Raw genomic sequence first — 144,179 nt, 5'->3', positions numbered from 1 at the left:
ATTGTTTTAGACATGTTTTGTATGTAATGAAAAATGTTTTGATTTGGCCTATCTTATGTTATTTTAAGGGATGCTTCGATCGGTTAAATATGAAATCTGGTTAATGTACTTGGAATGACATCGGGGATGTCATATCCAAAGCCCTGTTCGAGCATCCAAAATAGGGCGTCTGAGGAAAGTGTTCGGACGTCCGAACATGTTAAAAAAAGTTACCTGAGGAGCTCAAAATCTCAGAGGCACCCGAAGACTTGTTCGGGCACCCAAGTCGGGCGTCCGAAGACCCCATCCTGCTTCTGAACATTGTTTTGCCAATTTTGTCTTTTCCCAATGGCTAGTTGGTCAGGCGTCCGAAAGGCTATTAAGTGGCTTCCGAGATGACCGTTGGAAAATATATAAAGGCTAGTTTTGATGAGTTGTCTATATATATATATATATATATATATATGTGATAAAAGTGTAGCTACACATACGTGTAGCTAACTTAGCTACACCGACGGCTTAAAATACAGTGGGCCCCACATTGTTTGGGTGATGCAAACCATTCATTTGATGGGCCCTCACATAGATAGGGTGTTCCCAAAAAATCAGCTCCATAGGATCATCCCAACCCTACGATTTGTAGAGGCAAAAATGGACGTGTAAAAACCTTCACAAATCTGTCCATTTTTGCCTCCACAGTTTGAAGGGTTGGGATCTGTAGACACCCCTATTTTGCTATACTTTAAACAGTAAAAGATTTGGTAGTTTGTCAAGTTTTGAGTCTGTATTCCACCTACGATTAAGCATCTGTGCATTTTAGGGTAGATATTGCCTCGTTGAAGGAATTCTAAAGTTGATTCGCGATCCTAAAGGTTTCTAGGGTATTCCAATGGTATCTAGAAGATGAAAATTCAAGTTTCCAACCAACTGAAAAAATCCTATTATTTTTAGAATTTTTGGGGTTTCCCTCATTTTTGCCCATTTTTACACTACAAGGGTATTTTGGTCATTCTCGATGTGTCTCGTTTGACCCCGACTTATATTTGAGAATCTTGAGTGATTTTACAAATTTTGAAAAAGCTGCTATTTTTAGAAACTCATGGGACTTCCACATTTTCATCATCTTATGGATATTTCAATCATTTCTCATATTTCCAAAACCATCTCGAGGGTATGGCTGATGGATTAGGAGTAATTTCGTAAGATTTGAAAAACCTGTTAAATTTAGATCTCTCAAGATTTTCTCTTAGTCTTGCACTTCGAGGGTATTTTAGACATTTCCAACATATCATATTTGGTCCCTAAGTTGTGTCTAAGAAATCTTGAGTCCGTTTATAAATTTTCAAAAATCTGTAATTTTTGGAATTTCTCAGGGTTTTCCCTAGTCTCGCCAAATTCTAGCACCTCGGGGTAATTTGGTCTTTTCCTGTGTAATTCTTTTGATCCCCGAAATATGTCTGAGAGATTATGAATGATTTTTTGAATTTTGGAAAACCTGCTAAATTTAGAATTTCTCAGGGGTTTCTCTTAATTTGGAAATTCTAAGTGTTGAGGGCATTTTGGGTATTTTCAGGGGATACCAAATGATCCTGTTTAATATTGCTCACTGAAATGACCCAATTTTAAAAGTTTCTATTTTTGAAGTTTGACCACAAAGACTTTTCATTTTTAATTTTTCCCTTTAGGGGTGAACCAATCTGAGGGTATTTTGGTCGCATTTGGATGTCTAACAGTCAAATAGGGGCATTTTGGTCCGAAAAGTTATTTTTCAAAAAAGATGGTTCGATCATGTGTGAGGGATGCACCATAAATGTCAAATGGGTTGGGTCCATATATAGAATGTTGAATTTAGAAAGATTTTATTAAATTTTTACGAAAAAACCCGAAACCCGTATGAAATGACTCATTAGGCTAAAGCCCGCAAAGATGGAGCTCATGTGGGTTCACCCATATGGGTCAACCACCATGGTGGGCACCCCAAATGGCTAACCTACATGAGTTGAGAACCCAACCTTGATGATGTCACAATGGTGACATCATATTTGTTAAAAAAAATAAAAAGAATAAAAAAAGAAAAGAAGGAAAGAAAGAAAAGATGAATGATTGCTTAAAAATGTTTTCTTCCAAAGAAGCAATATGGAATGAGAATAGCATGTCTTGATTGACAAGAAATTAAGATTGGAATCAAATCCAATTTGGAAACAAGAAAGAAAGAAAGCAAGAGGGGAAAATTGGAAACAAGCCAAAACTGGGAGCTCTCACATTGGAAACTATTATTTCTCTCTTCACCCTAGCTTTTTTGTATAAAAATCAAAGCAAACAATCTTATGAAGGATCCAAAAAAAATCCAAATTCGTCCTTTTTCTCTCTCCTCCCAAAAAAAAGAAAAAAATATTTTCTCTCTTGAAGTGTGTTCATCTCTCAAGGGTTCTTCACAAAAGAGATTCTTGAATTTCCTTTTCTTCTTCAACAAATCACACATCAAGGATCTTTGGGGTGTTCTTTGAGACTTCTTCATAATATAAAAGGGATCTCCGCACCCCACAGAAAAGGAGAGCGATCAACGGTAGGATCTTTATCTTTGTAATATCAAAAGTAGAAAAGCATGCTAGGGTTTTACTTTTGATAGATCAAAATCAATAAATTTTTCCTTCAAATTCCAGTATGTTATAATATAGATTATAAGTTTTAAAAATCTAAAATTTCACCAAAAAATTAATTTTTCTCCATTTAATAATGATTTTCTTTCGTTTTTTATAAAATATGGATTTAAATCGGATTATCAAAGCAAGTGTTTGAAAACGTGGGTTTCTTTAAAAACTGATCTTTTTTAGGATTTCTATAAAATAAAATACAACTGGAAACTTAATTTTCAATCGCGGTTTGGCCGTTTTAATTTTCATTCTATTTTTCAAAAAATAACCCCGAAAGGGGTTATTTCTTGATGAACAAAGCCAAAAGTATATCAAACCATGTCCAAAATTTATGAAATCTTGTTTCCAAACCAATTTTTTTATTTCCAGACTACCCAAAAGTTTTCGGATTTGTTTGAATTTTTTTAATCCAATTTTAAATTACTTTAAATTTAGGTCATTTTTAATAAATATCAAAAGGTTTTAAAAATTAATGAAACTCTCCAGAATTAATGTTCAATAATAAATTGAATTTCTCATGAAATTTGTTTTTCGAAAAAAGGTTTTTTTATTTGTTTTCTAATCGCCTCTTCGTTTTATGTGTCGTAATTCTCTTTTATATTAAATTAATGAAACTTTGAATATGTCTCTGACAAACCAGTAGTTTAGGCCATTAGAAGGTTAGTGAAAAATTTTCAAAAGATTTTACAAAGGTTTAATATGATTTCACAATTTTCTTTTAAAAAAATGGATTTTAATTCCTAGGAAACGAAATCCCCTTTTTATTCAAAAATCAATTTTATAGATGAGCATTAATTATTAGAGGAAAGTGTTTCTAGTCCGGCCGACTAGAGATCATTCTCTAGTCCGCCACCCAAAAACACATAGGTCCCACATATTTTGTGGTGATCTAAAGCATTCATTTGATAGGTCTCATCATAGATAGGATATCCACAAAAATTCAGCTTCATAGGATCTTCTTAACCCTTCGATTTGTGGAGTTAAAAAATGGACAGATTTGTGGCGGTTTATAGCCGTCCATTTTAAGCTCCACAAATCATAGGGTTGGGATGATCCTATGAAGCTAATTTCTTGTGGACACCGTCTCTATGTCAGGCCCCATCAAATGAATGCTTTGCATCACCCAAATATGTGGGACCCATGTGTTTTTGGGTGGCGGACTAGAGAATGATCTCTAGTCGGCCGGACTAGAAACACTTTCCTCTAATTATTAGGTCTTGAAATTTTGACAGTAAATCATATAACCTATTTTATATCTACTGAAATGTTTACATGATTTTAGGATACCATTTAATCTACTTTTTTAAATTGATTCATTGATTTTCTCTGAATTTTGTGTGAATTTTAATTGGCATCAAATCTTGATAAACACCATTGAAATTTTTACAGTAGTCTAATACCATGATTATATCTATACTATAATAGTTTTACTTAATTTGAGATTCGTATGCTATGAGTTGATTTGTTAATTTGCAATCTGACCTAAATTTTGGAAATTCAGAAATTGATAGTAAAACTTATTCCAAATTCATAAAACTCTTCCAGTAGTCTAAACTCATTCATATCTTGTTACTGAAAAATTTGAAATGAATTTAGAGTTCGATTGCTTAGGGTTACTGTGTAATCCTAGCAATCTGGTCGTAATGTTAATAAATCACAACTTAATAGCAAATCAACACAAAAGTCAGTGAAAACTTCCAGAAAACCCTAATTTTTCATCATATATTTATCTTAAAATTGTTTGAAACAAAACCCTAGAGGTTACCCTTTGTAAATTGACTATGCTGTGACGGTTTAACTGCCGAGATCGCATTCATAATCGTATACTAATTGTGATCGTTCCTGCATAATTTGAGCATGTAAATTATAGTATGTTGTTGGCTCCGAGGTCCACTGTCCACGGAAATCCTGAGAATCGTGCCAGGCAATAATATACTATAATTTATGTGTTAAATTATACAAGGATTGAGAGCACGATGCCCTTCCATGGATTCAACTCAAGGCTGAAATTTGCCAACCATATAGCCTTTGGTATTCCTTAGATGTTAGGAATCGAAAATCTTTGAAAAATTGAAAATTATTTACTTAATAAATTAAGATCATTTGATCAATGCTTTTGAAACCGTTGGATAATGGTATCTCTTCGTAAGGACCTTTAGAACCAATTAGGAACACTTACCTCGCGTTGTGTCCTAGGTTTTAGGGTGTCCTAGAGTTAGGGAGTTCAGCCTCATCACAACTGATTGTTATTATTAGCAATTGAGTCATAGATCTAGTTACACTAATTACCCATTTTTCCCATAAGACAAGCCTAGTTACCTAGGATGTAGGTTCACCTGCATTAGTCTAAGGGATGTCTTGCACTTAGATAGGACCATATAGCATCTTAGATGGAGTCCTAGGATAATAAAATCTACTCAACTTGAACTAAATAATTTCTCTTAAACTGTTAAAACAGTCAATCCAATCTAGATCGGTGTCTTAGATGAGTTAGGCATAAGTAGCTTAGTTCAGGTGTACTGAACTACGATCAACTCTGATTTCAGTGAGGCTGGTATACGTAGGCAACTTGGATACTTGAGTGGCATACAAAGCCTGAGTCGGCTCCACACATAAGTGGTGGGGTTTTGTATATTAATCCTTAAATTAAAAGTAATTAAATCACTTAGGGCTTTCCATGAAATTAGAATTTTAGGAGAACTTTCACTTAGATTGAATTCAAACAAATTAAGAAAATCAAGATACACATTTAGGAATTGCATTAAAATTAAATCTTAGGATGCATGTCATGTAGTTCGCACATAAATATAGAGTTAAATGAGCCATTTAAAAAAAAATTAAAAGAGTTAACTTTTGGAATTGAAGACAGATTATCGAGTAGGAATGGTGCATGTGGTGGTAACTCCCCATACCTTCCATTCTCGTAACCAGGTAACGAATCTAGATTTCTGGTCAATTATGGGTCCTAGATCCCTCATCTAGGTGGCGACTCTGTCACTCTCGTTTGCGTGGAATTCGGATGGCCTTAGTAATCTCAAGTTCACAGAAAAGATGAATTAAATCACACCTTGCTAGGCTCAACGGCTTACCCCTGCCCTTATGGGTACTGGGTTGTACGTTTGTTTTTACCCTATGGCTTGGTTGCTGCCTGCTTGGTTGGGTAATTAAAATCAATAATAAAAAGCACACGCCAATCGCGTGGGTACGAGATATTAAGAGAGAGGAAGGCGGCTCGCTCCCCACCCCTCTCACGGGATCGGGTCCCACAGGATCATCCAATGGAGCTATTTTTTTTGGCACACCCTATCAATGTGAGGGCCTATCAAATGAATGGTTTGAATCACCCAAACAATGTGGGCCCACTGTATTTTAAGCCGTCGGTGTAGCTAAGTTAGCTACGCGTATGTGTAGCTTCACTTAACTCTCTCTCTCTCTCTCTCTCTCTCTCTCTCTCTCTCTCTCTCTATATATATATATATATATATATATATATATATATATATATATATATATAGGTTCTAAACTTCTCTAAACCTAATTCTAACACTCCTAAGCTATCTTGGAATTTATTAAGAGTGACTTAAACTTGTTTATGCCTCTCTAATCTTGGATTAAGGATTTGGATCATAGGCTTCGAATTGTATATCTTCTTCAATGTTGTAACCCTTTGAAAGGTATTTTATTTTTCCTTTTTTCTACATTCAAGAAGTGTATTTGGCGAGTGTTGGTGGAGACGTAGAGCCATCTTCGCAGAGCGAGGGTGGTAGACATGGAGCTTTCTCTGGAAGTTGTAATTGGGTTGATTCCCCTCCGTTAAGGGAATCTGTTTTTAGTGAAGCCATCAAGAGTCTTGGTGGAGTGGAGTAGGTCCTAGGCTTGGACTGAACCACTTAAAAATCATGGTGCACACTTTCTATCTTTCTTCTCTACTCTTTTTGTATGCATTTGATTTTTATTTTCATTTGTGCTTAAGGGTTAGTTTTCCTATTGTTTTTAATTCCGCACTTTTTGGGAAAAGTATTTGAAACCCAATTCACCCCCCTTCTTAGGTTGCCATTAGGGGTGCAACTTGGGTCGGGTTTTGAAGAACCCTACCCTTCCCGTGAAATATCTCGGGTCGAGTTGGGTTGGGTTTTTTCCGGAAAACCTACGATTCCCAAACCCGGCCCTACCCATGATAATTCTCAGGTCCCGGGTCGGGTTTTTTCACGTTCATGGTTGTAGGATAAAAAACCAATCTTCACACCATAAACCTCTAAATTTATGTAATCAAGTGTACAAATTTAGGAAAGGAAACTATATTTCCACATCACAAACATGATCACCTCATTGAAAACAATTATATCAATATGTCAAAAAATAATTTGCTATGTTATTCAAGAGATAATTAAAAATGTCATGGTACACCTACATAAGTCAGGTCGAGTTTCCCGTTTCGATTTTTTTTTCTTTCGATTTTTTTTTCTTTAAACCCGACCTACCAAAGATTGAGCCAGGTTTTTAAACTAAAACCCAACCCTACCCAAGACCCATGATTTCTAAACCCGACCCATGCTATTTTTGGGTCGGGTCGAGTAAAACCCGACCCAATTTGCACCCCTAGTTGCCATCACCCCTAGGATTTCCTTGTTGACAAGTTTGTGCTAAGGTTGGATTTACTTTTAGGTCACAAGGTTTTTGAGAGTTCCTCTGTTTTCTTTGCCTATAAAGGGACAAATGGTCAATTCGTTCAAGAAGGCAAAGCCTTTGAGGGTTATCATTGGAGTCATCATTGCGGCAACCTATCGTTAGTGTGATCTTGGAAAAATGGGGTGTCTAATGGGCACCTCATGATAATTTATCAGACGAACGATCTCAAAGTATACACAAATATCCTCACGGGTGACACAATGTTGATCAATAGGAGTGTTGAAGTATAAATGATTAAATATCACCAACTCTAATAGCTTAAGCTTTTGGAGTAATTGGTAGCTTCACATGGAATCAGAGCTATTGCCAACCCAAACGAGGGATCACACGTGAGGGGTAGCTTTGAAGTAATTGGTAGTTTCACAAGGATGAATCCTAACATTTATCTTCTGCCTAGCTAGTTAAACTCATGAGAGAGAGATATATATATTAAAGACTATGTGGTTGATAACTGTTGAGATCAAAAGCAAATAAATTTTGGGTCCCTACATACATTCAATGATGGAGCATCATCAAATGACCCACATGGTCGTAGTTCCACACAAACATTTTATCCGTAAGAAAAATGCTGATAAAAAATAGAGATTTTACATAGGAACAATTACCAATGGGGAACAAAAATTAGGCGGGATTATCAACAAGACCCATGCTTTTCAGAAATTATCAATGGGGGACAAAAGAGGTCTTGTCATTAAAAGCTGGACGAAAATGCCCTTTTCTTAAGCAACACGTTTTGCTTTTCCACTTTTCCCTCTTCTCTCTTCTTTCTCTCTTTTTTTTACTTTTTCATTTTGAACTTTATTTTTTTTACCTTACCAGTCATCTTCTTCATCATTTAGTCACCATTGGAGGCAGAAAAGCTCGAAAACTTGAAACGTGAGTTCATTCCCATCTATCTCTCTATATCTAGGTTTTGTTTTTCATTTGTTATAGGGTTTTGCATTTCTCTTTCTCCCTTTCAATGGAGGATGAGGAAGATGAATCGTAGGGTAGAAAGAAAAAAAACGGTGAAAATGAATGAGTGAAAAAAGACAGGAAGTAAAAACATGTTCATAAGGGACTTGATAAGCCCATCCGGAATTTGGTAACCCCATTTTGATACTGGATAACCCCAACCCAAGAGACTTGAAAACCCCCCTCCAAAACTCTAGTACCCTCGGCCAATTTTAAGGGACTTGATAAGCCCATTCGTAAATTGGTAACCCCATTTTGATACTAGATAACCCCAATCCCAAATACTTGAAAACCCCCTTCCAAAACTCTAGTACCCTCGGGCAATCTTTAGGGACTTGATAAGCCCATTCGGAAATTGGTAAACCTAATTTTGATATTTGATAACCCCAATCCCAGACACTTGAAAACCCCCTTCCAAAACTCCAGTACCCTCGGCCAATTTTCAAGGACTTGATAAGCCCATTCGGAAATTGGTAACCCCATTTTTTATACTAGATAACCCCAATCCCAGAGACTTGAAAACCCCCTTCCAAAACTCCAGTACCCTTGGCCAATTTCCAGGGACTTGATCACCCCATTCGGAAATTGGTAACCCCATTTTTTATACTAGATAACCCAATCCTAGAGACTTGAAAACCCCCTTCCAAAACTCCAGTACCCTCGGCCAATTTTCAAGCACTTGATAAGCTCATTCGAAAATTGGTAACCCTACTTTTGAGAGTTACTAACCCCCTTCCAGAGAGTTGATAAACCCCTTCTGCTACAAAACCCCCTACCTATAGCAACTCTTCTAATGGCATTACAATTCTGCTCATGATAGAAATAACAAAAGAAATGGACGTTGTTTTCATTAAATGTGCTTCATGTATTACATCAACTTTTTCTTATACAACCACTTGTCTTCCAAAAAAGTGAGTGAAGCCATCCATGCATTATCTCCAGAACACACCCTAAAATACAACCGCTTAAACCCTAAACAAGATAAATCAGAAACGAAGGAATGAAAAATAGTGCAAACCCCTAAAAAAAAAGAAAAACAAAACTAAGATATAGAGAGATAGATGGTAAGAACTCAGCATTCAAGTTTTCAAGATTTGCTAGCAACAATGGTGGCTGAACAAGGAGGAAGATGACTAGTAGGGTAAAAAATCAAAAAGGTGATGATGGAAAAGTAAAAGAAGAGGGAAGAAGGAAAAAACAAGGTCAAAGCGTGTTGTAAATGCCAAAGGGCATTTTCGTCCAGCTTGTACTGACAAGACATCTTTTGTCCCTCGTTGATAATTTTTGAAAAGCATGGGTCCTGTTGATAATTTCGCCTAACGTTTGTCCCCCATTAGTAATTGTTCCTTTTACATATAAGGTGTCACTGTCTAGCCGTGTCGATCAGTGTTTTTCAAAAAGTATAGTACAGCCTAGCTCATAGGATTATCCAAACAGTTCATTTGCTGGGTTACAATGGAGAGGAACCGAAATCTCTCATCTAGAGGGGTTTCCATGATGTGCAGTCCCTCTACAGATTGGAGGGTTAGGATCATTCTATGAAAATTATTTTTCGGGCATAAGGTATTTAAGTTGTAGCCCCACTGTGAGGTGGGATGTACAATACTTTATGAAAAATACATTCTGGACTACACACCCAAAAAAATCACTAAAAAACAAGTTATCGATTTCTCGGCAGAGTCCTAAACATGTCTCAATTGATCAAAGGGCTAGGAACATCCAATCAAGGTGGGTTTCTAAAAATTGCTTGCACTTGTGGTTTTGGTTGGTGAAAAAGGATCCCATCACGTTCTCATGCTAGACTTGGGGCTTGATAAATGTCTAACACCAGTTAAGTATTGAAATCGGAGGATTGTTTGGTTCATCTTCAAGCATAGGCCAACAAGGTGTGTGCTAGTATGATTTAACTTGTGTAGGACCTGTCTAAAACACAACACTCAAGGCAAATGATCAGTCCATAAACGACTAATCAATTTGTGTTTGTTAATCATCAAAACAAGGTGATTGAATGAACCCATGGAGAACCCTTGGGCTTATAAGTAGAAAATCACTTTTATGATAAATGGTAAAAAGGCACCTCCGATCTATAGTGGTTGTATAATGTGCAGTCTCCCTACGAATTGGAGGGCTAAGATCACCTAACAAATGAACGGTTAGGATCATCCTATGAAGTGGGCCCCACTGTATTTTTTTGAAAAATATTGGAGGTGAGGGGCGAGAAGTAGGAAGTTATTAGAGATTTTATAAGTCATGTGCCCGTGAAGTCCGATATTTTTCAAAGAGTACAGTAGGGTCCACTTCATAAGATGATCCAAATCATTTATTTGTTAGGACACAACGCTAAATAGGATGTACCGCATAAATCATTTCCATAAGATGATCCGAACACTCCGATTTATAGTGGTTCTATATAATATGCAGTCCCCCTACAGATCAAAGGACTAAGATCACCCTGTGGAGATGATTTTGGGGATACAGCCCATTTATGTAGTGGCCCAACAAATGAACGGTTAGGATCATCCTATGAAGTGGCAACTTTACGCCCACACAGGGTATAGAATCTCTAAAAAGCTTAAGTGGGAAGTATACTGCTACAAGACACGACGTGTGAGGGAGCTTCCTAATTTATATGACAAAAACACCCTCATATTATCATTGTTAAAAGGGATTTGCTAGTGTTCTTCGCCTTACGCGTTTCGCCACATGGGTTCACTTTTTTAGCAGATTTTGTCTTCATTCATGAGGTGGCTGCTCTCACATGCAACAGACCATCTGGGAAATGCCTTATGTGATGGACGCTAGCAAATCCCTTGTTAAAATAAAAAGGGAAGTAATATATCGGCCCCTTTTCATTACTTGGGAAACCCAGCTGCAGTGTGTATCTATGACTGCCGAGGCACATGGAAAGGCTTCAACGGATTTGATTGCCACATACACTCCAATTGGCTGCCCCGAGTAATGAAAAGGGGTGGATATATCACTTCCCAATCACAAATATACCGTGTGTGTGTGTGTGTATATATATATATATATATATATATATATATATATATATATATATATATATATATACACTAGTAAAAAACCCGTGCGATGCACGGGCCGACGAAGAACTGGCTGACATCATCGATTGATCCAAACCGTCGATGTGATGGAACACAACATGAAGAGGTTGTGCCCGTAAAATGATTTCCATAGGCTGATCCTAGGCGTCCAATCTGTAGAGGTTTCCATCATAGGTTGATCCAAACCATCCATGTGATGGAACACAACATCAATATGTGGTGCCCGTAAAATCATTTCCATAGGCTGATCCTAGCCGTCCAATCTCTAGAGGTTTCCATAATATGGTGTTCCTCTTCAGGTGCCCGGAGTTCGTCAATATTTTGCAAGGTGCGCCGGAGTCGTAATATCTCCAAAAAATCATAAGGAAAAGCAGTTTGTCTGTAATTGTCATATTTCGATACATCCTCTCCGTAGTTTTTTTCGTAATTGTCATATATAGGCACCCGTGGTCCGTAATTTCCCTACAAAACTTTAATACGTAATGATTATTATCGGTGAGTAGTTATTATTGCTAGCCACCTTTCCAGACATAGAATTTCTGTGAGGTTTTTCAACACGGCTAATAAGACAAATCTCTGAACACATACAATCGCAAAAGACGGGCGAGACGTAGCCTTCGGAGAAGGTGGCTAGCAGATCGGAAAAACTTTTCCAAAAAATTTTTCCTGGAAAAGACGAATGACATTTTGGAAAGTTAGTTGCATTGTGTATATATACATAAACCTCGTGAAGACAAAGAACGGTATGGACCACATCATAAGCTGATCCAAACCGTCCATTTGATGGAACACAACATCAATAGGTTGTGCCAGTAAAATCATTTCCATAGGCTGATCCTAGCCCTCCAATCTATAGAGGTTTCCATAATTAAAAAGCATAAAGGAGGGGAGTAGGATTGAAATTATGTGGCTTTAATAGGTGCCTTTGTTAAAAAGCATAAAGGAGGGGTAGGATTGAAAATATGTGGGTTGAATGGGTGCCTTTGTTAAAAAAAGTGATGTGTAATTCTCGTAGAATTTTGGGAGAAATTCAAATAATTCTCTAATTTTCTCTTCTACTATATATATATACTAGTGGGACCATCCGTGCGATGCATGGGGCTAGAAAAAATGATTTTTATGTGGTGTATACCTGCACAGAGAAATTATATGATGGGTGGCCGTGCGAAAACGTGAAGTTTAAAATGTACCATACGGCCCACTCCATGTGATTATCCAAACCGTCCGTATTAATTCTAACGCTATCTCACATACAATAAACCGATGGATCCATATCTTAGTGGACACAATTAGGAAGAAAAATGAAAATGACCAAATGACCATGACTTGCACTTGTAGAAGCAAAAAATATAGTGGTAAGAGAAATTTTCAATTATCAAATCTCTTCCCTCTTAATAAAAAAGTGAACAAAAAAAAAACGCAAGAGAAATTTTCAATTATCTCTTCCCTCTTAATTGGAACAAAAAAATATATACATGACCTAAGAAAGAGTGGACACTTAGTCCAACTTATCAAATCACTTCCCTCTTAATTGTGGGAAAAAAAAAATCGCAAGAGATTTTTCATGCTTACATCAGTTTTATAGTTATTCCAAAAGTGACCAGCATCGAAAATTCAGAGCATCTGCTCCGACGAACTTTTGGGGTGCTAATGCATAACCCCTTGGATTTCATGAGGAATTGATCCACCTGACACATCGCAAAACAATGAAAAAATAATGTTAATAAGGAAATAAAGGTTGTATGTTTGGAAACGAAGAGGCGTGTTGAATTCTAAACAACAGAGAAATTTAATGCCTAGATAATGACGTTTGGAATAATGGGCGAAAGTTCTTTACACTTTTCATATGTCACGTATGAAATTGGAAAGGATTTAACTGCAAATAGAAATAGCAAGCAGGGTAACAAAGTGTTGGCGTTTGGGGAATAGCAGGAGATGAATCGTTTGGAAACGAATCAAATCTACTTGGTATTAGAATTCTTAAAACAGGTATATCTCTTTCTCTCAACATGACAACATCCAATCTCTTTAGAATCCTTATTATTAGGAATTAAGAGTTAAAAATATACATGATTTCCAAATGCTGAGAGAGTATTTTGAGAGAGATTTTCTTTTGGTGGAGGAATATTTTTGGAGGATTTGTAGGGATTTTGAAAACGAATGGGTGTGATAATGTAGGATTTTCTACTAAAACTGAGGAGATTTTTTAGGAAAACTACTTTTGGGAGAGAAGTAATAAAAATACTCATGCCACGTAGAATGTTATTAGTGGGGAGAGCGGATGGAGGCAGGGAAATGGTGAGGAAAATAAGGTAAAATGGACGCTAAATATGAAAGTTTTGGAGGATGAGGCGTTTCGGAAAGTGTAAGACGAATAGTCGCAATGGATTATGAGGGATATTTTGATTTTTACAGACTATTAAAAACCCATAGTAATGTTTCAAGCTGTAAAGAGATTTTATTGGGTGAAATATGCGGGATATTTTGATGGATCCCATTGTGGTGACGCCGTGACGGTTGGTGCGTCAAACCGCGTAAGGAGAAAATGCAAATTTTCTAAATTCCAAGTTGGAGAATAATTGCCACGTAGATTCGAGGGAGGAGAGGAGGGCTGTCACCTCAGCGGTGAACAGTAAACCCCCCTTCCTCTTTATTATATATAGACACTAGTAAAAAAACTGTGATATGCATGGGCCCGACAAAAAAACTATACGGACCACATCATAGGTTGATCCAAACCGTCCATGTGATGGAACACAACATCAATAGGTTGTGCCCGTAAAATCATTTCCATAGGTTGATCCTAGCCCTCCAATCTATAGAGGTTTCCATAATTAAAAAAACATAAAGGAGGGGGGGTAGGATTGAAATTATGTGGCTTTAATAGGTGCCTTTGTTAAAAAGCATAAAGGAGAGGGTAGGATTGAAAATATGTGGGTTGAATGGATGCCTTTGTTAAAAAAAAGTCAAAAAAAGTGATGTGTAATTCTATTAGAATTTTGGGAGAAATTCAAATAATTCTCTCATTTTCTCTTATGCTATATAGTATATTCTTCCAAAATTCTAATAGAATTACACATCACTTTTTTTAACTTTTTTTAACAAAGGCACCCATTCAACCCACATATTTTCAATCCTAGCCCCTCCTTTATGCTTTTTAACAAAAGGCACCCATTAAAGCCACATAATTTCAATCCTACCCCCTCCTTTATGCTTTTGTAATAAAAAAAGTGGACAAAATCAATATAAGGACGTTTTTTCTTTGCAAAATTACAGATTGGGTACATATGTTACATAATACTATGGATTTTTCTGAACATATTTCGGATTCAGGACGGCTTTCAAAATATTGACGAATTCCGGGCACCTTAAGAGGCACAACATATTATGGAACCTCTATAGATTGGAGGGCCAGGATCAGCCTATGGAAATGATTTTACGGGCACAACCTATTTCTGTTGTGTTCCATCACATGGACGATTTGGATCAACCTATGATGTGGTCCGTACAGTTCTTTGTCGGCCCGTGCATCGCACACACACACACACACACACACACACACAAATATATATATATATATATATATATATATATATAGAGGAATGGAAACTAAGGGAATTATTTCAATTTCTGCCAAAAATCTGTGGGAATTACACATAAATTTTTTTAACTTTTTTTAACAAAGGCACCCATTCAACCCACATATTTACAATCCTTCCCCCTCCTTTATGCTTTCTATTAAAGGCACCCATTAAAGCCACTTAATTTCAATCCTACCCCCTCCTTTATGCTTTTTAACAAAGGCACCCATGAAAGCCACATAATTTCAATCTTACCCCCCTCCTTTATGCTTTTGTAATAAAAAATCTATAGGGTGATCTTAACCGTCCGATGTAAAAGGAACAGCATATTATGGAAACCTCTATCGATTGGACGGCTAGGATCAACGTATGGAAATGATTTCTGGGGCACAACCTGTTGATGTTGTGTTCCATCACATGGACGGTTTGGATCAACCTGTGATGTGGTTCATACAGTTCTTGGGCCGAGTACGGGTCCAAGATTCGTGACCCGTAAATTTCCCCGGGTCATTTTGACTTGGCCCGTGTAACCCGGACCCTTACGGGTCGGGTCAAACCCTCCCATATTTTTCAAAATCTTTTTGATGGGCCCAGAAATTAATTTCTTCAAATCTTTGAATTGGTCTATCCCCCACAGTTGGTGGGCCCAAAAAAATAATTTATTCAAATCTTTGAACGAGGTAGGCCCCACCTGTATTTTTCAAAGTGCATTGTACGCACCGCCCCATGATCCAAACCCTCCATTTGATAATCATAGCCCTCCGATCTAAAGAAAAACTGCATATTACAGAAACCTCTATAGATTGGAGAGTTGTGATCATCCAATGGAAATGATTTTTGGGGCACGACCTATTTACATTCTAGCCCATCAAATGAATGGTTTCGATCATCCTATGGTGTGGGTCGTGCATTAACATTAAGGCCAAATTGTAGGCCCCACCCAGATTTTTCAAATGAAGTTTGCGATCAACGCCATAGGATGATCCAAGCCGTCCATTTGATGGGCCGGGACGCAAATAGGTTGTGCCCCCAAAATCATTTCGATGAGATGATCGCAACCCTCCGATCTATAAGGTTTTTTCGTAATATGCAGTTTCTCTATTGTCTATCATGAGAATCTAAATATAATGTTTTCCCACTCCCCGCGCATCGCACGAGGTGTCCCACTAGTATAAATAAATAAATAAATATATATATATAGAGGAAAGTGTTTCTAGTCCGGCCGACTAGAGATCATTCTCTAGTCCGCCACCCAAGAACACTTGGGTCCCACATATTTGGGTGATGCAAAGCATTCATTTGATGGGCACTGACATAGAGACGGTGTCCACAAGAAATTAGCTTCATAGGATCATCCCAACCCTATGATTTGTGGAGCTTAAAATGGACGGCTATAAACCGCCACAAATCTGTCCATTTTTTAACTCCACAAATCGAAGGGTTAAGAAGATCCTATGAAGCTGAATTTTGTGGACATCATATCTATGATGAGGCCTATCAAATGAATGCTTTAGATCACCACAAAATATGTGGGACCCATAAGTTTTTGGGTGGCGGACTAGAGAATGATCTCTAGTCGGCCGGACTAGAAACACTTTCCTCATATATATATATATATATATATATAGAGGAAAGTGTCTCTAGTCTCTCCCCTAGATAAGCTTATCTACTCCTCCCTTTAAAAAAACACAGTGGGCCCACGCTGTTTGGATGATCCAAAGCATTCATTTGATAGGTCCTAACATAGATAGGGTGTGCCCAAACAATCAGCACCAAAGGGTCATCCTAGAACTTCGTTTTGTGGTGCCTTGTGGTTGACGATCCTTCTCGATCAGTTCGTTCGGCAGAGCGATCAAATGAGGGCAAACAATTAATTACTATTCATTCATCAATGAAAGTGAATTTCTTCTTTTAGGCAGGACCCAAGGGAAGATCGCATTATCTCCTTTCCATAGTCAATCAATATGCTAGACCTTCCTCCGACATCCTATAAAGAGTATGCTAGGCCCTGTCCAAATTCGAATTGGTTCCTGGTCCTGGTCAGAGACCACTGTGTTCGCGCCGGCGGTCCAATAAAGAGGCGAAGTAGTGGTATCTTTCTTTCCATTATGAAAGACACGCTTCGCCTGCTCCCTCTCTATGCCATAGAAGCTTACGAAGACCCATTCGGAAAAGGCAAAGTCACCCACCGTGCGGAACAAGTATCCTATCCCCTTGATTGCCGACCTGTTTGATCAATTGGGAGGGGCGAGGTACTCAGGCTATCGAATCATAAAGGGTTCTAGAATAGTCAAGGCTACCCGATAAAGGATGGCTGGCATTCATCAGTAGGTGGATCCGCCGTAGGGGTTGGTTCAGCCACTCGACGACCGGCACTTGCCATTGAAAAACCAATTGTAGTGCTTTATGCAGCGGGATACCGCGATCGAATGCCACCGGAACGCCCCGATATGAGAAAGCCATTTCGGGTTAGAATGGACACATATAAACGTCCACGTTTATATGCGTCCATTTTGGACATGGTGTGCCCAACAAAATGAAGTTCTAGGATGACCCTTTGGTGCTGATTTTTTGGGCACACCCTATCTATGTTAGGACCTATCAAATGAATGCTTTGGATCATCCAAACAGCGTGGGCCCACTGTGTTTTTTTAAAGGGAGGAGTAGATAAGCTTATCTAGGGGAGAGACTAGAGACACTTTCCTCATATATATATATATATATATATATATATATATACACACACACACACACACACACACACACACTTGATATACCGTGTATATGCACACTTGGCAATATTGGAGGGGTATTTTGCAGATTTTGTCCTATTCACTTGATTCATTTAAGTTTATTTTAGGTGGTTGTTCTCTTGTTCAAAAGTCAGCTACAAAATGGCTTTATGCAAAATTGCCTAGCAAATCTTGGGAGGGAACTATCATCCACTAGTTATAACCTAAGGTTTTAAATTTCGGTTCGGATTTCGGTGAGGAATGAAATCGAAATTACCGAAATTTACCAAATTTAGATTGAAGTTTCCGAAATTTCGGTCGAAGTCTCTGAAATTCGATCGAAGTTTGGAAATTTCGGCGAAATATTTCATAAAATATTAATTTTTTATTCCTTTACAAAATTTCAGCAGAAATTACCGACCGAAATTTTGGGAAAAAACATCTGGCATTTCAATATCTTCTACCGAATTTCAACCGAAATGTCGGATTTAGCTGAATTTTCGGTTTCAGTGAAGACCAAAATTATAGCCAAAAACAAGGGTTAAAACCCTTACCTCTCCAACAATGGTGAAAACCCCACCAATACCCTCTTCTTACAAATCAAGCAAAAATACAACTCCTTTACAATGTCTTCACAAACCCAAAAACACCATAAAAGGAACCCCAATAACCTTGGATTAAAGCCCTTGCAAGAGAAGAAGAAGAAGAAACCCTTGGAGAGAGAAAACCCTTTTCTTGTAGAGAAAGGCCCCAAAATCCCTTCTTTAGAAGAATCACCCAACTAAAGATAAAACCCTCTTTAGTAGACATAATAAACACATTCCAAGAATGCCCCTCTAAAAGAAAATATTACCAAATAATTTTATATCACTTTTCCAACAATCTCCACCTTGATAGAAAACCACCACTTGCCATTGCCAACACCACCAAACTCACCTTGGCATAATACCGAGAGAAGTCAAGCTCCACTCCAACTTCTCTCCTTGAACCACCTTGGTAAGCATATCCGCTACATTCTCTTTGGTTCCCACTTTCAACAATCGGACTCTTCTGTCTTCAATGACTTCCCGAATGTAGTGATATTGGACGAATATATGTTTGGTCCTTTTGTGATTAACCAGATTCTTAGCCAAATAAATAGCACTCATGTTATCACAAAACAAATCCATGGGTTTTGACTTAATGCCAATCTCACCCATCAAACCTTGAAGCCAATCCGCTTCCTTGCAAGCTTCCGTTGCCGCCATGTACTCGGCCTCGGTAGTTGATAATGCCACCGTTGTTTGAAGTTTAGACATCCAACTTATCGGCCTATTAGCAAATCGGAAAACATAACCCAAAGTAGATCTCGCTCTATCACAGTCATCGGCATAACTTGCATCAACAAACCCTTGAATTGATGCCGAACTTTTGTTAAAAGTAATGGAATAATCACTTGTGCCTCTCAAATACCGAAGCACCCATTTTGCCGCTTGCCAATGCATCTTTCCGGGATTAGCCATGAACCTACTTAATACACCAACCGAATGAGCAATATCCGGTCTAGTACACACCATTAGAAACATCAAACTCCCAACAACACTTGCATAAGAAAACCCAGCCATGAGCTCCCTTTCTTCTTTTGTCTTTGGACTATCATCGGAAGACAACTTGAAATGTGATGCCAATGGGGTTTTAACCGCCTTTGCTCTTTCTCCACAATCCCCTTTGTGAAAGTGACAAGGTTCCATGCCTTATATCTCTCTGAATCTCAATACCAAGTATTTGCTTGGCCGGACCAAGATCCTTCATTTCAAACTTCTTGCTCAAACACCCCTTGAGCTCTTCAATCTTAGTCTTGTCCTTGGACACCAAGAGCCCATCCACATACAAAACTAAGATAATGAATGTACCATCATCAAGGAATTTCATATACATACAATGATCATAGTCACTTCTTTGATAACCAAGACCCAACATGAAAGAATCAAATGTCTTATACCATTGTCTTGAAGCTTGTTTTAGTCCATATAAGGACTTTTTCAACTTGCATACAAGCTCCACCGTGCCTTTTTTAACAAAACCTTCCGGTTGCCGCATGTGCACCTCTTCTTGAAGATTACCATGTAAGAACGCCGTCTTTACATCCAATTGCTCAAGCTCGAAGTCATGCTTTGCAACAAGCCCAAGCACCAACCGAATAGTGACAAACTTTACTACCAGAGCAAATATTTTAAAGAAATCAATGCCTTCCTTTTGTGCAAAGCCTTGGGCAACAAGCCTTGCACTATACCTTTCCACTTTGCCATCTACCCCTTTCTTAAGTTTGTACACCCACTTGCAACCAATTGCTTTTCTACCTTTCGGCAACTCTACCAAGTCCCATGTCTTGTTCTTTTGGAGTGCTTGCATTTCTTCTTCCATAGCCTCTTTCCAACTTTGAGCATGATTTCTATTAATGGCATCTTGAAATGAGCTTGGCTCTTCATCCAAGGCTATCAAAGCTCTAAGAGTACCCGGGTCAATATAATCTTTGAACCGTTCCGGTAAACGACTTTCTCTTGAAGACCTTCTTTGAGTAGATTCCACTACTTCCTCTTCATCATCAACCGGTTCTTCATCTTGATTTTCCGTTCTATACCTTGATCACTAAAATCCATGGGAACATCTTCATTAGGAACACCCTCATTTGAAGAAGAACTTGAAGATTGAATTTGGAATTCACGGGTATCTTCGACAATAGACTTTCCTTTCTCAAGCCTCTTTTCCAATCCCCTCATCAACACGGAAGATTCATCAAAGTGCACATCACGACTTATGATGATCTTGCAAGAATTTGGATCCCACAACTGATACCCTTTTACATTCTTCCCATATCCCACAAAAAAACATTTCTTTGATTTTGGATCAAGTTTAGTTCTATGACAACTTGGAATTAAAGCATATGCATCACAACCAAATACTTTCAAATTGGAACAATCACAAGGAGTTCCAAACCATACCTCATTTGGTGTCTTCTCATCCAATGCCATTGAAGGAGACCTATTCACAAGATAGCATACCGTTGATACTGCTTCAGCCCACAATCCTTGCTCTAAGCTAGCATTGCTCAACATAGCCCGAGCCCTCTCCATCAATGTTCAATTCATTCGTTCCGCTACGCCATTTTGTTGAGGAGTATACACCGTTGTGTAATGCCGAACAATTCCTTCACCCTTGCAAAATTTAACAAACTCATTGGAGGCATATTTCGCCCCGTTGTCCGTCCTTAATACCTTGATGCATTTGCCCGTTGTCTTTTCCACCTCGGCCTTGAAGTTCTTGAAAGCCATAAACACATCACCCTTGGACTTAAGCATTGTCACCCATACTTTCCTTGAGAAATTGTCAATGAAAGTAACAAAATACTTGGCACCACCATAAGACACCTCCAAGGGACCACATACATCGGAATGTATGTGATCAGAAATACCTTTCCTGGTATGACTTGATGCCTTGAAAACCCGTCTATGTTGTTTCCCATAGACACAATGCTCACAAAATTCCTTTTCACCAATGCTAATCTCAGGGATAAGACCACTTTTCATCAAAATTTTCATGCCCCTTTCACTCATGTGACCCAACCGTCTATGCCATAACCGAGCCGAAAATTCATCATTTTCCGCCACCATGTGTGCATCATCAACCACCGTGCTTCCAAGCAACTTGTACAAGTTTCCAACCCGGATGCCTTTCATAACAACCAAGGCACCCTTAGAAATTTTAAGGACCTCATCTTGCCAGGTAAATTTGTAGTCACTTGAATCCAAATCTGAAAGTGAAATCAAACTTTTCTTCAATTCCGGCACATGCCTCACATTCTCAAGTGTTCTCATCATCCCATCAAACATCCTTAATCGCACCGTACCAACTCCCACTGTCTTGCTTGTAGAGTTATTCCTCATCAAAATCGAACTACCGTCACATGGCTCATATTTAGCAAACCATGACCTATGAGGACACATGTGGTGAGTGGCACCACTATCAAGGATCCAATTTTGGTAAAAAATGGGATTGCTATTAGCCATGAACACTTCATCTTCAATGAACCCGGATGTAGACTCTTCAACTTAATTGGCTTCATTCTTGACTTCAACATTTTGCTTTTCTTTACCCTCTTGGAAACCTTTCTTGACCGGCAATCTTTCTTTTGGCGACCTTTCTTTCCACAATTCCAACAAGCATCTTTGTCATATCGCCTCTTGATTTTGATCGATACTTGGACTTTTCTTGAAGTCCCTTTTGATGAGCTACTACGCTCACTTGATCTCCCTCTTATCAGAGGAACTTCATATTCAACTTGACTCAAACTCTCAAATGATACCTTTCTCCGGAGTTCATCGGCAAGCAATGCACTACACACATCATCCAAGCTAAGAGAATCATCCTTGGAATAACTCAAAGTTGTGACCAAATTTTCATAACTATCCGGCAATGTACACAAAAATATAACCGCCTTATCTTCATCATCCATCCGCCTTATCTTCATCATCCATCTTTACACCAACACTTTCAAGTTGGCAAATGATGTTGTTGAACGTATTCAAATGCTCGGATATGTTTGTGCCTTATTTCATTCTCAAAGAGTATAACTTTCTCTTCAAGAAAATACGATTGGTGAGAAACTTTCTTTGGTACAAGCTTTCTAACTTTGCCCATAAATCGGTGGCCGTCTTTTCTCCCTCTATGTTGAATAAAACTCCATTCGCTAAACACAAGCGAATAGTAAACCTTGCCTTCAAGTCCAATTCCTCCCAATAATCACTAGACATAGCTTCCAGTTTCTTATCTTTTTCAAGCAATGCCTTATGTTGCCCATTTTGAATCAACAAGTCATGAGTTTTCATCTTCCACTACTCAAAATTATTTTTCCCATCAAACTTCTCCACCTCAAACCGAAGACTCCCCATCTTCTCAAACTTTGCCTCTCACAAACAATTCCACAAACACCTTGTGTGCAAAACCCGGATGCTTTGATATCACTTGTTGCGGCAAGACCCTGCCGCTAGAAATCCTGTTATCGGAGACTACTCGAACCAATCAACAACAAATAGCCTCCGGCAACCCACAGAATTAGCCTAAACGAGTATGTGCACAAATCAAGAGTGTGTGGAAATAAAGAAAGAAAAAACAAGAGAGCAAGAGACACAAGAGATTTACGTGGTTCGGCACTTTGGCCTACTCCACGGGCAATCCGGCAAGTAAACTTCACTATCAACTATGGGAAATTACAAACAAGGATTAAAACCCTTACCTCTCCAACAATGGAGAAAACCCCACCAACACCCTCTTCTTATAAATCAAGCAAAAATACAACTCCTTCTTTACAATGTCTTCACAAACCCAAAAACACCATAAAAGGAACCCCAATAACCTTGGATTAAAGCCCTTGCAAGAGAAGAAGAAGAAGAAACCCTTGGAGAGAGAAAACCCTTTTCTTGTAGAGAAAAGCCCCAAAATCCCTTTTTTAGAAGAATCACCCAACTAAAGATAAAACCATCTTTAGTAGACATAATAAACACATTCCAAGAATGCCCATCTAAAAGAAAATATTACCAAGTGATTTTATATCACTTTTCCAACACCTTTGACGTGATTTGACGTCAAAAAGCTCCGTTTGGATACGCGGATTTTAGAATCCAGGTTTTTAGTTTGAAAACAGTGTAAACAGGGTTCATGATCATGCTGATGCTGCTGTACTGGCAACGTTTCTTGGATTTTAAGTAAGAAAACTAGGTTTTAGAAATCTATCTTGCATCCTGAGATTTCTAAAACGTGGAAAAATGGGAGGATCTGCTACTCTCTTGCTGTCGGAAAGAAGGGCGAGAAGTAAAAAATGAGTCAAAAACGACGGCAGATCCGCATCTTCTCTTGTCTCTTAGCTACAATTTTGAAGAAACCTTGGATTCTAAAATCCGCGTATCCAAACGGCCCCCGAGCTCTGCCCACTATTCATGTTAAAATGGGGCGCATTATCCTATAGAGGGGGCGAAAAAATCGTCTCCCAAATACTGATAGGCTCCTATGTATCCCCTTGTTTTGATATCAGCACCCTAAATATACATTTTTATTAACACGACATCTAAAAGGCCATGTCTTCCCTTCACCGTATCAAATGGACGACGACTTCCAAATCCTAGTCTCTGAACAACAACGAGAACTCATGGCGGCCAAAGAACTCGAATCCGATCTCGATTTCGCTTTCCAAATCCAAATGCAAGAAGCCATGGAAGCCTCCCTCTCTATGAACCCTCACGAGCCTTCCTCCTCTTCCTTCGAAATCGAAATCGAAGACGACCTAATCCAAGTCATGAAACTCCAAACCCTAGAACTCGAAAAATTCCAACTAGAGAAAAAAGATAGAGATCTTTGCGAATCCGAGATGAAAAGAATTTCCTACAATCTCAAATGCCAAATCCACGACGGGAATCTCGCCCGCCAAATCCACCAGATGCCCGACGAGGAGTGGGAGGAAACCGGGGATTATTATGAGAAGCCCTTTGGCGAGGCGAGTTCTTCATCGGGTCCGGTCATTGATGAACCTTTTAGGTTGTATTTTAAGGGTTTGGTTACAACTGAGAATGTTAAGGGTGAGATGGTGAAATTAGCGGGGATTGGAATCGCGGTCTGTGATCCGCGGGATAATTTGATTTTACAGTTACAGAAGCCTTTGGTAGGTGGGGGAATGTCTCATGGGATTGTTGAGACTAAGGCCTTGATTGAAGGGCTTAATGCCGCGCTCTCTTTGGATATTAATATTAAGAGGATTGATGTGTTCTTCGAATACGTGCCTCTGTATAATCATGTGAGTTCTCTAGTCTACAAATCTATGCATATCTTGGATTTGTTTCATTGTCTCTTTTATGCATTACTTGTCAACATATATTATGGGTCACTAGCCAGTGGTTGAAAACAAAAATAGTAAAGAATTACGTAAACCCGGATTGAATATAAGAATGAATAGTTTCTTGTTGTTTGGATTGTGCTTGGTAATGGAATGTATTAAAAAATCCATATAATTCTTGTGATTTGATCAATTAGTATTGCTATAAAACAAGTTCGTATTTTATCTTTGTTTCCTTTTCTTAATACCGAGAAACAATTTGAAAGAACAGAGTCGACCCCTAGAACTACTGGTCCTAAAACCAAAAATAAATAGGTCTACTCCTCAATTGAATCAAAACTTTGATTGGAACTCAAACTCAGAATGATGTTTTGTTTGAAAAAGCTGAGAGATTTTATTGTCGTATCGTGAGAAAAAATAAGAATGAATGGGAAGAAAAATCCTTTTTTTTTTATTGAAATGTGTTCATTAGTGTTTATAAAAAAAACATTGAAATGTGTTCGTTCATTCCTACTACTTATCATATTCATTTCTTCTCTACCTTCCCATAGTTCTTTCTCCAGGGGACTCCATTTTTATCATTTCGGTGAATTATTTCCAGTCCGCCCAATCCATCGCGGTATCACTTGGCTTCGTGCTCCGATGATCTGGACCATACTCAAACAAAACCGAAACGACTTCTGATAGACTTGTACTAGGAACTAGTAGTGAACAACAGATCGCTTCACCCCGTCCCTCCAACATGAACCTCACCTCCTAAAGAAATGGGAATTGAAACTGGGATGGGATCAAGCGGTGATAGAACCAGAATCACCCACTGGTTGGTTAGTTGATTTTCACATACATTCTGGTCACATCAATTAAGAGAATCGATGTCTTCTGCCATTATGTGCCTCTATACAGTCATGTGAGCTCCCATCAGTTCTTCCTCGTCTGCAAATCTTTGCATATGTTGGCTTTCTCTCCTCGTTTCGTTTCATGCATTACTTCAGAACACACATACATTCAGGGTAACTAGTCAGCGCTTAAAAACAAAATTCCTAGAGAATTGTAAACTTTCTTGAATAGTCTCCTTGCATCGGAATGTGCTTGGTAATGGAATGTATTAAACAACACGCATAATTCTTGTGATTCGATTAATTACTATTGCTATAAAACGGCCTTGTATTTTACTTTCGTTTACCTTGTCTTAATAATGAGAAACAGAAAGAACCGAGTCGGCCCCTAGGATTGCTGGTCCTAAAACTAGAAATAAATAGGTCTACTCCCCAATTGAATCAAAGCTCTAATTGGAATTCTAACTCTGATTGAGGTTTTATTCGAAAAAGCCGAGAGATTTGATTATCGCACCGTGAGAAAGAAAAAAAAAGAATGATAGGGGAAGATTTTTTATTTTTTTTTGAAATGTGTTTGTTCATTCCTACTATTCATATTCATTTCTACTCTACCTTCCTGAAGTTCATTCTCTTGGAAACTTTATTTAAATCATTTCGAGGAATTCGTTCCAGTCTGTTCAATCAATTGCAGTATCACCTGGCTTTGGGCTCCGACGATCTGGACCTTACCTAAACAAAACTGCCCAAACAAAACCTAAACCACTTTTGATAGACTTGTACTAGAAACTAGTGGTGAACAACATAGTGCTCCGCCCCGTCCCTCCAACCCGAACCTCACCCCCTAAAGAAAAGGGAATTGAAACTGGGATCAAGCGGAGATAGAACTAGAATCACCCACGGTCCGGTTTGTTGATTTTCACATGCATTCCGGTCCCATCAGTCAAGAGGATCGATGTCTTCTACAATTACATGCCTTTGTACAATCATGTGTGTTCCCATCGGTTCTTCGTTGTCTGTAAATCTTTGCATATCTTGGCTTTCTATCTTTGTTTCGTTTTATGCATTAATTCTGAACATACATGGTTACTAGTCAGCACTTTTTTTTGAACGGCAATAGAATTCATTTAAAAAAGACCGAGATGGTCAAATACAAAGGGCGGCCCAGTGCACGAGGCTCCCGCCATGTGGGGTCTGGGAAGGGCTAGATGTACGCAGCCTTGCCCCTGCTTTGCAGAGAGGCTGTTTCCGTGACTCGAACCCGTGACCACCAGGTCACAATGGAGCAACCTTACCGTTGCGCCAAGGCTCGCCCTCTTCTTTGGCTAGCCTATTAGCCATTCCATTAGCATAACGACACACATGCTTGAAAAACAATGGATGAATCCCCTTCCCAATCTTGAATTTCATCGAAGAACTTGGCAAATCTCCACGGACAAGGGTGGAGTCCTTTAAGCCAACGGATCACGTTCATAGAATCTCCTTCGATAATCACTTTATCATGGCAACTCTTATCAATCAATTTAAAACCTAGATGAACCACCCGAACCTCAACTTCATTTGAATCTGCAATACCAATGGGACCGGCAAAAGCCCAAATCACTTTCCTAGATCCATCAAAATTGAATTTCAATAAGCCGTGAGATGGAGGCTCCTACTCCTGAACATACTTCGCCCGCTCCTCCACGCTGCAACACACCTCCCTCCATCCATTCCACAGGTCATAAATAGACACAAATCTAGAGCTTGTCAGACTTAATCAAGGTTACTAGCCGGCGCTTAAAAAGCAACAATCCTAAAGAGTTACGTAAACCTGAATGGAATATCATTCTTGAACAGTCTCTCAGTGTCAGATTTTGCTTGGTTATAGAATGTATTAAAAAACCCACATACTTCTTGTGATTCATTCGCTGAAAATCTTTTAAATAATTACATAAATCTTTAAAGATGTAATGGAATGCAAATGCGTCATGCATATAATGGGTTTCTTTGATAGAAGCCGCATTTCAGTCAGATGCTATTGGCATGTCGAAGTTGGTTGTAACAACCCCTCACGTAGACTTAGGGATTGTCAAGTTCTGATTTGATTAGTTAGTTTGATTAGCAAAATCCTCATGGAAGCTGGTGTAATTTTTTTAAGAAGGTAAAATATATTAATAAGAGCCAAAAAAGTGGCAAGGATGAGGAGTCCCCAAAGACACACTGAAGCAAACAAAAATACTGAGCATATAAGCTACATTCAACTAAGGAATTGGGAAGACGTTAGGAACAATTAGACGGTCCCTGTTAGATCAAGATTTTGCAAGGCGGGGGATAAGGACAAATTTGATATCCATATTGATGTGAGTGTTGTAACTTTACGTAGTTTCCTAAGAAATGGCATTAGAAGAATGGTGTAACTTGTAAGTTTCCTAGTTAAAAATATTAGATAGATATTAAGGAGAGATAAGAAAATAAGATATAAGATATATATTATTTTCAAAAACAAAAGATATAAGATAGATTTTGAGGACAGGTAAGAGGAAAGTATATTATATATATATTAGGAAGTTATAAGAAGATAAGATATTAGATTTATATTAAGGAGAGATAAAAAGAAATTAGATTAGAGAAAGTTGTTGAAAGAGAAGGGTATGTAGGTAAGAGAAGGATTGGCATTGGGTTTATTTAAAGATTAGGGGCTGGGTTTCCCTCAACTATGTTCCATTTTTTTTTTTGGAATGGTAAAATATCATTGAAAGAAGGGAAGAGACCGAGATGGTCCACCCAAAAGAAGTATAGAATAGGAAAGGAGTACAAGAGGAATTTAAGAGAGAAAATGAAAATAGGAAAGCAATACAAGAGGAGTGGTTAAACAAATGGCATTGTAGTCTCAATGCAGTGGGCTAAATTTGGCCAAAAGCTAATACAATTGCAAGTGCCCATCAACCCTCTTGGTGTAAGAAGGGTGGCATAAGCCTCAGAGGAAAATAATGCTATGGGAGGCTGCTTGGTGCAACTAGGGTTCGCGAGTCATTCTTTGTGAACTTTAGTACCATAGATAGGTTCTAACTTCAATAAAACAGCAGCATACATTCTCATAACAAAATTAAGGGCTAGTAATCAAATTACAGCTAGGTTTTCACACAGATTCAAAGCCTTGGAATTATTTCACCCATAGAAATCAAATTACCCAAGCTAGTTCCATACAATAAGTTACAAATAAGGGTAATCAGGTTAGTGATCAAGAAAAGCCGATCTCTAATCATATCTATAAAAGAAACTATCTAACTATGGTTAATTGAAACTAGGATGGATTGTGGGCTAATGGCAAGGGATAGGGATAATGAATAACAGAAGGTTATGGCAAATGTAGTTCGGTGGGTAGAAGGGTTAAAATGGTGATGTAGGTAGGCTAATGAAAAAAATATGATGGATCCATACTTATGATGTACCAGGCGTCGAGCGTTGTCATGTTGCATGTGGTCTCCAAGAGGGGGAAGAGAGCTAGAATGGAAATGAAGTGGGTTCATCTCAGCCAAGAAATTTAGTGCTAAAAGGAAGAATGATCAAGAGCAAAATCAAGAAAAGATCAATATTGTTAACTTACCAACTTCTCCAAAACCTTAAGCTGTTGGAGAAAGGCGTTATTTATCTTTTATACTTTAACACTCCCCCGGACGTGTGGCTCACTTGGCAAATGCGTGGCACATGTGGTCCCACTTTGGGCCGACCATCGCATGTGGATTTTTGCTATCCGGGAGGTTTGAACTCGAGACCTTTGGCTCTGATACCATGTTAACTTACCAACTTCTCCAAAAGCTTAAGCTGTTGGAGAAAGGTGTTATTTATCTTTTATACTTTAACAAATATCAATATCAAGAAATGATCACGATCAAGAACAATCAAGAAAGATGCCAATTTGATGTACCGATTTAGTGAAAACCTAGGGTTCGCGAGTCATTTTCAGAGAACTTTAGGAGTGTGGATAGGTTCTAACTTCAATAAAATTGCACTATACATTTTCATAATGAAATAAACAGCAACTGTTAATTAAATGACAGCTAGGTTTTCACAAAGTTTCAAATCCTTGGAATTATTTCAACAATAGAAATCAAATTAACCAAGCGAGTTCCATACAAGAATTTATAAATCAGGAAAATTGGGTTAGTTTGCAAGAAAATCAGATCTCTTATCAGATCTATAAAAGAAACTATCTAACTATGGCCAAACAAGACTATGATGGATTGTGGGCTAGTGCAAGGGTGAGTGTGAAGCATGAATTATGAATAATGAATAGGGGAAGGTTGGGGCAAATTAAGTCGTAGTTAGGTGGGTAGAAGGCCTAAAAGTAAAAGGGTGATATAGGTTGGCTAATAAAAGAAATATGATGGAAGAACTCTTTCCACAATTGTTTGTGTTGGCATCATCTAAGGATGTGATGGTTGAGGAGTGGTTTCGCCGCTTAGACAGCAAGGTGATTTGGACTCCTTTCAGGAGGATTTTTTTTAACTGGGAGCTTGAAGCAATGGACAAGTTGATGCAGACGTTGGAGAGTTATTATATCAATTCGGAAGGGGTTGATAAGAGAGTATGGCTCTGGAACTCAGATGTGAAATTCTCTGCTAAATCATTCAACCACCATCTCCTACCTTGCCTTGATACCTCCAGAGTAGCCTTAGTGTGGAACATCCCAGCTCCGTCGAGAGTTCGCATGTTTGGTTGGGCCACTTGTTGGGAAAGGATCCAGACTATTAAATTCCTAAAGGAAAGAAAGATGTGGCTCATTGATTATTGTGCATTATGCATCGATTCCAGGGAGTCGGTGGCTCACCTCTTAGTACATTGCATGATGGCTAGAGAGGTCTGGGGCAAGTTGCTATCTAGATTTGGGCTAGCTTGGGTATTTCCTGCGAATTTCTTGGAGCTCCTTGAATGTTGGGAATTAGTGCTGTGGAAAAAGAAAGGCAAAATTCTCTGGAAGGTTTCCTTTTTGGCTACTATTTGGGTTCTTTGGAAGGAGCGGAATGCGAGAATATTTAAGGGTTGCTCTAAAGGAGCCCAATTCCTCTTTAATAAGGTGATTGCATTGACTATATCTTGGGTAAAACCCTAGAAAGTTTCAGATTTGTCTCAGCCTTCGAGCTGTGGCAAGGTTGGAGAGTGATTTGTTGGGGCTCTAGCATCGAACCCGAGAGAATTCAAGAATGGACTCCTCCGACACCTGGAACCTAAAGTTGAACTTCAACGGTTCCAGCTTTGGTAATCCTGGCCCCTCGGGTATTGGAGGTCTGCTTAGGGATGAAACAGAGGGGTTATTTGGGCATTCAGTGGCCCGATTTGCCTTTCAAAATATGAGGAGATATTAGCTTTAATTCATTTTGCACATAGTGGTGCCCATACTTGGTGGATCAGGGCTTAAAAATCAAAACGGATCATCACAGTGTAAAGTAAGTCCTGCACAACATAAATGGCTCGTAAAATTGCTTAGCTATTATTTTGCAACTGCCTACAAAAAGGGAGTCTAGAACTCAACCGATGCACTCTCTTGTAGCCATGAAGAGACTTCCTTAGCAGCTATGTCAAGATTGCTCTCCACTTGGATGGAGGAACTCCTTGAGGCAACTATCTTCAACCCAAAGTTGATTGCAATTACTAAAAGATACAGGAGGAATCAGGTTCAATCTAATATTACACCTTAACTGCTTATCAGCTGCACTATAATCATGGTTTTACATTTCCATCGAAATCGACACAAAATGACCGAAATACTTCCATTTTCATCTCCACTGAAATGATGCAGAAACCGAAATGCACATTGAAATCAAAGTAATAAGTGCAGTAGTGGTATACTATATGTGTTACATAATTATATTTATATGAAGAGGAATGCTAAACTGAAGGGCGCCCCATTGGTTGAACGATACCAAATTGCATTTATAATATGTAAAAGTCAAAGAACATTAATTGTACTTTGGTATCGTTCAAGTATTCAACCAATGGGTGCCCCCTTTCACCCAATTTCTGCAAGGGCACCCCTGAGTTTTAGCATTCCTCTTATATGAATTGCATGTGAAATGGAGTGTATGTACTGTGTATACATATTTATATGAATTACATGTGAAATGTTTTATGTACTAAATTATTAAACATACTCGACCATGCATGTCGCTGGGTGTTTGATGTTATTAAACCATTAATGATGGTTGTCTTGCTCATGTGATGGTTTCTAAGTGTGTATTTGTGTTTAATCTAGCATTTTTTGAAGTTTCATCTTAAAATTCTATCATTTGCAAATATTTCCATGATTTTACAGGATTTCTGCAGAATTTCCAACCGAAATCGAAATGTATCCGTTTCCGTTGTGTCTGAACCTGAAACCGAAATTTAAAACCTTGACTATAAGGGCCGTGTGATAATTGATAAATTCTCAATTTGGAACAAGGGAATTTTATGATTCTGATATATTCAAAGTCCTGAAAACACATTTCCTCAATGTTCTTTTGGCTTGGAAAAAAAAGAAATTAAACAACAAATTGTGGCATGTGATGCATGCCAAAGGACTAAGAGTTAATCAATATTGTCGCTAGGGCTTTCCAACTACTACCTATTCATGAATCATGATTGACTATGGAATGACCTTTTCTTGGATTTCATCGACCTACCAACATTACATGGGAAAAATATCATCTTAGTTGTAATGGGTCAGATAATTTTATGCCTCTTGAGCACCCATGGATGGTTGCTCAAGTAGCTAAGGTATTTGTGGTGAACATATTTAAAACTCATGGCATGCCAAACTTTATAGTTAGTGTCTGAGATGCAGTTTTTATTAGTGCCCTTTGGTAGGAGTTCTTTCTATTGCAGGGAATCAAGTTACAGATGTCCTTGTCCTACCGTCCACAATCAGAGCGACAAATGAGACCAGTAAATCATTGTTTGGAAACTTCTGTTGATGCTTTTAAAGCCAACAACATTCAAGAGTTTTTATATGGTGTCTGGGCATTCATGCGCGTAATAGGGGTGCCGACCTTGGTATTTGATCTAGTGACAACCGACTGTCATTGGATCAAATATCAAGGGCCCGACACCTATGTCGTACCCTCCATTACACGCATGAATTTGCAAACACCTATAAAGATGGCAACATGCAATAGGTCAATTGGCTTCTATGGGTTGAATGGGGGTACAACATCTATCATGAGTCAACACACATGACACCATATGATATGAGGTGCTATATGGACAAGCTCCTCCCTTGATTTCCACATACATGCTAGACACGACCTAAGTACATCAGGTTGATGGGATTCTAAAAAACTTTGACCATACTAATGTGCAGCCCAAGATTGACAGAAATATTTGGCCGACCAAGGTAGAACGAAACACAACATTGAGGTTGGGAACATGGTTTCCTCTGATTACAGCTGTGTAGATAGATGTCAATTTAGGGGTTCTCTTAAGCTTTCTTGCCAATTCTTTGGACCATTTTGTCTATTGGAAAAGATTGGAATTGTTGCTTATTGTCTTGTGGTGCCAACAACTGCTAAAATACTTCTCGTCTGTCATTTATCATCCCTGAAGAAGAAAGTGGGCTAGTGTCACGAGGATGCAGTTTGGGACCTTCTCGGTCTTGGTCTTAATGAGTCAATTTTACCATTAAAAAAAGATAGAAATATGATGGATTCGTACCTATGATGTCGTATCGGACCTCGAGCGTCAGCTTGCTATAGGTTGTCTCCAAGTGGGGGAAGAGAGATTGCTAGAGTAGAGTTGAAAGGGGCTGATGTAAGCCAAGAAAATGATAGATAACAGAAAGAAACATCAAGATCTTGAAAAGATTAAGATAAAGAAATATCAAGGTTAAGAGAGGGAAAGATTGGAGCATACCAGGGGAGGGGGGTTTATATGCCCAACCGAGGGGAACAATTTACGAACCCGACCGAGGGAGGTGAAAAGGGATGTGGAAAAAGAGATATAGGGACGTAAGAGGAGGAAAGGAGGGGAAAAGAAACAAAGAAAAGAGACAAAAGCAAGAGAGGGAGACGTGGAGGGGGAGGGATGAATGTAAGAAGTGAGGATGATGATAGATGGATGGTGGAAGGTGAGGGGAGGAGGGAGAAAGTGTAGTAGAAGGGAGGAGAGAAGAAAAAAGAGGGGAAAGAGAAGGGAGGAAAGAAAAGAAAAGAGGGGAATGATGGGGTGGAGTTTCTTTACGTTTTCCAAAATAATCGTTTTTTAGATGGGCATTTAGGATATCTATATGAAGGGATTTAGTATTTAAGTGGTTGGTCCCTATATTTGATTAATAGGTTGAGAGGAAAGACATTAAAGGGGCTTAAATTAGGTTTTTAAGAGTTTAGCCAATAGGAAATAAGAACTAAGTAGGCAAGGGTTAAAAGGTTATAAAAGATGTGTTTTAAAATGATAAGTTGGCCATGAAAACTAGGATTGAGGCTCTAGTTCAGTGGTCAAGGCATTTTTCTTTAACCTCGAGGTCGGAGGTTCAACCCTAGCTTACCTACTAAAAAAGTTGGCCATGAAAAAGGCAGTATGGGGTTGCCATAGGCTGATGTGGGCATCCCCCACATCTAGTGTAAAAAAAATGCTAATAATCCAAATAAAATGCTTATAAAAGAAAAATAACACATGTCCAGTAGTCCAACAGAATAGAAAAACTCCAATGGCTATGATGATGGCTGGATCACATCACTTCTTCTACTTATATAAGTTATGTAGTGTGTGATAGTAGGCAATGACATATTATTGTCTGCAAGATGGAGAAGCTCAAGGCTCTTTATATGGGTTCTCATCAAGCTGAGTACACATGCATGCTCACACTTCGTCACTTTTATTGCCTTCTCAATGATCTTAGCATGCACCTTGTGCTTAGCTATGCTTTTTAAGATCAAGTCAATGCAATGAGCAGTGCAAAAAGTCCCATACAATCTATCCCTCTTCTCGATTAACTTCTTCCCTGTATATGCGTAGCTAGAGAGTTATCAGTGATAACCTACACCACTTTATATACTCTGCAATCTCCTCAATTGTGTATCATCAATAAGACGAAATATCAAATTTCTGTCCCTGATGGAACTAGAAGAAACCATGTCCTTGCTAGACTATTAACAAGAAAATTAATTTAAATATCTACTTTCCCATATGTTCATCCATCTGACATGATACTACACCTATACTTAACACGTGCCTTATTGTGGTCTTCCATTACGCCATTAATATTTCTAACATCTTCCTTGAGGATCGATGTCTTCATATCATGCATGGTGTAGAGGGTATTAGGCCAGGCTCATATGCTTCTATCACCCAAACTATAGCCGCAGAACATGGGCTATTTACAATATTAAAAGGGAGGACATTTGCATAGACAAATCACCCGATCTTCTTGAACATTTCTACAATTTCTTCCTTCTTCCACCTAGAGTTTAGGATAGTTTGTCTTAGAAAAAAAGGATCAATGAGACTTTGGCCTAGGTGGCTGAGAAGAACCACCACTAACCGCCTAACCGGAATCCCACTAATTGGAGTTCCCCTGTCACTTGACTTGAGCTATCTTCTCTCCCAAAACTCCTAATGTCTGCAAGTTCATTTCTTCTTTCTTTATCACTTTTATAATTTTTTAAAGCATTTAAACATTCGTGAGTAACTTTTGATGGACAATTTGTGCACAATTTTATTCCATAATGTGTCCCCGCTAAATGATTATTTATGCGGCTAATACCCTTCATGCACCTTTGGTCACACAATAAACATTTGGCATATCCTCTTTTCCCCACGCCCTCAATTTCCTGTGCATATTTCCATGCAAAATTCTTCTTATCACCCATGTTTATAAATAAAAAGAAGTAAAATGCACTCCAAAAACCACCAAATATTTGAAAATAATAGCTATGAATGGATATATCAGGGATTTTCAGTCACCATATGGAGTGCACAATAACAAATTTTTCACCACCACAATCTTTGTTTTGTTGATAGAAATCCACCAGGGATTTTGATTCCATTAAATGGTTGGAGAGAAATCACAAAACAAGGTTCAGTAAAAAAGAAGTTACCAAAACTCATGTAAATATATCAAATAATCCTTGTTCTTCTTCAAATTGATCTTAATTCTTAATAGAGCATACATAAGTTTTAACTATTAAACATAGATTAGTGGATGATTTTTTTTTAAAGGGTGAAATGGGAAAATGGGGGATTCAGGCCATAAAAACGACGCCTGACTATGAAATACCTGTGACTCGTGAACTGGAGGCGAACTAGTTATTTCATGGTTGATAAATGATACTGGCAAGAATTCGAAAATAACCTTATGCTTCTGTCTACTCCCAATTACGTATCAAATGAACCACTTTCCCAAAATCATATCAAATCAATCAAGGAATTGCTATACATGAAAACATTAAAGGAAGATCCATGGCTGTATATTCTCCTTTTCATTAATAAGATTCTCTTTTTCTCTTTCAAGAAAAAGGAAATGAGACTAGAAAATTCTTTTGGCATGATTTTGTGGGAGACATATCAGGTGGGTGCATGGGTTTCTAAAGGAGTCTGTGTCTCAAGTCTTTAACTGATTGTGTAGGTCATGCTCTGTCCTTGCAATCTGCTGTACTGTAACTGTTTTAAATTTCCACTAAATTGCAATTGCTATTTGAACTAGTAATTAACACAGGTCATGCTCTGTCCTTGCAATCTGCTGTACTGTAACTGTTTTAAATTTGCACTAAATTGCTATTTGAACTAGTAATTAACACTCAAAGAAATTCAATTATCATAAATGAACTATAAAGAATCCCGGCCTCATCAATTGAATGTGCTTATCAATACTGGATCACCTACAAGTATGTACACCACTTCTCCGTACTCCCAAAGCTTGTATAATATGCACATGGATATATTCTTTTGATTTGGAACCTCTAGTTGCTTGGAAATGAATAGATCTTTTGGTTCTCTTCTCATTTATTGGAAATATGCATCCATGTATGATATATCATTTATCCATGTGAGGAAGAATGCCTTTTGATAGTCTTGCATTTTGCTGAATTTCTCAAAATTACTTGCTAAATTCTGCCGTGACTTGTAAGCTTCTGATCTAAGTTTTTTTGGAATCAACTTTTCATGTTCTAAGGGAGTTTGGCAATCGTTTTCTTCTAATGCAGGTTATGGGGAGATGGGCGGTGAAGCAGCGTAAGCTTGAAAATTTAGTGAGTCAGGTGAATCCGCTACAAAGAAAATTTGAGGCATGCCGTATTTATTTGCTTCCACGATGTCATATTAAGTTTGCATTCAAACTTGCAAGGGATGCAATAGATTCTCAAATTACAAAGGCCGTCGAACCCACAGTCGATAAAAATCTGAAACATACTTGCACAATCTGCTTGGAGGACACGGATGCTTCTCAAATGTTTTCTGTTGATGGTTGCTTGCATAGCTATTGCTTTTCTTGTATGAAACAACACGTGGAAGTCAAGCTACTTCAAGGGATAGTGCCCGGATGCCCTCATGACGGCTGTAATATTAAGTTGAAAGTAGATAGTTGCAGGAAATTTTTAACCCCCAAGTTAATTGACATCATGACTCAACGTATAAATGAGGCATTGATTCCTGAAACTGATAAACTTTACTGCCCATACCCAAAGTGCTCTGCCTTGATGTCAAAAAAAGAAATGATACTTCCTCAGCAGGATTCTTCTTCTCTACGTCTCGCTGGTGACCAACATTGGCAAAGAAAATGTATCAAATGCAAGGCTTTTTTCTGTCTCAATTGCAAGGTTCCATGGCATGCTAATATGTCTTGCACTGACTATAAAAGGTTTAATCCTTATCCTCGTGCGGAAGATGTTAAGTTACAGACTCTGGCTATGCAAAAGTTGTGGCGTCAGTGTGTCAAGTGCAGCCATATGATTGAACTGGCCGAAGGTTGCTATCATATGACTTGCAGGTATCATTTTCTCGTTCTTTCAGTTTCTATCTGTCTAATTGAAGTGATCTTCAACAGATGGTCGTGCTCCGTAGATTTCCAATTTAACAGATAGAACACTAAAGCTTTTTTGCTTTTTTCCTCTTTTAATTTCAAAACCTAATTTTTGGTGTTGCCAAGCATACATCATTAATTACCATTGAACAAAAAAAAGCATACATTATTAATTTGTGTTCCTAATATGCAATGATGTCTAGCAAGAAGAGAGCACAACTTAGAACATGCAAAATTTGAAATTCAAATTCAAATATAGGGCGGTAACTGAAAGTGAACAATGAAAAACATTTCTTTCCCTTTTTTTCAGATGATTAAGTAACCTATGATGCTTGCTTTTGTTCGTAGCATGACTTTTACGGTGATAATGGAAAGTGAATCTCAAAGTGGAATGTGCTTCCAACATTCTTTTTTTTGCTTCATATTCAATCTGTTATTCTCAACTTTTTCTCTATGTATTTGGATATATAGTCACTTGGAGCCTTTTTTCTGTCATTTGTACTTCTGATTATTGTCTATAGAAACAATTCTATTCATGAATTGCTGCAGCTGATTTTTGGTAAATTCAATTTTTTTCGAGGAATTTTGTGTGCTTCTCTAGATCTTAATGTATTTGTTTTGCCTACTAAGAAAGAGATCAAATGGACTTGAAAAATCAAAACTTCACTTTGCTGCTTGACATTCTCAAAAGTTAATTTTGGTATGTTCTCATTAATATGCATGTGAAGTCTTCAAGAGCATGATGCTCAGAAAAAAGACAACTTCTTTACATGCTTCCATGCAACACTGAATTGTTGACTAGCGAGGATACACGGCACTAGGAGTTTCATCCTCGGAAAAGACAACTGCTTTCCATGCTTTCATGCAACGCTGAATTGTTGACTAGCGAGGATACATGGCACTAGGAGTTCCTTTGATTTAATAGTGTTCAATGGAAGAAATGCTTTCTAGGTTTGACTCCTAATTTATCTAACGGCACAACGTCACACGGATCTATATAAATATGATGAAACAATATTAAATGGTTAGATCAAGGTCAATCTCCTGCTGATGATTCTGCTGAGATGGAAGATTCATTCGTTAAGTTAGCTACTCAAGTCTTTCAACAGGGACTCCGTGTCAAATTTTTGCTCAGCTATTGGTTACTTTCCCAGGGCTATCTTCTTAGACAAAAGCGTCTCTTATTATTAGATAGGTGCAACTGAAAAAGGATAAGAAAACCTTTTTAAACATTCACTGAGCAAACTTTTTACATTGACAAAACACCCTTAAACTTTAACATATGTACAAATACAAGTATGATATACACTAAAGACTACAACATGTTCTTGCTCCCACGTGCTGAAAGCTTAGATAGCCTTCATATCCTTCGAAAAGAATTCCATGAATCCATTAAAAAAAACAAGAATTTCATACAGCCAACCTTTTCCTTAGTAATGTATTAACAACCTGCTGGAAAACAACCACCTCCTTTTCTACTCCCAACACAATTTGCAATCTCCCTTGATATGCTTGGTTCTTTCATGAGAAGGTGAAAATCTAGATTTGAGGATATATGAAGTATTGTTTGATTATCAAAATAGAGTTCTAAAGGAACTCTTAACTCCCACTTCCATGAAGCCGTTCCAAAAAAAAGAATTCCATGAAGCCAACCTCTTCCTCAGTAATGTATTAACAACCTGCTGGAAAACCACCTCCTCCTTTTCTACTCCCAACACAATTTGCAATCTACCTTGATATGCTTGGTTCTTTCATGAGAAGATGAAAATTTAGATTTGAGGATATATGAAGTATTGTTTGATTATCACAATAGAGATCTAAAAGAACTCTTAATTCCCACCTCCAATAAAAGAATCTTGAGCTATTGCTTTATACTACCCGGCCTTGATTCTCTCGATATAGCAACCACTTATTGTTTCTTGCTTTTAGGTGACTAAATTAGCTGTAACATATTAGACCCAAGGTCACCTGAAACGCGGTTCGTTGCTGTATGGGAATGGGTACAGGGTACGATGAGGGTAGGGCCTATTTCAGGTCGCTGGTCAGTTTAGAGCGCTAATCCGAGTCACTCTGGTACTCTATATATATAATTTCATATATTTTTACAAGAATATCATTCTATAGTCCATACCATAGTTGCCGGAAACTCCTTGGGCGAGTGGGAAACCCGTTTCCCCTAAAACGTGTTTCTCACGGTTTGGAAACTCGTTTCCCCTAAAATGAAGGAATTCCAAAATATGATACAAAATTGGAGAAATGTTTCTAAAACACATGAGAAACATATGGAAAACTTATGTAAATAATGTGTAAACGCATGATAAAAGTATGCAACACTCGTAGAAAATGCATATGAAATGTGTAGGAAACATGTGTGGAGCTTACGAAAATCATTTTGGAAAAAACACATAATTTCCTAAGACGTTTCGCATACGATTTTCTATTATTTCTCGTTTCTCGTTTCCCCTGTATTTTTTTCACGCGTTTCCCGTTTCCGTTTCACGTTTCATTTCCCGAATTCGTTTCCCACCTTGGTAACTATGGTCCATACTATATACATTTAAAAAAAAGGGCGGCCCAGTGCACGAGGCTCCCGCCATTGCCATTCATATATATTCAAAATAAAAATTCCAGTTCCAATCCAATCCATAATATATAAAATTTGAAGATCTCCAAATGCCACTAAATTAAATACCAATGTATGTTGCATTCTCAATCTTAAATGAAAGCAAAGAGAAATAGCCACTCGTTTTATTAGGCGAATTTTAATGCCATCACATGCAAGTGCATAAATGGCCACCATGATGAGTAGTTGTAGTGATGGCTCACTTTCTTTTTTCCTTTTCAGCAAGCAAAGAAAATAAAAGAAAAGTTGAAGGTAGAAAGAAGTTCAACTTTTCTTTTCAAAACTCATTCTATTAATATATTTTCCTTATGCCAAATGTTGTATCAATCACATTGCAAGCAGTATAGGGCTTTGCTTGCTAGAGTGGGCTTATTATTTCTCTTACAAAAAAAAACACAATATTCTTTGAGAATGCAGGCACAGGTAAAATACCTTTTGTTGCTCTTAAGAGTGGCACTAGTATTTCACTAGTAAATAACTTTGACATCTCTTTAAAAAAGAGGTGCCAATATCAATAGGCTTGTGGTCGATTTATGGTTTTTAAGTGGTTTATTCTCCCTTCATGGTTTCTCTTCTCCTTCATCTCTTATGCCTTTTACAAACTCTCTCTCTCTCTAATAGCAAGGAAATTGGGAAGGATGATTTCCAATACTACATGGATTGTATGTCAAGCGGTGATCTTCAATGGAAGTTTATGTTTGAACTAGGGTTGGCAACGGGGCGGGGCGGGGCTGGATATTGCATTTCTCGTCCCCCTCCTCGCCGAGAGTGAAATTCCCTGCCCCTGCCCCGTCTCCGCTTCGGGATAGCAGGGAATCCCCATTCCCGGTTTGCAGGGAATGTCTACCCCCCGTCCCCGCCCCGCACGCAACGGGGACAAATTCCCCGCCCCATTGCTCTCTCTGTTCTTTTTTCCTGTGTTTTTTTTATTCATTGTTTCTTGAGGGGACATTAATAGAGGACTTGGAAAGGACTCTGTCCAAGGTTCACTGATAGGGCTGGCAACGGGGCAGGGCCGGATGTTGCATTACCCGTCCCCGTCCCCGTCTAGAGTGAAATTCCCCGTCCCCGCCCCGCTTCGTGGTTCGATAATGACAAATTCAAAGAAAAGTGTCATTCATACTGAAACGATCTCACATTAGGCTTGGATTATAGGTTCTCCTCAAATATACCTGAATTCTTTGAATGAGTGCAACAATCAAACATGAGATGTTACATATCTAATGCCTTCAATACTGTCCAAAACAGAGTATTGACCATCACTTGGAGAATTCAAAGTCTGAGTACTGTTTGGTGCTTAAACTCTTTAAGCCTTGGAAAAAAAAGGTAAGATGATGATCTAAAGCATGGAGAATTCACACAAACAAGCTAAGATGATGATCTAAAGCAGAATCACAAGGAAACCTGCCAAAGCTTGGATCTAAACTCTTATGTCCAATGAAACGAAACTGTTAGAACTGAGAATTATCCTTCAAATAAGGAAATTCTTACCAAAATAAGAACAGATGAGTGATTGTGCAGAAATTCCTTGAAACTCAACCTGTAGAAATAAAATTCCAAACTATTAATTAAGAAAATGAGTAAAGAAAAAGAAATTGGAAACAAGAAAAGATGAATGGAAGATATCAATGGATAAATATATACCTGAGTTTGTCCAAAAAGAACACCCATTGTCCAAAAAGATATAAACAATAGCATAAATATATCAATATGATAGAAGTGACAAAAAAAGAATTGTAGTTGTCCAAAAAGAATAGCATAAAGATATAAAACACCACCACATTGTCCAAAAAGAACACCACATTGTCCAAAAAGAACACCCATTGTCCAAAAAAAAAAACACCACATTGTCCCAAAACAACACCACATTTCCATAACTTTCCTTTCCACATTGTCCAATCTATACATGGCAAAACAAAACAAAAAATTAGTTTATATAACAATAAGCTATTAATATGACAAAAATAACACTCTAGTTGTTATGTATACTATAATACCTCATCATCAACATCATTATCATCAAAAATTGTGCAACACTGTGGATCATTTGCCGAACAAGAACCTTGACCTAACACAAACAAATAAATTAAAGACTAATATAACTTCAATAAATAATTAAGTAAATATTTGATTTGATTACCTTGTATCCTAGCCCATAAACAATTTTGAGAACACATTAATGCCTCCAATGTTTCAGGATGAAGGCTATTGCGACGTGGACTAACTGCCTCCCACCAGTGCTAAAATCAGACTTGGAAGCAACTATAGAAACAGGGATAGCAAGAATATCTCTAGCAATCATCTGTAAGGTGGGATATTTAGGTCCATTTGATTTCCACCAAGCCAACACATCAAAGTCAGCAGTTCTGGGCAAAACTTTTTGCTCTAGGTAATGGTCAAACTCTGTACTTCCTCTTCCATAAATATGTCGTATTCCTCAAGAAAATCTGAAGTGTTGCGAACATTAGGTTGAGAAGAAGATGAACTATAAGAGGGTTGATGATGTCCTTCCTTAGATTGATACTCCAAAAGCAAATCATAACATATTTTCCGAATTCTCTCGACTTCAACTTGAGCATCATCTCCATAGATCTTAGGAAAGAAATTTTTTAATAATCCCATCTTATATCTCGGATCTAAAACAATCACCACTCCCATAATACCGTGAATCACACTCCAATACTTCTCAAATTTATCCGACATTTTTTTTGCCATCATCTCTATAACCTCATTTCCACATATGACCCACTTAGACAACTCTGTTTTTTAACTTACAAATTATTAAAAAATAAATATTTGCCGTGGGATAATTTGTTCCAAAGAATAAATCGGTTCGTAACGTGATTCGATCTTCTTAGAGGGAAGATCAACCTCTTGATCCACTTCGACGGAAGGATCAGTCCTCCTTTGTACACAAGACACTTTCTCAAACAATTTTCTTCATTGATGAAATAGAAGATTACAACTTATATATAACCCATAGATCCTATTCAACTTTCCTACTTAATAAGAATCCTACCCAAATCTACTTCCTAATTAAATAATAGCTTTCTATTCTAAGAGTAGCCAATATGCTAAGAGTTATATCAAATCTCCATATCCTACTAAATATAAATAAGTACTAAAAATATTGCTAGCAGCCACATTAATATTAAAAGCCAATTTAGATATTGCTAAATCCTAATTTATTCAACTCTAAGTGGGACCCATCTATCTAGGCACGTATCATAACATTTATCCTATCAATACCTTTAAGTTGAGCGGCAGACGTGCAGCAAAAAAAAAAAGAACTAATGATCCAAGTTTCAAAATCAAAGTTTCCTACACGTAGTCAACATGTAACTTGGAGCATAAGAGATGGAGAGAAAAGATAACTTTGACAACCAACCAATGCAAAAACCTCCATAAAAATAGCATTTATTCACTGTTTACATATTGTTTATAATACCCTTCCACCCCACTCTCTCCCCCCCCCCACAAAAAAAAAAAAAAAGCATCCTATAAAACCCTCTTCTCTTTATATATATATATATATGGACTTTAAGCTAAATTAGAATCCCACCCTCCAATCACTAATCTTGACACTTTCCTAACTATAATCAGATCCATAGATCTACTTACATCTACACTCCTAAACTTGAACCTAGAAATCAACTTCGAAAGGTATTAATGTTTCCAGAACAAACCAAAAATTTGTAGGCCCCCAATTCCGGCGTCGTCTTAGCAGCATAATAGTGGTCATGTTCGACCCCCCCCGCCTCCTCCGCAAACACACCCACGCACCACCCACCCACAAGCCACTTCGAAAGGCTTTTCCTTTTGAAGAAACTCCATCAGTTGACGAAGATAATTAATATGTTATTCCGGACTTTGGCTATAAACAAGCATTTCATCAAAGTAAGCAACCAATTTACTAATACAGGATGAGTACTTGTGTCATCATTCTAATGAGTATACCTGTCCTGTTGGATAGCTTAAGTGGCATGACAACTCGTACAAGTTGATTTTGGTGTAGAATCAAGAACCGTCTTCCTTTATCTTGAATATCGCCTTTTTTCTATTATTTTATGATACCCACTTCTCAAGTTGATTTTGGAAGAGACTTGAAAACCATCTAGAAAAGGTCTGTCATATCATTGAAATAAGAAATTGAAAATTTGTACTCGTCAATATCACGATTATCGATAGGCATACACCATGATCCATCCTCTAGAATAAGAAGCGATGGGACTTAAATAGCACGACCAGATGGAAGGTTGTAGAAACTAAGATGGAAGGTTCTCATCAAAATTGTATGAGTTACGTTTCGGCTAAAATTTTAGGCCCCCGATGGATGTTCCCTCCCTCTCGTGTTAAGCTCAGGGTTTTAGATCAGACCTATACCATTGGGGTTGAGCTCTCGAAGGATAACCTTTCTTCGCCGGCGGATAGTGCTCCGGTAGCTGACAGGTTTCCCCCTTCTGATCCAATGGGTCCCATTCGATTGGCGAATGGGGCTTCTTTGCTTGGCGTGCCGTTGAACCCCGTAGAGTTTTCAAATTTCAAATCTTCATATGCAAAAGTTTCTCGGCGGGGCCCAGGTTTCGTATTTGAAGTCCAAATCTCATAATCAGCTGTCTATTCGAAGTGGAGTCTTGACTTCAGGGGGGCGTCACGGACAAGCTTCCAAAAGGTTCCGAAAAGCAAATCCAAAAGCATATAAATTGCTGGGGAACCTTTTGTGTTGTTTTTTGGGCCAAAATTTTAACCCACAGATTTCTTCTTCAAAGTTTGGTCTGTTCCGGACGTGTCAATTTCTGCAGCATCTGTTGGGTCGTCAGGCTTGGAGAAAAGCCCTCTCTCCCCTTTAGGTGTAGTCTTTCTGGGTCAAAAATAAATCATAGGTAGTATAGGGCTCTAAATCGGGTTTTTGGGATGTGTGTTCGATGTAAAGAATAAGTACTACCTCGATTTTTGCTACAATTGGCTTTTTCACTTCCGTATTAATTGCAGGCGGTGGCTTCTCTCTTAAAGCTTAAGATTTCTGACATGAATCTTGCTCGGTATGTTCCTTCCTTTAAGGAATTGTTAAATGGAAATTGTAAGGAAGCCTCCTGTTTTTTAGGTTAATACAGTTTGAGCTCAGAAGAGTCGTTTCAATGGATCGTAATACTCTGGAAACTCAAGTTATTAGACGAAGCAGGATGAAATCGGTAGATTGCTCTCTTTGGATTCACACTTTGGATGAGGTAAGACGGCTTGCGTATAATGAGATTAGAGCATCCATTGAAGATCTTACCCCAAGTGAGCTTGCAAAACGGGAACTTAAGAGGCAATGGAAGTAACTTAAAGAGGACGCACAACAAAATGTGGAGTTATTTTCTTTGACTCGCACTCAAAATATCAAGAACATATGTGTACCGGTTTATAAGCTTCAGCTTTTCAAGGACAAGCTGAATTTTGAAGATAGTACGCGTCGAGTTGGGTGGGAGGTGGACTGAAATCTCTGTATCAGTAAGCTGGAGGAACTAATTGCTACTTTGGAGGATCCAATGGAGGAAGTCCCTACACCGGAGTTTGCGATCGTTTTTTCCTCTAAGGATAAGAGGCTGCAGAATAGCGTAGATTTCTTCCTTGGCAAATTAAGGAAGTGCTCCCTGTTTTGATTGGTTGGTGCATGGAAGTTTTAGTTTTTTGGGGGAATCGTAGTTTTGGAGTTTGAACAAATCGGGACTTTTTGGGTTTTTCGGATTTTGGATTCGAGTGTTAAACTTGTAGTACTTACAAAGTAATGCTTTAGCTTGTCAATAGTTTTTAACACAGTACTGTAGATAGGTCGGTGAAATAGCGGGAGGAACTAGCCCCTATAAAGCCAAATTTCAAGGTACTAAAGGTACGAAGTTGATTCCTGATAGCTTGAGAGACCACGGTCTTTCGCTTAAGGAGTACTTGTTGCGATACGACCAAAGGATGGAGGATGTGATGGCCTGGAAATATAGGCGTCGGATGTAAGGAGGAGCAGCGGCAATTTAGGATTCAAGAAAGATAATCGATGTAAGGGGGAGTAGCGGCAATACAGGTTAAAATCTTGGGTGTGATTGGGGAAAATCTTTGTCGGATAGTCTGTAGGGTAAGATCTGCCCATGGAATGAATAGGAAGTAAAGGTCTACATGGTTCTTTAGTTTGTGGTTCAGGGTATACCCCGAATAGCTTTAATTGATACTTTGTAATGACTCCTGGTCCCCAATGTAAATTTCATAGTATCAATGAAAATATGTCATCTTTCAAAAAAGAAAAAAAATAGCACGACCATCTGCACTCATATGCCATCAACTATTCTTTGAAGTAATTAAGTGGTGGGACTCTGCAAGGGCTAAAACATTTGCAAATAAATCCTTTGACAACAATTCATCAACCTATCTCCTTAATTCTCCATGGTGTGTCAGGCTCATAGGTTAGGCTGCTTGATTTGGAATTGTCCCCGCATATGTTATCAATATTGTGTTTATCTACCCATCAAAAAAAAAAATATTGTGTTTATCTTTCATTGGTGGGAGCTCACAAGGTAATTCATCTAGAATAAGGTCTTCAAATTGATGTAATTGACTTCGGACCTCTTGTAGAAGCTCGTCTCGCATGGATCTGTTGATTAGTCAAGAGATTAGAGGTATCTGCCCTTATAGGTTTAGGAGAACTACTTTCAATGGATACAAGGTAAAGTTTTTCCCATCCTTCTAAAAAGTGTAAGCATTTTGTTCTCCATGATTGGTTGATTTTCTGATCGAAAATCCATGGCCTAATCAAGAGTGTATAACATGTATCGATGGGTACCACGTTGCACTACACTAAATTCTTATAATCTTTGCTGATAGAAAAACTATCAAGCAACTTGTAAGGTTTTAAATTTCGGTTTTGATTTCTGTCACCACATAAGGGTTTCGGTGGAAATCCTATAAAATCATGGAAACATAAGCAAATGATAGAATTCTGAGATGAAACTTCAAGAAATACTAAACACAAATACACACTGAGAAACCATCAGTTAAGCAAGACAACCATCCATAATGGTTTATTAACATCGAACACTTATTGACATGTATTGTCACACATCTGATAATTCAATACATACCACACATCACATGAAATTCATATAAATATTTATTTATACATAATACGTACACCATATTTCGCATGCAAATCATATAGATATAATTATGTAAAATATACTGATATAGTAAGCCGGCCCCAACTAGTCTGGGACAAAGGCTTAGTTGAGTTGAGTTGAGATACTGATATAGTATACTGCTAATACACTTACTATTTTGGTTTCGGTATGCATTTCGATTTTCGGTGTAGATGGAAAAGGAAACATATCAGTTGTTTCGTGTCGGTTTCGGTGGAAATTTAAAACCATCACCATGTTTCAATTAGAACTTTGTTGCCTTTGTTGAACCCCACCACTTTGTACCATCTTCCTAACCACCATATTCTCTCTTGGCTCACCGTTAGTGATCATAGTGCCTACTTTTGTCTCCAAAAAATGCTCGTGTCTGAAATATATTTTTTCAACACTAATCCATGTCTGGCTCGCTCTTAAGTGGGATCATCGTTCTCTAGTTCACTAGCAACACTCTAATCTAAGTGAAGATTCTGTTTATGGGATCCATCTTCATTTTCGTGTTCTTCTTGCTAATGAAATTTTCCCGTCATTTAGGACCCTCAAAGGACAAATGCCCAACTCCTCCGTACTTGGAATGGACTTGTCCTTCCATATATTAGAACCTTCTGTACGTTTTACGGATAAACCTCCCCTTGATGGTTTGGTTTGGAAACCGTATGGGGCAGAAATGTTGGTCAATTGATCACTTTTAATGCTTTGAGAGGCATTAAAAGTCCTTCCCCCGTTAGTTGAATCAATGCCCTGATATCTAAGTTGTTTGTCTTCAACTGTAAGGGCTAATTGATAACCTTCTTCAGCAGACCAAATAGACCAAATTTGTCGGGCCATTAGTTCATTCTGAAATGATATCCGAATTGTGAACCTTGCCAGCATTAAATGCAGCAAGTTGTGAACATTGCCAACATAACAGAGTAAGTAGTTGTGCGTTTCAACCATACCGGACATTGTCTCTAGTTCGAAGAATTCATTTGTACACTCTTCTCTCTCTATTGCAAATTATGGTACCCATTGAAGAGAGGCTGGGCATAGTTGGTCCGTAGAAACCTTCTCCTAAGCTTCTCTTTCATCAAATTTCCATTGTCAAATTTTGTTGAAGTTTATTGTATCTTGTATTTGTCAACAATAAATTGACTTCACGTTCCAATCCTTTGTCATATCACTCAAATTAAATAAATTGCCAGCACTTGTGAGCCGATCTAGGAAAGTTTCAGGTGAACTCTTCCACATAAATTAGCTACACATAAAGCTTAATTGACCTATCTCCTCCATCTTAGAAGAATCGATCTTCCGACCCACCATATTGACCCATGAATTCATATCCGATAGCATGTTGGTTGAATTCAAGTTCTTCCTCATCAAAGGTGTCATCATCCACTTTAGCTTGATGTGTTTGGTTCCCCAAACCGCTCCATGTGTATTTCTTCCTAGTCTGACTTTTTTCCAGCTCTTGGTTGGATTGGGGTTTGAATTCCACCTAGGAGACCTTCTGGTTATTTGGTGGAAATTTTTAAAGGATCAGCTCCATTAACTTGGCCAATCCTCGATGTAAGAGTTGATTCCCGTGCATAACTAGATCAATTTGTCTTGTTAAGGTATCTACTTGCCTTTTCAGGGCATTAATAGCTTCAAAAGACCAATTGATATTCCCTCGGAGAGAAGATAGCATAAAAGGTAACCTCCATAGAATTACTGTTCACTTGATTTTCATAGACCCCAAATACCTATAATTCATCTCCTCTTTTCTTTATGATGCATACATCAGTCCTAATTAGAATCACACTTAATCCTAATCAATAATCTAGGACTTTTCTTTAAAAGGAAAAAAAAAAGATCAAAGGTCACCTACTTACACTGAAACTCTTGCTAAAGTTTAAAGTAGAATCAATCTTCGAAAGGGTATTATTGTTTCCAGACCAAATAAAAAATGTGGCCCCCATGCTAACTCTAGCAAGGTGCTATGTTGACGTTGTAATCGAAGTACAATATGGTTCAACTTTGACCCTTTTTCTTGTTTCTTTCTTGGTTGGGAGTTGGGACCCCTCCTCTTGTGTATCAGGTTGGACCACGCATACACCAATAGCGAGACCTTTAATATTTACTTTAGTGAAAGTGACTTTCCCCTATCACAACTTGTCATCAAAGATCTCCTTCCCTTCACCATCGTCTATCTTTATGCCCATATCTAAAGGTGGAGATCGGATGTAGGTACATCCCTTGGATTTTCCACATTGGCCTTTATATCTCCTTAGGGCAGTTTTGCTTTTGCTTCATATAGTGGCATGTTTGTAAATTTGCTCTTTCTTTTGTCTTTAGTAGTCTTTGCCATTAGTAGGGATAGTTTGGTTATTTTGTGTTTTACTTGTCCGTTTTGGTCTTTTAGGCTACTAAGGGTAGGTTAGTCTTTTTACATGCATGGGCTGCCTATAAAACGGCCATTTTTCTTGTAATAGTTTTGAATTTAAATTGAAATTTGAAAAGGGAATCTCAGCTTTGGGAAATTGGAGGAAAATTTCTCCTTGTAAGGAGAAGGTTTCTTGCCAGCCCCAACTAGTTTGGGACAAAGGCTTAGTTGAGTTGAGTTGAGAAGGAGGAGGTTTTCTTGTGTATCTCATGGAATTGAAGGTTTGAAGCTGGAATTTTCATCTACGTCTTATCCTGCTCATTTCTTCCTTGTTAATCATGGAAATTTCAATTTTCTTGAAGATCTTGCATTCCCGTGCAAGTATCCTATAGCAATTTGAGAAGAGAAAAAAAAAAGACGAAGAACTTGTCGGCACTTTCATCCCTAGGCAATCGGAAAAAAGTTCTTCAAAATCGGCGGCAAATTCACTTCGGCGGCCACTTGCATCAAGATCCCACTCTAACCTTTTTGTTCTTTTTTCTCATTACTCAATCTTGTATAATATTTATTGTGTTGTATATGTTGGGAAATGTAGAAAATCTATTAAGATCTGGCTGTCTGTTTTACCCTAAACATGACATCAGAATCAGCTGACATCTAGAAAGAAGTTTCATTTCATATCTAACTAGACGACCAGATCTCTATTTGATCCCATGGAATTCCATTTGTCTTAGATTTCTATGTTGTCAAATTTACAGAGTATAAGAAAACGAAATTCATTGGAGTGACTCATGTAAACCTCAAGTTACTGCAAATGTATCATCCATGTCTTTGCAGAGAATGCTGACAATAAATTGTTCCTTTCTCGTTTATGTCATTTGAATGATTAGAGAATGACTAAATTTGCTCGCTTAATTCCAGCTTGTTAAATATATTGAACCAAGCTTTGCTGCTTTCAGTGATGTATCCATGTCATAGCATCTAGATATTTTTATATGGATATTCTAACCCCCATTCCCAATGTGCATAGCCTTCACAAGAAACATAGAAACCATGCAAACTATTTTTGCAGCAAGTTTCCCAGCAGGGAAATCATTTTTCATTCTCAACAAATATCACCAAACAGGATTTATCTATTGGAGGTAGTCTTGGCAATATGAGCCAAAGTCCCCAAACCATGCTCATGCATGTGTGCCATTCTGGTGTAGGAAATGCTTCTGGTGTAGGAAATGCTTAGTCTATATTAATCCTTCCGATTTTTTCATAATGTTTGACCTTATTTTGCTAAATCCAGGGTAAATTGATAAGAAAAACATAGTTGTTATCCTCTTTATTTAGTCCAATCATGTACAAAAGTTATGACCTCGCTTTTTTTCAGACAGCCTACGGCAATCAATCCGTGTTTTTAATTGTCACTGTAAACATCTCTGTTGACTTTACATTTATTCAAGCAAATGAAACCGCGTGACTTGTTCTGCAGGTGCGGATACGAGTTTTGCTACACCTGTGGAGCTGAATGGAAAGACAAGAAAGCAACATGTTCTTGCCCGCTCTGGGACGAACATCGTATCATGTATGATCAGGATGAAGATGAAGAACATGAAGATGAGTTCTATGACGACGATGACTATTATGACGATGAAGAAGACTACGAGTCTGATGATTATGCGTATTACCCAAGGGATCATCAAGGTGGACATATAATTTACTAGGGGTGCAACTAGGTTGATTTTTTCTGAATTCGGGTTGAGCTTTTATTGATTGCTATTCATTTTTTACCAAAAGCTTATCCCGACCCGACCCGACCCAAGTTGCGCCACTAGTATTTTCCCTTCCGACTTTATAAATATGCTGCTACTTATCAGATATTTTCACTGGACCAACCAAGTTAATAAAGGTTTATTCTGCCTCATGGTTTCTCTGTTGACGTTAGTATGTTTAGACGAGATCCAGATATTTTCATGGAAGTCTACTGAAAGTGCTTTTTGTTGGTTATAAACTTTTATTGGGTTGGTTATTTAATTGCCAGGACTTCTGAAACAAAGACTTGTCGAAAGTATATATTGAACAGTTAGCAGATTAAGGAGCATTACCATGCCAAATATAAGGCCTTGTTTTTTCCTTTGACTAGATTACTGACTTGCATTATCTTGGTGTGCAGAACCAATCCTGTCTCTCAAATCCTGTCAGTTTCTCTCTCTTATCTCTGTCCTTGCTCCATCCTATGAGGGAATGGTTGGCAACCATGAAAAATTATTCCATGGAATATTTGTGTCTCCAATTGTGAAAGAGGAGCTGAGGGGAGGAGAGAGACTTGAGAGGGCTCGAGTGGAGAGGAGAAAGAGCATGAGAAATTCCTAAAAACTAGTGACAAAAAAAGTACTATACATCGCATTGAGTTTTTTCCCCTGTTTTGCAGGAGGCTTTTCTCCCAAGTCTTTTAACTCCACCAATTTCTCGAAACTAGCCTCACTAATATTCTGTGGAATATGTTTTCATGGTTACCAAACATGCTCTAAGGCAATGTTTGTCAATCATGAGAAATTATTTCATGGAATATTCACGACCCAATTGTGTGAGAGGGGTTGAGAAGTGAGGAGACTGGGAGAATTGAGTGGGGGGAGTGGAGGTATCATAAAAAAAATCCCTGAAAAATTAGAAATTGTTAGGCAACTATGAAAACATATTCCATGGAATATTAGTGGGCCCAGTGGTGTGAAAGGGGCTGAGAAGGAAGGAGAGGGAGAGAATTGAGCAGAGGTAGCATAAAAGTTCCCTAAAAACTAGTGAAATGAAAATTTCTATTTAGAATTAGTTTTTGTTTTCCTGGTTTTTAGGGGATTTTCTTGCTTTCCTCACTCCGATCCTCTCAAGCCTCCATCTCCTGTCACCTCTCAGCAGCGGCCCCATGGAATATTTTTCATGGTGGCCAAAAATGGCCTAAATCTATCCCTCATCTTGAAGCATTTCTTCCCTTATCAAACTCTTTCAGCTTATAATTACTTGAAGGAAATTGATGATTGGGACCGTTAAACTGACTGGCAACCACAACCTAACCTAGGCTCATTACCATTAACCTCGCCTTGGATGATCCTAGCCTCTGGATCCTTCAAGTAATATTCTGCCAAAAAAGCCTAGACCAGTGATTTTATCTTATTTTGCTAGGTTTTTTTATTGGGTCGGATGAATGTTTAGGATGATTGAAATGCAGCTCTCTCTCTCTCTCATATATAATCAAGGCCCACTCCATAAGATTATCCAAACCGCTCATTTGTTGGGACACTATAAATGTGCTATACCTCAGGGTGGCAAACATGCTGTGCCAGCCATGGCACACCCGGCCCTGCACGACATGGGCTGTGCCAGCACAGCCCAAATTGATACAGTGACGTGGGCCGTGCCAGCACGGCATGAAGGGGTGGGGCATGCCATGCCATGCCGTGGCATGACTAAGTGGTCTACGGGCCACATGCCCTACCTAACCTCAAGCTTATTCGTGCCGTGCCCTCGGGCCACGTGGGCCAAGAACTATTGTATCGGGCCGGCCAGCATGGCCCCTTTGCCACCTTGAGTTATACCCCTAAAATCATTTGCATAGGATGATCCTAACCCTCCGATCTGGAGGTTTCCATATCAACTCTCTTCAAGATTTGTGGCTATGAAGTCCACTATTTTACAAAAAAAAGTACCGGGGGCCCCTTCATAGGATGACCCAAACTGCTCATTTGTGGGACACAACAATCCTTATCCCCCAATCTATTGAGGTTTTCATATGGTGCAGCCGCTGTACAAATTCGGAGAGCATACAGGATACAGCCTGTTTATGTTGGAAACATCAAAAGATCCGAGGGCTAGGATCATCCTATGAAGTGGTCCCACAGCACTTTTTGAAAAATCCTGGAATTTGGGGCCACCACACCATATAAAATCTCCTCTGAAGAAATGAGAGAAGTCATCTTGCCAATATTTTTTTTTTCCTGCACTGCTGAGAAATGTTCAGATGAATGGTTGCAAGGAGCAGTGAGTAAGCTCCCATCCTAAGCACATACCCAAAAAAAAATATGTAACGGGCATTGGACGTCGTTGAACTTTTATGTACAGAAACAAAACAAAAAAAAAGGATTTGTGATATGTGGTACTTATCAGCTTCAAAACTCGAATTACTGGAAAATCCAAAGTCTAAAACAAGCTCTCTCGGAGACCGAGAGAGAGGAGATATCGACAGATAATCGTTAAAGCAAGTGCTGCTGTTGAGCCGGAAAAAACCTAATAGTTGCAGCAACGCTTCTAATGTTATTTATAAACAAAAAAGGGATAGTTACCCAGAATTGGCAAGCCTCTTTTGTGGTAACTGGTCACTGGTTGGATCCTTGGTCTTCCTGTCCATCGCTTTCCTGGCTAGCTCGTAACCAGCAAAGTTCATGGCACCAAGAGGAGCAATCCAAAAGAATCTGGGAACTGCTCCCTTGAATAGGCCGAGGGGTCCCTCTTGACGAAGAATGGAGAAGGCTACCATTGACATTGACACGGGCAAGCCCTGCGGTGCAGTCATCATCCTCGTCTTCATAACGTCAAAGGGAGTGGTGACTACAGAAGCAAGTCCTCCGGATAATGCGCCCACCAAGATAGTCTCCCAAGGCTCCAGGTCTCGCCTCAAAAGTTGCTGAGCAGCCTTAAAACACATAAGAAAGCACAAATTGAGAATGACTGCTTGATAGAAAACATTGATCTCCTCCATTTACAATTATTGAGATTGCTTCATACAAAATAAAGAATCGTGAAATTTTGTTTGTTCAACTTTGCATTTATTTTGAGCTATCGTGATGCAGTTACTCGAAGAAATTAGGATTCATGGAGATGGGGAGCAGTGGTGAAATGTTAATCCATGATCACTGAGGCTTCAGAATCACTCTGTTCATGTTTTAGGCCAACTGGCAGGTATTTTGTATGGCTTGACATGTCTTACCTAACCAGAAGAATATATGACAACTGAAAGAGATTAGCGTGACCGAAGGCAATACTTCTCCTTTTCCACTAAAATGCATGAAATTTATATGCCCGACAAACCCCAGCTAATCCAAACGTGGAAAGTTTTAGACTGAAATAAATTCTTTTTATCTTTATAGGCAACAAAGTCTAGGTTGTAGTTGGTTGAATGACTCAGCTAGAACCAAGGTTTAAAATTTCGGTTTCGGTATCGGACATGGCTGAAATTTCAGCAAAAATTTTGGATTTATGTACTTTCGGTATTTCAGCCAAAATTTAAAACCATGGTCAGAACCCAAGATTGTTCACAAATTCCAACACAAAACTAGCCACTGCAACAAATGGATTGGCAAACCTGAAAATTCACATGGAATTATTAAAGACATGCCATCTTAAGCACAAGACAAGCTAATGCCCTACAAATAGATACACAGGACAATCTTCATACCTTTTTGGCTTCTTCATATAGTCCCATGCCAGCAACATAGAAAGGAACTTCGCGACAAAGTGTTGCACCAGTCCCACGAAAGAAACCTCTGAAGCCATCTTGACGGAGAGTACCCACAATTGCCTCACCCACATTGTCGAAGATGCCAGCCTGGCACCGTTGCTTTAATACCTCACACGGAATCCGCACAGCTGTTCCCAGGACCGTGCTACAGAAGGACGCCAAAGATCGAACCTGAAATAACATGCCACTTCAGTTTAAGTTTTTCAGTCCTTGGACCCTATCACAACCTGCAAGTGCATCTATATGATTTTTCTTTGTTTTTCTTTTCTTTCTTTTTTTCTTTTTTGTTTTTGCATTATTTAGATACTGGTACGCAGTAAATAAACTGGAACTAGAAGGAAATGGGATGAGATGAGAAACATCTCAATGAAATGAGGGAGAAGATAGAAGATTAAGCGGCTCTAAACAATGAAACAAGCTACGATTTGTGGACATGGACACGAGTGTCGGGTGTCAACACAGACACGTAGTGTCGGACACGGCAAACTCCCAAAATTCAGAAGTGGGGACACGCCTAAAATAGAAAGTAAATATAATCATGATTTGTAGAGATGGATTCGTGTGCCGAGTTTTGACAAGGATATGAGGTTTCTAACATGGCAACCCCTAAAAATCTAAAAATAGTCACATTCAAACACATACATACATATAAAGTTATTGTCACTTCTAGTAAAAGTGTTTAAAAGAGTGTCGACACGTGTGGACATGGGTGTCGCATGTATGTCGGCAATAAAATCGAAGTGTCGGCCAAAACATAAGAAAAAAAGGACTTAAAGATTTCAAAAACACAATCTGAAAAAGAACCCAAATAAACAAGCAGTAAGTGCAATAAGCCCAATTGAGTATTACCTGAATTTCTGGGATTGTCGGGGAAATATTTATCAATACAAGCTTGCTTGCTTCATATATTCCAGTCCGCAATCCGTGACTGTCAATAAAGCGCACAACAAGCAAACCAAAGTCACAAAAAATTCTCAAAAGGTGCAAAACAAAGCTGACAAGGCTAACCTTGAAAATTGTCCAAGAATGGCTGGGATGGAACCCCTGTATAACCCTTGAAGTCCAATTTGTGGAAGCTTTGAAACCAGTTCTGGGAATGAGAGTGATGATGCTTGTACTTGAGTCTGATAAACAGAGAAAGTTACAACGAAGTGGCCAATCAACGAGAAAAACAAGATGCCCAAAATGATGTAATAAAGCATAGACAAAATCAATATTGGCCTTCCCTAGCTTAGATGGAAATGAATCATTATAAATTCCACTATGCAGTAGACATCTTTGTGCAATTTTGATTTTGCTATTGTTAAGAGCGCATCACGTATAACCCCTGAAAGCAATTCCCACCCCATCTAAAACTAATTGTGTTCAGGCAAGTACAGCAGTTAAAAATCTGTACCCTAGCCATCACAGAATAGCAAAGAAAAGGAGTTTAGAGATTATAAAACTAGAGGATACGACACAATAAATTAAGTTGCTTCTTTCCCATACAGTATGTCTGAGACAGCAATAAAAACCCGAATAAGTATGGTCAACTGTTACAGCTTGTACTAAAAAATGTGAACAAGCCAATAGGTTATGGTCAGCAATAAGCATATAATATACTGGCTAATGACTAGAGAACAATGATACTCGATTCAATATGAAAAGAAAATAAGAGAATGTTGGGGTAAGGATCATATGATCGGTTGATCACATTGCGTATGTTTTTTCCATGGTAACACCGTGCGTATGTTATAAGCACATACTTTTTTAAAAGATTTTTCTTGATCTTTCCCGCGTCATATCATTCTTTACCGATGGATAAGTGTTCTACCATAGTTATCAATTCCATTCAACCCAGTGTTCCATTTCCCTTCTAGAACAGGGCTTAGGCGCTCCGTTGGGTGTTCTGTTTTCTTCTAGAAAGGAACAGTTCAATGTTCACCCATACCGGAGTTCATTTGAAAAGAAAAAAAAAAAGATACAAAAAATATTTTGATAAATGAAAAGTTAAAACAATTAAAGAAAACAAGTTAACAGTGAAGCACCCGCCTGACATTCCGTTTTATAGGATAACCAGTTGAACCTCACCATCGGTCCTACCAAACATACAAGTCAGAGATAAGATGTTCATCATTCTTTATTTTATTTTCTAAAAGATGGTGAGGATTTTATTTAAAAAGCAAGAAAAAACAGTAAATGAACATGATGGTCACAGACAGAAAAGAACAGAAGGGAAAAAAAAGACACCGACAAGCTACACCGTATTACAATAAAGGCACAACCACAACCTCCTTATCACCAGCCTCTAGCAAAGCTATCCCCGATCGTATTTGCACTCTGGCGAATGTCGTGACGCAGATTGGTAAGATTCTAGAAAGGTCTCTAACCTGTGACAAAAGATTGGCAAGGCACCACCGACCAGAGCATTTATTGGCAGCCCAAGCAATGGTATTTGTGGAATTCCCATTGACTCACAAGAAACAATTCTAGAGGGATTTGAACACCTTGAATCCTTCAAGGATGGAGCTATAGTTATAGAGTTGTTCTCATCTTTAGGAACTCAGTAAATTCCAGTCTAGTTCAAGTTTAATGAGTTTGGTTCAGGCGGCACCACCCCAAGCATTTGTTGGAAGCACAAGGAATGTAATTTGCGGAATCCTTCGACCCAAGAGAAACAGTCCTAGAGGCGATTTGAACACCTTCAAGACTTGATTTTAGCTTCACTAGAATCTGCCACAATTGGATTGGACCAGAGAAAGCCATAATAACAGAATTGTTGTCATCTCAAAAAATTCCAATTCCTCCATGACCAGGGTTACCTCGAGAGCTACCGTCAAAATTCAATTTCAATGCTATTGGTGCAGGTGCCACCCATTCAATGAGATAGGGTGCTCACCATAGTATAGCATGTGTAATCATTCCGACATGTTCAATGGACCATGATGCACAAATATTGAGACCCTCTGACAAATATTGTGGCGATTGGAACCTCGGCACAAAATGATTGTTGATAATAAGATACTTGTAAAACGACCAATTACTCCAAAAGCTTAAGCTGTTGGAGAAGGCGTAATTTAATCTGTTATACTTTAACACTCCCACTCACATGTGGCGCCTCTTTTTAGGGTTGGCCTACAAGTGGCACATGTGGCCCCATTTTTTTTGGGTTAACCATTGCATGTGGATTTTTAATATCAGGGAGGTTCGAACTCAGGACTTTTTGCTCTGATACTATGTAAAACAACCAACTCCTCCAAAAGCTTAAGCAGTTGGAGAAGGCATTATTTAATCTTTTATACTTTAACAAAACCCAAATCACCACACGATGGGAGTAGCAGTACACATTAGATCATCTAAGAATGGTGGGTCAACTCGGCAAAGTTGATGATTCTCTCAAACAACTTTCATCTCCAATTGAGTAGATTGGTCCAAGGCAGATCTGGAGTCCATCGCTCCAAGAAGAATTCTCAAGAAAAGCCCTAGACAAGTTGATGATTCACTTCAAAAAGTTGGAAGACATTTTAGTCGCTCCTATTGGATAGAAAAATCCCATAGAACAACCACCAGAGAACCTTCCATGGGGAGATTTCAACCCTCTCTTGAAGCTATAGTATTTATGTGGGTAAATCTAAGATATTTCGAGTAGTTCTATGATGGTCTCAGTCTCGACATCAGAATTGGTAGATGGCACCTTTATCTGAGCTTATTCCCAAGCGAAATGGAGCAGAGAGATAGCCAGGTTTCAGGCCAATTAGCTTGGTGGGTAGCATCTACAGGGTGCTTGCAGAAGTTGCTGTTGATTGGTTACATGTAGTGCTTGGGAAACTTACCTCACGCCTCAAAGTGCTTTCATTCACGATCGTCAAATTCTTGACGGAGTGATTATCACTAATGAGTGTGTTGACTTCTATAATAAAGCGGGAGGAATGGCATCCCCTTAAAAATTCATATGGAGAAGACATATAATAAGATGGAATGGAGCTGCTAAGACTAGTTGATGGGTTGGATGGGATTTGGAAGTAGATGGAGGGATTAGATGCATTGTTGTGTTTCCTATGCTAGGTGTTCAATTTTGGTGAACAACTCACTTGGGCTGCTAGTCCTCCCGCTTTTTTTATATTAGTGAACACACTCATTAGCGAAAATCACTCCAAGAATTTGATGATAGTGAATGGAGGTATACGATAGGATGGAGTGGAGCTCCTTAGACTGCTTTTTAGACCGGATGGGATTAGGAAGTAGATGAAGTGATTGGATGCATCATTGTGTGTCCTCTGCTTGGTGTTCAATCATAGTGAATGACTCGCTTGGGCCTTAGGCACAAACTCTATCCCCCTTTCTCTTCGCCATAGTTGCAAAGTCACTTATTCGATGGATCGGCAAATCGAGTGTCAATGACCTCATCAAGGGTTTCTGGATGGTTTCTCCATGTGTGGAGATCACTCATTTGCAGTTTGTGGATGATACTCTTCTTTCCAGCAGTGGAAGAGAAAGTGCTTCACTGCACGGTTGTGATGAGGTATTATAAGGTGTTTTCAAGGTCCGGTGGGTATTTGTGATGCGAATGAAGCGAAAGCAAGGGTGTTGCTTTGGGGACTAAGATGGTTTGCAAATCATCGATTAGGCCCTCTTATCATTGAAGGGGATTTTACTAATGCTTTGTCTTGGGGTTAATAAAAAGTAAAGGACCTTGGAAGCTAGAAGACATCACTGTTGAGATTAGGGATTTGGTACGCATTATTGGTCCACAGTTCCAGCATATGAGAAGATCTGCTAACAGAAATGTAAATCGTTGGCAAAGGAAGGGGTGGCAAAAGCGAGGATTGAAGTGGTGTTAGGCAATACTCAAGATGGCATTGAATAAGCGTCCAAGCGGATGATTGCGCACTAGGACTTCCTGGTGCTAGATTGATTCGCTCTGCCTGTCACTGCTATTTTCTTTTCTCTGTTTTTCATATTTTGTGTCTTGATTGGTTGTTTGTTATTGGCCCAAATTAGATGGGTAAGGGAAGCTGCTACTGGGGACCGCTTGTCCCCCTCTTGTACCTTTCTTTTTCATGGAATGAATTATGTTATCTTTCAAAAAAAAGGTGGTCTCAGGGCAAAAGAATCAATTTTGCCAAGTCATCCATGACAAATAATTAGACAATGGTGATGCAAGATGGCTCCAGTCCCAAATTCCTATGTGGGCTATCCATTGTGTCTCGGTTGCCTGCCTTTCGGACCCAGTTATCAGGGTTTTAAATTTCCACCAAAACCAACACGAAACGACCAAAATGATTCCAATTCCATCCCCCCCGAAACCGAAATGAACGAAGAGCCTTCGTTCTTTTCTTAGGGGCAGGAGAAGATCACTCTTATCAAACAATTTTAGTGAATATGCCCCAGTACTTTTTATCACTAATCCATTGTTTGAAGTGTCATTAAAAGGCTAGACTAGCTTCAAATTCCTTTGGAACAACAAAAAAGCATGAGATACCATTTTAGTTCGCTGGGAAGAGGTCTGTAGATCAAAATCAGAGAAGGGGAGGGGGGGGGGATCGGCATTTGTAGCCTCAGGTGGATGAACAAGACTCTTCTTGGGAAGTGGCTTTGGAGATTCGAGGAGCTAAATCAGCTTCGGAGGGATGTGATTGTCGGGAAGTATGGCTTTAGTTTTGGTGGTTGGGAGTCCGAGGATGCCTTTAAATATCAAGGAGTTACGGTGTGGATATATATATTGAGATTCAGGGTCTCCTTCCATGACAGTATCAAATTTAGGGTACGCTTTGGTTCTCGTATTTACTTTTGGCATGATCTATTGTATGGAAACTGCCCATTAATGGTCAACTTTTCTAGCCTATTCACCGTTGCATCATACCACTAGTCCGGTATTATGAAGAATATCATCTTTCAGGAGGGTAGGATAGAGTGGAAGGTTCCATTATGATGGAAAATTTTCAATTGAGAGCTCGATTTGGTAGACTTCTTTATGGTGGTTAGATTCAATCAACTAGGAGAGGATGAGTGTACTGGACTTGGAACACGAATGGTTCTTTCTTTGTTAGATCTTTCCAACAATTAGTCTCTCCTGATACCCCTTGCCAACAAAGAGGGCTTGGATGTCCTCGACTCAGCATCGGGCCTGTGCTTTCTTTTGGACTGCTTACCTGGATCACATTCGATCATTAGCACAGTCGGCAAAGGGTTATTGTTAGCAGATGCAGCATGCGTAGAGAAACGGACGAAAGAAACATTGCTCATCTCATTATTTATTGTAGCTTCATGAGGCACATTTGGGCATTCATATTTCATCTCTTCGGGGTGGTATGGGTTTTGCCTATGCATACTGAGATGATCTCTTTGAGGCTAGGGCTTTTACGCCATGCCCATCTAGATGGTGGAAGCTCCTGACTCTATATAGTTTTATGAATGGTATGGAAGGAGCCAAATTGAGGGATCAAGGAGGCTAAAATTAGGTAGTGAGGTATTCAACAACAGCTTCTTTTTTCGACAGTGGTCTATTAGGAGATGGCTCTTCCTGACTTTAGGGGTATCTCGGAGTCAACCATTCGCTGGTCCTCAGACGATATAAGATTGGGCATGATTACCGATGATAGGCTTCACAGATATCACCCTCATTCCAGTTTTTTCTAAGCTCAACTTTGATGGTTCTTCTAGCTTAGGAACCCAAGCACTACGGGCACTAGTGGGCTTCTTCATGGTGCAGAGTGCAGACAACAATGTTTGATGGGCTTTCACTGGTCCTATCAGGGTGGCTGACTTTAATAAGGGTGATGTCCGTGCGCTCTTGCAAGGTATGCGACTTGTGGACCCGCCCATTCTTGATCATCTGGTGGTCGAGGGTCTCTCTTGATGTCATCTGCTAGCTTAAGGAGGGGAAACGTTTTCCTTGGAATTTTGCCGCTCAATTGAGAAGATTCTCGACATCAGTGAAGGACAGGAGACATCATTCGAGCACGTTTCTAGCTCTGCTATTGACGAAGCTGATTTGCTTACCCATAATGGCATTGGGACGATTACCCTGGTGGTGTTTGATCATCTCCCCTCTTGAGGGTTTATTTATGCCTTTGCTGCATTTTGATCGTACTCCTTGACCATCTCGGTTTGGTTGTTTCTTTTCCCCTTTTCTTATTAATAAAAGCTTTATCATTCAAAATAAATACACAAACAACATTGTAATTGTTCAGGTCTAATGGTGTTGCGCTATGGGGAGATTTTAGAGCATGTGAACAATCATTTCCTATTTATTTGGGGCATTTGGAAGAGAAGAAACAATTCAAATTCTTATGAAAGTCTTGGAAACTTAACCCAAGGTAGTCCTTGAAGTTTCTAAATGCTCTCTCATGCATTACTGTTTTAAAGTGATTTAATGATTGGCTGGCGGAGTGTAATGACTACAAGGAAAACTGCAGGCACATAGAGGATTGGTCATACTCTGATTGTAGGATGGCAAAAGTTGACTTTTGACAGTAGAAAGGGATAGAGTTCGTGTTACAGGTTGCAGTCGAAAATTACTTTTGACAGAAGTCAGTCATGTATGGAATTGGTTTAAGGGTTAGGGAGGATTTGCTCAAAAGAAGATCTAGATTGACGGCAACTTGGCTCTAGGCATATCATGGTTAAAGGAGTCCCCTCGTGTCATACCATAATGTTCAAAGAGCTGCATTTTACATTGAAGTCATGTAACAAAATGTATAGTTCTCACATCCATCACAAAGGCAACACAAAACCTGATCGATCAGCATATTTGGGAGTAAACTAATCCAAGTTTTTGTAATGTCATAATATGGAAATACTTGAAATACTTGAGTTTTTGTACTGTCATTAATAAAATAAGATTTTTAACTTATGCGAGAGTATCCAGAGGCCTAGTAAAAGGGCTCCATTTCTAATATTGCAAAATATAAGAAAGCATTTCTTTGGAAGGAGTTTCTAAGGCTTTGACAGTTCTTAACCCAAGAGTGGAAACCTCTGGCGCCAAGATTACTAAAGCTGAACTTTGACAGTTCTAGTATGGGGAATCCGGACCCTGCGGGGATAGGAGGAGTATTAAAGGATGAGAGTGGATCCTCGATTTGGGCTTTTTCGGGCCCCATTGGTGTAGCGAATTCAAATTAGGCGGAGGTAAGGGCTGTTCTCCAGGGCTTAAGTCTGCTTGATCCTGACATGAGAGACAAAGTAATAGTTGAAGGGACTCGCTCAATGTAATTAAATGGCTTATGGGACGTCTTCCCGTAGCGTGCAGGTTCACCCATTGGTTTGACGAAATTAAGGATCAAATAGAAGACTCCGCGGTTTCTTTCAATCATGTTAAAAGACTCCATGAGCAGTTGAGTGTCATTGTGGTAGCCTTGGCCGGTTTCTTCATATTTGAACTCTTATCTTGTGCTTGTTCTAGAACTTCTTGACCGTGGATTCGTCCGCTATCCTTTTTTCATTAATACAAGTTTGCCATTCAAAAAAAAAAAGAAGATTTTAACTGTTCAAGATAAAGGTTTATACTGCTTTCATGCTCTTTTAATTCATTTATCCGTAGCAATACAAATGTGTGTTGGTAAAGCCATTAAAATCACATGGCAGAATAAAGCCAGAAACATGTAGCTCACTATAAAATCAAATAATCAAGTATTATCAGAGTGAAACAATTTACCTTCATTGTATCGACAGGATGCATTAGGGAAGTAGAAAGCGCACAAGCAAGTCCCCCTGCCAAAGCAGATTTCAGGACACTTTCAGCAGGTATTTCCACAGGCGGGGCAACAGCAACAACAGTAGCAGCTTCAAACCAGATACTCCTGTAAGTATTAAAAAGCATGTGAATAACAAACTGAAACCAGCAAAGCAATATGATATAGGTACCCTAGAATGGCTAGGAACAAAAGATTGTACACAAAACTAAACACATATCACTTTATTTTTGAATTTTTTTTAATTAATATAATACAGGAAACCATCATGTGAATAAATAGGTAAGAAATTACAGAAAGTTAAAGAGAATGTGGCTAACTGCTTTAGTTGAATAATTTGATTTCAGTAAAGCAAGTCAACTCAACTCAACTCGACTAAGCCTTTGTCCGAAACTAGTTGGGGTCGGCTAATGAATCCTTTAGAAGATTTTCATGAAGAAGGTGAAAGAATCTACCTGGCTCAAATTGACTATGTCTAATCCTGACACTAGTTGGGTCCGTCTACATGGATCATTTTCTTCCATTCTCTCCCATAAGGTCACGTTCTCTGTTATGTTCCTAGCCTTCAAGTCTTTCCTCATTGTTTCTACCCAAGTTGTTTTTGGTCTGCCCTTACCTCTTTTTACTCCATCAACTTGGCACGAGTCACTTCTTCTCACCGGAGCATCCAAAGGCCTACGTTGGATATGTCCAAACCATCTTAAGCGTGCTCTCATCTTCTCCTCAATTGGTGCCACCCCCACGTTTTTACGGATGTCTTCATTTTTAATTCTATCTAACCTTGTGTGGTTGCACATCCATCTAAGCATTTGAATCTCTGCTACACTCATCTTATGCACATGCTGCTTCTTGGTGGCCCAACATTCTGGCTTGCCTCACAACTGTCTTATAAAACTTTCCCTTCAACTTGGTAGGCATTTTACAGTCGCACAGAACTCATGAAGCATGCTTCCACTTCAACCAACCTGCTCTTATTCTGTAGTTAGCATCCTCTTCAATCTCTCCTTCCTTATGTAGGATTGAACCAAGATAGCGAAAGATATCCCTCTTAGGTACCTCCTGTCCAGTCATATTTACTACATCCTCGCCCTGCCTCCTTACATTACTAAAGTTGACTCCATATACTCTATCTTAGTCCTACTCAATCTAAAACCTTTGGCTTCCAAAGTAGTTCTCCATAACTCTAACTTAGCATTAACTCCTGCTTTGGTTTCATCAATTAATACTATGACATCTTGAAATAACATGATTTCAGTAAAGCAAGTCATTCCCGTATTTTCTCTTTTTCTAAAAAAAAGAAGTTAATACATGTCAATGATAAATACGAATCATGTTGACATTAGACGAAGATAACAAATAGCAAAATCAGAATCTTTAAGGTGATAAAAATGATTCAATCCAATTTGGTAGATCATCCACATCAGATGAACGAAGGTTCAAGATCAACATTGGATTGAAGACACGACGAGCCGATACCGCAAAAGAGGTCGTAGACCTTCCAAGTCATGGAGGAATAAGACAGCTAGCGTCCAAAGAATATAAATTTGCACTCAAATATCCAATTATGAATCCGACAAATACATTAGAAAGCTCTTTTCATGGTCTACAACAGTTATCTTATGTTTGTCATGATTCTGATGTTTTGGGCATTAAAATAGTGTTGCAAATCCCCTAAAGATGCAAAGTAGCCCCTCCATGTTCCTTTCTATAAACTTACGTGAATAAAACCAAAGACAAAACCTCCCTACTATATAAATCAAGAACATGTGTCATAAGCACTTATATGTGTGTGTGTGTGTGTGTATGAACTTGGCATTCCTATACTGTTAATCAAGAATTTATTCTACTAGTGCACTATAATTCCCAGAGTTATGTACTTTTTCTTGCATGATAGCATGAATATGAAACAATGCTCATAGCTCACTTCAAAATTCAAATTAATGATAAGTATTTTCATTGTTTAACAGAAAATTTTCACACAAATCAATAGAGGTTCATATAAAAAATGATTCAACTAGTTAAACAACTGACTTTATCAGACATTTGATAACTAAGCAGGAGCAAACTAGATCTATGAACAGCTTCAAAATAATTTGGTGGAACTCTGGCGCTAATTTCAGACATTATCTATAAGAACTTCTGAATATGACTTTGTTGACATGAATAATTTAAATTCATCTTACCGAGGATCATCTTCAAGGCGCTCAGAAGGAAGCAAAAGCATAAAATTTCGAAAATGGCCATAAGAAATAGACCCTTCAGTGTCTGCATTCAGAAACCGCATCATAGCCACAGCACTATCATCACTGGCTGGAAGGCCTGCACTTTTAAGGGATGTCAAGATTTGACTTTTTTGCAATGTTCCAGATTTGCTCAAACATAGAGTCGTATACGCTCGAAGAATGGTTGGCTCCTTCTGTTCCATCAACGATAAAAATTGCTTCCACCCAAAAGATTTTGAAAATAAGTTACTTCTGGTACGGCGCAAAAAATCCCGGGCATATCTCCGTGGTAATCTTCTCTTTCCCATTGCAATTTCAAGGTCTTCGAGTGTTACCTGACCATCACCATCTCTATCCAACTCCTCAAAAAAACGCCTTCCTGTGACCACATATAGCTGGTTTCAAATGATGAATAATTATTGAAGAAATCATATATGGAAAGAGTCCACAAGATAGTTAATTACCCGAACAGCTAAAGGTACAAGCTGAAGGAGTAAATGAACAAATACAACATCGCCAAATATTTATACCTTCTACATTTCTTAAAAGTTAAAACATGGTAGTACCATGGGCAGCTAAAAATACACGATCCCTGAATAACAGATATAAGGCATTCTTAGATATCACTTAGAGTGGCTGGAAATCATTTGAGAAAGAGGCACCTTTATATCATCAAATATATCATATTAAACTCTGGTTCCTATTCTTTGTCTAAAAAATGATAAACCCAACTATGTAATGCCAAAGAGATCTCCCTCATTTGATACTGTTCCTCAAAGATATTAAAGCACTAGTAATATAAGAAAAATGATAAGTAACTACAGAGCATTTTAACAAAATCCTTAATGACTGGAGTTGGTCTAGTAAAGAAGAGCACAAAATACATTGCTGCGGATGAAAATCATAAAGATTGTTCCAGTCGTTAGCGATGAACAAGTTTTAATATTTTAACTACTATTTTCGTCATTTTATTTGCAGTATATTTTTAGGGCATCAAATGTTGTTCTTTTGGGCTGATTTTGGTATTTTTAGAAAGGTTTTTCGATTACCTATCTAAAGAGCCCAAGATTAAGCGATTTGGACTTGATTTGGCTAAGTTATAGGCAGTTTTAGAATATGGTAAGTGTCTATTACGGGATTTACTATTTTAGGTAAGTTTTAGTCAAGGTTTTATTTATGTTACTTTAGATGGAAGGCTATGATTAGTTGCTTGGGTATTAAGTTAGTTTTTAGGATTTCTTTTCTTATAAATATATCCTATCAAAGCAATGTAAAGAGACTTTTGAATATTGAATAGAATTGAGATTTTCTTTTGTGAGAGCTATTGTGGCTTGGACTTCTTCTTCTCTTCTCCTCTAGGTGGTTTGGAACCATCTTCTCTCATCTCCTCTCCTCTATTATCTTCTATTTCTTCAATCAAATCAGCACAAAGAAGGTTAGTAAATCAAATTTTCTTTTTTTCTTTGTTCTTGAACCCTAAAATACAAAAACCCAAAATCCATAGATCTCTCTCGTACTTTAAGATCTTGTTTCGAGACTTTGAAGGATTGTTTTTATGATTAAACCTCAGCCTAAACATCCAAGAACCATAGCTCTAAATCCCTTTTGCAGCCAATTGAAAATTCGCACCATTTTCAAGCCCGGAAACCCTTTTTGAACATCCCTAGCCTAAACTTACCATCAAATCAGAGCCTAAACCCTAGATTAACCTTTCTTTTACCTTCTAAACCTTAACCTAAAATTTAAACCAAAATCTCAGATCTGCCAAATTACCAAAATACCCCTACAACCCAAAACTGGACCGTTTTGGGCCTTTTACTGCTGCTGGACATTTTTTCCGTTTTTCTTCATTGGATATTATTATTTTCATGCTTGTGTGACATCTATTTCATTGGTACTTGCATTAGCTTTTAGTTCTTTTAATTGGTTGCTTACGTAGGCTTAGTTTCAGACTAATCTTTCTATTATCAATTCATCTAACGAATCTTTATCGCTTTGATTGATTTGTATAAGGTTTAGTTCATGCTTAATTACAATCTTTACAACTATTTATGCTATTTAAGTCTCATTATTGCTGCTGCCCATAGATTAATTAGGAGTTAATTCGGCCCTAGGTAAGTTGTTAAGTGTTCTTTTAATTTTCCGCGTAAGCCCTAAATTATCCTAAAGCCTTAATCCCATTAGGAGTGTAGGATTTTTCCTAAATTAGGTATTGTCCTGCATCAACTTAGTATCAGAGCCTAGAGTTAGTTGTAGGAAACCTTTTAGGATGTTAGTCTCCAGATTAGTGTCTAGTTTTCCTTTGCATGCCCACAAGGAGTGGCAAGGATTACCACACAATGACATCCGGTAACCAAATATCAAATGAGGAGTTGGCCCAACTTATTAGAGACAGCCGCGAAGAGATACGGCTTAGTAGAAAGCATCGTGAAGCCTGCAATGGAGACCGTGAAGCCCGCATTCGAAAGCTACAAACCGTTAGCCATGAGATTCCATGGTACCGATGTTACCAACCGACGTTATTCAATGTTACCACAGTTGAGAGCTATAATCCCACAACCGATGTTACCCACTCCCACGACATGCCAGACGCAATTGATGCTAGTGATGGGTCGAATGTTCTTGGTGAAGAGTGCGCCACTGATGACAGAGTTGCTGGGTATACTGAGTCTGAGCCTATTGTAGAGATTGTAGGCATCGAGGCCATGACGAGCATTGTGACTAAGGATGCCGATTCTATAGTGCATGAGCACCATGACAGTATTGACTCTACAGTCGATGCTCCGATCGAGATGATTGTGGAGGTTGAGACCGACGATATCAGTGAACATGATGATCATCAGGAGGTTTATCAGTCTGCCATTACTGAGCCAGATACAGTTATTACATGAGCACCATAACGAATCTTTATCGCTTTGATTGATTTGTATAAGGTTTAGTTCATGCTTAATTACAATCTTTACAACTATTTATGCTATTTAAGTCTCATTATTACTGCTGCCAATAGATTAATTAGGAGCTAATTCGGCCCTAGGTAAGTTGTTAAGTGTTCTTTTAATTTTCTGCATGAGCCCTAAATTGTCCTAAAGCCTTAATCCCAATAGGAGTGTAGGATTTTTCCTAAATTAGGTATTGTCCTGCATCATACATCTAATTGTGTGATCATATTTGGAGTTGTTCACTGTAGTTTGTCTACAAATGCTAAATTCAAAGCCATTGGAAATAAAGAACCCCAGTTTGACACAAAGTACGTTAAGTATTATTTGGGCAGATAAAATTCAAGTTACAAGCAACAAAGATGCATATATATTGCATGTTTTAAATAGAAACCAGTTTGGTATCCATTCTTTCTCTTCATCTTCTTTCATTCTTTCACTCTCTTTTATGCCTGCATGTATTTGTATCCATGCATTTTTGTATGGAAAGTTGTTCCAGTGGTCTCCGAAAAGTACCACTAGCGGCATTCTACTCACTTGAGGAATTCAGTGCACTCTTGGTTCTCTTGGGAAATGAGATTTAGCTACCGAACAAGCAAGGGAAGCAAGCTAGTAGAATCGTAACCTTAGAATACGACCTTAATCGAAATGCATAGATGGCGGAACTAGACAAATAATATATGTAAGAGGAAGATGCAAAACACCACACCCTAAGAGTGAAGAGCTCGCTGACAGACAAAGAACTCCAAGCAAAGGAGCATCCCAGCCCATAATTGGCTATCTTTACATCGGCATACTTATTTTTCTTATTGACTGAAAGAAAATGTTTATTGAAAGAGGAAGATACAATGGGGGATCCTACCCAAATCATAACTCATAAGAGACATAATTTTCTCCAAATTTTGCAAATTTATCAGGCTAAGTTTATTGCTTCACAATAGATTTGCACACTATCAGGTTGTATGGCTTCACATCACAGCAAGAATGGTTATCGTTCAAAACCCAAAAAAAAGGGAAGTGCATAACATTTGCACTGTAAGAGGGAACAAGTGTGGGCGTCTCTACAGGCTTACAACGAGCACTCCTCTAAATTGACTGTCTCTACAGGCTTACAACGAGCACTCCTCTAAATTGACTACAAGAGTACAAAAGGAAACCAGTCCATGACACCGCCGCTATTAAAAAAAGGCGAAAGATGGGACTATTAATCAACGTGCACCTCTCAAAAGGCCTGTGTATAGAAAGTTGTTCCAGCGCTCTCCGAAAGTACCAGGTGTTCTACTTGCTTGACGAATTCAGTGTACTCTTGTTTCTCTTGGGAAGTCGGCTTTATCTACTGATCAAGCAAGGGAAGTAAGCTGATAGAATCGTAACCATAGAATACGATCCTAATAGAAATGAATATATTTGTCTCAAAAAATGCCCTTGGACTGTTGTTGCATATTCAGCTCCAGTTGCAGCTGCTACTGCTGTTTTCTTGATCTACCCTATCGGTAAAGGACACTTAGGAGATCATAATAGGGAAGAAGTGTGAGTCTCTCTACAGCCTTGTGATGAGCCAATGAGAGCTCCTCTAGGAAATCAGCCCCCCTTCTTAAAAAAAGGTGAAAGATGGGACTTTTAATCAACTTGCACCTCTCAAAAGGCTGGTGAAGGAGAAGAACCTTTCAATAGGAACATATCATTTTCCCTTGTAGTTGTCATAGTTCAAAATCATTTTAGCTTGACAACTGCTGTTGCTTGGGTGAAGTCAAACAAGAAAAGTGCAGCATCAAACTAATTGCGCCACAAAGATTACCACATAGATTCCTAAAGAAGATGCAGGTGTGAAAGTCGAGTACTTAAGGCCTATCAGCTTGGCAAGAAGCATTTACAAGATTCTGGCTAAGGTTCTTTCGTCAAGGATGAGGAAGATTTTGAGAGGATTGTCTTGAGCTATGACATCTCAAGGCGCATTTACAAGATTTTGAGGAAGATTTGGCATTCATAAATGGATGTCAAATTTTGGATGGTTCTCTAGTGGCCATTGAATGTATTGGCTCGAGAAAAGGTAGCTAGGGCTTACATGCAACCTAGATATGGAAAAGGCCTATGCTTATGTTGATTGGAAATTTATAGACTACCTAATGAATATGATGGGTTTGGGGAGAAAGTGGAGGGCATGGTTTAGTATATGAGCTTGTGTTGGTCCTCCATCATTATTAATGGCCCAGGAAAAGGTTTCATCAAAAGCTCTGAGGCATATGCTACTGCTATCTGTTTTCATTCTCTTGTTCACACTAGTGGCAGATTCCTAAGCAGACTAGTTAAGAGGGACACTAAAATGGGGCTTATTGATGGCTTTAGAGTAAATAAACTGGCTTCAAGTCATGCATTTACAATTCGCAAATGTTACTCTTAATGTTTTGTGATGCTTCAGTTCGAACAAGCATTTCATCTAAAAGATTTCATTTGTTGTTTTGAGGTAACTTCTGGGTAGCAAAAGAATGTATTGAAATCGATGGTCATGAGAATGAAGATGGATGAGACTTGGGGAAGCTAAATCAAGCGGTCCTGAAGTGCAGACGGGGCTCTCTCCCATCATCATATCTTGGTCTTCCTCTTTGTGCCTAGAGGATGGGATCTGGTGATGGAAAGAGACAATAAGAATTTCTTTGACCAGAAAAAAAATGTTATCAATCCTTGGACAGCAGGATTATATTGATCAAGATGGTGCTTTCTAATATTCACACATACTTCCCTTTTACATTTTCCCAATTAACATGGTGGTGCGGATCAAACGGCTCTAGAGAGATTTCCTATGGATTGATACTAATGACAGCAAAAGATAGCATTCAGTTAATTGGAAGTGTCTTATCCGAAAAATATTCATGTAAAAGTTAAAAGTGCATTTACCACACAAAGGTATGCCCATTATTGCATATACAATCTTTCTTCAGTGTGTGTGTGTGTGAGTGAGGGGGGGGGGGGGGGGGGGTTGCAAATATAATCATGCATATGTACAAGTAAAATAACATAGCAGATGATGAAGGTTCTTTATCTTCTTTTTTAGAGTTTTACTTTCACAATTGATTGAGGGTAAAATGAAGTTAAAAAATATAAAAAAATAATAATAACAGCCCTTGTTCAAATAGTTATTCCAATAACCCTAAGAGTCCTTATACACACAATATTGACATGCTGAGTCCAAAGTGTATCAACTCACAAGTCACAAACACGTTAGTTCAGTTTCAAAGGGGCAGGCCATGCTAAAATTGAAAACAAAACCTATAGAGACATTGTCTTAATATGCTGAAAAATAGGAACAGTAGTGGCATTCAAGAGAAGCATAGGTTCTGTCTGCAATAGTTGAAAGATATGAGTTTAAGACCATATATGGCTCAAATCTGGCATGTAAAAAGCTATGATACTATATATGGCTCAAATCTGGCAAGTAAAAAGCTATGATACCAGATACTTCAAATGTACATTTATATGCACCATATCCATGTATCATACTCCAACAACAGCTGTAAAATCTGTGTAAGTTAACAATGTGGTGTCCATAAAGTATCCGCATACTATCTATAGGTTAAAATTCAATGTGAAAGCTAGAAGAACAAAAACCATAGTTGCTGGTGCTGGGCACTGTTGATAAACCTAACTTCATCACAGAAAGCTAACTAGTTTCCAACAGTGTAATGTCATGAATTTCATGAATGCAAGGTAAAACTAGTTATTTCGATTCCTAAAACTTATAAATAAGAACCAGCTAATTAGTCAATGGAAGGCAGAACCATGAACAGAGGTACTTAAGAGTACAAGGTCACCCCTTACCTTCAGACTCCGTGTACCTAAAGAAATCCTGAACAGAAAACAGCTTCTTCTTATCAGGATAGTCTTTAGAGGACCGCCCTAACTGAGGGATAAGCTCAATCAATTCTGTCAACGAAACAGTCGAGAGCGAGGACCGTAAGCGCTCTACATTCGATAGTGGAATATTTAGCAATGCATTTCCAAGCTTATGGGTTGAACTGCTCTCCACTTCTTCCCTACTGTCAGTGGACCCACAAGCCTCACCCTCATCTTTTACAGCAGAATTTGCCCCCACCAGACTCGGCGGCACTCCCCCTACTCTCGCAAATCTTAGATTTGTTAAAAGACCATTCACATCTGCTTTTCTTCCTTTCAAAAAACCCCCAATCATACCCAAGTGGTCAGGACCCAAACTACTGATTTCTTGGCTAATCTGATCAATTTTTTGAAGATTTTGACCTAGATGATCGAACAAAAACCCTAATAATTGTTCCAAAGACAAAATTTCCCCTTCCTTAAGTACAGTCTCCTTAGCCTGAAATTCTACTGCGAGCAAACGACTGGATACCTTCTGATTAGGTTTAACAGAAACCCTAGAAGATTCTGCGCATGAATCAGAACAAACTTCATCTTGAACACACTGTTTCTGAAAACATTTTTTCATCGATTTGAACGGGCTCGGTAATGACTGAACAAAACCATTAATCAACAAAGACCAACTCATAGCAAAATTCAAGCAATTCGCGCACAAACTCGTGTCCTCACGAACAAAATCCCTCTCAATAGATCCCTTCTTAGAAGACTCCGTCTTCCTGCCATTGCTTTGAAAAATCGTTCCCAAAAAGGTTTTCATCGGAACCCTAATGGAAGATCCTTTCTTTCTCTCATCAACCAAAACCACGTCTTGACAGTGTTTCTTCCTCAATGGGAAGCTTTGAATCCCATTCAATTGAGGGAAAAATTCGAGATTTTTGGCTGAATTTTTAGGGAGTTGCCAACAAGATTCGAGATCTTTCACAGCTCGTCTGAATCCAGATTCAAGAGGCGAGAGCGCATCTTTGACGGAGTGAAGAGTTTTATGAAAAGATTCAACCGGATCATGTCCTGTCACCATTACTGAGAAAAAATAGAGAACAAAAACAAACTTAGATTACAGAGCTCTAGAGATCATATCTATACAGATCGAATTTAGAAATGTCGGCTAGTGCAAATCTGTAAAAAAAAAAGAAAAAGAAATCTAATGGAATTTGAGATGATTGATAAAGGTAGTCGAGAGATTGCAGAAACCTAACCCTAAGGGTTGAGATTTGGGAGAAGACATGAAAGCTCTGAAGATGAAGAGGGAGAGTGAGGTTTTTTTTTTTTTAAAAAAAAAATTTCTATTGGTTTTTTTATGACGAGGAATAAATTAATAATGGCTTTGGATAATCCAGAGACAGGGGTGACGGAGGAGCCTACTAGGAAGGAAATAGAGGATAGACATGAGATGAGATATGAGTTGGGCTTTAAAGGCCCATTAACTTCGGCCTTTGATTAAATTTAAACGGAACTCAAAGTCAAAACTAGTGATTTTGGGTTTGGATTTACTTGGGTTTATAATTTAAACCAGGTGGGGTCCACTATCTGCTTCTACGGTAAACGTGGCATGCATGATCACCAAGATCATTAATTAGGTAGACCAAGATGGCAAGATGTAGGGCTGCAACTCGGGTCGGGCAGATCGGGTTTTGAAGAACCCAACCCTACCCGAGAAATATCTCGGGTCGGGTTTTTTCTCGGAAAACCCACGATTCTCAAACCCGGCCCTACCCATGATAAATCTTGGGTCGGGTCGGGATTTTTTACGCTGACTCAATTTTTTAAGAAAACTCTTGTTTGGCAGGGCAACTCAACTCATAGAAGTAGAAAAACTCAATCATAGCAAACTCTTTAGTGCATTAACTAATAACTAGTCTAAAGAGAGCAAATTGATGCATTACCAAATAAAAATGATTATACTCATATGAGATAAACAACAAACTATTTAGTGCATTAATTATTTAGTTGAAATTTGAAACCCTAGAGCAAAGGGGGGAAACAAATAGAAGATGGAAAGATTCCCTGTGATTGCATGCGTGCGTGCGTGAGTTTTACTTTTTAGTTTTCACTTTTAAAGTAACAAAGTTTTAGAAAAAAAAAAACATACTACAACTTAAGTAAGTCATTTCGGGTTGGGCCGGGCGCTTCAAACCCGGCTCGACCCGAGATTCATGTGGGCTTTTGGATCATAGACCCGGCTCGACCCGAAACCCAAGAAACATGAACCTAGCCCAAGCTATTTTCGGGTCGGGTCGATGCGGGTCGGGTAAAACCCAACCCAAGTTGCAGCCCTAGCGAGATGTACTCTCTCTCTCTCTCTCTCTCTCTCTCTCTCTCTCTCAAATATATTTGGCTGGACCAATAATCTATTTCCTAAGTATAAAGAAACTGGATGATCTAAACCATTCATTTGTTGGTCCCCACAACGGATAGGTCTATAGTATACCATAAGATTATCACAAGTTCATAACCCTCTATCGCTTGTATTTTCCTAGACCAATAATAATTTTTAAGTAGAAAAAGAAAAATTGAATGATCTAAACCATTCATTTGTTGGTCCTGCTATGGATAGGTGTGCTCCAAAAAACCCTTCTTTGAACGATCACAATCATCCTCTCTCTCTCTCTCTCTCAGACCAATTTTATATTTCTTAGACCAATTTTATATTTTCTTAGCAGGTAAGCTTGGATTGAACTGCAAACCTGTAGGTCAGTGAACAAAGCCTTACCATTGAGTTAGAGGCTCAATCCCAGACCAATAATATATTTCGTTAACTAAAAAAGTAAATTTAGAAGATGTAAACCATTCATTTGTTGGTCCAAACCCAGCTTACCTATACAGACGTAAACCTATATGGGTCTCCCCTAAACTATTGTCTGCCCTAACCCTTCGATTTATTTGGTGTAAAATGGATGGCTGAGCATGTTCAAAAATTAATATATAGAAACCTTCACAAATCAAAGGGTTAGAATCATCTTATTGAGAGATTTTTTACTCACGGTCCAAACCAATAATTGAAAAGTTTACATAGAAATGAAGTGAAAGAACACTCCCATGTATCATAGTGTCAAAAAGAACTGGCCTTTTAACATGCATGTTTGGCAACCATGGAAAGGGTGGTGGATGAAGAGACCTGAGATCTTATGACTCAAGAGAGGGTAAGATGTGGATAAAAAGCAAGGAAAATATAAATTGTGATTTGATTAGAGTTTTTATTTTCTTTGGTTGGGTATATATTAATTTGTGTCATATGTTCCAGTAAGGTTAAGCACTAGCCAACTACAGCACATTGGGTTCCAACTCTGACTGATCTGAACCGTCCATCTTATAGTTGTTGCTTTGGATCTCCTATAGCCCAACTTTGGCTGATATGAACCGTCCATCACAATTACGAAAGCCCCCTTAAACTTCATTAAAGACTATACATAACAAAAATACATGTACATCCTTACCCTTTTCCACACCTATCATTTTAGTTCTCCCCTGTGTAAGTCGCTAAATCCGATTTTCTAATTCTAAAACTGCCCTCTTTTTTTAAGGCACGGTTCGTTTCTGATTGTGACAGCCGATGGTGAGGGCCCCGACTGATTATTGGCCTAAAAAGAAAAATATTAGGGCTCGTTTGGATGCAGAGACGATTTTGATTTGGATTTCTCACTTTTGCAGCTCTTTTTGCATGTAATTTGGATCCGGATTAAATTCTTGGATTTCCAATTCAGCAACTGACTGAAAAAAAAACCAGATTCCCAAATACCTTGTGCAAATAAGAAATTGGAAATTCACAGATCTGGCAGTTTCCTTCGCCCTCTTTGCTCCTCAACCTCTCCGCTCCACTAGGAAGTATATCTCTCTCTCTCTCAACATGAGCTGCCGTATCTATTCATTTTGTATTCAAAACTCAATTCCAAATCCAAATACAATATATGAGGTATCCAAACGGGCCCTTGTTGACATTCTTCTTAATCGTTCTCCTTGAGATATCTTGAGTGATTATGAGAAACGTAATGAAGTAGAAAAGCATTTTTTACCTGTTTAAAATTTGTGATGAATGAACTATGAAAATTTTATGTCTCATTTTACGGTGCCCAGAGAAACAATGATAAATTTTTCTGAAAATTTTTACCTCTGTAATCGGAAGAAACAGAGCCTGGTGTAAGTTTTGTTTTATGTCTATTTTATGTCAAACGAAACGAGAGCCATAATGAATTGTCAAGATGACGTTGACGTTGCATGGGAGCACTAACACTCACATCAAAACAATTAGGCCCTTGTTTAGGCTTCATTAATTTTAGATTGTGACAACCGAATGTGAACCCCAACCCGATTATCAGACTCAAAATTAAACGTAATTTTGAGTCCAATAAATGGTTTGGTGCTCAAAATCGGTTGTCACTATCTAAAACGAACATGGCTTTAGGATTTTGAGAAATGATTGTGTCCCCATAACTAATTATTGGTCTCAAAATTAACATAATTTTTTGTTTTGGATTTTGGGAACCATTTGTGAGTCCAAAACTGATTATTTAACTCAAATTTTCACATCAAAACATTTAGGCCCTATTCGTTTTAGATTATGACAATCGATTGTCAGCCCTAAACTTATTATTGGACTCAATTTAAAATGTAATTTTGAGTTCAATAATAGGTTTTGGGCTTACAATCGGTTGTCATAATCTGAAACGAACAGGGCTTAGGCCTGTTTGTTTTAGATTTTGAGAACCGATTGTGAGTCCCAAACTGATTATTGGGCTCAAAATCAACATAATTATTTGTTTTGAATTTTAGGAGCCGATTGTGAGTCCAAAACTGATTATTTGACTCAAAATTAGTTTTGGTTTCCAAAATTCCAAAACTCGCATGGCTTTAGTAGCCTTACACCATTAATTTTAATGGGTCCCACATTGACAAAGAGACGACCGGGGTTCGTCAAAACTAAAAAGAACCAGCGAGGACTACTCAAATTAGTGATCCTCAATGAGTGTTGAAATCGAGTGTCTGCCAAAATAGGTAGGTTTAAGGGGATTTTTTTTTGTCAATCAAGTGTTGAAAATGGACGAATAGGATTGATTGAGATGGGCGGAGACAGGATAAATGGAAATTAAGGAACCCAACAAGAATTTAAATGGAAATTCACCCAACAAGAATTTGATAAACGTCTATGCTTTTCAAAACACCGCATAAAGGGAACTGATATATCCGCCTCTTTTGATCACCAGGAACACCCCTTGTCAGTGTATCAATGACTAAAGAGGGGCTGTTGTACTTATGTCGGAAGAATTCAATGCCCTTGACTGCCACAAAATACTGAAAATGGGTGTTCCGTGATCAAAAGGGGCGGACGTATCACTTCCCCGCATAAATATAAATCTTTCTCTATTAAGTCCCTATGGTATTTAAAAATCTATGAATGTATGAATGTAAGTTTCTCTCTATTAAATCCGTAGGTTATTTTAAATCAGAACAGGGTATGTTTGGCAACCACGAAAAAAATTTCATTGAATTCTGATTTACATGGTGTAAGAGAGTGGCAAAGAGGCATGGGAATGGGGGAGAGACTTGATTGGACAGGGAGATGAGAGCATGTGATGGACCGGAAAACAGTGAAAAAAAAAACTATTTAAAACAAGGGAATTGCTAGCGTCCTTGGTCTGTTGCATCTGACAGCAGCCACTTCGTAAATGAACACAAAATCTGCTGAAAAGTGGGCCTCGCCTTCTGCGATGGACACTAGCAAATCCCTTAAAACAATATTTTTTCCTTGATTTTTAGCTCCATTTCTCTTGCTCTCCTTACTCATCCCCTCTCAAATCTATCTCTCAACAGCCTTCCATGCCCCTCTCTTACACTGGTTAACGAAATATTCCGTGTAACTTTTTTGTGTGGCTGCCAAGCATACCCTTGGCCTTGGGTATATATGGCAGCCATGAAAAAACTCATAGAGAGAGAGAGAGAGATGTGGTGGGTGAGGAGAGCTGAGGAGAGCATGGGATGATGTGGTGGGTGCGGAGAGCATGGGATGAGGTTGGGAAATGGGGAAAACTTATTTAAATATGGAATTTTTTTTCTTTATTTAGCAACCCTAGCACTTACTCTCCCCGCTCATAGCCCTCTCAAGTCTCCCTCATGGCCCTTCTAACCTTCTCTCACACGGTGAAAACAATTATTCTAGAAATACTTTTTTCATGATTGCCAAACATGCCTTTAATGACTCTCTTTACGTACTAAATATATATATATATATAACGATGTTATTTAAATCATATACATGTAAAAATGTCGTTGATATGAAATACCTTGCACAACCAACATTTAAATTAAGCTCTGTTTATTTCAATGTAAAAAATGAAAGTAAAATTTGTTTTATGTTATAAAAATGAACATAAAACAAATTGTACGTCCCTACATTGAAAGAAACGGAGCCTTAGGCACGTTTGGATACATCATGCTTTTGTATTTGGATTTGGATTTGAGTTTTGGATACAAATTACATCAATCATCATGATGCTGATGTTAGAGAGAGAGAGAGAGGCTGCAGCAGCAACATGGTCGAGGAGCAACGAAGGTGGAGGTAATTGCCACACATATTGATTTCCAAATATTGTCTTGCAAAACAGATTTGAAAAATCGGATTATTTTTCACTGTTGTAGCTGATTTGGAAATCTAAGGATCTGATCCATTTCCAAATCTCAACTGCATATGTGAGAAATCCACATCTAAATCTTGTGGGTATCCAAGGAAATCAAAATACTATTAAAAATCATATTAGATGTCATTTAAATATCCGGAAAGAAAAAAAGGAAGGTAGCTCTAGTCTATGCATACCTCATACGTGTAAATAATTAGATGGGAGATGATATCTCTTAAACGGTTTTCGTGAGAATGGTTCACTGCTGGAGGATAAATTCACCCCCCTGTAACGCTTTTCTTTACCTTTAAAACCTAGTGAATAACGTTGGGGGTATCATCTCCCAATTAGATTGTTTAAAACCTGAAGAATGCTAAACGGAAGGGTGCTCTTACAAAAACCAGCAACGAGGGCCCTTTGGTGACGTGGACCAATCTGGTTTTTGCAAGGGTGCCTTTCACTCTAGCATTCCTCTTAAAAACCTTTATCCATTTAAAGTTCCCCTTAACTATTAAATTCTTATAAATATTCACTTCTTTATTGCTATTAAATACCTCGTAAAAATAGAAAATAATGTTCGTGCAGCACGTGCCGTTTACTTTCATGGATAAATGATATTTTAGGAATTAAAAAAATAGAATTTAAACTCGTATTAAAAAATCAAGCAAAAGGGGCAAGATACAAAGAGAAGGCCCGGTAATGCCAGATATAGACGAAGGGATATGTTTGGTATTTAATTAAAAGAGAAGGATACGTTTATCATGAAAGTACATTAGTAGAAAGATGGCCAAATAAGAAGGGCAGTTAGGGACAACCCTAACACAAACGTGTTTTCATTAGTCCATGCTATCCCAAAATAAGCCAAAAGCCAAAGTCCAAACCTCAAAAAAATCATGAGATAATTTGATCCCATGACAAACGGATAATCCCATGAAAAATATAAAGTACTAAGAAAAATCAACGGTGTAGATTACGTATACGTGGCACAAGCACGTCCAGAGAGTGACCGTTACAAAACGTGCGTAACAGCCACCGTCACGTTCGCATTTACCCAAAAACATTCTACTCTCACATGCGTCTCTCTCTCTCTCTCTCTTCCGCAAATCACTCCATGTAGACGAAAAAGAAATCATATCGTACAAACCAACCGGCAAAAGTCGGTAACGTCCGTTACCAAATTACCACCACCTGCTGCGTAACCGGTAGACGGCAGTTAATTGCGTGACAGAGCGGTTGATCCACGTGGAAGATTTTAAACCGTCGATCTTATATCTCAATCCGACAACTGGTTTTGGTAGTTTTCCTTCTATCACCAACACCTAACCTTCAAAAAAGCTAAAAAAAAAAAAAACGGAGCTCCAAAAAAAGCTATTAATGGCGGCTAAAGTACTTTCATTTTTTATCAGTTCTCAGCAAAGATTTTCGTATCTGCATTTCTTTCAGAATAAAAGTGACAGATGATTCGCCTTTTTAGCCTTTTTTAATCTTTTTACCTTTTAAAGAGATCTCGTCCGTTCCATCACATTAAATTGTCGGTTAGGATTTCTGTTATTAGGAGATGGAGAGTCAGCTTATAGAATACGCTAATGGAGTTTTGAGTTCGTTCTGTTTGCCTAGGGTTTTGTGAATTTCTTAGCTGCGCAAAGCAAGATTAGGTTTTTTTCTCTCTTCGTTTTGGCTTTTGATAATTAGAATGTCGGATGTTACAGGATCTAAGTCGTGAAGGATTTTGTCAATTTATGCTGAGAGCGAGATTGATCGGGTGAGTTTTGCTCAATTTTTTTCCTTTATTGAGTTTTTTTTTTAATTGCTTTGACTTTGATTGGATCGGAATGTTGAGTGTTATAGGATCTAGAAAGTGGAGGATTTTGTTAGTTTTTGCTGAAATCAAGATTGATCGGCTGCATTTTAAACAGTTTTTTGTTTTTCCTTCTTTGAGTTCTATTTAAAACGGTTTTTCTTCCTCTTTGAATTGGATTGGAGTGTTGGATGGAAGTTACAGGCTCTAGGTCGTGTAGTTTTTTTTTTTTTTTTGTCAATTGTACGCGTGCTGAATGCGAGATTGATCAGCTGAGTTTGTAATAATTTTTTTGTTTGTTTTGGTTTTAGTTGGATCTGAATGTCGGAGGTTAAAGGATCTAGATCTTGGAGAGAGGAGCTTGCTAGTATAGTTGAAGATACGGGGATTAGGTATACTGAAGATGGAATCGGAGTGGTGGAAGGGGTGGAGGAGAATAAATCAGATGTTTTTAATGAGGGATTTGGAGGTGTTGATATTGTTGAAGCAGATGAGAGTTTTAAAGATCAGATGAAAGGGTTTCTCAAGGCATCTGGTGAGATGCTTTTGGAATTGGGAAGAGGTTGTAGGGATATTGTGATGCAGAGTCTTGGAAATGAGGATTCTTTCATTGTGAGGAAACTAGGCCCGCCTTGTAAGGTGCTTTCTAGTAGGTTGAGTTTCTTGAATGAGTATTTGCCAGAGGATCGGGATCCGGTATATGCTTGGCCCATCGTGCTCTTTGTTTTCTTCCTTGCTTTGGCAGGTATGGTGTTTCTTGATTGATTTGTCAAAGAAAAGTTAGGGCAATTATATTAAAGTGTACTATATTTTGTTGTGGATCCACTACTTCATGCGATTTGCCTTGGGGTTCATCGATTTGTTGTGTGCAATTTTCTAACCATATCAAATTTGCTTTCTTCAAGTTCATCTCAATTCCTTTTTTCAAAATTTTATCGTCTGTTTCTTCATGCTTTGTTATGCAAGAAAATATAATATTTGATTGTAGAGCTTCAGTCATTGTGAATGTGAGCCCAGTCTGCATAGGTAAATACTTTTACCAGCATTTGATTCAAGTAATGGTAAGTGGCCTGGCATGATTTGGCCCTTTGGTATGCTATTTGGATCTTATCAGACAAGAATAAGGATCTGAAGAACCTCCGGCTGCTTTAAGTTGAGTATGCATAGGAGAATTCGAATAATGCAGCAGTACATGAAAGATATTAAACTAAACATTCCAACTCATTTGTGTCTGGGTGATCTTACTTTGATCACATAGTATAGCAAATGTTTGAATACCACCAAAATACTCATTGTAGGATTGAAATATACCTTCCAGAAGTCTTTGAATTTCAATTCATCGGATTTCATAGGGTTTATTATTTCCATTTTTATGTTTCCTGTCATTTTTTTTTTCTTTTCGAAAAGGGATTTTAATAGACTGACATAAAAAGTGGGAAGATATTTATGTGATCATCTGGGATTCTGGGAGGTGTTCATCGTCATTGTTTGTGATCCACACTATCTTCTTTTGTGATGACTCATTTTCTTTGAGAACCATTATCATCTATGTGACAATGATACTCATGGTTCTTTTATATGGGGATGTTTTATAAATGTAAAATTGAATGGGTTGAGAGAACTCCTAGTCCTCATTAGCTAACTAACAGGATTGATGAGATATTAGACTTAGTGGTTGGCTTTGAACTATCTTTCCATCACACTTTGTCTGAGCCCGACAAGGCAATGGACTCTAGCTAGAGGACCATATAGAGTCTATAGACATGATTTATGCATTGGCCAATCTCTGCCGTCATGTGAATTGTTATCCCTTTTCTTTTGCTGGTCTGTAAGGTCATGCATTCTTGTTCATTGCTTTAATCAATAACGTGTTCACCACCCACAAGGGTTTTGGAATACTAAAATTTCCCATTGCATATATCGTGTAGGTTTGAACACAAGCTTTTGATTTCTTTTTTTGGTTTACATTTTTCTGACTTGTGTAAAGATGTGCAGTGCTGAATGTAAATAATGATCCCAAAAGTTCAGTGCCACTTCCAAAGAAAGTGCAAATGCATCCTCCCAGTGCTAGCCGTATCCAACTTCCAGATGGAAGACACTTGGCATATCAGGAGCAAGGTGTTCCAGTTGACATGGCTAGATTCTCCCTGATTGTTCCTCATTCTTTTCTTTCCTCCAGACTTGCAGGTAAAAAAAATGGTTGTGTTGTATTCACTTAATAAAGTGTGGGGTGATTTCTTTTACATACTGGACTTTGAATATTTTTAAGCAGGAATACCTGGCATTAAATCATCATTGTTGGAGGAGTTTGGTGTTCATTTGTTGACATTTGATCTTCCTGGGTTTGGCGAAAGTGATCCTCATCCGGACAGGGACCTTAAGTCGTCAGCGTTGGATATGTCATACATAGCAAATGTCGTGGGTGTTAAGGACAAGTTCTGGGTGGTAAGCTACTCAGGCGGAGGCATGCACGCATTGGCTGCAGTCAGATACATTCCTGATAGACTTGCGGGTATATTTTCTTTTCTCACGGTAACAGAAAAAAAACCCATTATTTCTGTTACCTGTCAGCTGTCAATAGATAGCCAGCTTCTTTTATGAGATAATAAGGGGAGAGGGAAGAGGGCTAGAAAGAGAGATTTTTGTGATCAATCCCATCGTGAAGACCAAGCACAGCACATTACTCAAACATGGCTAAACCTTTCTCCCATTATTCTCTCTTAAAAGGCTCTATGTTGAGTTGATTCACTCACCACAGCGACATCAAGGTTTGTGTTTTCTACAGTAAGAGCCCTATTCATAAGGGTGCTTTTGATCCGATGAGAAAGTGCCCTTAAACTTATGTGAGGGGCATTAATAGGGCTAATGGGGCCCACAATTAGTAGTTCCTTGCCTTGACTCTTTTCATCTCCCTCTTTTCGCTGGCTTCTTTTTTTCGGATGAAATTTCTATTTGATGCAGTCAAAAGTTAAAACTGATCAAAATGATCAAACTATTAAAAATACCCATTGGAATAAAGGAAATCAACATAAAAGTTCTTCGATGGTCATATAAATTGACTGACGATTTGGAAGAACAAGAGGCGGAAAATGAGTAAGAATTGATAAGAAATTACCTTGTAAGTTTTTTGCTTAGAATAATCTAGACACGTCTAATTATTTTAAATCATAATTTCATTTCCATAGACGATCTAGTATCCCTGAAATTTCTGTAGAATTTCAGAAATATCTTCCTTTTGAGGAATGACTTTGTCCATACTTTTTTTACAAGAAGAATAACTATTCTAAGCTGGTAAAAAAGTTTTGTTCATTTCTCATTTGGTATGCAAGTACTACCAAGGATTGTGTCTGAGTTGTTAGTCTCTCTCTCTCTCTCTCTCTCTCTGGGTTTTGTGATGTAGGACCAACAATGGAAAGGATTTTTATAATCGAAAATTGGATGATCTAAACCTAGATGACAACGAGTCGTAGTCGGGGATTTGGGCAAAAAACTTGGTTCAATTGTGCTAGGCTTTACAATATGGCTGAATCTGAACTGGTTGAGGTTAATATGGTCACTTCTAGCAATTTGGAAGCAGTCATGAATTGTCAAATAGATCTAACAATCCAAATCATATATGAAATTCTCAGAACAGTAAAAAGTCTTGTGCATGGTTATCAATAAGAAAGAAACAGAAATTCAGGAATTGAGTTGCTTGTAGGGTTGGAAATTGATCTTAAATGATTCGTAGGGCTGTGAAAGGAAGAAATTGATCATAACAAGAAATATTTAGATCTAATGAAATTGGTCGGGAAGAAAAGAAAAAACCAAGGATCGAAATCGAAGATAAAGAGAATTGAATAAAAAGCAGAACTAATACCTTAGATAGATCAAATGGAAAGAATAGTTACTTGAGTCACACCAACCATGGTTTTCAATTTCGGCTGAAACGAAACGTTTCGGCTCAAATATTTCGGTTTCGGCAGCGACTGAAACGAAATTTATATTAAGTCGTATCCCGAAATTTCGTTTTTAGCCTTTTTTTACAAAATTTCCACCGAAATTTAAAAAAAATCCAGTGAAATGTTATAATTCCCACCGAAATTTATGAAATATTCACCGAAATAGCCAAAAATTCCACTGAAATCGCCGAAATTTCGGTCAAAATTAAAATTAAAAACGAAATCATAGTCATGTTTTTATATGATTTCGGCTGAAATTTCGGCTCGAAACTGAAACGTTTCGGTTTCGGTGGTGACCGAAACCGACACCGAAACCGAAATTTAAAACCTTGACACCAATGGAACCAAATGCATCACACGAGTGGGTTTCTTAGGGCATCACACGAAAGGAGATCAAGATAGTTTGGTTGCAATCACTGCAAAGAGATCTAGGGCATCACACCAAGAGGTTTCAAAGCGAAGAAGAAGTTATGTTAGAATCATTGTAGCAATCCCGAGGCATCATACGAAAAGAACCTTAGGCTTCACACCCTGAAGAGCATACATCACATCCACACAAGGGAGGAAGCTTTTAAATCTTTATTCAATCATCCATTCATTCCAACCATTCAAAAAAAAAAAAAAACCATCCATGCGTTCCATAAAAGAAAAGTGCCATAAGGCTAAATATCTATAAGTAAAAGAAAATAATCTACAAAGTTTTGAAATCCTAAACAAAATTCTAGTACTTTTGGACTAAAATACCCTCTCATGACTTAAAGACTCTCTTCCTGCTTAAAATTTCCGTAGCACACGTGTGGAACCTATTTAAAATGCTCATAGCTCAAAGAACTTATGTGGTTTTGATGGGAAAAGACTCTGTTACTCCCCTATGACTTAAAAAGACTTAATAACACTCTAAAAACTAAATAATATTCTTTTAACATCAGTGATGTCATATTCTTAACTCCTTGATTCTACATGGCATCTTGGATGGTTCCCCCATCGTACCCCATCTCTTGGAAAGAACTCAACCTTGTTGAGTGGGAGAAATCTAATCTATCTTCCACGTAGCCTTGAACAATGGTTCATCTGTTATTTAGAGATAATGCAGCCTTGCATCATAGCTCGAGTTAAATCCCAACTAGAAGAGCATCTCACCAGTCTAGAACTCTAGATAGATTCTCGATGGAGTCCCACCACAAAACTAGAAAAGGGACACACTTCTCTAGAAACAAAAGCTCTAAGTTTTCACCAAAATAGGAATAGAGTTTCACTCCTTTGAACATATGCCATTCTTCCATAAAAATCATAGTCCTTGATTCTCCATGGCATCTTAGATGTTCCCCAATTATTTTGTTTTCCCGAAACCTATTTGAACTCATGCAAATTGCAAGTAGATTACTTTTTCTTTTTTCTTTTTAATTTAAAAAACCTATCATGTCTCCTTGATTCTATATGGCATCTAGGATAATATTTTTATTGGATGAGAAGAATTGGAATCTTCTAATGAGTATTGCTATCATTTTGCATTCATCTTTTGATACAAGTAAATGCTGCTGTTGGTTTTGTAATGAAGTCTTCATGATGTAGGAGAACTTGTAGAGGACTATCAAAAGCCTTAGAAGAAGGCCCTCAAAATAAGTTACAGGATTCAGGTGCTTGTAGGAAATGCTATAACTATTGGGAAATAAATAAGAAGTGTACATAGAACTTAAGGAAACGAAAGGACGAGGTAATTGGTTTTAGGAACACTGAAGGTTATTGACTTATGGAGAAATAGTGAGTACTATTAATAGTAGTAGTAAAAAACACACTAATAAGATGGAAAACCGAATTCAGATTAGATGCATTCATTCAAACTCAATAAGTTTGTAGTTGGGTCGGGAGAAATTCAAAGTGGATAATGATGTGATTGACCGATAAATGGAAACATTGTGGCGTTCTTCAAAATTTCAAATTAAAATCAGTCTTTTACAAACCGGATCTTGTTCACATGCATCGTTGAATCAGGTTGACCTTTCTATTGGTATCTTTGTGGTACATATTTTCATATTGCTAGTGCCATTAAGGCCAATGCACATGGAACCTATAAACTATCTAAGATAAGCAAATTAAAAAGGGGTATTATATGCACATAGACTAAGATGTGCATTCCTTATTTTCAGATATAAAATACTACATAGGTCCAAACCAAAACAAAAGAATACAAAAAAAAAAGAAAAAGGAAAAGAGGGAGTTAGGATTAGCGGAGGAATTCACGTTTGATGTGCATTCCTTATTTTCAGATATAAAATAGAAAAATACTACATAGGTCCAAACCAAAACAAAAGAATACAAAAAAAAGAGGAAAATAGGGAGTTAGGATTAGCGAAGGAATCCACGTTTGATCTCTACGAATCCATGTAGAAGAAAAAGCCCCATGAATCCACCCAAGAAAATGATTGGGAATGCAAAGCTCAAAAAAGTATTGATCTAACATAGTATATATTTGCAATCCAAAGCAACCTTTTTATCTAGCTAAAATAACAAAAGTAATCAATTAGGAATTGGACTTGTAAATTTCAAGTTTCCTAATTGAAAATAACACCCAAAGCTTCCTAATTGAAAATAACACCCAAAGGTTCCTAATAGAAAGTAACAACTAACACCTCCAATTCTTTTTGTACTATTCGGATAATAATAACTTACTTGAATTGCTAAAATCCCTCCCAATTATGTTTAAAATAAAACCGTAACTTGACAACTATACCCCCGCGAATAAAACAAAACCCTAGGGCACCCCTATTGGGTCCCACTATAAACGTTTCCTTTTAATCTCCTTTTTTAGATTTTTTTTCTTCTTTCTCAAATGTTTATCCCCATCAGTTAGCAAATTAAAATACTGTGTACTAAAGTTTAATGAATTTTGGTAGTGGGCTTTATTTAAAAAGGCCCAGTACTTGGCAGGGGGACCATCCTTGAAGGACTTGACTAGGAAATGGGGCCATCATTGGTGTTAAGAATCTTCTATTTAGTTTTAGAGTGTTATTTAAGTCGTTTTAAAGTTATAGGAGGTACTTTAGTATTTTTGTTATAAAATCACTCGCCACTTGAGTGAATATTTCATAAAAGTGGGAACCATCAAGTATTACAAAATTTTAGTACTTTTTTTTTCTTATCAGAGTACTGTTGTGAACTTTGCTTCAAGAGTCCAAGCCTTAAGAGTCCATGTAAAGTTATATAAGAGTCCTTGTTATTAAAGAGCCCATGTTTTAGTCAGTTTAGAGACCATGTCTGTCATTTTTCTATGTGGCATGTTATAAGTGTTTTTTATGTTTTAGAGGTAATAGGAATAGAATTCTAATAGTCCACAACCACTTGGTCAATGGGCTTGGAAAATTCTATATGTAAAGCCTTTGCCCCCTTTTTGGTATAGAATATTAAATGAAATTTTAGATGGCTTCAGCCCTTGCAAACTTTTGAGTGTGATACTTCAAGACTAGTCGTGAATGTGATTCCTAGAAATCTTAGAGTGATTCTAGATCTTCTCCTCCTTTCTTCTTTGGTGGATTTACTTTATTTCAGTTCTTGATTCCTCTGCTCCTAATGTATGTTTTTAGTTCATGAATTGAGCACACCATCACCTACAACCCAGCCTATCGCCATCCTTGCCCCCACCTTTCTTTACCAACCTATTTACCTAGGTTTACCTAACCGACAGCCCACCTTGATCCCTTTCGGCCTTTCTTGATCCTGTTCTTGATCTATCCACGAATCCAAGAAATTGTCATAAGTCCTCATTTCTCTTAATCCTAATCCTACTATCCCCTGTCCCTAAAATTTCTTCCAATCTGATGTAGAGGTTTCTACGTTGTACACGTAGGGCTCATCGTATTCCTCCTCTGTTTCTTCTACTTCCGTATCTTCTGTTTCTTCTTTGGTGTCATTTTCCGTCTCTGTGTCATCGTGGGTATCGGAATCGGATTCTGGTGGATTAATCCTGTCTAGCGACCTGCACATTTTTCTGATACGAGGAGTGTTTTGTGTGGCTTGTTCTCTATGAGTGGAGCCAATAGAGTCCCTCTAGGGGCTTCAGTTGGTGTAAGAGGAGCAGTGGGTGTTCGACCTCGGTGGGCTAGTGGGGCCAACTTGACTCCTCTAGGGGAACGGAGGAGTCTTGCAGAAGGAGGAAACTCTGTTGCTACAGGAGCCAATATGATACCGCTTGGCCCTGTATCTGATTTTGGGATGGGAAATAGGACCCAAAGAGATGCTGAGCGGATTGGTTTCCAGTGAAAAGCAAATCTGGGAGAAGAGTTGGAAGTGTTTCCAGAAGAAAAAAGGATGGGGCTCTGGGAGACTGGAGGTGTTGTAAATGTGCTTTTAGAAACTTCAGAAAGAGGGTCAGATGCTGGAAATGCAACAAGTTTTGGTCGAGTTTGGATTTCAATTACCCAGTACAAACAGAAGGGATGGAGAGAATGGTGCCTAGTTCTATTCCAATAGAGGTTGATGTAGGGAGATCTAGAGTGGAGAAAATCCTTCCTGCTACTTCGGAAGGTATAACATTCAGTATCGAAGTGGTTCCTTTGAAGTCTATTAGCAATGCAGATCTAGGCTTGTGGGGAAGATGAGGGAGGGATGGGCCGGAGATTTGGAGGCGATGGAGGCATGGCTTTCTCGAAATAGTAGTTTGGGGTAGAGGTAGTGGTTTATAAAATTGCAAAGTTGGAAATTCAAATCTCCATTCCCTCGGGCATTAACAGATTTCAATTAATTAGGAATTGGAACCTTGCTGTTAATTCTCCTTTTGAAGAACTTTTGTTGTGGGATGCAAAATTTCCTCAGGAAGGGAATCCATATTGGTGGAAGATAGAAGGAGTTCCGCCCGAAGCTTGGTGCGCAGACAACTTTCGTCGAATAGGGGGAAAAATAGGTAAGGTGATGGAGGTAGACTCGTCTTGCTTCGCGGGGAATGGTTATGAGGCGGGGAGAATGCTGATTTTGTCCGATGGTATTCCTGGTAAAGAGCTCTCTATTCAAAGTTCTATTGATGGGGCTCTCAGGTGGATTCTAGCTTCAAGAGAAAGAGATGAAGAAGAAGAGATCGCTATAAAAGACTTTGAAATTTCTGGGGCTGAAAGATTGGGTAGGAATGAAGAGAGGTGGGTCTCCTTTCTATCTGATATTGAAGGGGTTTATGCAGATGAAGCAGGTGAAAATCCATTTAATGTGGATATGGAAGTATTCAATGCCATTCAAGAAGCAACTCCCTCGACGGTTGAGCCGGAGATCACCGAAAGGGAGGTAGGGGAGGTGGAACCGGCGGACATTAGGGATCAAGACTATCGTGCGCTGCATGGGGCGTAGGATAGTGGTGCTACAGCTGGCGGAAGTTTTGAAATTCAAAAATCCGGTTCCCCAAAAGGCTACAGATGGCGGAGTGTGTGTGGTCCTGTCAGTGACGTCTCTTCAGGGGAGGGGCCCACTCTTCTGGTAAACAGCTTTTACGATATTATCTCTGCCTTATCCCCAACGACTAGTCGGGATGCATCTCGAGGCACGGGATTTGAGTTGTCATTAATGGGCCCTCTAGATATTCCTGGAAGCGTAGATATTTCATCAGTAGGCCCTCTAGATATTTCATCTGTGGGCCCTAGAAGCCCAGAGGAGCCTAGGGCCTCTTTTTCTTCGGTCGCTTTCGATGGGCCTTGGGCATGGTCTCATCCGGAGTGTGCAAGTGGGCCTGATATTCTCTCTCCTTTTGCCTTAGAAAAAGGTTCGAGCCCTTCCCAGTCTTTTATTCACGATAGAATCCGGGATTGAACCTATGGATCTCCAGCAGATTATTTGCAGCTTGCAGTATGTGGGGAGGATTTTTCATATGGTTCTCCTTCTTCTTCCTTGAAGGGATCCATGGCTCAGAGGTGTTTTCATGACATAATTCTAGCAGGTCTTTTTTGAACCAGATTGAACTTTGAGATAGAAGAGGCGCTTGAGGGGGAAGGAGCGATGGGGAGTAGTCTGGTGGAGAAAAGATGCGAGATCAGGATTTCAAATTTTATTCTTCCTGTTTGAAGTTCATTCCTTCTTTGCTTTTTGGGTTACAACAAGGTGTTGATTGATTACAGTGGTCTTGGAGGGCTGGTGAATTGTTTCTCTGGCTGCGATAGGGAGCATCCTCTTCGATTTCTAGTAAGGATTTCGCTCTGGCTCTCATAAGGATGTTGTTGATCTGATGGTTGATCACACCTTGCAAATTAGTAATAAACTGGGCTTAGTTTTTACGGGACCTGAAGAGGAGTACAGATCTAGTATCAAGGAGGCTGAGCTCAGGGAGGCTGGGGGTGTTACAAGTTCAAATACCCATTCTGAAGCAAATTTGAAAAGGAAGGAAAGAGAGCTGTTAAGATTAAAATCTAATATCAATTATGATTCAGGGTCGCTCGGTAAGGGCCCTAGCACAAAGAAAAAAGGGAGAGCCTTCGGTGTTAGGGCGGGGAAGATTACCTCTGTTTAAGGCTTTTAATGAAGATCTTATCTTGGAATATTAATGGTTTGGGTTCCCAGGAGAAAAGAATCCAAATTAAAGAATTGCTTAAAATTTGGAGGCCTGAAGTTGTGTGCCTTCAGGAAACCAAGTTGGCGCACATTAGTAGAATAGACATGAGAAGCATGGGGTTAAAAAATGAGTGGGATTTTGCTTTCTTAGCTTCTAAAGGAGCTTCGGGGTAGGGCTGGCAACGGGGCGGGTCGGGGCCGGATGTTGGGGTCCCCTACTCCTTCCCCTCTGCGGGGAATTTTCCCCCTCCCCTTCCCCTCCCCACTGCGGGGATGGTGGGGAATCCCCCTCCCCTCCCCACGGGGAATATCTAATCCCCATCCCCTCCCCTTCCCCGCCCCGCATCCTTCGGGGACAATCACTTTACTTTGTTAAATGTTAGGTTTAAAACTAAAGATTTGCTAGGGACAATCACTTCAGGCATGTTGCGGCTTGGCTGTTGCATGTGAGAGCAGCCACACAACCCACATAGGCTAAGATTTTGTCTTATTCATTTTATTAACCTGGGGACAAAGGTGGTTGCTCTCAGATTCATTTAATTGATCACTAGTCCCTAGCAGATCCCTAATTCCCAATCCCACTTGCCAAAAAGTACTGTACGTGCCACACCATAGGAAGATCCAAACCTTCCATTTGATGGGCACACCATACTACCATAGGCATAGGATGATCCAAACCTTCCACTTGATGGGCACATTGTAGGATGATCCAAACTGTCCATTTGATGGGCCACAATGTAAATAGGTTGTGGCCCAAAAATCATTTCCATAGGATAATCCCAACCCTCTGATCTATAGAGGAATTGCATAATATGGTACCTTCTATAGATCGGAGGGTTGCAATCATCCTATGGAAATGATTTTTGGGCCGCAATCTATTTACTTTGTGGCCCATCAAATGGATGGTTTGGATGATTTATGGTGTGGCCTGTAAAGTACTTTTAAATTGTAGCCTATCAAATGGACGGTTTGGATCATCCTATGGCGTAGCCCATACATTACTTTTTGAAAAATAATGGACTATACGAGCGCACACCATATAAATTCTCATCACTCATCAGAGAGATGTTGCCTTTATTTGGGGGAGGGAGATTTTCAAAGAATTTAATGTTGCCTTAGAGTGATGGTTTGAGGGAGAGATTTTAGGGATTTCTAAGGGTAATATACTAATATAATGAGGGACAATGCCCAATGGATTATGGGTAAAAGAAAACATAAAAAGCTATGTCAGGGACAAAACTGTACTAATGGAAATTATGAAAATTTTGGGAGAATCTTGTAGATATGTTTTGATCCAAGGGGTTTCTAGTAGTTTTCCCAACAAAAAAAAAAAAACACTTAAAAAAATACAAGAAAAAAATGGCATTAATGCGGGGCGGGGCGGGGCCAACTCCATCCCCTTCCCCGCACCGGGGAATTTTTAAAATCCCCTTCCCCTTCCCCACTGAAATCGGGGAATCCCCTCCCCAAGCGGGGCGGGGCGGGGCGGTTCCCCGCTTTTCAGGGTGAAATTGCCAGCCCTACTTCGGGGGGCATTCTGGTGGCTTGGGACAAGGTTAAATGGGTCATTAAGGGTGTATGGTGTGGAGTTTTTTCTCTCTCCGGAAGACGAATGACAATTTGGTTATTCTCTGGAGTCTACGGTCCTACATTATTAGCTGACAAGAGTCTTTTTTGGGAGGAATTGGCAAAGATGAGAGATCTCTGCTCTTACCCATGGTGCATCGAGGGAGATTTCAATGAAATTTTAGAAATAGGGGATAGGTTGGTGTGCCAGCGAGTCAATTCAGGTATGAGGGATTTTTCTGACTTCATTGCGATCAATGAGTTGGTGGATCTGCCGTTGGGCGGTGCATCTTTCACTTGGGCCAGAGGATCGAACAGGAGCAGGCTCGACAGATTCTTACTTTCGGGAGACTGGTTGGCAATAATTCCGGAGGTCTATCAGAAAGCTCTAGCTCATTCAGTTTCTGATCATTACCCTATTCTCTTAGATCCTAAAATGGAGTCATGGGGTCCGGCTCCTTTTAGATTTGGTTAGCATGGTTGGAAGATAACCTTATGGAGGAAAGATTAGTAAGGTGGTGGTCTGAATGTGACTTTGAAGACCAGCTGATGTAATTATTGGCAAACAATTAAGATTCCTTAAGTCAAAATAAAAAAAAGTGGGCTAAGGAGAAGAAAGAGCTTGACCATGGCAGGAAGAGATACTGGAGGAAGAATGCTGGAGCTAAATGCCCTAAAAGAGTGTGGATTGTCGTCGGAAGAAGACTATGAGGAACGAGGAAGGCTAAGCCAAGAACATAAAGGGCCGCTGCTGCATGAAGAAATTTCTTGGCGTAAAAAATCCAGAGTCAAGTGGTTGTCTGAGGGCGACAAAAACACAGCCTACTTCCATGCCATGGCTAGCGCCCGAAGGAGAAGAAATAGAATTGAATCTTTAGTGGTGGAGGGGGTCTGACGGACAAGGAGAAGATTATTGTGGAAATTCTTGATTTTTTCAAGTCTTTGTACTCAACTGATGGGATGCTTCGTCCAATTCCTCAAGAGATTCCGTTTGACAGCTTAAGCTTGGAGGAGTCTGCTAGGCTGGAAATTCCTTTCTTTGAGGAGGAAATTATGAAAGCATTGTTCTCTTTAGCGAAAGATAAAGCTGCTGGACCAGATGGGTTTTGTCTGGCCTTTTTTCAACTATGTTGGGAAGCTGTTAAAACTGACTTACTAAAATTTTTTCATGAATTTTTTTAGGGAGTAGTTCTCGACAAAGGCACAGGCGCTACTTTTATTTCCCTAATTCCAAAGATAGAAGGGGCGTCAAAAGTTTCGGATTTTCGTCCGATTAGTTTGGTGGGTAGCCTGTACAAAGTTCTTGCTAAGGTTTTGGCGGATCGCCTCAAAGTGGTTTTACCATCGATTATTTCGGACTGTCAAAGCGCTTTCATAAGTAACAGACAGATTATTGATTGCTCATTGATTACTAATGAAGCTATCGATTATTACAGAAGGAATGGGGAAGGAGGGATTCTTTGCAAGCTCGATATGGAGAAGGCCTATGACAGGGTGGACTTGGGGAGCTTTAGATTATCTGATGGGTCGAATGGGCTTGGTGATCGATGGAGATGGTGGATCAGAAATTGTTTGGCATCCGCTTGGTTCTCTGTTCTGATCAACGGCTCTGCTAAAGGATTTTTCAAATCGACTAGAGGTTTGAGGCAGGGGGACCCATTGTCTCCTTTTCTTTTTGTGATTGTAGCAGAATCCCTTTGCAGATTGATGAAGAAAGGAAGTGAGTTGGGTCTCTTTGAAGGGTTTCTAATAGGCAACAATAGGGTAGAAGTATCGATTCTTCAATTTGCGGACGACACTCTCCTGTTTTGCTCTCCGGTTGTTTCCCAGATTTTAAATCTTAAAGCAATCTTAAGGTATTATGAGATGGTCTCGGGCCAAAGATCTAATTTTGCGAAATCTAGGCTGTATGCGATCAATGTTTCCGAGTGTGAAGCTTCCTCCTTTGCAGGTATCCTAGGTTGTGCCTTAGATTTTCTACCTGCCTCTTATCTAGGCCTTCCGGTAGGAGTGGGAAGACCGGACAAAAATTTATGGATCCCCATTATTCACAGAATTGAGCGGAGATTGGACACCTGGAAGCGCAATTTGGTATCCAAACACGGTAGGCTGGTTCTTATAAAGGTAGTTTTATCAAATATTCCGATATATTTTCTTTCTCTTTTTAAATGTCCTGTGAGTGTAGCTCAGAGAATTGAGCAAATCCAGAGAAGATTTTTGTGGGGAGGATCGAGTACTTCAAAAGGGATTCCTTTGGTTAAATGGAGTGCGGTGTGTCTCCCTATAAAAAATGGAGGATTGGGTCTTAGGAGGGTAAAAGGTTTTAAGAATGCTCTGTTGGGAAAGTGGCTATGGAGGTTTGGCGAAGAACAGTCTTCTTTGTGGGTTAGAGTTATTGGAAGTAAGTATGGGTTTACGAAAGGAAACTGGTGCTCTGCTGACAATTACAAATTCAAAGGTGTATCGGTGTGGAGGGATATTTCGAAGGTGGAGGTTCTTTTTACGAAAGGCATTCGTTTCAAGGTCTATGTGGGGGATATGATTCGTTTTTGGCTGGATCCTTAATGCTCGGCTGTGCCTCTCAAGGAGCTTTTTCCAGAGTTATTTTTGGTGTCTTCTCAGAAAGGGGCATGGGTCAAGGATTGCTTCGAAAGAGTGAACGCGAAAGTGGTTTGGACTCCCAAGTTTAGAAGAGCCTTTTTTGATAGAGAATTAAATTATCTTCAAGGATTCTTGTCTCTGATAGAAGCTTGCTATATCAAGAAAACGGGAGCAGATACCCGAGTATGGACTTGGTGCCCTTCTGGCTTCTTTTCAGTTAAAACCTTTTACCATCACATGATTTTTAGTGAAGCGGAGCCTCTTTCTTCCTCAATATGGAAGTTCTTTTGTCCGCCGAGAGTTGCTTTCTTCGGGTGGTCTGTTAGCAATGGACGTATTCAGACAATGGACTTTTTGAGGAAGCGTAGAATGTGGCTGGTGGATCACTGTCCTCTCTGCTTATCTGATGGCGAAACAATTGATCACCTTTGCATCCATTGCAAGGTAGCAAGAGACATTTGGGGTCTCATTTTTGCTCGTTTTGTTGGGTTCATCCAAAACTATGACTGACTTCATTAGGAGCCGGGAGTGGAATCCTTGGAGAAAGAAAGCTAGGACTCTCTGGAAGATGTGCCTTGTGGCTACCTGGTGGTTCTTGTGGAAAGAGAGGAATGCGCGAGTTTTTGAAGGAGAGGCTAGGTCACCTTATTGGATTTATGTAAAGCTGACAGCTGCCGTAATATCCTGGGCTAGGAGCCTCCCTTTGTTTCGTTTTGTTTCAGCTTTTGACATTTGGGAAGGATGGGCACGACCATTTGCAAGGAAGGGTTCAGCAAAGAGAAAATCATCCAATCTTGACATCCTCCTTCAGATGGGCTAATGAAGCTTAACTTCGATGGTTCGTCTCTTGGTAATCATGGAGAAGCAGGAATTGGGGGTTTATGTAGAAATGACAAGGGGGAAGTTCTTTGGGCTTACTCGGGGCCTATCGGAGTAGCGGACTCAAATGAAGCAGAGGTAAGAGCTGTTCATAGTGGGATCAAGTATTTGGATAGCTAGGTTTTTGATAAAATCACAGTGGAAGGAGATTCCTTAAATGTAATTCGCTGGCTTTCGGGTGTGGCGATCCCTCCTTGGAGATTTTTGCCTTTTTTCGAGGAGATTGAGGACCTGGTTCAGGGGTCTTCTATTGTGTTTGAACATGTAAGGAGAACTGCCAATGCTGAAGCAGATTCTCTAGCTAGGGGAGGTGTTCTTAGAACAGGTTTAGAGTGGTTTGATTACCTTCCTCCTTGACTTATTGTATTTCCTTTTCTTTCCTCTTTGTATCTCTTTAGGACCATCTCGGTTCTTTTTTTTATATATAATTATGCCATATTCAAAAAAAAAATCATAAAAACCAATCCTTCATCCCAGGGTCCTTTCCTAATGCCAAAATTATCACACTAAAAGTTGTGGTATCATATGGACCTAACATATGTCACATCCCTCTTGACAAAAGATTGAAAGATCCAAACCTTCCTTTTCAGAGTAGAAACAGACGTGGCCCAAACATATAAGAAAAGATCTGCTTAGTCACTCATAGGGACATATCTATCTTCAGTCCATTTATTATTGAATTTTTCTGCTCCTTTAATTGCAAAATGAATTTCCTTCTCAGCAGGCCAGTCATTTTTTTTCATAATCCTTGAACTGCCCACTTGCATAATTGAGTATAGCAAAAGTGAAGGGGGGACCTCCGGTTTTTTCCTATGGCGCTTCTTTCCATGTGTTTAGGGGTTTATGGATCAAGTTATGTCGTTTGTTTCCCTGGCGGATGGACATGAAGTGTCCTAGAAATAGAGCCTTTCCTCACTCTAGAAGCCTTCAAGCCAATTGATTCAAATGGCTTTGTGGTTTAGTTGGTGTTCAATGTACCAAGGCAAAGCCCAAGAAACAATGAACTTGGTTTTTCCTTCTTTTGAAGCTAGGGAGAAAGCAGGCAATGAGGAAAGAATATATGTATAGTGGTTTTCCTACTGGGATGCACGAGTTGAACATCCCGAAGAAGTAACTATAGAACTTGGATCATCTGTTATGGGCTCAATCAATTACTTCTTCGGATTTGGAAAAGGAACAGTGAACTTCCCTATTTTTCATGCTTGAGCCATGATATGAGGGGAGAATGATGAGGACCATCGTTCACAAGAATCAAGGACTTAACTAGGAATATTTGCCCCATCACTGGTGTAATGAGTTTCTTTTTAGTTTTGTGTGTTATTTTAAGTCCTTTTTAAGTATAGGGAGTACTTTAAACTTTGTTGTTATAAGATTTCTTGTCACTTAAGTGAATGCCTCAACAAAGTGGGCCCATCAATTATTACGAAAGTTTAAAGTATTCTTTTTCTTATTAGAGTCCTACTGCTACATGGAGTATATCTTTAAGTCTTAAGTGATTCAGAGTCTATTGCTCAAGTAAATAAGAGTCCATGTTTTAGTCCATTTAGAGTCCACGCCAGTTCTTTGGCCAAGTGGCAAGTTATAAGTGGTTTTTTATGTTTTCGAGGTAGCAGGATTGGAATTCTAATAGTCCACATCCACTTGGTCGATATAGAATATTGAATGAAATTTTCAGATGGTTTCAGGCCTTGCAAACTTTGGAGTGTGATGCATCAAGCCTAGTTATGATTTGTAGGAACTTTGTAGTGATTCTAGGTCTTCTTCTTCCCCTTTCTTCTTTGATTTATTATCTTGATTTCTCTCACCATAACCTGTGTTTGTTGTTCAAGAAATAGTCATAAGTGATAAGTCTCATTTTCTCTTAGTGCCATGCCTCTATACCTGGTCCTTAAAATTTCTACCAACTTCGAAAACCCAATTCACCCATCCCATCGATCACCCCAACTGCCCTACAAGTCCCAGAAAACCCATAAAACCAGCCCCGTTTCCTGATGTTTCATAATCCTCAGAACAGTCTAAATCTTATACCTCCACACATAACAGCCCCCCCAACAAAAAGTCCCAACACCTCCCAATCTTCACATCAGTCCAGACCCCTTCTCACTCCATCAGTCATTATAAATCACCCCCTATGTAACCGATCACGATAAGTCAGTTCATCATAGCCCAAATCCAATCGTAACAGTCCCCAACCCAATGACAACAGTCCCCAGAATTCAGTTTACCACAGCCCCACATCAAGTTTCTGAATTTGTCATTTGTTTTCAAAGTCGACCTTTATCCCTGATGGTAATGAAACAAGTTTATAACACTGATCTCAGGTGTTCAATCTTCATATTTAACATAATGATAGAGTATCTTTGTTTTTGACATTATATATGCAAATTCTCTAGTGTTCATACTAATATTATCTATTTTTACCAACTCGTTGCACAAGTCATTTCATTTATCACTACTGATATTCTTGCCATTATGGAAATGAATAAGACTTGTGGTTGTGCATTCATGGACAAATAGCTAATGGAAAGATAGCAGTGTTTTCTATATTGAAATTTGGCACGTTAGCGGAAGATCTCTTTGTTTGTAACTAATACTGCCAGCTAGATTATCTTTTTAGTTTTCCATCTGAGGATTTGGATTTATTGGTTGAACTTTGAAATATAGGGAGATTTAGTGCATGAAAATTAGAAATGACACACTGTTGGACATAATGATTAATATATAAAAAGATATGGGTATTTCTCTTTTGTTAGAAACGTTACAACATGTTTGCCATTCACTCTAATGGATGGCGACTCTCAAGACTAAACTGTGTTTCCATTAGTGTATCTTATTATAATTTGTCATCTTTTCTGATCCATTTGCATCTAAACTTCCAGGTGCTGCCATGTTTGCTCCAATGAGTAATCCATATGATTCAACAATGACCAAGGAAGAGAAATATAAGACCTGGAAGAAGTGGTCGTCAAGAAGGAAACTGATGTACTTTTTAGCCCGGAGGTTTCCTTCCTTTCTTCCTTACTTCTATCGACGGAGCTTCCTGTCTGGAAAGCATGGCCAGATTGATAAGTGGTTGTCATTGTCATTGGGAAAGAAGGTGAGTTCATTTTTTAGATATATCGTTAGTCCTAGCTACCTATTTGCCCGCAATGGATAAATTAGAGCATTCCACTTTATTCCATTGGATCTGTTTTTCCTAAATGCTTGAAAGACATTCTTCTTCTCAAAAGAAGTGTCCTAATATTAGATCTTTGATGGTGTCTTATGTTTTCCTATTGTATATCAGGTTCGTCTACAAAAGCTATTACTAAGCAAACTACCAGTGCAATGAGTTTATAAAAGTTTATTTGAATTAATTACATGTTTTTTTCTTGAATTGTTATTAGATGTTGGAAAGGGGATTCCTCGAACTAATATGCCCTTTGCTGCAATACGTTTTGTTTTACTTGGTGCAACATTGATCTGGGCATGTTACGAGATAATGTCTTTGGCCTGTGAATGTTGTGGTTGCATTATGTGTTTCTTATTCTTGATGGAGACTTTTGTTCAAATATTTGGTCACTAATGGTAAACTTATAGTGATTCATCTGATTTGATTATTTCTTGTAAGGGTCAATGGTTTTGCTGCTAGAAAACCCTATTTTTATGGTGCTTTTTAAAGGAAACACAAAATAGAGGCACTGATATCATTCTTAGATGGATCAATATTGTAGACTTCTCACATCAAAGGCTGGAACCCATGCCCTTTTCACAACATTGCCAAGTGTTTGCAACAAATTTTTTGCATGAATGAAAATTACCCATATAAAACACTTTGAGATCAAAATTTTCTCTCGCAAGAAGAGGTTTTATTAAAATAGTAGGGACTTGCACTTCTGACTCTAATGGATGTTAATTATATTTCTCAAAGGAAGAAAACGCCTCTAGTTATTCATTTAGGGTTTCCCCAACTAAATATAACCAGAAATTGTTAATAGTTAATATATCTGTTACAAACTCAATTTGTAAAAAGATCCTTTGAGGTGAGGGGCTCCTTTTGAGTTGGAAAGAATCTTATCAACCTTTTCTTTTTTAATCGTTGTAAGAGAATTCCCATGGAGTAAATCTCTTTTCAGCCATATTAACTATTATTTACTCTGTTTTTTAAAGGAATCTTCTTGTAGGAAGAACTCCCTTGAGTCATTTTGATAACTTGTCTATTTTTAGAGTCCTTGTGACAGTGACTCTGTAGTCTATTACTTCCCGAATGAAGCTTCTCTTTTGAATCTCCTATAGGATAATATCTATTGAGAATGTGATTTCTTCTTCTCGGAAAAAGCTTCTCTTCTATGATTTTTGGACATGGACACGAGTGTCGTGTGTCGACACAGCAAACCCCTACAATTTAGAAATGGGGATATGGCTAAAATATAAAGTATATATAATAATAATTTGTAGATAAGGATTCATGTGTCGAGTTTCGACACAGATACAAGTTGTCTGACATGGCAACATCTAAAAATCTAGAAATGTTGACACGTCCATACTTATAAAATTACTGATTACTGTCATAATTTGTAATAATATATGGTATATGGTATTCATTTAACAAACTAATAAATCTTAGAGTTAATCAACTATAATCTAAAAAAAATATGAGATAATCAAATAATAACGAATTAATCAATTTAATCTAGTTCTCGTCTGTCTCCAATATAGAACGAGAAAGGGAGACCAATATGATGCAATGGATATAGTAATGGTTTAGGGTTTTAGGTTTATGGGAGGGGATATAATAGCAAATATTAGTTAAAGAAGAACTAAAAGAAGAGCTTATAATAAAAGAAGAGTTAATAATAAAAGAGGTAAACACAGACGGGAAAAGTGTTTGTGAGCTTGAGCTCATATAAGCTTATATGAGCTAGAGCTCACAAACATGGGGGGGGGGGGGGGGGGGGTGGGCACATTGTTTGGATGATCCAAAGCATTCATTTGATAGGCCCTCATATAGATAGGGTGGGCCCGAAAAATCAGCTCCATAGGATCATCCCAGCCCTACGATTTGTGGAGGTAAAAATGGACGTGTATAAACCTTCACAAATTTGTCCATATTTTGCCTCCGCAGTTGGAAGGGTTAGGATGATCCCATGGAGCTGATTTTTTGGGCACACCCTATTTATATGAGGGCCTATCAAATGAATGCTTTGGATCATCGAAACAATGTGCCCCCCCTATGTTTGTGAGCTCTAGTTCATATAAGCTCATATAAGCTCTAGATCACAAACACTTTTCCCCAAACACAATAATCAATAATAAAACAGAATGTCACATTTGATGCGGTAGAAAAACATGTCCAGACACCCACATTAAGTCTAATAATACTAGCAGTACCTTTAAAAGTGTCCAAAGGAGTGTAGACACACGTGTCGTGTTGAACAAGATAGGATACTTATGTCGGCGATAAATGCTAAGTGTCTGCTAAATCATAGCTTCTCTTTTGGATCTCCAAGAGGATAAAAGAGACGCTTCACGAGGTGATATTCAACTCAGGTCTAACTCTAGGAACAAGCATTAGAGGATACCCTCTCGATTACTTTGTATGGACCCACTTTTCTAGAGTGGATCTTCTTATATTTACCCTTAGGAAATCACACTAGCTCTAGTCTAACCATAACCCTATGTCCAACATGAATTTTGGAAAACTTTGTGTATGTTTGGATCTTCTTTATATTTCTCACTGCTCAATGCCATCTTTCAACAAACATCTTCGTGAATAGCTCGAATTGTTGTGCAAATCCATCATCTTCTTCACTTGCCCAAGAAGAAACCAGTGTTGGAATTAAGTCAATAGGCCATCAAGGATTAGTTTTAGACACAATCTCAAATGGTGAGCTTCCTGTAGTTCGATTAAATGAGCTGTTATAGAAGAACTCCGCATTTGGAAGGATTTGATCCCAAGTAGAAAGCCACTCGTCAACTAGACATGACAACCGATTTCCTAACTACGATTCACAACTTCTTTCTATCCAATATGTCTGAGCATGATATGCACTTAAATATTCCAGTTTCTTGTTTTCTTTCAAGGCATGAAATTTGCCATTTTTTGAAAATATATCTACTACCACAAAGATAGAATCCAAGCCTCTCAAGGTCTTCAAAAGTCCTAGGACAAAGTCCATGCTTAGATCTTTTGAAGGCTTCTGGAAGAGGCAATGACATTTAAAGACTTGTATTCCTTGCCCCTTCGCTAATTGACAAACCTACCATTGTTGTATCATCTTCCCCATGCACTGCTTCAAACGCGGCCAAAAAAACAGGATCTTCAAAAAGAGAAATCATCTTATCTCGACCAAATTGTGCTCCAAGACCTCCATAATGTAATTCCTAGACAACATAATCTCGTAGTGAAGTTTTTGGTAAACATTAACGAGATACAAGGAACAAGTAAGCATTGTATACGACATACCTCTTGTGTGCATCAACTATTCCACATGTCACTTCATCATAGATCTGCCCAAAGTCTTCATCACCAACATAATCTTGCTTAATCTCTTCAAAACCAACAACAGAGACAGACATAATGCCAATAAATGAGTTTTCCGGCTCGAGGATCGGCTGCCTTATTCTCAACTCTGGCACGAGGCTTCATGACAAAAGTCCTGCAAATGCACATGCCACCTAGCATGTCTCGCATTCAACTTCTAGATTTCATATATTTAAGGGCGTCGTGATCTTAATAAAGCACAAACTCATGTCGAATCAAATAATGACGTTATTTCTTTAAATCTTGAACTACGTAAAGTTCTAAGTTACATGTAGAATATTGTTTCTTCACATCATTCAAGTTGTCTCTAAGGTAGGCTACTATATGTCTTTCTAACTTAAAAATCCCCCGATTCCGACATGTGAAGCAATCACATGCAACTTCGGATATGTTAAGTCTGACAGTTGCAAAACTGGAGTTTCTTTCATCTTGACCTTGGTCTCCTCGAATGCCTTGGTTGCAGCTTTGGTCCTCTTAAACATGCATGCTTTAATTGAGATCATTATTATGTCAAAATTTTCGATAAAATGTAGCCAATTCATGAAAAACTTGCTTCATGAATGTTAGAGGTGACCGGCCAATCAAGAATAGCCTTTACTTTCTCAGCGTCAGCCTCAGTCCCTTGTATTTATGCTACAAAACCCAGAAATACCACACTATTGAAAGTACATCTCTTCGAGTTAATATGAATTTTCTCACTTTGAAGTACTCCCATTGTTAAAGATGATCTATGTTTCTTCATGTGATCGACTATATATTAGGATATAATCAAAATAAAAGAAAACGAGTCTACTAATGAATGGTCATAATACCTGAGTCATGACTGTCATGAAGGGACTTCGTGCATTGGTGAATCCAACCGGCATGACTTACCATTCATAAAGCCTGCCTTTTCTCTTGAGCGTCATCTTCCATTCATCTCTAGGTCGTATACAAATCTGGTGATAACCACTTCTCAAATCAATTTTTGAGAATTAGGTTTTCACTGCCATCATGTTGAACCATCAAGTTTCAGAATAAAAAATTGATACTTAATAGTAATTTTATTAATACCTCGCCTGTATGCACATCCTCCTACTCCCATCCTTCTTGGATGTCAATAAGGTACGTATTACATTGACTTCTTGGCGATTACTGCTGAAGAGCTGCAATTGTTATAAAGAAATCCTCTTCTTATCTGCTGCCTGTAAGAACATGACTATTTCTTGTACTTATATCCTTTTTTGCAAGTACATTATGGTGACCTGGTATTGATAAAAAAGCTTTGGTCTTTTTTTTTATTTTTTATTGTAAACTTTTTTTATATTCAGGACAGAGCTTTGATTAAGGACCCACTTTTTAATGAATTTTGGGAAAGGGATGTGGAGGAATCAGTTCGGCAAGGAAACCCGAAACCATTTGTGGAAGAAGCAGTGTTACAGGTTTCAAACTGGGGTTTCAGCCTAGCCGACCTTCAGGTGCAGACGAAGCCCCAGGGAAAAGGCCTCCTTCATTGGCTCAAATACATGTATGGCCACGCTGACCTGGAGCGCGAAGGCTTCCTTGGACCCATACACATCTGGCAGGTCTGTATTCTGCTTTCTTTTTTGTTTGCATTTCTTAGGGCTGCTTTAAATATTGTTGGTAAAGTGAACCTCATAATACCAGTGATTAAAATTTGGCCCAAAAAAACAGAACATACTTTTTTTGAAGTATGAAAATGTCTCCTTCCCTCGTAGGAATGAAACATCTTGGTGAAGATTCTATCTTTCATAGAGTTCTGATTGCATTTCTGCTGGTATAATTCAGAACATATTAGTGCACAGATTTCTTGTTTCGAACTTAAAAACAAACTACTCGCTTCTTTGATAGTCTTTGGGGTTTACTTTATTTCCCAATTAAGCATTTTGAGTATATTATGACATTTACTTAAATGGAACTTTCCACTCCTTGTCAGACCACGGTGCCAACCTCATCATAAACTGATATCACCTTTTGAGCACATTAGATTTTAGCATCCATGTCAGGTTCACTATACAAGTGGTACATGTGTGTGATGTGATTGGAGCCGTAAATTTGGTGGGCCACCACCAGTGAGATTCCATCACCTCGATCAAGGCCTACAGATACAAAGTAGTCAACCTTTTGTGTTTAAAAAAATGCCTTTGGATATTTAATCGTCTGTTTGGAGTGTCTGGTGACAGCATCCTCCATTAATAATTTCAGCTATCCAGATTCCCTAAACCAACACCCTCAATTGCCCATCTTTTAGGATCATAACAAAGAATTTTGCATTTATCCTTTGCAATCTCAGATGGAAATACTGATTCTTTAATTTTGAAAAAACTCAAGTTTTTTACTTTGTGGTTCAGTTTTGATTTACCTTTTTTTTCAAAAAAAAAAAAAGGTTTTGATTTGGACAGACATGTTGAAAGTTGAAACAATCTAATGCATGTCCACTTCTTGTTATCTTAAACTCAAAGCAACATTTCTTAGCCATAATGCTACTGTCGTTAAAATTTTAAAACAAGACTGTTTAGCTATAATTTGCAGTTTATGAAAATTGAAATACTGAACAGGGTACAGATGATCGGGTGGTGCCGTTATCAATGAGTGACTTTGTGCGCCGGGTTGTGGCCGGAGCAGCGGTGCATAGCCTCCCTGGTGAGGGTCACTTCTCTTACTTTTATTTCTGTGATGATTGCCATAGACACATATTCTCTACACTTTTGGGCACACCTCAAGGTCCTCTCAATGTAACTGAGGAGGATCAAACACCATCTCAAGCTGAACTCCAAGAGACTGAACTCCAAGAGACGCCTCTTACCGATGGCGCGCAAGACTGAACATAATTCTCGGATTTCTTAACTGCTTGTTGGGGAAGAAGTATGTATATACCACAGAGGAAAAAGTCCTACACGATTTTTCCAATTCCATTTTTCGGTATTAAGGGGAACTGTGAGAGGGTTCATGCCTTCAGTTGGAGGTTAAAAACTCATAAAAATGGCAAGCATTGATGTGTTCTTTTTCGTTTCTCTCAAAATGATCATCCCATTCCGAGTGCATTGTTTCTGTCTTTAAGCAGCGAGTTCTTCTCTTCTTGACCTTTAGGCTCTGTTCACTTGTGTTCCCTGGAAAGCAAATCTCTGGAAAACAGCTTATTTTTTCCCTGACAAGAACCTTGATAAGACAGAATTCTGGTGTTCGCTTGCTTTCCAGGGAAAATAGAATTACACATGTGAAATATTTGCAAAAAAGCAAACTATGACATGGAAAAGCCCATTTTCCCACCCTTTACGGATTTCATTTCCGACCAAAAACACACGGATTTTGTTTCCCTGGAAAACTAGTGCAAAAAGAAGGGCAAGCGGTTTCCCTGGAAACCTTTTCCAACTCAAGTGAACAGTCTAGAGAAACTTTTTCCTGCACAGATTCCCTGGATTTCTTTTCCTAATGCCACGTCAGATTTCCGGGAAACATTTTCTTTGACTTTCCCGGGAAAACAAGTGAACAGAGCCTGAAAGGCTTCTGCCCTGATTTCTTCCATTCCATAGAATCAACTTCTGAATTCAGAGTCCTGGCCGAGTGGTAAAGGGCATCCCTTCTCAAGTCAGAAAGGTCATGGGGTCATACCCTACTTCTTAGTGGAAGAATGGTAGGGTCTTTTGAAATGGCATGGTGGGACCCAGGAAACGATATGGGTTCCCTTTTGATTACTGATAAAATTGGGTGCTTGTTCCTTCCTATATGAGGACAAGCAGGGCCCAAACAAATAAGAGTACCAAGAGAAATACATGTTGGAGATGATATCTGCACCCCTTGTTTGATAATGGCACCTCTCATTTTGGCATTTAAAGGCTAATTAGAGGTGTAAATAAAGATAGGAGTGCAATTATTAACACATACACAAAGGCGTGTAGATATCAGTTTGGCAACCCTAGTCAATCAAGGTAGGTATGACCGTATGAGTTTTTTGATCAGTTGACCGTATGAGTTATGCACCAAAAAAAGGTTAGTATGAATTGAGTCAGATTTTGTTGCAATCTGATTTCTAGTTTCCCTATTTCTAATATCCCTTTACAATAATACTTAGTAACTTTTCCCTATGAGTCCCACATTTAGCATACATGTTTGGCCACACAAGAGAGCAGATTGTGAGAGTTCGTCGTCGAAATCAACTTCATCCACTTCAGTAATCTGTTCCTCAACCATTCTTGCCAGTGGCTCCCACCCTTGAAGCTCTAGCATTTGAGCCTCGTCAAATAGGCCAAGCATCCAGGACCATGCCATCCTAATTTTTAAACAAGAACATCAGAACAAAATTTCAGGGGTGGGTCCATATTGTTTGGGGATCTAAAGCATTCATTTGGAAGGCCCCTTTCATGGATATGGTGTCCACCAAAAATCAGCTCCATTGGATCATCTTAGAGTGTCCATTTGTGGGGTGAAAAAATGGACAGATAGTGGACAAACAATATTAGTCCATTTTCACCCCCGCAAATGGACACCCTATGGTGATCAAATGAAGCTGATTTTTTGTACATACCCCATCCATGATGGGGCCTTTCAAATAAATGCTTAGGATCACCCCAACAATGTAGCCCCACCCTTGTTTCCTGCACGTGAGCGCAAATAAGCTACGCAGGAACCCTTTTCTACGCAGGAACCCTTTTCTCATATATATATATATATATATATATAGAGAGAGAGAGAGAGAGAGAGAGAGAGAGAGAGAGAGAGAGAGAGAGGAAACTGTTGGTGCGATTAAGCTCACCAAACTTATGGTGAGCTTAAGCGCCCAATCACATGGAGGCCCACTTTGTTAGGATGATCCAAAGCATTCATTTGAAAGTCCCTTACATAGATGGGGGGGTGTACAAAAAATCAGCTCCATAGGATCATCCTAACCCCTCCATTTGTGGAGGACAAAAATGGACAGACACAAATCTGCCCCATTTTTGTCCTCCACAAATGGAGGGGTTAGGATGATCCTATGGAGCTGATTTTGGTACACCCCCTATCTATGATAAGGCCTTGCAAATGAATGGTTTGGATCACTCCCCAAAATGTGGGACCCATGTGATTGGGGAGCTTAAGCGCACCCACCATAAGTTTGGTGCGCTTAAGCTCACCAACAGTTTCCTCTCTCTCTCTCTCTATATATATATATATATAGACACACACACACGAGCAATGATAGATACAAGGGAGGCATAAAGAACCTCAAAAGGGCTCTTCATTGGATCCAAGTCATTTTCAGTTACATTTTAAAATTGGTTGAACAAGTAAAATCAGTTATATTTGATGACGTGGATCCAATCAATAGCCCTTTTTTGGTATGCAAGGGCTCCCTTGTATCTATCATTCTCTCTATATAACCAAGAAGAGAACTCATACCTGAGCTCACACCATTGTTTTGCAATCGTCCAACTCGTTTTCACCTAGCTGGGGACGTGGTTCTTTTGCCATTGTTTTGCCATGACATTCTTCAAATTACACTTCAATTATCTTCATGCGCATCATTTTAAAAACATGTATGTATTCAAGGGAAGCCGGATAGCTTGAGATAGATACCATAACTTTCTCACATATCACATTTGCCAAATCAACATGATGACCATACAGACGTCGCTATAAGTTGTGGCCCTACTATTATACTTTCTCTTTCTACCTTATTCTAATTTATTTTGAACTAAATTTCCTTACTTCATGCCTATGTTCGTCTAGGCTGCCTCATGTCTTCACATGGGGCGCCCAAGAGGTGCATCTCAAAGGAATTCATTTTCAAATTAAAGACCTAAAATTAGGAACCCCATTTTGTACCTCGTAACATAACCACCAGAACACCCATACCTTTTCATGTATTTACAACCCTTACCGCCCTACTTTTAAGTTTAGGAAAACTCAAAAAAATCCTCGAATTTATAATTGTATGCCATTGAACCCTATAATCCGAGATTCCTATCTTTTCAAATGTGTTTCCATCCCTAAAACAGAAACTCTAATTGATTCACCCAAATTAGCAATTTCTCCCTCTTTTTCACCTAAGCATACTCTCTAGACATGAAAATTTCTAGGCAAAAAGCCACACGACAAGCTCTCTCTCTCTTAAGCTTTTACATTTTCTTTAATCTCTTTCTTTATTTTCTGTTTTTCACCAGATTTTGATTCTCGAAACAATTGATTATGGCTTCCATTTAATGGTAAATGAAAGTAGGCAGAATCAAATTATACAATAATCATAGTCATAGATAGGGGCCGAGCCAGAAATCTGTTCCATGGGGCAGAGAATGGTTGTTATTAATAATCAATAAATTATTACCAATGCCCTAATGCCCTTTTCATTTCAGATTATGACAACTTACTGTCAGCCAAAACCTATTATTAGGCCCAAATTTAAATGTAAATTTGAGTCCAATAATAGGTTTTGGGCTGACCATCGGTTGTCATAATTTCAAACCAACAGTGCCTGAGTCAGAATGATCAATAAATTATTAGAAAGACAAAAAATCAAAAGATGGCTCCAATTTCAATTTAATTCTTAAATTAAAAATCATTAATCTTTTTTTCATGCCAATTCTGAGCCCACTATGGTGGGACCCACGACAAGAAATTAGAGATCATCTTAGTCTTTGATATGTTCTAGATCGTTAATCTTTATCATGTGATGATGTTGTTATTATGGGTTGATTTGGTTACAAGGGAAACACAAATAAATAGAGAATGTATGCAAAGAAGAAGAAAAAAAAACACAAATCATGAGCACAAATCATCTCCATGGGAAGATCCTGACCCTCCGATCTGATCTATGGAGGTTTTTTTACGGGCAGTCCCCTATAAATCAGAGGGTTAGGATCATTGCTACGAACCTAAATCCGTCTGCAACAGATTTAATCTTTTTAGAGGGAAGATCAGCCTCTTAATCCACTTCGAAGTAAGGATCAATCCTCCTTTGTGCACAAGACACACACTATCTACCCAAGCCAATCTAGATAACCTCTGTCTGTAAAACTCATATCTATACCAACAATTAGAGATAAAATACTTAAAAATACTAACTAATTTATTCTACCTACAAGTGGGACCCATTTATTTAGTCACGTAACAATCATCCTCCGCTTATATATCGGAGGCATAGAATCATCGTACCCTTATAGATCGGAGGGATACCATCTGCGAAATGCTTTCTGCAATGGATGCTAGCAATTCCCTAATAATAATAATAATAATATAGTAAAGGGTTTCTACGCTCGAGCGCAAAAACAGGGGTGGGCCCACATTGTTGGGGATCCAAAGCATTCATTTGAAAGGCCCTTTCATGGATTGGGTGTCCACCAAAACTCAGCTCCATCGGATCATCTTACGGTGTCCATTTGTGAGGTGAAAAATGGGCAGATTAGTGAACAAAAAGTATCTGTCCATTTTCACCCCCACTAATGGACAGCCTATGACGATCTAATGAAGCTGATTTTTTGTTACACACTCCATCCATGATGAGGCCTTTCAAATGAATGATTAGGATCACCCCATATATGTGGCCCCACCCTTATTTCCTGCACTCGAACTCAGACAAGCTATCTGCGCTCAATGATTAGTGGTCATCAAGTCACAATTTTCTTTTAACCTTATCGAACATTGAAGGCAGAAATAAGGACTTCGACTGGAACCTATATCACGGCCATTCTTATCTACAGGAATCTAAAGACACTGTAACGCAGGTGCGTCCCAGATCTAAAATACCAACTTTCTCTTCTTCTCCAAAGCTACAGGTCAGTCTCTCAACTCTCCCTCTTCTTATTATTATCTCTCTTCAGATTACATTATCTCTGATTTTGATCTTTTTTTAATTCTTTGACAGATTTTTAAGGATAGGGTTTGATCCATTTCTTCTTTTGGATTCTGCTACTACTTCGTTTTCTATATTTTCAATCTCCTTCTAGAGTTTTTCTTTCAGCTATTCAGGTCTTACCATGGATTTTTCTTTGCTTGGGTCTCCATATTTTTTTTTAATTATAACTGATGGATTGCCACTTTTCTTTTTCTTATATTTTATCATGTGATACATATTATCGTGCTCAGCAGTTACTGACAATCTGTACAAATGTTATGTAGAGAACATTATAGATTAGTTTCTACACAGAAAAATGGGAGAAAGATTCAAAGTTGTTGATCTTGTCAGGCCTTTTCGTTCAATATTGCCTGACATTCAGAGTCCAGACGAAGCGTATCTATATGGTGATTTCTCTTTTCATATTTTTTGTATGCAGTCAACTTCCTCTCTATGGGATACATTCAACTACAGGCTCAGATCCTTTCTATTGGATGCGTGCTATTCTCGCATCGAGTAGAGGGACTATCATGGAACTGGGAATTGCTCCTATTGTCACGTCTGGAATGGTGATGAACCTCTTGGTGGGGTCTAGGATCATTGAAGTTGACTAAAACATCCGCGAGGATCGTGCCCTCTTGTAAGTATTTCAATAAAGGATTCTGTCTTCTTCTTCTTCTTTTTCTCATGTACAGGTTATGGTGCTGATTTCCACTCTCCATATTGGCACTTTAATTAACACTTTTGTACAATTCCCAGGCCAATTAGAAAAAAAATTAAAGTTTAAGAGTGCTTGTTTCTGCTAGTTACTGCAATAAGCTATATTAAAATATAGGGATTTGCTAGGCAATTTTGCAGAAATCCATTTCGCGGCTCCCTTTTGTAGTAGAGAACACCCACCTCAGATGCATTAAATGAACAAGACAAAATCTACTAAAAAGTGAGCCTGTGTCTCTGTTCTCACCTGCAAAAGTGAACCACCAAATGACTTTCTGCAGAAGTGCATAGCAAATCCCTTACAATATATACTGAACATGTTTCTTTCCTTCTGTCATTAGTTTTCTTTCCATATAAATTTTTTTCTATGTTGGATTTTCTCTACACCATCTTAAGGGGACCGCCATTTTACCCCCAATTCCACTCAAACCCAAGCATGGGGTTGGGCTACCATTTTTCCACATATTTTGATGGGGTGAGTCCCACGGTCTTCACCCAAGCCATGCATAGGGTGGCCCCCTCCATTTTACACCTCATGTTTTGATGGGGTGGGGCTCATTGTTTTACACCCATGCATAGCATGGGCCAAGAATACTAGTATTATAATATGATTGATATCTCTACTTTCTTTTGTACAGAAATGGGGCACAAAAGTTACTGAGCATCCTGATTGCTATTGGTCACACAGTTGCATATGTTCTTTCTGGGATGTATAGTAGTGTCAATCCGCTTGGAGCAGGGAATGGTATTCTCATCATTCTTCAGCTTTGTTTTGCCGCACTCATCGTCATGTGTTTGGATGAGCTTCTGCAGAAAGGATATGGTCTTGGGTCTGCAATTAATCTATTTATTGCTACCAATATTTGGTGAGTTAATTAGTTTTCTTCCCTTTCTGTTTTCTATCAAATCACTTGCAGACTATGTTACATGGATTCTCCCTAACCTTTTCAATAAAGTATCTGTGTCGTGCACATGTCGGATTCCAATACTTTAAGGTTCACTGTGACACTTTTAGTTATCTTAAATGGGATTCCACATAGGCTTACTTTTCAACTGATTTTGTTTTGTTCATTTAATTTATCTGAGGTGGCTGCGCTCTCATGCTACAGCCGGCCCGTGAAATGCCCTATGCGATGGCCCCTAGCAAATCCCCGGACTCTTTCATATATAATTTTTTTCAAAATACTGTAACAAATTTATAAGGGATTGTGAAATGCCTTCTGCGATGGTCCCTAGCAAATCCCCTCTTTCGTATATTTTTTTTCAAAATAGTGTAACAAATTTATAAGGGATTTTCTAGCGTCAATCCCAGAAGGCATTTCACGGATGGTCTGTTGCATGTGAGAGCAGCCACCTCTTCGATGAAGACAAAATCTACTGAAAAGTGAGCCTGTGTGGATGCTCTCACATGCAACAGACCAGGCGAAATGCCTTTTATGATGAACGCTAGCTTGTAGACAACACCTAACTTAACATTTTGTGATGCCATGGAACGAAAATATAATTTGGAAAGCATTCAGCCCCATGACTATCAACAGCGGCCGAGGAGCCGAATTTGAAGGTTCTGTTGTTGCCTTGTTCCATCTTCTGTTAACTCAAACTGACACGGTTGGGGCTCTTCGTGAGGCTTTCTTCCGACAAAACCTTCCAAATTTGGCAGCTTTGCTTGCTACAGTTTTTATGTTCCTTAATGTGATTTACTTACAAGGATTCCGAGTTGATTTGCCCGTAACTTCAAAGAACACCCGTGGTCACCAAGGCTCCTACCCAATCAAATTGTTCTACACTGGGAACATGCCTGTCATTCTACATTCTGCACTGGTTTCTCAATTTTATTTCATTTCTCAGGTATAGGAGCATTGTATAAGTAGATGAAAGTTAGAATCATATTTATTTGGTTTCACTTACTGAAAATTCTAATCTTATTCATATCTGGCACAGTTTTTGTACAGAATGTGAGGTGGTAATTTCCGTGTAAATATTTTGGGTACATGGAAGGAATCTGAATATTCAAGTCAGTTCATTCCTGTCGGTGGCATATCGTATTACAGTACAGCCCCATCAAGGTGCCATCTTGTTTCTTTCCTCTATTGACTTTGCTTTTCTTGCAATTCCTTTTCTCTCTGGCCTAAGTCCTTACTTAGTTTTTCCTCTATGTAACCTTTTGAACTACTCTTTTTCTTATTCATCTACTTATATTGTTTACATTTGTTGTTTGGGGGACCTTTTTTTTCAGCTTAGCAGATATGGCTGCCGATCCATTCCATGCGCTGTTCTATCTTGTTTTCACATTGTCTACTTGTGCACTATTGTGAAAAAATTGGATATATGTGTCTGGAGCCTCACCTAAAGATGTTGGCAAGCATCTCAAGGTTTCACATTTTTTTCCATCTCTTCCACATGCTATTTACTGCTTGATGATATGCTTGAAGGGACGATTAGGTCTCGATTAGGTCTGTATGAAGAAATTTTTGAAAGTCATTAATAATGACAGTTGGAGTCAAATTGAAGGCTGATATTGTACCAGATTAGGTTTCCTGAATTATGAGAATTTCTTTCATAATCTGATATGTTTTTTGTATTTGCAATTTTGCATGCTCGAAAGACTTTTTTATTTACATGGTCATGTTTTTCCTTGTTACAGGAATACAGAGATAGAACCTTAGGGTATGATCTGTAGTCTTATATGTTTTATAAGCAAACAGTGGACATAAATAGCATTTTGTATAGTTTCAAAACCCACCCATGGACTCTCCTTAGTGGACTCCGTTCTACGTTGGTTGCATTCTAACGTTTTGATCTGGCTTCCAAAGTGGTCTTAATGTCCCATCTGCGTTGCATTCTAACATTTTGATCTGGCTTCCAAAGTGGTCTTAATGTCCCATCTGCAAATAAGATTTTTTGGAGAATGATAACAGTTTATTAAAGACCAAATAGTATATTACAGCCAAGAGGACAAGATGTCCCACAGATAAATATCTATCTGTATTTAGTTATCCATTAAGTTACACTGAATTGGAGGACTGTATCCTGAAACCGAACAGATAAGGACACACTGATCTCCAAAATATAGGAGGATTTGGAACTCCAGATCAGCCTCAGATGACCAGCACTTCTCTCTTTCTGTCCGCTCCTTTTGCGAGCTTATTGGCTTCCTCGTTCGCCGGTCTCAGCTTATAAGACTAAGATTAACTTGTAATAATCTTATCTGCAAATAATTCTTTTGGCAGTCACGCCAATGAACTTTTTATGCATTTGACCCTGTTTGTAGATACTGCGTTTCCCTTTTAGATTTTTTGTGGAATTTTTTTTTAAAAATGGTCCACATGTAACCAATGCTTTCATAGATTGGTTGTTCTCCAGGCACACAATTGAATCAGTGTTGTTCTGCTGGCATTTTACTAAATAATCCTTCAACCTTGCATTATCATGTAGTTGAGTCTTTCTCTAATTCATTACAAATATTTGTTCTGATCTTTGTTTTGTGTTCTTATTACTGATTCAGGAGCAACAAATGGTGCTGGCTGGGCATTGAGATTCAAATCTAGAGAGGGAACTGAACAGGTACATACCTACCGCGGCTGCCTTTGGAGGGTTGTGCATTGACCGTGCTAGCAGATATCAATGGCGCCATTGGTTCTGGGACTGGAATCCTTCTTGCTGTGACAATCATATATCAGTTCTTTGAGGCATTCGAGAAGGAGAGAGTCGATTAAGCTTCTTCTTCCATATACCCACATCGTAGTTTAGTGTAAAGTTAGATACCCATAGCATAGTTTAGTGTTTTTAATGTTCCTTTTTTTTTACATTTCTTTGTAAATACCACAGAGGAAGAATTTCTTACATGTTTTTTCTCCAATTTTGTGGCATTAATGTGGAAACTGGGAGAGGTTCATGGCCACAGCATGGGGGAAATGTGTTGAACAACTCATGAAATGTTTTTCTATTCATTTTTCTGAATCCTGTTTTGTGAGTAGTGTTTCTCTTTCAGCAGTGATTTTCTTCTCTTTTAAATCTTTAAAAAGCTTTGGCATTTCTTTCATTCCATAGATTCAACTTGAGAATTCAAACTCAGAGTCAATTTGAGAACAAGCAGCCCGCAAACTAAAGAAAACTAACATAAAGATAACTAGGAGAAGTTATATTTAGGAGATGATATCTGCACTACTTTGTTTTGATGATGGAACTTCTCATTTTGGCAATGGGGGACATCAAAATACGAGAACGAGGGATACTCTCTTGAAAAATTGTTAAAGAGGGTTGATAACCCCCTTTTGAGAGTTTGATAACCCCATTTAGAGGGTTGATAACCCCCTTTTAGAGACCTGGTAACCCCATTTCATCCCTCTCTAATAATTTTTCAAAAGTGTGTCCCCCGCTGGCAATTCTCGTATTTTGATGTCCCCCATTGGCAAAGGTATGTAGATCAGTTTGGCAACCCTTTTTACACTTTTGTATTGCAATCTGATTTATAATTTTCTCTTACAATAATACTTAATGAAGAGATATTTGCTTATGAATCCCACATTTGGAAATCATCTTTCAATTATTCACTAAAAATGCCTTATTATAGGGAGGGTTTAAAAGTTCTCGACGACTTTGATTATGAGGTATATTGTATGTTAAGGCAACATGATGAGAAAAACTAGAGTTTGTTACTTTTGCTTTTGTGCAGAGGAAATTTACACGTGATGATTTCTGCTTTGTTTAAACCAAAGGGTTTAAAATGTAACTGGTCGGTTCTCTTTTTTAAAAAACTAAGGGAAATGATATTTTCATCCCCTCTTATGGATAAAATCCCCGCCAATAACATTATTCGTTAGGATTAAAGGCAAAAGAAAAACGTTAAAGAGGTGAATTTATCATAAACCTGTGAACCACTCTCACAGAAACCGTTAAGGAGGGGGGGATATCAGCGTCTAGTCAACTCCATTATGGCATTATACCATTAGCCATAGAACTTAAATCTTTTTCATCAACATGAGTTGAAACAGTGAGTGGAGTGCATAAGCTAATAAGAGGGATAGGGTGAAGGCAAGGCGAGCATTGAATTCAAAAGGAATTCATGGATTGAGGAATGAACATAACAGCTCAAGCTAAAAACCAAGAACAAAATCTGAGGGGATTGTGCGACCCGTAGATCCAAAAAGGATCCATCCATAGGCTCCACGGGAAATCATTTGTCTTGAAACAAAACAAAAAAAATAGTAGTATGGGAGTCATTCATGAGACTTTGAATTCCCATGTTCCAGCATGCGTGGTGCCCTCGCATAGTCACCCTTTGAAAAAAGAAGGTCTTGAAACTAGAAGACATTTTCACTTAGAATCGGAGCACCTGTAACCTTTCTGATGTGCACACACCTAAAAGATTTTTACAGAGACTCTCATGACATGGAAGAAAATAAAACATCACGTGCATCCAAAAACATCACCATTCAACACATCAATTGGTAAATCAAGCACTAATTCCCATTTCTATTTATTATCGATTTAATCAAACAGCCAGCAATATTCACAAAAAAAAATGAGCTGCCTAGGGCATGACATTGTTCTAGTCCCAAGCCACATGAACATCTCATCTGTAAGATTTAGAACTACAAAAATCAATCCTTCATCTTCTCTCTGAAACAAGGCCTAGTAATTCGATCATTACACTCTTCTCTGCATAACCCAAAAAGGATATCTTTGGATCAAGGAACTAAGATCATCTAATCAGAACAAGACCAGTAGTCATGTTATGGACTCAAGTCAATTGAGCAATATGCTCAAACTTTCTTATGGAGTATCTCTAAAGAAGATAAATTTTTTCCTCAATATACACCTCATGTGATAAAGTTAACCAGATTAGCCCTGTAACAAACATTGTTGATTCCCAAGTTTTGATTCATACATCATTGGGATCTTTGTAAGTACTTGAAGTCTTGAACAAACAATTCTTGATTTATTGAAAGTGAAAGTATCTTATTTCCATGAAGATGATAAAACACCCCAGTTAATTTAGAAAGAGGTACATGATATTATCTTCAAGTAAGCATTTCTATGGTGTCACTACTATGCAAGCATTGTAAAAGAGGGTGTGCAGATTCTAGAGGAAGATGGGTGGAGTCAAAATGCAGATCCACTGCCTTTTCCCTTCCCAAGCATCATATCTTTTGCCTCGTTAATCTTGGATGCGAGATAATGGCTGCCCCCAGCATCTGGATGGTTCGCAACCATCACCTTCCTGTGTGCTTCCTTTACCTTGTCAGCTGTTGCATTTTCCCTGTCAAACCAAATATAACATACATGATTAAAGAATGGAAAAGGGTGTGCACAATCAGGAAACTGAAGAACAACTACTAAAATCATCCTCAAGTACATCATGGCCCTTTTTGTTTTGGATTTTGAGAACCGACTGTGAGTCCAAAACAGATTATTGGACTCAAAATTAAAATTAAATTTGAGTCCGATAATCAGTTTTAGACTCACAATCGGTTCTCAAATTCCAAAAGGACCAAAACACAACAGTGGCAAAAGACAGAGAAGGAACATGGAGAAAAGCAAAAGAACATGCATACTCAGATGTAATAACCTAAATAGCAGAGGAGATGGTATATTTTATCCAACATCATGTTTCCGAAGTTCAAACGAATCAGTAAAAATAGTGCAAATTGAATCTCTCCAGCAAAAGATCCATTAGTAGCATTAGTAGCAACCCAGATGCAGAACGAATACTACAAATAGTGAAGTGTTATTACCTTCTCTATAAAGGTAGCTAAGAAGGATCAGTTTTACACAAATTTTAAATAAGTTTCTAAGTGAATTAAAGAATAAAATTGTGTAAGGGTTGGAAAGGGATTCTGATTTTCCTTTCCAAAATTTATTCACATTGTTATAGAACTTCTAGGGTTTTAACATTGCCATTGCAATGATAGCATACACCTTTGCCATATCAAATTGTTACCGGCACTTCTCATTTCCAAAGGTTGGGCATGATTATATCAAATTGACAGACACTTCTCTGATTTGCAGAGGTTGAGCAGAATTATACAGCTGTTTTCTAGTTTTTACCGTCTCTTAAAAGGTGAAATAATTTAAACAAAATCTGATCAAATTCATCTGTTCTTTGGTGCTTCCCTTGTTGGAAAATGTCTGTCGTAGTTACCACGGATGCTCAATTCAAAGGAGTTGTGGTAAGTGATACAACTTTATCAATGGCTTTTTCCTGGTTGCAGCAGAGCACTTCCACAAGTACAGATGACCCACAGTATGATCTTTGAGTGCAGAAGTAATAATCAGTTGATCATGTCGACTGTGACTGCGCGAAAATCTATCCGTTGGGAGAAAAATGGACACATCTTTTCACTTCCAAATTTGAATCTCTTCGTGTCCTTTTGCTTCCCAACAGCCATGGATGATTTCAAACTCAAGGGACACTTTATGGATGATCCAAATTAGTTATATCGCGAAGAGGTGCGATCTAACGACCCTTATACAACCAATCTAAAGGGTACTTTGAAGCGATGCTTTTCACATTGAAAGGACATCTATGGCTCTATAAAAAGAGTAGAAAATTTGTCTTTTGATAGTTAGTTATTGCTGGATCTTTTCTCTTATAAAATCCTCTAATCTCTTATTCTTAAAGGTTGAGTTTTATATACAAAACAGTGCACTAAATACTGTTTTTCTGCAGAAACAGTTTTTAGTGAATTTCTCTAAGGCTTGTAATTCTCAAAGAGCGTTTTGGGTTTGATTCCGCTTGTGCAAAGCGTTGTCAAACATTTGTAGGATATTCCTACAAGGCTTCATTGTATCTTGAAGGCAATTCGCAGATCCCCTTTGCACACTACTGGTGGGGGCGAAATTTGTCTTAAGAAAAGCGATTATGCGCCTTGAAGCATCACTAATTGTTGATCTTACATCTCCATCAACACCAGATCCCATCAACAAAAACTAGTTATAAGTGTGCCACTAATCACTAAAACTAACACACGTCGTCAAGTTGGTGAATACATGTCTTTCATTTCTAGCTTGCTAATGATTAACTGATTATGGCTCATTCATAAGGCTTTGGTAAACATATCTGCAGGTTGACCTGTCGTACAGATGTATGGATAATTAATCTCTTTTGCTTCTACTTTCTCATAAATAAAGTGAGAATCTACCTCTATATGCTTTATTCTCTCATTAAAAAACACGATTAGATGCAATATGAATGACAGGTTAATTTTCACAGAACATGCACATAAGAGAACTAACTCCAATCTCCAGCTCTCCAAGTACTTCCCTCGATCGAACTAACTCACAATTGATCACTGTTATTATTCTATATTCCGCTTCAGTACTGAAACAAACAACTAGAGCTTGCTTTTCTACTTTTCCAACTCACTAAATTACCTAGGCAAGACTTAGTGATAACTCTGTAACTTTGCTTGCTAGAGTGGGAACTGTTGAAGTAGCTCTGCTTATCATTCTGCTTTCTTATTATAGTTCCAATCAAACAATGTTACACAAGCAATTAAAATGGTGAAATTGAATCTTTTTTGAGTAATTTGCTTATTAAAGTATGATCCTTGACATTTTAGATGGCAAAAGAATTATAATAGCATTGTTACTGATCTTTAATCGAAGGGCTTACAACTATGCAGAGAAAATAATAAGATCCTGGAGGGGTGGGGGACATGTGGGAGCACCGGAAGAGGGCTCTGTAGCAGGTGTAGTACCTTGGGTAGGAGGTTCCGGCTACTATGGTTGGACCATTGGAGACTGCAGTTTCCCATACGAGAGGAACAGAACCATCTAAATCACCATTTTCTTTCGAAAGAAAGACATATACCTATCTATCTCTCCAGGAGATATACCGATCCATGTCAGAAAAATCTCGGGATTTGTAGGTAAATGTGGTCTATACTGGTAGGTAGTTCCCTTGATTCTAAGGGCTTACTTACCCACCAAATAGAAGATCTAGAATGGAACTCCAAAGGTTTTTTTTTTTAGAAGACATGATGGAACTCAAGATGTGGGCCAAGAAAAAAAAAATAGAAGGGCTGTGGAAAGATCAAGAACTTCTAAACTCCCTTTACGGGTAGGGGTCATGAAATCGGTCTGCTAGTTACGCAAATCCGAAGAAGTTATCACGGACAAGCCAAATGAGCGAAACTTGAGCGTGTGTGGTTCTGGCCGGGGTTTCCCTTTGGTATCTAATAACCTTACTTCTGCCCACTGCTGGCGCACCTCTCCTAACTATTGCGCATTTAACTCTGAAGCAACTAGCGTGTGTGGTTCTGGCCGGGGGTAGGGGTCATGAAATCGGTCTGCTAGTTACGCAAATCCGAAGAAGTTATCACGGACAAGCCAAATGAGCGAAACTTGAGCGTGTGTGGTTCTGGCCGGGGTTTCCCTTTGGTATCTAATAACCTTACTTCTGCCCACTGCTGGCGCACCTCTCCTAACTATTGCGCATTTAATTCTGAAGCAACTAGCAAGTGGTTAGAAAATAATGAGGTCCTGGAGGGGGTGGGGAGATGTGGGAGCGAGGCACTGACTCCTGAGCAGGTATAGTACCTTGGGTAGGAGGTTTTAGCTACTATGGTTGGACCATTGGAGTCCACAGTTTCCCACACCAGAGGAACAGAATCACAATCAAAACATGGGTTTTGCTCCCGGCCTCCCAGCCTAAGCAAGTGATGTGATAAAACCAGTCAACATGAACAGTACACTCCAGGATCTGCAGTTGAACTGTTGCTGCTACCTTGAGTAGAGATACATATTGAACATTTATTGGTGCAAGGATTTCCTTCCTCTGTTTGTCTTCTTTTTCTATTTGTGTGAATATTTCCTTATCAGTTTCATTGCATACATGATATAGCCGAAGGAAGGAAAACATCATGAGGGTGATGCATATTTGGGGATAGAACGTGCTCATTATCAACACTAACTCTTTCTCATTGCAGGTATCATAAAATTTGATTCACTCTCTCCAAATTCTAACTAAGAAGTTAGGGTTACCTAATCCCAAGAATAAGAGCAGCTTCCCTTTTGTTCATTGTAGGCTGGAAACCTCCATCATAAAACTTGCGCATACGAGGTGCAACCGGTCGTGCCTTGAATGCCTGCCAAGCTTGGACTCCATATCTACCTGCAAGAGCAGCACCTGCTATTGCAAGTCCTGCTAGAAACGGGGTAGCCTGCATGACATCATACAGACAAATTAGCATTGAACCACAAAGGAGAAAAAAAATCGACAATGTCAATAGCACGAACTCAAAGTTCCGAAGATATTTTGAAAAAAAAAAAAAAGGTAAAAAAATGTAGATACGCAAATTGGATAATAAGAATGTTGATATCAAATATATAAGCCATTCGCCGTTTTGCTGATCCATTGGCAAGAGAAACTATGATGTTCCCTCAACTGGAAACATATATGAAAGAGTAATTCAACTCAAAGTTATTCACTTAATCATTTGCAGCTCATACAGGTAATACCATTTTCTTTTCCTTTTCCCTATAGAATGTAAATTTATGATAAAAGCAGAGGCATAGATGTAAACTAAATTAGCTCTCTCTCTCTCTCTCTCTCTCTCTCTCTCTCTCTCTCTCTCTTGTGTGTGTGTGTGTGTGTGTGTGTGAGAGAGAGAGAGAGAGAGAGAGAGTAGCAGAAATCCCCTCTTTAAAACCAAACATCACACTAAACAGGTAAAAAGGGAAGAATACAAGAAAAGACTGGTAACAAATAACGAAAAACATGACTATCATTAAGCTACTCTTAAGCCATTGGAAGAAAAACATGGTTGTCCATTAACTGAAAACAGTCCCGAGAAAGCCTGGGTGAAAATGTATGTGAGCTGATTTTGTATAGAACAGACTTCATAGAAATACCACCTATAACGTTCTCACTATAAGTGGAAGCCAATCTAAATACGTTTTATACAAGCATTAAATGCAAGATTGCATGCAGTATATGTAGAAATGAGATTTAATAAAGAGGGCTGCAAAGGAAACAAAACGTCGTATTCAATTACCAACATGAACCATAGACAAAAGCCACGTGTCCACGAGATGAGGGGAAAAAGCATTTTAATGAATGACAAAAATACAATTGATACACCTATCATATGAGTTAATTTCAAAACAATATGACCATCTCTGTAGCCATCTCCAGAGGTTGGACAACACCAAAGCCAACAGGAGTCTCGCCGACTGGCCAATACAGCATAGGAGGAGAATCTGACAGGTGAAAGGGTGACCGAGTAATCGGAAAACCAATCTAAAATCCTCAAACATGTATTTCAATTGATTTTTTGATGGTTAGCAGTCATCCTTCACTAGTCAGACTCTCCTCCGGTAAGACTTCGGTCAGAAAGGGCATAGGTTGAACCTCCACTAAGATATCCCTACGATCCCCCGGTCCCCACCTAATGCCTCTAGAAAGTGTTGAGATCTAGGAAGCACGGGTACTCTCCCGGGGCTCCTGCACCCGCACCCCACACGTATGGGGTGCGGGTACGCCCCGGGTACGTACCCAATATTTAAAAAAAAAAAAAAAACCAGTTTTGTGTTTTGGGTGCTTGTCGGGTGCAAACCACGCGTACCCGACACGTCCTGCTTCTTCTTGCTGCTTCTCTTTCCTCTCCTGTACTTCTCTCTACTTTCCTGAAATGTCTTTACTATTTTATTGTCCATTTACTTAAGATTTACATGTAAATAACGGAATACCCCCCTTTTGGATTTATTAAAAATAGTTTCAACACCCAAATCTAAAAGGAAAAAAAGTCAACTCTCCAGTTCTACTACAAAATTTAAAGAAAAAGGGTCGGGTCAAAGTTTTAACTTTCTTAACTTCCAAACGGTGGGGTATTTTTCAAAATTTAAAAATTCATAAAATCTATTTTGTCCAAACATTATTAAATCCCAAAAGTCCGGTAAAAAAAATCTCATAATTTGGTCTCTAAAAATTATTCATCTTGTCAGGCACTGGTCAACACACTGGTCACAGACTTTTTTTTCTAATGAATGATGTATTGATGCCTCATGTTATGAAATATGGAACTTAATCACTTATGAAATGAAGAGATTATTAGAATTTTCCATTTTGGTGATGTTATTGTTATTTGATTGCTCTACAATTATTATTTTTTTAATTTTTATAAATATATAATAAAATATTAAAATATATTATTATATTCGGCGTACCCGAACGTACCCGCACCCGGTTTTTTTGGCAAATCACGTACCCACGTACCCGTGTCGTGTCGTACCCGCACCCCGTACCCGTACCCGTGCTTCATAGGTTGAGATCCTTCCTCCTTTTGTCGTAATTCATGAACAGGCTACAGAAGTTTTTACGAATGCCCTCACTGCAGGCCATCACATGCAGCTTGTTAACAAGCTGGTTATGTTTTTAGAAGAACGCGTCAACTTGAGGGGCAGTGTTAAAATACAACTCATGTATCGTTCATATGTTATGTTCCATTGCTCTTCATTGAGGGTATTACAGTCTTTTGCACTCATTTACACAATACAACACAATTTCTCAGTTAGTGTTCGATGAAACATAAACTCTTCCTCCCACGAGCATTCTTTGCTCATTCCTCTTCTCACCATTCTTCTCAATTAAAGCACCATACACTTCAGCAAGCTTTTACACATCCACCTAATTGCATTCAATGAGTCCCCCTTGACAACAAACAAACCTGGGCGGAAAGTAGGAATGGTGTCGAAAGTAACTTCGGACCATGTCTAGAGTCATCACTTTCACTTCAATTGTATCCTTGATCCTTAGTAGTCTCAAGAAGACCAATCTCATTGCTCCTCATTGAACCTCGTGATGCCTCAATGCCTTGAGGACCTAGATCACCAATATTTCACCCATCAAAATTAATCTTTACCGTCTTTGACGGGGAGAGGAATCCATTTATGAATAACTCCACTAGTTTGTACTTGACCAGTAATGAAGTAACCCCGCATTCTTTGCACCACCTTTGCAGTTACCCCTTGGAAAGGCTTTGCCCCTGAAGCCCACAAGATCACTAAGTTCAAGATAAATTCTTGTAGGCTACTGGGACCTCTTCTAGTGATGAGCTTAGAAGCACGACGCGGGAGCGGGGGCAGGGGCAGGGGCAGGGGCGGGGGCGCTTGGAGTCAAGGAGAGTCTAAGGTTGGGAGCGCCATGGGAGCGTTTATGTAATATTTTCTTTATATATTTTTCAAAATTCAAGTACATCAAAAAATGGTAATTTCTAACCATCTTCACATATATCTTTTAAATTTTAAGTACACAAAAAGTAGTAATTTCTAACAATCTTCATTTGTGTGCCCTCTTTCCTCGTGCCTTCTGAAGATGCCTTTGTGCTTGCTCCAATGAAGTACTTTGAAGAGTTTTGAGGACTTTGATACAAGGAAGTTGGTTATAGTGGGACTGATGGTGTAATAGGAGCAGGTTGGGAGCGCGATAGGAATGGTTCTTGTCTAAGGAGCGCTGAATCGAGGTTCTGACATGAGAGCGGCACCCATGACGAAGGTTCTTGCTTCTAAGGTGATGAGTATGAGTATGAGTGTGACAATTTGTGCGACAAAGCTTTTTGGACTACAAGTAGCCCAAGAATAATGGCTAGGCATGGGTAAACGCTAGGACAAAAAAATAGAAAGCAGTTGCTTGCACTCCATAAGCAATTTTTACTGTTTCCTAACAAATCAAAGGATTCCCTCTTTTTAGATACACTAAAGGTTAGAAATCGTAAGATTTTGGGATGAACATTCCCTACATTTCATAGAAAAATGAATAATAAAATAAAGTTTTACTGGATTTTTATTTAATGAAATCTATTTGCCATTCAAAAAAATGCGATAAAGTTTTAAGGGGCATATAGACCATATACACCATTACTAACAATGAAAAGAAAAAACAAGAAACGACAAACAAATCAGCAAGAAAAAAAATTGATGGGTTATGCAAGTAGTCTTATACGTTATCTCTAACAATGAAAACATGAAAGGAGGACAAAGAAGGAAATGAGGGAAATTAAACTTTGGAGAGGCATATAAGATTTACACGCACCATCTCTGAAAATGAAAATGAAAAAACAAATAAATTGTATAGGGAAATGATATCAGCACAACTATGTTTTAACAATTGCACTAACCCAATGAAAGTTGTTACCATTAAAAAAAAAAAAAAACTATTGCAATAACCCATCTTGTCTTTTATTATTTAAAGAGCTGTCAAAGATTGTTATGGTTCCCAAAAAACTCTCACATGCCTATTAGAAAAGTAGAACTATTAAAACACGGTTGTGCTGATATCAATTCCCATTTTATATCTGGTTCACATAAATTTTTTGATGTGATCCAACCTTGGATCTTCTACTTTAGTTGTTATTTTTTGACATTGAGGACCTATTGCTATTTTGGCACTATTCTGAGCCTAGTGTGAGGGATGTCCACATAATCTAGGGCCCCACTCACTCAAACTCCAACCACATTTTGTATCTGAGCCTATTCACCCTTCATGATATTACTTGGTCTTTATCGCAGATGAGGGATGGTGGTCATTTTACCACGACTTAAGTCATTTAAGTTGAAAAAAGAACTCTAATGGTTGAAAGGAGGGCCCACTTCAACACTACTTAAGAGAGCATTATAAAGATGGCAAAGGAGGGGAGAAAACCCTAACTTGGATTGGGATTTTTGTGAGAAAGCATAGAGGAACCGCCCCCTCTAAAATGCCAATGACGTCTCCCACTCTTGCACAAACAAGGTGAGATCTTTCCCGTATCTTTCTCTCTTCTCCTTCTTTCCTTCTCTTGTCTTCTTCTCCTCTCTGCTTCTCTTTTCTTCTTCTCTTTTTCTTCTTCTTGCTTCTCCTTTCTCCTTCTCTTCTTCTCCTTTTCTTTTCCTTTTCTTTTCCTTTTCCTTTTTTCTCTAACCCCTCTCTCACTATTAGTTATAAGTTTCGCTTTTGTCGTGATTTTGTTTTGGCGACCGGAAAGGAACGTTTTGATCATTTCATTCCGATTTTGGTCGAAACTTTTCGTTCCACTACAACGAGGGAAATTTTTTTTAATGCTTATAAATATGAAAAAAATCCAAAAAAAAATAGAAATTGTTAGAAAAATATAAGAAACAATTAAATGAACCAAATATGTACAAGATCCAACATGTACTTAGAAAATCACTATCAATTGAAATGACTGTGTTGACCTGTGTGTTGACGAACAGTGCCTGACAAGATGAAAACATTTTAGAGATTAGATTATGAGATTTTTTTTACTTGCTTTTGGGATTTAATAATGTTGGACATAGTAGAATTTAAGAATTTTTAAAATTGGAAAAATACCCGATCATTTGGAAGTTTAGATTTTAACCCGACCTGATTTTTTCGAATTTTGTACTAGAACTAGAAAGTTGACTTTTTATCCTTTTAGAATTAGGTCTTGAAACTATTTTTAATGAATCCAAATGGGGGTATTCCCTTATTTACATGTAAATCTTAAGTAAATGGACATTAAAAATAGTAAAAATATTTACTTAAATGAGAGAATAAGATAAGATAACCTAGAAGAAACAAGGAGAGTAGAAGAAAAAACAACTAAGGGGCTGTTTGGAGACGTGGATTTTAGAATCTTGGATTCCCTCCAAATCGTAGTTGGGAGACAAGAGAACAAGAGACCAGCCGTCATTTTCTGTTTTCTCGCCCTTGCAAGAGAGCGGGAGATCATCCCATCTTTCAGGGTTTTAGAAATCTTAGGATGAGGGAGAGATTTCTAAAGCCTGGATTTCTTACTTAAAATCCAAGATTCTAAAGAGAAGTGAAGCAGTTGGTCTCCTTCTTCTCTCGTCCCCCAACTACGATTTTGAGGAAATTCAAGATTCTAAATCCACCAATCCAAGCGGCCCCTAAATTTCCAAATTTCAGACAAAATTCGGATTTCGAAAAATTTCCTCCGAAATCAAGAACAAAGCGGTATTTTATACCCATTTCAGTCCGGGTTTCGGCCGGAACCGAAAAGTTTTGCCCATTTCAGGCGAAACGAAACGAAATTTACAACAATGCTCTCATTGTTTTCCTCTCTCTCTCTCTCTCTCTCTAATTTTCTCTTTCGTCTCTTGAATTTTCCCCAGTCCTCTTTTCCTTCCTGTACTTCTCTCTCTTCTATTTCCCTTCTTATTCCTCTAGTTCTTCTTCTCCTTTTCTTCTTCTCTTACTATTTTTTTGGGAGGTCACTGATGTCCCCTTGTACGGATCGTGTCCACGGTCTTCTCCACCATGCCCCTCTTTCGGGCAGATTCGAGGTGTACGGACTGCTACGTTTCTGGGTGAGACCTTTTCTTATCACGTCAGTCTCAGTCTCAGTCTCATGTTATTTGACACCATTTTTACCTTTAGGATTAAACCTTTTACACTACCCCGCCTTTTAGATCCTCTTTCCCTATTTTGGTGTTGATTTTGGGCCCTAGATATAATTTGAGCGGACAGATTGCATACAGATTTTATTCATTATAGCGGCTTATTTAGACATCCTATTTCTTCATGGTGAGTTGGCATATGCCATGGATGCTTAATGTAGAATCATGCTATTTGTGGACTATCTCAAAAGCTAACCCGAATAAATTTTCCATTGCGCTTTATTAAATCTGTTTGCTATTTGTTTTGGTATAGTTTGGCTACTTCAATTGTGAGGTTTCACCCCCATTGAGCTCCTAAATTCTCCATAGTTACCTGCGAACCTCCAGGTTTGCACCTACACCATCACCAACTGCACAAGAAGATAGAAGAAAACAAAAGAGGAGAGAAAATAATTGGCTTGCCAAAAATCTGTCTAATCATCAGTACATCTTGGAACAAGGAACCCATCATTTGAAAGTTTATCAAGTTCTCATCGAAGGCGCCAAAAGTTTTTAACGCGGGCCACAAATCAGCATTCTAAAACTAAATTTTTAAAACTAATTGCGTTAATCATTGACTAGCCCGAAGTGATTCAGTCTAGGCTCTATCATCATCGAAAGCTTGTCTGACTCACCCGAGTAAGCCCAGTTTTGAAGTTCCTTACTACAAAAGAGTCCTTACACATTGAACCCTACCTCATTCCATTTTTAAACTTGGCATTTAAATTTACTCCTTACTAAAGGGCATTTAAAACCTGTAATCCCAAGTTATCCCCATGTTAGGTTGGTGTCATAACTCATGGATGCTGAAACATACTCAGTCCTTGATTCTTAAAATGGTTGAAAAAATGACCACAACTGAATGCTTCAACCCTTTAAAAATTGATCATAGCCTTATACCATAATGACCCTTTTGCTAACCAATTATTGAGAAAACCAAATTTAAGGTCGAGCCTTTGGATTCAGCAATCTTTACCCATGGTCCTTGGAAAGGATATTTGGCTCTTGAAAACAGCAACCTTTAAGCAAGCCCTAGCTTTTAAGAAACCCTAGTTCTAAAAACTCTTACCTCAGTAATCACCTTTTGGAAAACATAGGCGTTAGAAGGAGAGAGAGGAGAAGAAAAATAAGCAAACAGAAAAGAGAAGATAGATGTAGGTTTTGTTTACATTCAACCCTCATGCAATATAACTTACAAACACTAGAAATCCCCTATCAAGCCTCCAACGTCCCAAAATCAACCTCAAAAACCACTTCCCTAACAAATTTTCAAGGTCAAGATCAGCCAAATTTGGCGTATTTACACAATCACGTCAAGATTGCCATCCCAGAGATCATTCATGGCTTATAGAACAGTGCTTTTAAGTATTCTTCTCCTCCTTTATTTGTGGTATTTGGGGTTCTATTTGTAGAATAGTGCCTCAATCTGACACATAAACATCTAACAATGTACCTCAAAAGATGCGCAGACGCAGTTATCATCACAACCTAAGAAACACATACAAGTGAGAATCCAAATGGGATTTTGAAATCAGTCTAATTAGTTACTTAGAATCCAAACATACACCTAAAATAGAGATAGGCATGCATTGAAAACACAAATCAAAAAACACTTCTTAATCGAATCAAGCCCTAAAACATCTATCACAAATCCAAAAACACTAATTAATCCAAACAAGCTCTATATCATCTATCACAAATCCAAAAACACTTCTTAATCAAATCAAGCCCTAAATCATCAATCACAAATCAAAAAACACTAATTAATCCAATCAAGCCCTAAATCATCTATCACAAATCCAAAAACACTAATCAATCCAATCAAGCCCTAATTCATCTATCAAAAATCCAAAAACACCAATCAATCCAATCAAGCCCTAAATCATCTACCACAAATCCAAAAACACATAGTAATCAAATAAAGCCCTAAAAAATCTATCTTTTTTCAGAACAAATGGCATTCGATTACAGAGTCATAAGAGTCACAGATATGAAACGTACTAAGTCATAACAAAACAACGAGTTCATTAACATAAAAATCCATTTTTTAAGAGAGTTTAAAGAGCAGAAAAGAGAAGAAGATAAAGAATGTAATGTAGCTTCAAGAACTCACCATTTCTGCAAGAGTGAGAGGAGAAGGTGAAGGTTGAGAAGAAAGAGATGGGCATTCGTAGACTATATATCTTTACAAGATCAAGCAGCAGATCCTCTGCTTGGCAGGCATTTATGTCCAACAGATTTTTTAGGGTTTTATTGTCGGACGCCTGAAACCCCTTCTAAATCCGCTTTCTCTAGAACAGAACAGAGTTAATTGTGTTCATTTTCAATTTATTTTCTATTTTGCCACCTCATTTCTGAAGTATTCCAACCCAAGGAAGGCAACTGAACGGAACCCTAGGGAATTATCCTCCCAAAGCAAGAGACAGTGGTGAGAAAAGAAATAGCTGTTGTGGGGTCATTATGGATCCCATGATTCTATTATCTGATCATAATCAAATCAAAACTTCTTGAGTCATCAGAATCTGTAGGAAAAACTCCTTGGTTCCTAAGCTTCGATAAAATAGTAATATTCCGTTCATTGGCATACTACTTAATATTTATACTTATACTTAATTTAAATGAAATACAATCAGATTTTATTTTCACTAATGTTTTCATTTTCACTAATATTTTCATTTCCATGAAAATTTAAAAGAAATAATTTGATTGGTATGATCCATGGTTTAATTTTATATGTATCATAAAGTCGCACAAATTCTGGGAGGAACTCAGATTTCGGATTCAATATGGAATGATGTCGCATTTCTTCATTCTTTTCCATCCAAATTAAAATAGTTTTTTTTTTACCAAGTGAGTTGATTTCTTGATGAATCGCTAAATAAAAAAGATCCTCCTTATGAATTATTTCATAATCATTAATCACATTCATAATATTTTTATTAATATTGGTCCTAGTATCCATATCGGTCGAGGGGAGCAACTCAGGGTGCGTTGAGGCCGACCCAATTACAGCTTGCTTGCCCAATTGATCATTTGCCCAACCCTTACCGGCCTGGATCGAATATCAACCGGAAGAGGGTCAACCTGACCCAACTCACATAGATTTATCTCAACTCAAACCCGACCTGAGTTGCAGAAAAGAAAGTGCATAAACAAAATCAGAAAAATAACTTTCTTTTGTAGTTTGTCCACTGTTGGGTGGTCTTAATCTTGATGTAGTAAATTTCCGCTTTCATCGACTTTATAGACACCCCATTTTGACCGAACCCTTATTCACTTTGTTTGACCAAAAACCTGAGTAGTCTAATATTTTAGAGTCCCAAATTTGTTCCTAGAGTAGTTTAGGGTCCCAATTAGGTCCGTTTAAAATTTCGTTGAAATCCACCAGCGTTTGCCTAACTAATTAGCGGGGTAGGTAGTATAGTGTAAAATGGTGTAGCAGAAGGGGAGTGTTTTATCATGTTTGATGGTGGTCCAGTTAGTATATTCTGCAGTAGGGGGTTGTTCCTGTAAGTAAAGAGGTGCGAATTTAGCCCTTAATTTTACTAGAGTTTTTCTTCAAGACCACCTTTTGCTCAACCAAACCAAGTTAAAATATATCTAATGGGGGTGTCTTTTAAACTTAAGGGGGTCAAAAAATTTCAAAAAAATCTATAAATAGAAGTGAGGGGTTCTCATTTGGGCTAATTAGGGATTTTGCTAACCCTAGCAGAGCTTGTCTTTAAAAGGGAAAAGAGAAAATCTTCTGAAACCCTAACCCCAATCTTCTGATCGTCTTCTCCGGTGAGTTGATCGGAGCTCCGGCCTCATTTTTTTCTTACTTTTCTTCACTTCAAATCTGTTTTCTCTTAATTTCTTTTCATCCTTTTTATCAATCAAAACCTCTAAACATCAGATCTGAGCCAAAACCCTAACCTTCGATCCCTACTTCCTCTTCTCCGGTGAATCTCCGGCCGGCGAGCTCATTCTATCCGGCGAGCACCTTTTCGTCTCGATCTTACCTTATATCTCTTAGTTTCTTCATTAAATGCCGTTGATCTTCTCTGTTTTCTTTCCTCATACCCTAGCTCTCTTTAAATCTTAGATTTTCAACTGATGACTGATCTCAATTCCCATGAAATTCCTCTAACTTTGATAAAAGTTTGTTTGATTAGAGGTATCTTCAATAGATTGGATACAAAATTTGGAGGGTTTAAGTAGTTTCAGCATTTTTCTTTTCGAGGAGCAAGTAAAAGGAAAGAAAAAATCAGGTCTGTTCTATTGGAGTTTCGATTGAGCATCAATTTCTGCGGATTTCGTCTTTAACGGAAAGGAAAATCGTTGAATTGAGGTAATATCCCTTATTCTCTTTGTTGAATTTTTGAGAAGGTATTTTATTTTATATTTGATGAAGGATTTGTTTAATTCATGCTCAGATTTATTGAACATAAGCTCTGATTTGTTAAATATACTCGGTTATGTTGATTGCATGTTTAAATTTATTGAGTGTTTGTCTAGTTTTGTTGAATACAAACTCAGAACTGCTGGTTATGTGTTGAAAGAGTATTTAGAGCTATTGAATGTATAATGAACACCTGATGAGATTGCATGAATGCATAAGTAGGTCAGTTAAATACATGATTGTTACACGTTAGCTCATGAGTTTTGATTTTGATTGGTATTTGTGTTTGAAGTGTAATGAAAGCAAAGAAGTTGAGTTTTGAAGGAGAATAGGTTCAGGAAAAATATAAGAAATCAGTAAGTGTAATGTCATATTAGCGTGTTAATGTTGAGAACTTGTAGTGCATGTTATGTTAGTATTTTTTTTTAATGCATGAGTAGTGCAAAAATGGTTATTTAAACTAGAAAGTTATTTTCAGGACATAAATCGGATAACTTGAGGTTTTAGTACCTAATGGTAGATGAAGAGAAATCATTCTTGTTATGAATGTTTCCTAAGAAAAATCAACGTGTTTGTTCTTTGGGAATGTTTAGCATAATTTTTTTTTAGTGGTCATATTATTATTTTTTTCTCATTGGACCTTGGTAATAATGCTTTCATGTTTCCTTTATCATTCTTGAGTTTAGCATGACAAAAGGAAAATGAATTTTATGTTTTAGATAGAACAGCTGGTAAAATATCACTATGAAAAGTGCTGGTTTTTTTTTATAGTCATCAGTTGGACTTGAGGATCAGTGCATGATTATTTTATCTCTTTTGTCACTTAGGATTGCTTGGTTTTGTATTTTGGATTTGTTTTGATCCTGAGTGTATGACTGGACATCACCATTGTGCTCCAATTTTTTTTTTTAGTCATGCTGCAATTTCAGTTTGAGTTCTTATAGTAGTTTTCATCAGTTGGGAGTTTCTAGAAAGAGTCCAAAGGGCTAATGTTTAGAAAGAATTATGGCATATGTTAGGAGTTAATCTAAATCATTGAGTTTTTAGGAATAATGCCTGATGCTAATAATCATTGTGTGGAATCATGATTGCTAAGAAATGATGCATTATCCCACATACAATTTTTGACTTAGTTTGTAATGTTTCTAGCGACAGTAGTACATTACTCGAGCCCAATTTGTTACCATTATGAAAACTAGTGTGTGTGGACCCTGATCCGAGAGAGAGGTGGGGGACGAGCCCCCAACGGCTTCTGGACCTCCACATGAATGAGAGCTCTACCAAGGAATTCTCAAAATAGGTGCCACTCTCACAGCATAGCATTAGTGGCGATACAAAACGAATAAGATACATCTTGATCCGGAGCCAAGGCTCGAAACCAAGATATACCTAAAAATAACTCAGAGTCGCCATCCATGGATATGCCATGGAACCAAAACAAATGCTCTGTCTGCAACGGATAACCAGAGATGCAAAGGTCCGTGCCTGATTACGAATGGAGAAGGTCCGAAGAGCACCCCCAATTCGTCCAAGTGCAAGCACTTGGTCTCTTATGCCATTTATTATTAACCTCAAAGAGTTTTGGACGAAAATCATATGAAATGGGAACGAAATATCCCCGAGAAGACGTCTACCTAATCATACATGACTCGGGGATGAAATAATAAACACATATAAGACAAAATAAAAAATGTGTCTTCTAAACACAGCTAAGTTACACATAGGTTGTAAGAACCACCTGCATTAGCTTAGGGCTAACCTGCATTTAGTTAGGGCATATAGGGTGTCTTAAAATTTACAATTCATTGGAATTTAAATAATCGCTCAAGAAGCTTTAATAACTAGTCCGGTCTTTTAGATCGAGTCTAGGATAGAGGTCTAGGTGTCTTAGGCATCATAGCTTAGAATAGACATGAAGAACTACGTTGCTCTGATTCTTGCGGAGGCGGGGATACGTAGGCTTCTTTTGATGAATATCCGACCATCCGAGGACTCGGGCTAAATCGTTTAGAGTTTTAGGCTTTTGTTGTGTTATTGTATATTTTGTTGTGTTTTCGTATTTTCTTGTACTGATCTTATACCTTTAGCTGTAGCTTGCATATGTATGTCCATCAAAACTTAGACACCAGTTAGGCTTGTCACTCATAACCACAGTGTGAATTCCTCTTCTTAGAAATTTGAAGTAGGGTAGAGTACTGTCTTTATAGAAATATAATAATAATAGTATTTGAAGAATAGCATGATACCCATTCGGTTTAGAGAGGTGTTGGTAAAAGACTTGGTTGTCATTGGTGTGTCTTGATGAGTGCCCCATATTAATTTATTCTTAATATTCAAGGTCTTGTTCGTCTGCTCTATTTGAGAGTTTCCTCATGTCCCATAATCTTCTAGTATTCTCTTCCTTAGATTTACCACTGATCACAGTCCATTTTTTTTTAATTTCATAAGTTGAATTGGTGAATGCCTTTTGGGGCCATGTGATTATGTGTTTGAGTTGGCATCATTTTCTTAGAATGAGTGTTAAGATATTATATTGACATCACTTTGGTTCATTTTTTTTTTCTATCTATCAGATATAAGTTTTTATTTATTTATGCATGGTATTTTAATAATGTTATTGACTCGTCACCAGCCCACAATTTTCATGATACTATACATAGCATGTGTCTTGTTGAGTGGGCTAAATAGTTATTTCATATGATCATCCATACAACTTGTTATACAATCGTTTTTTATTCTTTTACTAGTTATATGATAAAGTTATTATTAGCTACTTTTACGATAAGAATATCAATAGTAAGATCATCTTTCTATGCTTATTCCAGAGAGATTTGTAGGCTTTACATGAAAATTGATATAAATATATAATCATTCTGAAATTTTAATTAGATGTTGTAGACACCCCATTTTGACCGAGCCTTAAACCCTTGTTTTGAATCAAAATTCCATTAAGCAAGTGAATTAGGATCCCAAGTTTCATCGCGAAGTAAGTTGGGATCGCCAGTAGCCTCCTATAAAGTTTTGTCGAAATCCGCTGAAAATGCCAAATAAGACGAGCTAATTTGTGCAGAGTTGTATTTATATCATTAATAGAGGGAGGGTGATTAATATAATTTGGAGTTGCCCTGGAAGGAAAATAGGCTAATATTCTAATTCCTTTAAGGAAAAAAAGGGGGGCCAAATTATCTAAATGGGGTGGCCCATCTAAGAAAGGAGAGTGTGTGCCATTTCCTATTAATTGAAGCCAAGGGGGAGTGGATTATTCAAGAGAGGGGTTGTCCCAAGGGAAAAGAGGGCCCGAATTTACCATCTCCCTATATAAACCAAAGAACTAGGGTTTAGAGAGGGTCTCTCATTTTTACCCATTTGTAGAGAGGGAGAAAAGAGAGCCGCCACCGATCATCTCCGTCCCTTCTTCCGTAGCCACCTCTCATCTTACCTTCACCGTCAGCCACCACCTCCACCACCATCACCATCTCCACCCTCCATCTGCACCTCATCCAACCCCATCTCTATCTCAGCCCATCTTCACAACAAAACCCCATCACCACCACCAATTTAATCTCCCCTGTTTTACCCCTTTTCCATTCCTAACCCACTACCTCTTCCAATCCCCACCAATCATCTCTTCCATCCCTCATCCACCAACCTCATCGGAATCCGGCATTCCTCCCTGCCAACATAACCTCCACTTCTTCTTCTTCTTCTTTTATTTTTTTTCTTAAAACCCACACTCACCATTATCACCACTTCTTCTTCTCCAGCCCGCCCATAACCTCCGATCCGATTTTCACCTAAACCCACTACCATCAGCCACCTCCCATCACCCTCTTCTCAGCCACATTCCTACAAACCCTCTTCTCGTCTCTGCCACTAACCCATAGAATCCGATCATCTCCGGCAATTTAAGTCGAACCATCGGCCAGCATTATCGATTCAGGTGATCTACGCTCATCGCAACTAGCAGTTCATCAATCAGGTAACTCAGCCCATTTCTGTTCTTTCCCTATGATTATTTGATTGTTTTCCTTGTGTTGGGCATTGTTATACTAAAAAGGGTTCGAGTCTTCTTTCGTTCTTCCCTTTCTTTGGTTGCTTTGCATATGTGATACTCGATAGTGATGTGTGGTTTTGCCTCAATATCTTTCATGCCTCGTTGAATTGCTCTTATGGTCATCCAACTTATCAGTTAATCGTGTACAATTGTTTTTGCATTGGCTTATCTTCCCTGGCTCGGAGGTAGTTTGTCCATATCTTATTTATGTGGATTTTATGGCATCTTTACTGAGAGAATCATGAGCTTTGCTTAGTCGAGGTCACCTTTCTGTCATGGTGTTGGTCATTGCACTTGTTGTTATCATTAATACAAAATAAGAATTCATTTGAACGGTTATTACAGGTAGCTGCTGTCATATAGGCTTATACACTTCATGGTTGAATTTCTTTTTTTTAAGCTATGACTCAGAGCCGCTGTTCTGTAAGCCTATATGCTTCCCTAGTGAGATTTTTGTTTTGACAAAGGCACATGGCTACAACCCCACTAGCTATGTACTTAATTGTTAAGACCTTGGGAGGAATGTGAGCTCATAATTGGTATTCTATATTGCATATCTGCTGTCCAATATTTTTGCTCCGTGGGATTTTGCTCAATTTTTAGTTCACAATTCTGCTTTGTCTTGGCACAAATCTAGCTCACTTTCTACCCAATATTTCATCCCTGTTCAGTGATATGTGGCTTTCAATTGAGTTTTGTGCATTATGTGATAGTAGAGAATGCATTGTCTTGTTTAGATAAGCAAAGGCTTAGAGGTGTAAAGAAATTGTTGATATGAGCTTTTTCTTTTGTTGAGATTGGCATTTTATTTTGTGGATTTTGGATATTTTGAAATCATGAGTACCATAGTGGGCCTTTCAGAATTTTAAGGTTAGAACTTGTGAAAAGGAGCATTGATGGTCATAATGATCTCCGAGACCGCTAATTGTTATGTTTCGATGAGGGCGACATCCCAAGCCCGTCATCCTTAGGGGACTCGCTCAATCCAAGTAGTGCTCCCCTCTTTTGTTTAGTAGGCCTACCCAACCTTTTGGATTTCTTTTAACCATTTTTTTTTTTTAAAAAGAACCCTTCTCTGGGCAATGATAAGGTTACTTGGAGCCCGTCTTTATGTTTTGTGGCTCACCGCTTCGCACTTGGATCTGCACAAGTTGATGTCCCCTGTATGCACTGAAATTTTTACTAATTGGAATTATCATAATCTTTTGATATTTCTAATACTCTTCTTATCTTAAGCATTGAGTTAGGTTCTGAAGACAATAATGAATGGACTGTTCAGGTGAGATTATCTTAAAGCTTATCATATTTGTTTAATTTTATTTAAATAAATTGTTTTAGGAAAGAAGGAGATCAGATGACTACTCTATTCGATATTATCGACATGAGTACTGTCTGATTTCAAGGCGGGATTAGAAATATTATCATGTGTATTATGATATCAGATGATTACTTTAGCATCATCTGATTTCATCCCCATATTGGGGTGGTGTTTGTGGTTGGGCATAGAAGTGTTTGATATTGTTTTTGCTTTATTAGGCTATCCAGCGGCTGGTCTGGACTAATTTATGTTGTTTATCATTTTATGATTGCTATAGGTTGTGTATTTTTTAATTGAAAATTCTTCTTTGCTTAACACTTGATTTATTTTTATAATAATCGAATGGAAATCTGAGTTTACTTGATAACCTTTTTCTTCACTTTGATTAGAGACTAACTCAGTCTTGTTAGAGCTTTGCTTGCTTGGGATCTTGGATCATTTTCTCTGTTCTTGGGGCACTTCTTTACATGTTGTGGTTCGTCTCTTTGAGACGCTATTTGCTTGTTAGGGGTTTCCCCTTTAGATTTAAGGCTTTGCCCTAGTTTGTGGTACTACTTGCGTGTTCCCTTTAAGATTGAAAACATTTAAAGGTTTAGAGCGTTGGAAAAGCTTTAAAATCCAAAAACATTAGAAATTTAAAACTCAAAAACATTTGAAAACTTTAAAACTATCAAAAACATTTGAAAAACATAAAAAACCTTTAAAAATCTAAAGTGTTGAGTGTTTCTTTTAGAAGCGTATTAGGCGAGTTCGATTTTCGAACTACGTTGGCTTGATCCTCTTTCACGAGGTACGTAGTGCAGCTTGGGATTCTTATCCCAGGTCTAGCCAAACCTTTGTAAATAAATCATTCAAACTCTTTAGAAAAGTCCAAAAATATTTCAAAACCTTGTTTTCAACAAGATCTTCCTCTAGAGTTAGGAGTTTGTCCTAGAAGGAGAGTTTTAGAGTTAGGGGTTTGTCTTTAGTTTTAGTCTTTGATTTGTTATGTACTTGTTTGCGTTTGTTTTAGAGTTAAGAGTTTCGTCCTTGGTATGTTGTTTGATTGTTGTGTGTTTTGTTTGTGTTTGTGTTAGAGTTAGGAGTCTGTTGCGCCTTCGTCCGGTCAGTTGGGGATTCACATCGCCGACTGATGACTAGGTCTAAGATGCGTTAGCAATCCTATGGTTTTCCTTAGGAAGCACAGCCTAGTTACACATAGGTTGTAGGAACCACCTGCATTAGCTTAGGGCTAATCTGCATTTAGTTAGGGCATATAGGGCGTCCTAAAATTCACAATTCACTGGAATTTAAATAATCGTACAATAAGCTTTAAGAACTAGTCCGGTTTTTTAGATCGAGTCTAAGATAGAGGTCTAGGTGTCTTAGGCATCATAGTTTAGAATAGGTGCGAAGAACTACGTTGCCTTGATTCTCGTGGAGGCGGGGATACGTAGGCTTCTTTGGATGAATACCAGACCATCCGAGGACTCGGGCTAAATCGTTTAGAGTCTTAGAATTTGTTGTTTTGTTATATTGTGTGTTTTGTTGTGTTTTCTTACTTTCTTGTACAGACCTATACCTTTAGCTGTAGCATGTATGTGTTCGTCCACCAGAACTTAGACACCAGTTAGGCATGTCACTCATAACCTAGCAATCATTAGGTGACATTTATTTCGATTCTTTTGTGTGTGCTTATTTTCATCTCCGAGACATGCATGATTAAATAGACGTTTTCTCGGAGATGCGTGTTCCCATTTCATATGATTTTCGCTTGAAACTCTTCAGGGTTAATAATAAATGGCATAAGAGACCAAGTGTTCGCACTCGGGCGAATTGGGGGCGCTCTTCGGACCTTCTCCATTCGTCACCAGGCACGGACCTTTTGTATCTCTGGTTATCCATTGCAAACAGAGCATTTGTTTTGGTTCCATGGCTTGTCCATGGATGGCGACTCTGAGTTTATTTTAGGTATGTCTCGGTTTCGAGCCCTGGCTCCGGATCAAGACATATCTCTTTCTTTTTATATCGCCACTCATGTTATGCTGTGAGAGTGGCATCCGTTTCAAGAGTTCCTTGGCAGAGCTCTCCTTCACGTTGTGGAGATCTTTGAGGATTGCAGGAGGGATCTCGCGTCCCTCGGCACAGTCCTCGGATCGGGGTCCACAGATGTGTATTTCAATACAGCAGGGAGGCATTCAGTTTTTATCATAGACTTCACTTGGAATTGATAGTACTTGATTTGGAAAATCTTATTCAAGGGTAATGGTTGAATTTTTGGTGCTATATTATTCTCTAGATCATTCATATGGTTTAATCTATATATATATATATATATATATATATATATATATATATATGTATATATATAACCTGATAAATGAATGACTAATGAATTTTTAGTAATAATTTTGACATCTAATGTAATGATTAGTATACAATTTGGAATGATTTCCTTGAGGATGACTTGGTTGGAGTAGTCGCGCGAATACATTGGGGAGGGTATTAGAATTAAAGGCCCTTGTAATGCATGTTTCTATGAGCCTATCTGTTGCTCAAGCCCAAGCCCATCGTTTAGGGGACTTACATAGTCCCAGTAGCATTTTTCTCCTCTTTTCTCTCTTCTTTAGAAGACTTCCTTAGTCTTTTAGACGACCTTAAACACTAGTTTCCTTACCATTGTAAGGGCGATGAAGGAGTCATCCCAGGCCCATCATTAGGGGACTAGCTTAGTCCATATAGCGTTCCCCTCTATTTTCTTTTCTTTTAGAAGATTCTCTAAGTCTCTTAAACAACCCTCTATCATAGTATAGGGCTCACTTAGTCTCATTATTTTGCTTCCCTTCTTCTTTTGGAGAAATATTTCGTCTCATTTGTTTTAGGGGTGTCACCTCCTTTAGACATGTTTTATCTGATTGGCGTTTTACTTGTTTGTGATCATGCTAGTTTACTTGTTTGTGATCATGCTAGTTTACTTGTTTGTGACTACGCTGGTGTACTTGTTTAAGATCACGCTAGTTTATTTGTTTGTGAATCACACTTGTTTACGTGTTTAGCATCTTTATCTCGGAATATGTTCCGAACTACGTTGGCTTGATCCTTTTCCACGAGGTACGTAGTGCAGCTTGAGATCCATATCCCAAGTCCAGCCAAACTTTGTAAATAGAATTTGTAAATCTTTCAAAAATCATTCAAAGAACTTTAAGACCTTGTTTTTTCAAAAAGATCTTCCTTTAGAGTTAGGAATTTGTCCTAGATAGAGAGTTTTAGAGTTAGGAGTTTGTCTTTGATGTGTTGTGTGTTTTGTTTGTGTTTGTGTTAGAGTTAGGAGTTTGTTACGCCTCCGTTTGGTCAGTTGGTGATCCACATCGCTAACTGATGACTAGAATATGATGCGTTAGTTTGCCTACTGTTTTCCTTAGGATACACAGCCTAGCTACACATAGGTTGTAGGAACCAACTGCATTAGCTTAGGGCTAACCTGCATTTAGTTAGGGCATATAGGGTGTCTTAAAATCCACAATCAATTGGAATTTAAATAATCGCACAAGAAGCTTTAATAACTAGTTCGATCTTTTAGGTCGAGTCTAGGATAGAGGTCTAGATGTCTTAGGCATCATAGTTTAGAATATGTGCGAAGAACTACGTTACTCTGATTCTCGTGGAGGCGGGGATACGTAGGCGGCTTGGGTGAACATCATACCATCCAAGAGTCGAGGAGTACATTTAGAGTTTAGGAATTTCTCTTGTTGTATTGTATGTGATGTCGAGTTGTATTGTATGTTTTGTTGTGTTTTCTTAGTTTCCTGTACAGACCTTATACCTTTAGCTTTAGCATGCATGCGTTTGTCCACCAGAACTTAGACACCAATTAGGCATAACACTCATAACCTAGTTGTACTTAGGAGACACTTCTTTTATTTTCTTTGTGTGTGCTTATTATTCATCTCCGAGACATGCATGATTAGATAGATATTTTTTTGGAGATATTTGTTCCCATTTCACATGATTTTCGCTCAAAACTCTTCAAGGTTAATAATAAATGGCATAAGAGACCAAGTGCTTGCACTCGGACGAATTGGGGGTGCTCTTTGGACCTTTCCCATTCGTAATCAGGCACGAGCCCATATATATATTTCTAGTTATCCATGGTATACAGAGCATATTTGTTTTTGGGGTTCCATGGCCTATCCATGGATGATGACTCTGAGTTAGTTATTTTAGGCACGTCTTAGTTTCGAGCCCTGGCTCCGGATCAAGATATATCTAGTTTATATCGTCACTCGTGCTATGCTGTGAGGGTGGCACCTATTTCGAGAGTTCCTTGGTAGAGCTCTCCTACATGTGGAGATCTTTGAGGATTGCTGGTTATTCGTTCCTCAGCACTATTCTCTCAGATCGGGGTCCATAGACTCTAGCAGGACATCATTCACTCTAAGTGATGCAGATATTAGGATTTATTTTCATATTATTTACTTTTTCGTATTTTTATTTCAATGTTATTAGTTTCTAGGATTTTATTTTCCATGTTATTTAGAATTAGGAATTTTAGTGTTTTAGGAATTCTTATTTGAGTAGGTTTCTATCTTTTAGGTTGTTAATTGCCTATTTATAGGCCTCTTTACAGCTTATTTTGTAACTTTTTGATGATTATTGATATTGAATAAAGATTAGTCTCCCTCTAATTCTGGTTTCTTCTTCTTTTTTCTTCTCTTCTCTCCCTAAATTCGTCTATTCTTCTGGTTATTTTCGTCTCTTCTTCTCCTATTCTTCTAATTATATCCCATTTTGTCTATTTCTCTCCCATTTCCTCAATTTCTCTTCACGGTGCTGCATCACTAAGTCACCCCGTGGATGGCATGTGTGATCCTTCACAACGTTTAGGGCCACATAATATTCATTAAAATTGTACTCCGTGTTTCGTTGTTGTCGTCCCGAGACTAAAATGAAGGATACAAACATAACTAGGCAAAAAATCATGAAGGCTTTAAGAATTCGACTACAAAAAACGTGCATATTTGGAAAATCCAGAAGGAAATGCTTTCATTTATTACAAAGAATCCAGAAGCATCCAGATGTAAGATCGTAAAGTGGGAAATGGTACAATGGAGCGGATTTTTAGGCTTTGAGTATTCGGGATTTTGTGTTTTTTAAACCATTATAAATATAAGGACAACTATTAGGCGATAAAGAGTGAAAAAATGAGTGGATTTTTTTTATGGGTAAGCTGGGATTAGGCGGACCCCTATCAGAATATTGAATAAAGAAAGATATACAATAGCAACATGACCATTGTCCAATATTTAGAACAATGTCTAAGGAAAAAGGAAGAACAACAGGGGTCATGATATCCTTGAAGATAAACTCAAAACAAGTAAGAGAAAAGAAAATACATGACATGGACACGTGATCCCTATAGCAAGACCCCATATTTAGGTGAAGCCTTGTTTACTGTGATCCAAGAGATCTATCATCTTCTAGCCATACTTCCTTATTCTCTGGTTTTTCCTCAACTCCTGAACCATTGAGGGTTGGCCCGTTAATTTCGTTAGGATGGAAGCTGGAAGATAGCCCACTTGTCGGCAAAAGTTTTCCTTTTTTCCTTTGGACTTTTTGCCATGAGTCTTCTTCAGTGGGGTTGGATTTCAATTGGAAGAATGGTCCTTCCATATTCCGATTTTCTACTTCAATGCGGGATGTCTCTTCCTCCAGGATATCTGTTACGTGCCTAATTGGTCGTAACACAAATAAGCAAAAACAAAATAGAAAAGAGGGGGAGAGAGGTTGATTCAAGGCAACCGGACCTCTTAATGGCTCGATTCAAGAGGAACCATCACTCTCCAAAACAAAGTTTCTTTTGTTGTTGCTGTAAAAATCTCCTTCTTCTCAATTCATTGAAATACAAACTTAAATACAACTATAAAGGTAGTTTTAGATAACTACCCCACTAACCCACTTACATATTGTTAACTAACCAACTTCTCCAAAAGCGTAAGCTGTTGGAGAAAGTTGTTACTTATCTTTTATACTTTGACACTCCCCCGCACGTGTGTCCCACTTGGCAAACACGTGGCACATGTGGTCCTACTTTGGGCCGACCATTGCATGTGAATTTTTGCTATCCAAGAGGTTTGAACTCGAGACCTTTGGCTCTGATACCATGTTAACTTACCAACTTCTCCAAAAGCCTAAGCTGTTGGAGAAAGGTGTTATTTATCTTTTATACTTTGACACATATCACATAGGAATAACTTCATCCACAACCTAAAATACATAACAACATAACAACCACTACTTAAATGCATATAGCATTCCTTCCCCCTTAGAAACAACCTTGTCCTCAAGGTTGATTTGATGGAGAAAATATGTTATTCCACCGCGGTCCCAAATCCTATGTGACATAATTTTGTTGAACATCAAAATTGACACCAAGTCTTCACGTTCTTCATAAATAATGATCG

The 144,179-nt window shown here is 38.4% G+C and overlaps 4 protein-coding genes, 1 long non-coding RNA gene and 1 pseudogene across 8 annotated transcripts in view; 4 read left to right on the top strand and 2 right to left on the bottom strand.

Moving 5' to 3' along the window:
• The first annotated feature begins 23,758 nt into the window (after window positions 1–23,758).
• LOC143880432 (E3 ubiquitin-protein ligase RSL1-like) lies at window positions 23,759–51,574 on the top strand. The gene is made up of 3 exons (XM_077383439.1): window positions 23,759–24,477; window positions 36,506–37,287; window positions 50,925–51,574. The coding sequence occupies exons 1-3, from the start codon at window positions 23,788–23,790 to the stop codon at window positions 51,154–51,156; spliced, it is 1,704 nt and encodes a 567-aa protein (XP_077239554.1). The 5' UTR covers window positions 23,759–23,787; the 3' UTR covers window positions 51,157–51,574.
• A 1,980-nt stretch (window positions 51,575–53,554) lies between these two features.
• On the bottom strand, window positions 53,555–73,947 carry LOC143880431 (uncharacterized). 2 transcript variants are annotated; one of them, XM_077383437.1, is made up of 8 exons: window positions 73,859–73,947; window positions 72,588–73,682; window positions 65,797–66,214; window positions 63,577–63,721; window positions 55,950–56,065; window positions 55,791–55,869; window positions 54,879–55,112; window positions 53,555–54,116 (listed from the first exon to the last, which is right to left on the bottom strand). In XM_077383437.1, exons 2-8 carry the CDS (start codon window positions 73,678–73,680, stop codon window positions 53,763–53,765), a joined length of 2,439 nt encoding a protein of 812 aa, XP_077239552.1. In that variant the 5' UTR covers window positions 73,681–73,682; window positions 73,859–73,947; the 3' UTR covers window positions 53,555–53,762. The 2 variants fall into 2 exon arrangements, with proteins under 2 accessions (XP_077239552.1, XP_077239551.1); XM_077383436.1 differs by having other exon boundaries at window positions 72,588–73,946.
• Window positions 73,948–80,587: 6,640 nt separating this feature from the next.
• LOC143880430 (uncharacterized) lies at window positions 80,588–106,114 on the top strand. Of its 3 annotated transcripts, none has more exons than XM_077383434.1 (8): window positions 80,588–80,656; window positions 80,980–81,032; window positions 81,380–81,813; window positions 83,064–83,255; window positions 83,341–83,580; window positions 99,457–99,674; window positions 104,411–104,665; window positions 105,659–106,114. In XM_077383434.1, exons 3-8 carry the CDS (start codon window positions 81,390–81,392, stop codon window positions 105,923–105,925), a joined length of 1,596 nt encoding a protein of 531 aa, XP_077239549.1. In that variant the 5' UTR covers window positions 80,588–80,656; window positions 80,980–81,032; window positions 81,380–81,389; the 3' UTR covers window positions 105,926–106,114. The 3 variants fall into 3 exon arrangements, with proteins under 3 accessions (XP_077239549.1, XP_077239548.1, XP_077239550.1); XM_077383433.1 differs by having other exon boundaries at window positions 80,591–80,868; XM_077383435.1 differs by lacking the exon at window positions 80,588–80,656 and adding an exon at window positions 80,702–80,720.
• A 5,109-nt stretch (window positions 106,115–111,223) lies between these two features.
• Window positions 111,224–115,574, top strand: LOC143878664 (uncharacterized; annotated as a pseudogene).
• A 1,971-nt stretch (window positions 115,575–117,545) lies between these two features.
• LOC143880429 (mitochondrial import inner membrane translocase subunit TIM14-1-like) lies at window positions 117,546–130,388 on the bottom strand. Its single transcript, XM_077383432.1, has 3 exons — window positions 130,100–130,388; window positions 121,612–121,790; window positions 117,546–117,886 (listed from the first exon to the last, which is right to left on the bottom strand). The coding sequence occupies exons 1-3, from the start codon at window positions 130,100–130,102 to the stop codon at window positions 117,730–117,732; spliced, it is 339 nt and encodes a 112-aa protein (XP_077239547.1). The 5' UTR covers window positions 130,103–130,388; the 3' UTR covers window positions 117,546–117,729.
• A 1,332-nt stretch (window positions 130,389–131,720) lies between these two features.
• Window positions 131,721–144,179, top strand: part of LOC143878663 (uncharacterized) — a 15,713-nt gene continuing 3,254 nt past the window's right edge. Inside the window, exon 1 of the long non-coding RNA XR_013251074.1 lies at window positions 131,721–132,316. This is a non-coding gene — a long non-coding RNA (uncharacterized LOC143878663). The remainder of the gene's footprint in view (window positions 132,317–144,179) is intronic.

Source organism: Tasmannia lanceolata, unplaced genomic scaffold (genome assembly GCF_043159265.1).
Source record: "Tasmannia lanceolata isolate RefF3 unplaced genomic scaffold, GAP_Taslan_0.1 ptg000006l, whole genome shotgun sequence".
In the NCBI taxonomy this organism is placed as follows: domain Eukaryota; kingdom Viridiplantae; phylum Streptophyta; class Magnoliopsida; order Canellales; family Winteraceae; genus Tasmannia; species Tasmannia lanceolata.
This window is presented reverse-complemented; position numbering and strand designations above follow the sequence as displayed.

Bases quoted from the DNA above. Each gene is read 5' to 3' on its own strand.
- LOC143880429 (XM_077383432.1), bottom strand. The intron at 117,887-121,611 runs GTAACCCTAACT...TTGGTTTGACAG, and splicing joins GCTCTTATTCTTGGGATTAG to GGAAAATGCAACAGCTGACA.
- LOC143880430 (XM_077383434.1), top strand. From the start codon at position 81,390: ATGTCGGAGGTTAAAGGATCTAGATCTTGGAGAGAGGAGCTTGCTAGT. The intron at 81,814-83,063 runs GTATGGTGTTTC...AAAGATGTGCAG, and splicing joins TTTCTTCCTTGCTTTGGCAG to TGCTGAATGTAAATAATGAT. The intron at 83,581-99,456 runs GTATATTTTCTT...CTAAACTTCCAG, and splicing joins CATTCCTGATAGACTTGCGG to GTGCTGCCATGTTTGCTCCA.
- LOC143880432 (XM_077383439.1), top strand. From the start codon at position 23,788: ATGGACGACGACTTCCAAATCCTAGTCTCTGAACAACAACGAGAACTC. The intron at 24,478-36,505 runs GTGAGTTCTCTA...CTTCTAATGCAG, and splicing joins ACGTGCCTCTGTATAATCAT to GTTATGGGGAGATGGGCGGT. The intron at 37,288-50,924 runs GTATCATTTTCT...CTTGTTCTGCAG, and splicing joins TGCTATCATATGACTTGCAG to GTGCGGATACGAGTTTTGCT.
- LOC143880431 (XM_077383437.1), bottom strand. From the start codon at position 73,680: ATGGTGACAGGACATGATCCGGTTGAATCTTTTCATAAAACTCTTCAC. The intron at 63,722-65,796 runs GTAAGATGAATT...TAATACTTACAG, and splicing joins CGCCTTGAAGATGATCCTCG to GAGTATCTGGTTTGAAGCTG. The intron at 55,113-55,790 runs GTAATACTCAAT...ATGTTATTTCAG, and splicing joins CGACAATCCCAGAAATTCAG to GTTCGATCTTTGGCGTCCTT.